This window comes from Sebastes umbrosus, chromosome 12 (assembly GCF_015220745.1).
Source record: "Sebastes umbrosus isolate fSebUmb1 chromosome 12, fSebUmb1.pri, whole genome shotgun sequence".
NCBI classification, from domain to species: Eukaryota; Metazoa; Chordata; class Actinopteri; order Perciformes; family Sebastidae; genus Sebastes; species Sebastes umbrosus.
Window position 1 is genome coordinate 9,268,884 of NC_051280.1, and position 125,760 is coordinate 9,394,643.

The 125,760-nt window shown below is 39.8% G+C and overlaps 4 protein-coding genes and 2 long non-coding RNA genes across 13 annotated transcripts; 3 read left to right on the plus strand and 3 right to left on the minus strand.

Annotated features, from left to right (window-relative positions):
- The first annotated feature begins 918 nt into the window (after positions 1-918).
- On the plus strand, positions 919-11,773 carry rab31 (RAB31, member RAS oncogene family). Its single transcript, XM_037788702.1, has 7 exons — positions 919-1,122; positions 2,704-2,783; positions 4,063-4,144; positions 5,967-6,038; positions 6,449-6,555; positions 8,197-8,306; positions 9,757-11,773. The coding sequence occupies exons 1-7, from the start codon at positions 1,087-1,089 to the stop codon at positions 9,852-9,854; spliced, it is 585 nt and encodes a 194-aa protein (XP_037644630.1). The 5' UTR covers positions 919-1,086; the 3' UTR covers positions 9,855-11,773.
- On the minus strand, positions 11,424-17,628 carry LOC119499401. Its single transcript, XR_005209392.1, has 2 exons — positions 17,400-17,628; positions 11,424-12,032 (listed from the first exon to the last, which is right to left on the minus strand). It is a non-coding gene; the product is annotated as an uncharacterized LOC119499401 (long non-coding RNA).
- Positions 17,158-33,751, plus strand: vapal (VAMP (vesicle-associated membrane protein)-associated protein A, like). The gene is made up of 6 exons (XM_037788701.1): positions 17,158-17,344; positions 25,424-25,576; positions 27,623-27,726; positions 29,511-29,591; positions 32,172-32,351; positions 32,807-33,751. The coding sequence occupies exons 1-6, from the start codon at positions 17,287-17,289 to the stop codon at positions 32,966-32,968; spliced, it is 738 nt and encodes a 245-aa protein (XP_037644629.1). The 5' UTR covers positions 17,158-17,286; the 3' UTR covers positions 32,969-33,751.
- A 1,595-nt stretch (positions 33,752-35,346) lies between these two features.
- On the plus strand, positions 35,347-40,457 carry LOC119499399. Of its 6 annotated transcripts, XR_005209387.1 has the most exons (5): positions 35,353-35,644; positions 38,230-38,405; positions 38,489-38,534; positions 40,256-40,257; positions 40,322-40,457. It is a non-coding gene; the product is annotated as an uncharacterized LOC119499399 (long non-coding RNA). The 6 variants fall into 6 exon arrangements; XR_005209390.1 differs by having other exon boundaries at positions 35,351-35,644; positions 39,710-40,328; XR_005209391.1 differs by having other exon boundaries at positions 35,351-35,644; positions 39,724-40,328.
- On the minus strand, positions 39,646-108,005 carry LOC119499396 (protein APCDD1-like). Of its 3 annotated transcripts, XM_037788698.1 has the most exons (7): positions 107,769-107,917; positions 99,318-99,461; positions 66,499-66,985; positions 57,012-57,198; positions 54,210-54,735; positions 42,005-42,326; positions 39,646-40,796 (listed from the first exon to the last, which is right to left on the minus strand). In XM_037788698.1, exons 3-7 carry the CDS (start codon positions 66,536-66,538, stop codon positions 40,339-40,341), a joined length of 1,533 nt encoding a protein of 510 aa, XP_037644626.1. In that variant the 5' UTR covers positions 66,539-66,985; positions 99,318-99,461; positions 107,769-107,917; the 3' UTR covers positions 39,646-40,338. The 3 variants fall into 3 exon arrangements, with proteins under 3 accessions (XP_037644626.1, XP_037644628.1, XP_037644625.1); XM_037788700.1 differs by lacking the exon at positions 66,499-66,985; XM_037788697.1 differs by lacking the exons at positions 66,499-66,985; positions 99,318-99,461 and having other exon boundaries at positions 107,769-108,005.
- Positions 108,006-117,601: 9,596 nt separating this feature from the next.
- Positions 117,602-120,441, minus strand: LOC119498939 (zinc finger and BTB domain-containing protein 14-like). The gene is made up of 2 exons (XM_037788056.1): positions 120,245-120,441; positions 117,602-119,612 (listed from the first exon to the last, which is right to left on the minus strand). Exon 2 carries the CDS (start codon positions 119,589-119,591, stop codon positions 118,419-118,421), a length of 1,173 nt encoding a protein of 390 aa, XP_037643984.1. The 5' UTR covers positions 119,592-119,612; positions 120,245-120,441; the 3' UTR covers positions 117,602-118,418.
- Between the last annotated feature and the right edge of the window lie 5,319 nt (positions 120,442-125,760).

A 125,760-nucleotide genomic window follows, 5' to 3' on the forward strand; every position in this document is an offset into this window, starting at 1 on the left:
TGCTGAAGGGAGAAATTGTGTGATGTTAAAACTTGAAGCCCCCAGTGCACATAGACTAAGGATGGACTTGCTGCTAATCGTTAAAATTTTGAAATAAAAAAGTTTGGTCATAGATTGGTGATCTTTTTCTCCAATGAGGAAGAAAGATTAGATGTAATCTAAATATATTTTTAGATAGATAGATAGATGTATTTTATTGATCCCAAATTGGGAAATTCTTGTCTTACAGCAACAGGTTAACCAGGCAATGTACAGGAACAGTAAATACACAGTAAATATACTGTACATATCAACATTAGAAATAATATCTATAGTATACACAATATAAAGAATATATTAGAATACACTATAAATTAACCAGACTACTTGAACTAGCTTAGAAAATATAAAACATGAACATAGAATAAAATAAGATAAGTTATTCCTTTATTAGTCCCGCAGTGGGGAAATTTGCAGTGTACAGCAGCAAAGGGGATAGTGCAGAAAAAACAAGATGCATCCGCTAACACAGTAAAAAAGAACTAAACAAAGTGTAACAAAATATGAACCATTTAAATAGAAGGAAGTATAAAAATAGGAGCAGTATATACAGTATTGACAATAAACAGACTATTAACAAAATTGCACAGGTGGAAAATCATATTGCACAGTGAGAATGAAATGAAATTCCACCTGAAAATATCAGGTTATTGTCAGTTTTTACACTAACATACTATATACATTAGCAAAGTATGCAAGTTTTTTTAAATTTTTGTTTTAAAATAAACAAGGTATTTCAATTTGTTTGTGGAAAAGCCATATTACACACAATATGATTTTAGATGTCTTCATGTCTGGAGGAAAACCACAATATCGAGTATATCAAGCTATAAGGCTCTTATTTTGAAAGTCTACGCCGGAAGTTCTATTTGTAGTTTATAAAGCTTGACATCCTTTCAGTGGATGGTCAGTGAGTGTCTGTCTCAGGGGCTGGGTTTCTCCTTTACCCAAGAAGAGGGGAAAAAAAGCATAGTTTCAAGTATGACGAGACAAAGACACTGAGTGGACACTGACAATATAATGATTTAAAAACTTCCACAACTCACCATGGCCATAAGGGAGCTCAAAGTTTGCCTTTTAGGGGTAAGTGACGGATGTTTTTGTTGATCCACTTTGGGGGAAAATTCCTCGTCTGCAGTGAGTGTAACGTAACTAACCGTCAACTAACCGACAACATGTTGACGGTTAACAGCCGTTAGCTACTCCAACTGACACTCCGTAACGGTCGTTTATTTTTTAAACTTTCTTGACTTTAACGGGTTGTTCTTAGTCAGAAAACTTCTAAATGTTGATATCTTGTTGACTGAAAACCAACAGCTAGTCCGGCCGGTGGGCGCAGCAGTCATTTTACATCGCTTTCTCGTCGTGTTTTTATTTTTTTAACTCGATTAACTGTATTTTTTCTGCTTGTTTTTTTGTCTTTATTTTTAACGGCTCTGACAGTTTATCACCCATTACGTCATCGTCATACCAACCGCTACAAGCAAGCCGTTAGTTAGATTTCCTGCTGCGTCAGCAAAACACAGCAGTCCCTGTTTATAGACGGTGACGGGGACGTTCAGAGACGGTTGGACTGCTAAGTGGGAGTTTATTAATGAAGTAAAGGGGAACTGGGAACTTATAAGAGCTGCATAAACGTTTAACAGGCCTGTGCAGGAACTGACATGCATTTTAATAGCCAACCTAAGTTGACCACTCTTCCCTTCCCAATCTTTTGTTACCCCTCTGCTTTTATATAGTTAATTGTATTCATACTCTAGCTATTGTAAAGCATGGAGGATAATGACATGCAGCCAAAAAAGACCCTTAAAGTCTTGAGCATTTATGTTTACACTACTGCTGGCCCAGCCAACATGGTTATGTGGCCCCACATGGGTTATGCTGGGGGTACCTGGATACCAAGTGGGTATGGGCCCGAAGTAGGCATTTTATCTGGGGCTCACTTAGGTCAACTAATGTGGGTTCTAGGTGGGTCACTAATGGGAAATTAGTGTATGGGCTTAGAATGGGCAACACCAATGTGACCCAGTTGAGTCAACTAAATAGGTCCCACATGGGCTCCCACAAGTGGGCTACCCATGTGGGTCCTAGGTGGGTCACTAATGGGAAATTAGAGATGGGTTTTGGTTTATGTTGCCCAGATTGGGCCCATATTACACCCAGTGTACTCCTGCATGAAACCCACAAGGGTAATTGGCATGGGGCCAACATGGAAACTGTGGACAAAACCACTTAAAACCCATATTTCAGCCCATGTAGTCCCCATGTAGTACCCACATAGAACCTAAAGCTGGGACTAAGATGGGTATTGGGTATGTTGCCCAGTTGGGGCCCACATAACACCCAATACTGCATGGAATCCATGTGGGCAATTGACATTGGGCCATTATGGAACCCACGGACAATCCCATGTTCAGCCCATTTACTACCCACATGGGCCCCACATACAGATGTTGGCTGGGGGGGGGTGATTGTTTTGCTCAAATAAGTATGATTGACTACGCAATCAGAGCTAGTTGTAGAATAATGTGCAGTAACAGGAAGCTCTCTGATGGGGTGGGCATATGACCAGACCAGTTGGCTAATCAATAAGGGTTCAATAGTGACTCTATGCAAAGTGTGTGTCAGGAGTGCTGTTACTGATGTGTGACCTTCTGTTTTCAGGACACTGGAGTTGGGAAATCCAGCATTGTTTGCCGATTTGTTCAGGATCATTTTGACCACAACATAAGTCCCACAATAGGGTAAGAGAGCGTTGCAGTACAAATCACAAAAAAACAGTGTAACAAATCAATCAAACAAGAGAGAGAGCCGTCTTTGCTAAACACTCGAAACTCCAAATGAAGTCAGGGGTTTGAAATCAAATCAATCTAGTTCAGTTTGACCACGTGAGGTGTCAAGTCAAGCCACATTGTCACAATAAATGGAAATATCAAGTCATATCTTCTATAATAATTTAGTCAGTTGACATATTGATACTAGCATAACTGATCATAGGAATCTGAAAAATATCTCAGTACCAAGAACCATTTTTAAGGTAAACGGTCTAATTTACAGAAGGGAAAAATAAAGAGTCCAATAAAAAGTCTGATATCAGACTTGCCTTAGTCCCTGAAAAACTTATTGTTTATGCATATTTTTTGAAAAGTGGAACAGGTCACTATTAGCAGACTTGTTACAAATTACAAATACAAATGACTATACAGTTCTCTAGACAACTGAATATTGGGTCAGATACAGACTCAAATAGCTGGATTGGATATCAGTGACAATGGGGCAGATAATTCTATGTTTATACATTATTTATAGGAATTTTTATTCCTGTTTAAGTTTTGACTAATTTGTTGCTGCATTAAAAAGGTATACACTTGAATTGTAATTACTGTCAATTTTTAAGATTTTTTTTACCAAGTTGCTGGTGTATGATTTATTATTCTAATAATAAAGGACAATTGAATATATTTATATCTATGTATTTATTGTTCACATTTTGTTTTACAAAGTTAGGAAAGCAACGTTTAAGTGAAACCTGATGTTGCCTTACACATAAAAGAATGATCCCAGTCATTTCCACACAGTGAGGCATACAGCTTATTAATTAAACACAGATCGGTACTCGGTATCGGCTGATACCCAAAGCCCAGGCATCACTATTGGGCTTGAAAAAGTTGGATCGGTGCATCCCTAGTTTATATAACGTGAGACTGGTGAGATCTGCAATCAGACCATGCAGAAGGCAACATTAGGCTGAGATGAATTTCTAAAAAGTTGTTGTTTTGACAAGATGACAAAAAATTAATCCATTTCTAATCAAATGTTTGAGCCTACTGTCATCACTGATTATTGTATTGTCTCTTTGTTGTTTGATGGTTGTTTTGTACGCCTCTCTGACCCAACTCTGCATTAGTGCTTTCAGGCAACATGGGTTCAGAGTCGGCCATCTTTACTCTCGTAATGACTGGTACTGATTTCCTTCCTGTGTCTCCTAAAGCATTGTTGTGAAATGCTCTTTATCTCCCACAGAGCATCGTTCCTAACCAAAACAGTGCCATCTGGAAATGAACTACACAAATTTCTGATCTGGGATACAGCCGGACAGGAAAGGGTGAGTGCGCCCACAACAGAAATTCCTCATTTACTTATTATTAGCTTTAAGTTTACACACATGACATGTCTTATAAAATGTCAATTTTCCGTTACGTTTTGCATCAGGAAGCTAGCAGTGACACAATCATTTCACTGTCAGTCGTCCTCATGACATCGAGTTATTATAAGGCGTGAAACAGGATGATTCACACAAGGTTCAAAGGTCACGAGACTGTGGTATCATCACGGTGATTCATTTTATAGGAGGGGGGATGGAGTGGGTAGTTAAAGCTTACCAGACATGCTTACAGCATGGAAAAACTAGTGCATTTCCTGCCTTTGTGTGAAAATGATATCTTGAAACCTCTGTTACCAGAGTTTAAAGTTCTCTTTATCTGTGGGACTAATATTAAACTCATCACACATGGCTATCTGTGTGATCTATTTGGTAAACAACAACACAACATACAGTTCAAATGAGCACTAACAAGAAAGTTTTGGGGAGGTTATTAGAGGAAATCGTGTCACTGCACTTGAATAACTACAATGTTGTTATTATGACCACTGGCTGCATGCAATATGAATACACTTTGTGGAGTTTTTGACCACTAGTGGTGCTTTAAAGCAATGTTTTTGATGAGTTAGCCCTTGTCACAAGCACAGGGGAGATGTGATAGCCATTTTTGCTGACTGCAGTCGGTGGTGATGTAGTTGGAGGTGGTGATGTGCTGTAAAGATAGCTAGTGAAAGAGAAGACTACGAGGCGATGTAAACATTACAATGCAGGTTTAGAAACACTGAAATAAAGATGTTGATGTCTCTTGTGGAAGAAATGCATTCAACATGTTTGTAAAGGCATTAAAGCTAAAGTTGGTAACTCAGAGCAAATATGATAAAAAAATAAGTTGTTTTTATAAAATGGTCACTATATCCTGACAGTAGTGCATGAGACAGGTAATCTGAAAAAAATCATGTGCCTCTGTGTCCTCCGGTGCTCCTGATGGCATCTGCAAGACTTCACAGACCGGAGGAAAACAACAACATAAAATGTTTTTAGAAACATCTTGTAGTGTACTGTTTAGCTATAAAATTAGAACGTTTGGGAACCAGCTGCCATGTTGTACCAAGCACCGCCCACCAGCAGGAGAAAACTTTCTCATTTTACAGCTAAACAGTACACTACAAGATGTTTCTGAGAACATTTGAGGCAAGAAATAGGCATTACAGTCACAGAATATTAATTCGTATTTGATCAGCGCTGCCTAGTTTGACAGTTTGATCCGAGTTCACCATCTGCCCAGAGACTGCTCGGCTCCAATTAGTTGCTTAGATTCGGTTGCGGTAGAAACTTGCAAACGCCACTACAAAAATACGTCATCCCTGCAGCACTCTATACTGTCAGGATATAGTGACCGTTTTATAAAACCCACTTCAGCTTTAAGGAGGATACACATATTGGATTTTGCTGTAATGTCAACAAAACTGTTTTTTTCCATTAAGGTACATTTAAATACAGTTTGTACGATTTATGTGGAGGCTGTAAACACTTCTCTATCAGAACATTCTTCTAAACACTGGAGCAACCTTCATAGTGAGTTAAGAGGAGTTGAAACTTGTAAGGAAGTAACATTTTCCATCAGCCATCATCACTTAAGAATGTATGGGCATAGTCTACTTAAGGAACAGTATACTATGTTACTTTTATGGGTTAACACAATATTTTTAATGTTATGGTCCAGATTTAAGATTGTGTTCAGTTTAAAAAGCACTTGTACAGATGACATTTCTGAATAACTATTGATTGATCATGCTAACTACTATAAATATGTTGTCTTTCTTAGTTTCACTCATTAGCTCCTATGTACTACCGAGGATCGGCCGCTGCTGTCATTGTCTATGACATTACTAAACTGGTAAGAATAACAGAAAACTTATAATCTTTTAATTGCTCTTGGGTTGAGTGGTGACATCCCAGACCAGTGGACAAAATCTCCGTAACAAAACTGGATAACTAACAATGTCTTTTTGCCTCACCTAACAACTGTTGAGGAGCTCAAGCAATGTCAATGCTGAAGTGTTCACTAACTCCCTGGTCTGGTGTAATGTGTGTAACAGAAGAAGCTGGTTTCACACTATGTGCCTAAAATTCACTTTTCCATCACTCTGGGATGCCTCGCTTCCTTGACCTACAAATGTCATTCTTTCCTGGTCTGTTCATGGAAACTTGTCTGAAAAATCTAATGCGAAGAATATGTGACACAAGTTGTATCAGACGTTGTGGGCACATTCTCATAAAGAACCGTGATCTGCTCTTGTTGTTCAGGACTCTTTCCAGACACTGAAGAAGTGGGTGAAGGAGCTGAAAGAACACGGTCCAGAGGACATTGTTGTAGCCATAGCAGGGAACAAGAATGACTTAGGAGACATCAGGTGAGCAAAGGGTTCTTTTCTTAGACTGTCATAGCTGAAGAAACGGATTCTCATGGATATTATGGTGATAATATTCAAGTTGAAGTGACACTATAGCAACTACTAGACACTAGAAGTCTGTTCTGCGTCAGCACAAACGCATCACTTTAATATAAAACATGAACTTCTTGCCTCTAGCCCCCACAGATTCACCGCAGTCTCAGTTAGGACTCTTGTTTTACTGCATTACCTCCTTTTAAGACTTTCTGCACAGCAAACTCTAATGATACGTGTCCACAGGATCTGTCATTTCCACGCTTCCCATTCATTGTCTATGGAAGCAGCCATGTAATGCATTCTGGCAGCGTTGCCTTTCGAGAGACAGACCATCATGTTGGCTGCTCCTCATTTGCATAAAGTTGAGGTTTAGACTACTTCATGCAAATCAGGGACGTCCAGTGCAGCTCGCTGCCTCTGGAAACTCCCCAAAAAATGTTTTAACTAACTGTCGGGGGCAACTGTGGCTCAGGACATAGAGCCGATTGTCCACTGATCAGAGTGATTGGTGGTTTGATCCCCGGCTTCTCCAGTCTTTCAGTGTCCTGAAAGTGCACAAATTACTCCCAAAGGCTGTGCCATCAGTGTTTGAATGTGTGTGTTAATGTTGACGTGAAGTGTAAAGCATTTTTAGTGGTCGGAAGACTAGACAGACGCTATATAAATGCAAAAAAAAGAAATGCAAGTCCATTTGTTGTCAATCTAAAATGAAGACAGATTCAACAACTGCTTGGCTTATTACTCGCCTCAAATGTTTTTATAAACATATTATTACTATTTTCCTAATATACAAGAATTTTCTTTTCCAAACGAGCTAACATGTTGGTCCGGTTTGAAATCCGGGAGCAGCAGCCCACGAGGGAAAGCGTTTGTCCAATCGGGTGCCTAGTGGCAGCTCATAAAGCGTCCAGTGCTGGGAAGCAGCGCGACCCCTTGCGTCCAAAAACACCCCTGTGGACACGTACCAGTCTTCTTGATATACCTGTAGTGCAGCTCATGTTAAGTCCACTGTGCTGAGAAAAATCATATCTCAATAATTTACATTGTAACCTTCAATCGTCTTGAGACTGTAAGAAGACTAACAGGGCTGCTTGTAGAAAGCAGCTGAGGCTTTAGCGGCAAAATCATTTAGTCACTCAACAGTCACCAGATACAATTTGTTCTGTTCCATTAATTAAAAAAGAATCATTAAACATTAATTCTTGTTTGTCTGACTATTGACAGCAGTTAAAGAAACATTGGTAAAGGTGGCCCAAGACACTTGCCAGTATTGTCTTTAAGTGTGTTGAATAAGTAGTGTTTTTTCTTGACCATATTTAAATATTGTCCCTCCTGGTCACCATCAAATCTCTGTCTTTGAGTTCAATAAGAAACACACAACAGTGACTTTGTACACAGTTAGGTTCCTGTTCCTGGACATATTTTTTGTTTCAAATCTGTCATAAAAACCTCAACTCCCTCTCCATGTGTCGTCCCCTCCAGCACTTTTCCAGATTAAACAAGTTAGAGATGGAATGGATGAAAGTCATTGATGAAAATTTAGATTTGCTATGGGACTAGTGTGAAACTATTCCACGCTTACTTTAGTGTCCTTCTCTTTTACAGGGAAGTTCCTATGAAGGAAGCTAAGGAGTTTGCTGAATCAATTGCAGCTATTTTCATCGAGACTAGTGCCCGGAACGCTGTCAATGTTGAGGAGCTCTTTCAGAAAATCAGTAGGTTTCATGTCTTTACTGTATGTTGTGTCTGTGTGTATACTGTATTATTTTGGAAGTCAGCAGTGAAGAAGAAGATATGTGCTGTTGACTCAAAGGCTGGAGATCATTATACAAAAATAACTGAGCTGTTTTAAAGTCATTTAAATGCATTCATTATAGTGTGTCTGAATGAACACAAATGCAATCATACAAATTTATGAAATTTAATATAACCTTCTTTCACGTGAAAAAGATTATTTTTTTGAAAAATAAGTGCTTCAAAACTCCTTTTCAGCTGCTATACAACTACCTACTCAATGAGAAGAATGTTTTAGTACCTGCATAGGAGAGGAAAACATGCACATTCTCAAAATTGTTTGTGGTGCTGGGAGTAGATCCCCACCAATATGTACTTTTTCAAAAATATTACTTGCTCCCGCACACACTTTTCTCTGCTTTAGTGTGAGATTAGTACCTACATAGCCCAACAAAAATATCCGTTCTGTGAAACATCAATTAAATGTAACTAGAAAATGCATTTCCTGCTGGAAATGCGTGTGAATGCTGACAGCAGAAATTAATTCCAAAGCATTGCTGAAAATGCAGAAATGTGAAATGACTTGCCTAGAAACTGCTGAACTGCATTACCGAAAGAAGCTGAGAGCTGAAATACATTGCTAGAAAAACTGGAAGCTAAACTGTAATACTGGTGGTCCCCCCAAGTCAAATCACACTTATGTCTAGGCAAATGCTGGTAAAATATGCAAAAGGCTGCTAGATTTGCTTCATTCACCAGCCAAAAAAAACAATGGTAATCTATAGAGTGGCTGCTAGATTTTGGAATCCACCAACAAGAGTAGCAGAAAAAGTTAATTTCCAACGCTGTTCAGAACAGGTGACAATAATAATCAAATCTCATACCAATACCTCATATGATAATGGTATCTGGTGGTCAGACTCTGCAGGGGTCTACAAGAACGTGCAAACAATGCAAAATCAATGTTGATTACAACAGCTGCCAAAGCTGCCCGGTAATGTTTGTATACCAGAAACCCGTCTATAAAGTTTGGAGCTGCGCCATAGACAATGAATGGGAGAGATGTTCTAGATGACACTGAGAGCACCCAGGAGAATGTTCTGAGTATATGGGAACATTTTCTGTTCCACAACTGAGAACACCACAATAGAATAAAGCTCAGTTGGGTATAACAAAGAAAACAAACATTCGGTGGGTCCACAAAATCAGTCTCCCATTCATTGTCTATGGAGCGGCTCCAGACTATTTACCCTACGCTACCCTCACAAGTTTGAGTTTTTGCACTCTAGTTTTTGGATTTTGAATGTTCTCCAATATTGTTTGGACTGTCTTAAACCACAGGAATAACATGTATGAATTCTGAAAATAGGTATACTTCTCCAACTAGTTAAATCTGCCATATAACTCTGTAAATGACCATGTGCCATTTAGGTAAACAGATCCCACCCCTGGAAAACCCTGAGGTGGATAGCAACGACTCCTTCAAACTCACCCGGCAGCCTGCTCCGTCCACCAGGAGATGCTGCTAGTACCAACGGTGGCTGATGAGATTACTTCCTGCAGCACCAGGGACCCCACTAGCACAGCACATAGTCCACAATGCACACTGAGTCTTACTCCTGGAAAAGACAAGACGGTGGACAGACAGAGGTCAGCTTGCATGTGTGGTCAACTGCAACATGAAACAACAGTATTATATGGGTCATTGCACATTTAATTCATTTAGTTGTAGCAGTCTGATGAGGTCTGGGAGCAGAATGCCTTCAGTTTGTCCCCCTCAGGTGGTGTTTTGCCTGAATTACATAAAGATGTCTGTCTGGGTGGTACAGTATAGTACACAGCTCATTACAAGGAGGCAGTTTTATCCCATTTTACATAGCAACTTTTAAAATTCAGCACACATTAATAAGAAGTCATCTAGCAGTTGTGCTTTTTAAAGCCGGGTTTTGGCTGTCGATGCATTTTCATTTCGAGAGTCAACTGCTCTGTAGATTTTCATGTCACTGTGGCTCTTAAATGGCACACATTTAATGAAGGTTTTTATATATTTTTTATCAAGGCTATACTTGTCTTCTCATGGAGCTTTTGTGTACATGTATGCATCACTAATTAGAATATTTTGAATAAGAGGTTGTGGAAATCAAACCTTAAGACAAACATTCAGTTCTGTAGCTCAATTGCAGCGGCTTTACATTCCACTTCGTCATCATGTGTTTTCACACACATTAACTGTATAAGGGTTTAACTGTAATGCTGCAGAATGAACAGCTTAGAGGCCTAATTACGGTATGACACCCCCTGTTGAAACACTGTGATCAATACTAGAATTGTTTACATGGCGATTTGTTAAAGATGTTTTCTACATGCTGAAATGTATTGTCTGAGATTTCACTACAGGGAATGAATGTACACGACATGTATTTTTACCTGAAAAAGGGGGTTACATTTATACTGTTAAGAAGAGAAAAGACCTGCATGTATTTTACTCAAACATGTCTAAAGCTGTTAAAAGTCTACTTACTAGCCAAACTCTAAAAGAACATGGGAATAAAGCCCTAAACCAATGTTAGCTTGCAAAGAAGTAGAAAAAGGGTAACAATGAAAATAGTCCTTAGCCCAGTTGTGAAAACTAAGATTATGTATATTGTTTGCTGCTGGTCCTTTTGCGGTAGTGCCCTTGTATTTGACCACTTGAGAAATTTATAACAGCACTTTTGCTTACATTTAACAGTATTAATTTGGAGTCACTTTTTGCTTAACAGTATTCTGGTTATACATTTCCAGTTGGTACAAATGAAAAACTCATTTAAAAATGCACCACTTTTTACCAACTTGTACTGTATGTTGGAATAATGGAGTTCAATTTGTAGTTTTTAATGCAATTATGGTATAATTTTGCTGATATGTACCGTTGTCTTTAATGGAAAGTCACACCAAACTCCTTTCAAAAATCTGCCAATTAATGTGGCCTTGCTTCCACTAAAATGTAACTCAGTGATTGGCTGAAATTGAGCCATAATTCAAACCAAATTAAGCTGATTGGTGGTCCAGATGTACAGTAGATTGATAAAAAAAAAAAAGAAGATTTTTCAATGCAGTTTGGCATGATATTACCTCCATACAAGAGACAATGACATATTGAGCAAATCAATTTTATTAGAGGTAACATGTTGACATTGTGATGAGATTTTCAAGTATTATATTTGTCGCCACACAAGTGCCTTTTTTATGTTTTTCTAAACAAAAGTATGACATGGCTTAAAAGTGCATACCGCTAGAATAATGCATGAATTAAATCAGTACAGACTAATTGCACACATAACAGCCACTTTTGAAATTACCAATTATCTGCAGCCATCCGTGTGCCTAAGTCATGCTTCCCTGTATCCTCTGTAGACCAGATTAACTTTTGTATATTAATCAGTGTAATAAAGTAGTGACAAATGTATTTTTTGTTTTTGTTCCTTTTACCCACTGTACGGATAAAATATGTTTTTCGAAATGTCCAAGACACCAGGAAGGTCTTAAAGAATTACAATATAGCCTCACCGATTTTATTATTTACAGTTTTGTTGATAGATACCAGAAAGATGAGCGAGAGAAGAAGGGACTCACTAGCAAAAGGTCGTGACTTGGATTAGCCTCCTGACGTCATGGGAACATGGTATGCATCATTCTGAACTAAGCCACCTTGACGCCTCAGAAACCTAAACTCCAAGTGAAAATGACACTATTTGGTTTCACAGTATAGATGAAGCTTTTACTCCAGACCGCATTATGTGAGAACAATGTACCTTATTTTATTGAAATTTAAGTGGACAGTAATAACTCTTATGTAAGAAACACATAAGAATTATTACTTTCCCACAACCTATTAGCTTTAACCCCAAAATAGAAAACACTCAACAAATAAGTCTTGTGTTATTTTTGCACATATATGTTTAACGTGACCTTCTGAAAAGCTGTAAACAGCATAAATTACATGCAGAGTGGAGCATTCCCACAGAGTCCTATTCAGTACACTGCAGTGGATTACACCTTCAGCAGCTTACAGAGGGGAGGTCTACACTTGTCACGGAGATGGATTTAACCGTAGTCACAGTTGTCAATGGTCTCTAAGAGAGTAAAGTGGGATATTAATAGTTCAAACGGAGCAAACCCACCATGTGAAACATCAGGATTCCCCTCCATAAACATCTTAAACCATTAATTTCTTTTCTTTTGAAAGGTGGGGACTCACATTATCAGCATCAGAAATTCTGGAGAAAAATGTATTTCGTGTTTGTTTTTGCCTGTTAGAGGAACTGTATATTGAGGTTTTTCTGCACAGGCTTTACTATTCAGACATGGTAGTCAGTAACAAGCCAACATATTTGATTGTTTATGACAGGAATCTAGAAAAATCTGAAGGTGATCCTTCAGTTTGACCTGTAGTTTGACTCTAAACACAGTGTGCATGTTTACAACTCAATTTTTTCCCTCAGTTTTGCCTCCTTCAAGCAGATTCAACAAACCTTACATTTTTATCTTCATGTTTTTTCTATGATTAGTCCCAAGTGTCAAAGCTGTGATGAAGCACATTGAGGAGTTCTGGTACTCAGTCAAATATTTATTGGAGAAAGGGCCATTTACAACATGTACCCGATAACTCTATATGGCAAAATAGTAACAGCCCCTGTAGTACTGTCCAATAAACATGAGACAGATGGACAGATAGACAGACAGATGTTTTATGCATTTTATTTGGAGGCTATTGGATGTTCTGTTAGTCTTAAATCAATACCAGTCTGTCGTCATCAGGTCAAACTATTTGGTCTGAAGCATTACGGCTGCTTTCAATGACATGATACTCTGAAGGCATTAGTGATATATACCATTTTTGTAGGGACATCCACTACTAGAAGTTTCTTTGATTGACAAAGAAGTGCCTATCTAAGCTAACGATACATTTTGTTCCTATGCGAAGGCCTCAAAATACGATTAAAGACAGTGCAGACGAGCTGCGAGCTCTTCTGAGCACGAACTAGCTGATCACAAGTAGCTGCTGGGCATTGCTACTTCTCATTCATACCAATACGTATTGTTCTCACACTCACAAACACAAACAGCGCAGCATTTTACAAAACAGATGGACAACAAAAAATATGTAACCAAAAGCAGTTCAGTCCCAGAAGTCACACAAATTAAAAAATATAGTTTAGTTTATACTTTCTTCTATCTGGCTCTAATGAATCCTACACCTACATTTGATTTTACTTAATAATGTTATATCTGTTAATGTGCTGTTTGAAATTGACAGCAGGTCTCTTGCTCTTATGGGAGAGTGAACTGAGTTAATAATAGTTAAGTGTGGGAGAGAGTGGGAAAAGAAAACCTACTCAACTAAACATAATAGCTTAATGACCGAGAAAGTGGATAAATTGCTATCTTTACGTAATTTATCCACTTTCTCTGTCATTAAGCGCACTAATGGCACTATCAGTCATTTTTGGTAAATAAAAATCCCATCTATATTTTATACCTTAAATATTGAATTAAAAAAAAAACGACTTACTAACGATAACTTGGCAGGCTGATATCACAGATATATTATCAGCATGCTGATATGTAACAAGAAATTGCTGTACAGAAATGTCAACAATATGTTTGACATCATTTAGAAACAGTGTATATAGTTTATCCACCAGAGAGAACTGACAAGATTATTTTTAACTGTAGCGTGTCCTGCTTGGTACATATCTTGTTCACAATTTTTTAATAATGAAATGCAAGGGACCTTTAAAAAATATATAATAATAATAGTAGGCCTAATAATGATAAGAAACTTTATTTATACAGTTCTTAAAAAAAAGTTACAAGACATTTCAGGACTTCAATGAGGCAAATAAAATCAGACTGATTTTATTGACTAATGTTATATTGATGTGTTTATATATATATATATATATATATATATATATACAGACGTAGGCAAAGTTGTTGGTAACGTTCCGTTAAAGAGAGAAAAACCCACAATGGTCACTGAAATAACTTGAAACTGACAAAAGTAATAATAAATAAAAATTCACTGAAAATTAACTAATGAAAATCAGATATTGTTTTTGAATTATGGTTCAGCAGAATCATTTAAAAAAACAAACTAATGAAACTGGCCTAGACAAAAATGATGGTAACATTAACTTAATATTTTGTTGCACAACCTTTTGAGGCAATCACTGCAATCAAGTGATTTCTGTAACTCTCAATGAGACTTCTGCACCTGTCGACAGGTATGTTGGCCCACTGCTCGTGAGCAAACTGCTCCAGCTGTCTCAGGTTTGAAGGGTGCCTTCTCCAGACTGCATGTTTCAGCTCCTTCCACAGATGTTCAATAGGATTTAGATCAGGGCTCATAGAAGGCCACTTCAGAATAGTCCAATGTTTTGTTCTTAGCCATTCTTGGGTGTTTTTAGCTGTGTTTTGGGTCATTATCCTGTTTGAGGACCCATGACCTGCAACTGAGACCAAGCTTTCTGACACTGGGCAGCACATTTCGCTCCAGAATGCCTTGATAGTCTTGAGATTTCATTGCACCCTGCACAGATTCAAGACACCCTGTGCCAGATGCAACAAAGCAGCCCCATAACATAACCGAGCCTCCTCCATGTTTCACATTAGGTACAGTGTTCTTTTCTTTGGATGCTTCATTTTTGCGTCTGTGAACATAGAGCTGATGTGACTTGCCAAAAAGCTCCAGTTTTGTCTCATCTGTCCAAAGGACATTCTCCCAGAAGCTTTGTGGCTTGTCAATATGCATTTTGGAAAATTCCAGTCTCGCTTTTTTCTGATTTGGTGTCCTCCTGGGTCGTCTTCCATTAAGTCCACTTTGGCTCAAACAGTGACAGATGGTGCGATCTGACACTGATGTACCTTGACCTTGGAGTTCACCTCTAATCTCTTTGGAAGTTGTTCTGGGCTCTTTGGTTACCATTCGTATTATCCGTCTCTTCAATATGTCATCAATTTTCCTCTTGCGGCCACGTCCAGGGAGGTTGGCTACAGTCCCATGGACCTTAAACTTCTGAATAATATGTGCAGCTGTAGTCACAGGAACGTCAAGCTGCTTGGAGATGGTCTTATAGCCTTTACCTTTAACATGAAGGTCTATAATGTTCTTTCTGATCTCCTGAGACAACTCTCTCCTTAGCTTTCTGTGGTCCATGTTCAGTGTGGTACACACCATGATGCCAAACAGCACAGTGACTACTTTTCACCCTTTAAATAGGCAGACTGACTGATTACAAGTTTGAAGATACCTGTGATGCTAATTACAGGACACACCTTAGTTTAACATGTCCCTATGGTCACATTATTTTACATCTTTTCTAGGGGTACCATCATTTTTGTCCTGGCCAGTTTCATTAGTTTGTTTTTTAAAATGATTCTGTTGAACCACAATTCAAAAACAATATCTGATTTTCATTAGTTCATTTTCAGTAAATTTGTATTTATTATTACTTTTGTCAGTTTCAAGTTATTTCAGTGACCATTGTGGGTTTTTCTCTCTTTAACGGAACGTTACCAACAACTTTGCCTACGTCTGTATATATAGTCAGTATGTATAATTATCAAAATACTGGCTGGTATCAGTCAGGTTTTACTCTTTTTACACTGATGCAAGATAGGAAATAAGCAATAAGTCTACTATGATTATTGCTTGATTCTTGTTTTTTATTGTTTATTTTTTCCTCTATTTTATTTCTGTTTATCTTTCTTATCTTATGAAAATTCTGTGCCATATCACATGAGTGTATACGCTCTTAGTTTGTTAAGTTAGTCTTTGACAGTGAATTATGAATGAGTCTTCTTGATATTTGCATAACCAATAGGTATTTATGGGATGCATTGTTGTCAAGTGTTTTGCTAAACTATGTCTCTGTTTTTTTTACTGTCTTAAATGATTGATAGATACATACAAATAATGTATTTTACATTACTGTAATTATTTCATGTAATATGCTGCCAATTTTCAAGGCCCTTGAGGGTTTTGAGGATATTCTCCTTCACATCCCCTTGCAAGTTATATATGGTATCTTTTAAAAAAAAATTATATGTGTTAATAAACAAACAAACAAGAATTAATTAACTTTGAAAATTACATATTTGAGGTTTAATTTTGTTGTATGAATTATGAAAGTTTTACACAATGAATAGTTTTAAAGGAGGCCAGGCCCAATATAGTAAATGAAAGTGAAAGAAAACAAATAAGTCAGTGTACATTTTCTTGAGTAGAAAATACCTTCATGGTGTGTATTTAAACCACAAACTTACAACAAGTATCTTACATTTAATATGCCAAGGGTCAAAGTTAGTTTAGTCCTGTATCACAGCTGTTACCCTGCACTATATTCATTTTTAACAGTTTTCTTCATCTCCTTGTAATTTTATATCTGGTATATTTTTTTTTGTACTTTGTACTACTAACTTTTTTTTACTGCCTTTTTACTAACATGTTTTGCACTATGGAACTGTGATGCTGGAAACTTGAATTTCCCTCGGGATCAATAAAGTTACTATTTATCTATCTATCAATCAATCTATCTATCTATCTATCTATCTATCTGTCTATCTATATATCTATCTATCTATCTATCTATCTGTCTATCTATCTATCTAAGTATTCGTCTGGTTTTATTAAAGTATTTCTCTCCTAAGTGTTTCAGTGTATAGTATAGTATAGTTTCTATTATAACTAGATAAATGTACCATAATCACATCAGTTCAGTAGCTGAGCCACGAGGGCGCGCAACAGGGTTGTGCGCTAGCGCGTACTCAAGTATTTGTACCCACATGCTCGTCCGCAGAGCTCAGTCAGCAGTTGACTCAGTAGTGGCAGCAGCAGCAGCAGAGGAGGGGATCTAGGATTTCCACTTGTCAGTTCACTCACCGATACCGAAATCAAGTGCATCCCTTCAGCTAAACATGTCAAAGTTGGATCAGATCCTTGTCCTCGACCCTCCCGTCGACCTCAAATTCAAAGGTAGGTGAATCAACATGTGAAATGTCTTAGTGAGTGAGTGGTGGTGGAGAATTACCTGACTGAAACGATTTCACACTCCCTCAAGCGAATTGCGTTGCTAGCGAGCTAGCTAGCATTCACCGCCATTTTAAAGTTAGCCAGGCAACAAGACAGGCCGCTGCATCCCCGACCTGTAGTGACGTGGACAGCCGGCGTGGCGCGCCTCTTGACCGGCTGCTACCTGACAACACCTAGTGAAGAGGTGGAGGGATGTGGGGGAACTGCCAGTGGGTTTTATTATAATAAAGTGAGCACAGAACATGTTTGTCTTTTAGTAGCAACATGCGCTACTAACGTTATGCTGTTGCTAGGGTGTTAGCTGCTGTTGCTAGTTAGTGGTGTTAGCTGTAGTTGCTATTGGTGTTAGCTGCTGATGCTAGTTAGTGGTGTTAGCTGCTGATGCTAGTTAGTGGTGTTAGCTGGTGTTGCTAGTGGTGTTGCTAGTTAGTGGTGTTAGCTGTAGTTGCTAGTTGTGTTGCTAGTGATGTTAGCTGGTGTTGCTAGTTAGTGGTGTTAGCTGTAGTTGCTAGTTAGTGGTGTTAGCTGTAGTTGCTAGTTGTGTTGCTAGTGGTGTTAGCTGGTGTTGCTAGTGGTGTTAGCTGGTGTTGCTAGTGGTGTTGCTAGTGGTGTTAGCTGCTGATGCTAGTTAGTGGTGTTAGCTGCTGTTGCTAGTTGTGTTAGCTGGTGTTGCTAGTTGTGTTAGCTGGTGTTGCTAGTTGTGTTAGCTGGTGTTGCTAGTTAGTTGTGTTAGCTGGTGTTGCTAGTTAGTTGTGTTAGCTGGTGTTACTAGTGGTGTTAGCTGGTGTTGCTAGTTAGTGGTGTTAGCTGTAGTTGCTAGTTGTGTTGCTAGTGGTGTTAGCTGGTGTTGCTAGTTAGTGGTGTTAGCTGTAGTTGCTAGTTGTGTTGCTAGTGGTGTTAGCTGGTGTTGCTAGTTAGTGGTGTTAGCTGTAGTTGCTAGTTGTGTTGCTAGTGGTGTTAGCTGGTGTTGCTAGTTAGTGGTGTTAGCTGTAGTTGCTAGTTGTGTTGCTAGTGGTGTTAGCTGTAGTTGCTAGTTAGTGGTGTTAGCTGTAGTTGCTAGTTAGTGGTGTTAGCTGTAGTTGCTAGTTGTGTTGCTAGTGGTGTTAGCTGTAGTTGCTAGTTAGTGGTGTTAGCTGTAGTTGCTAGTTGTGTTGCTAGTGGTGTTAGCTGTAGTTGCTAGTTAGTGGTGTTAGCTGTAGTTGTTAGTTAGTGGTGTTAGCTGTAGTTGCTAGTTAGTGGTGTTAGCTGTAGTTGCTAGTTAGTGGTGTTAGCTGTAGTTGCTAGTTGTGTTGCTAGTGGTGTTAGCTGTAGTTGCTAGTTAGTGGTGTTAGCTGTAGTTGCTAGTTAGTGGTGTTAGCTGTAGTTGCTAGTTGTGTTGCTAGTGGTGTTAGCTGTAGTTGCTAGTTAGTGGTGTTAGCTGTAGTTGCTAGTTGTGTTGCTAGTGGTGTTAGCTGTAGTTGCTAGTTAGTGGTGTTAGCTGTAGTTGTTAGTTAGTGGTGTTAGCTGTAGTTGCTAGTTAGTGGTGTTAGCTGTAGTTGCTAGTTAGTGGTGTTAGCTGTAGTTGCTAGTTGTGTTGCTAGTGGTGTTAGCTGTAGTTGCTAGTTAGTGGTGTTAGCTGTAGTTGCTAGTTAGTGGTGTTAGCTGTAGTTGCTAGTTGTGTTGCTAGTGGTGTTAGCTGTAGTTGCTAGTTAGTGGTGTTAGCTGTAGTTGCTAGTTAGTGGTGTTAGCTGGTGTTGCTAGTGGTGTTAGCAACAGCAAACTGTTGTTTCCTTGGGGCTCAGCCTATTCCCTGAAACGCTTACACTCATAACCCGGACGTAATATGGAAATAAATTAACTTTGTTAAGCGACATATGCTAGTGTCCATTCTGACACACCTCTGGTAGACACGTTGTCACATTAAACTGTTTAAGAAACTGACAGTTTGAATGACAGACTTGGCTAACTAGCGTTAACAGCCGACAGTTTTCAGCAACATTAGCTAGTTCGTTTCTCTTATCTCCATTGGTTATATATGCTCAGTAAAATATGTGAACATTGTTATCACAGCTCATTCATGGGAAACCAAAGTAACACACACTGATTGCTTTGCGTGGCAGTGATAAGGTTCAGTGATGTGTCAGTTCACTGTTGGCTAGTGATAGCTAGGCTAGCTTGCTAATGCAAAAGTTGATGTCTAACGCTAGCTAGCTACATTCTTAGCTACTCTCCCAACAACAAAGTGTCTTGTTTGTGCATTTTGCAGACCTTCTCTCGTCGCTTCAGAAACTCCCAGGTGTAATTTATGTTCGTGACATTTTGTAATTCTCAAACTGTTGCTCTTGAGTGACCATTACAAGTGATAACAGCTAACTTGTGCTGATGTAAGTAACTACATGTTTCAGTGTTGCTGGTCTGCCAAGGCCATGGTGTTGTAAAACAAGCCTGGCACCATTTTCACCATTATTCATTTTGATCTTAGTCTCTGCATTTTCTTGTGCTGGTTTCAGTTACTGGTCTCTGTCTCTGTTACAGGCATGATTGTCAACGAGACACTGTTTTATTGTTGTTGAATGTACCACTGTTGTAGAACCAAGAATGTTTCAGCCCATTGTCTTGCTGATCCTAAGAGGCTGACTGAAAGGAGAAGGAAAGGGCTGTCTGACAGCAAGATAAAGCAGTGAAAATATTCTATATATACCGTACACTTAAACGGATATCAATATTTTTTTGGGGGAGCCTTTCTTTTAGGTGGCTAAAATATATGTATATGTTTTTCTGCCGTCCCCATCCACAGTATTGCTTTGCTCCGGTGTCGGCACTCCTGTCTGTACCTCATACACCCCACTTCAAAATACCTGAACTATCCCCTTTAAAATGTAACAGTAGTATTGACTTTAAACTTGAGCATCTGATCAAACTTGCATTAATTTTGTGCAACAGGTTAATGGTGCTTTTACGGACAGCTTCTCCAGTGAAGTAATTAAAAGGCTGAGAGTAGTTGTCTGGCTGCACTGGTCAGCTCAGTCCGTTTGTTTTGGATACACAAAGGTTTGAAAAAGCGGGGTCAAGAAGACTTCAAATCCAAATACATAAATGAGTGTTTGTTCTCAGCTGAACCTGAAATTGATGTTGCATTTTGTCTGATAGCAGAGAAATGGTTTGTCATAATCTGATCACAGAGTGGACCTCCTAATTTTATATAATTTAAAAAGTAGGCTTTGTTCCAATTAGACTTTTTCTGATTAGTCACACGGTTTACATTTCTGTTTTCGCGACAGGTTAAACTTTTACCCTCCGTATACTGGAATATATATATATATATATATATATATATATATATATATTGATTTCCGGTTAAAGAAGTAGATTTCTTTTTTTCCTGGGTTGATAAATTATGGTATGGGATCGGTGCATAGACTGGCGTACTCGCCGATACCCAATCCTGAATTTTGGGCAGTATCAGACACATTTTCGATACTGGTATCGGAACAACTCTAATAATCGTTCATTGATAATCATTTATCAACCACTTGTTCTATTCTGTTGCACTGAGAACAAAACTTGTGTAATAAGGCAAATCAAAATGCAAAACAGTTGCAAATATATTGGTATTTCTGCTTAGTAGGAGGATAACTATCGAGCTGACTTGAAGCTATACCAGTGCTGCATCTGCCCCAGTACAATTTGAATAGCCCTCTTAACCTCTTGTGTATGCAGGCTTGAGACTGAATACAATGTGTTATGCAAAGAGTTTTTGCGCCTTAGCACAGACTAATTGTTTACCCTTGGTATGAACCAAAATGAAATGTTGGATTGATCAAATCTAACCCAAACGCTACATTGAAAGAGAAAGGATCGCTCAGTTTTTAAGGTTTTTCTGGATTTTAGGAGGATTACAGAGAAATTAAATGGTTCCTACTCTGTCTTTGAGAAGCAATATGAGGAGAAGGAAGATGACCACTGCTCCTTTACTGTCACAGAGGCTGAGCTAAATTGGTCTGCGTGTATCTGAGAGCTGGTCTGTTTTAGAGCCTCTGCTGGGATTCCTCAAGCAAGCTAGAGGGGGCAGCCCTCCTTTCCTTGGCTGGTATTTTTAGAATAGGACTGGCCTGGGGGACCCTAACTCAGCATACATGCAACAAGATGAGAGAGATGGTGCTAACGCTGCTTGAGTAAAGGTGGCATCTTAGAGTTAGGCAATGTGGGTGTATATCTGATGTGCACAACTGCTTTCCAGGGTTTTATCTGTTTCAGTCCTGGTTTTAGTAATGCTCGCAGTATCACATAGTGTAGAAATTTATTTCAGTCAACCTTGAATTCATTCCGGCAGAATTGGATGTTTTAGGCCTGCAGGTTTTTACTGTGTCTGTGTGACAGAAAAGGGTTTGGTAAATAATCGATTGAGGGTTTTTACCTCCTTTAGTCTTTCTCATTTAAAGAGCAGGTGCTTTTCTTGTCCCAACAGCAGGTACAGGACATATGAAAGGCTTCAGGCATGTGCAAAGTCAGGAGGAATGGTTTACAAGCTGTAATTATCATGCCTGCCACGCACTTTTGATCTGCGTTAAGTCACATTTACTCACCTTGATTCCTCACTCATTCAAAACATCTGAAAGATCACTATTTCAACCTAACACACCCTGGGCTTGGGACTCGCATTACTGCTCTGAGTCAGTAAATAAGGGTGGGATGAGAATAGATAGAACGGTGCATCTTAACAATCACACTTCCACAACTGTATATTTGCAGCAGTAACCATCTTTGTTACAATAACCTGGTATGGCCACAGCAGGAAGCAACTCATATTTTCTGCAAAAAATTATATAAAGGAAAAACTAAGGTGTTGGAAGCAGGGATTGTGCACAGAAATATCAGATGTTGCAGACGAGGTTTTTCAGGTTTGTAGGAATGCCTTTGTGACGCACCTGTGTTGAAGACAACGCCCCAGTCATTACCATAACTCTACATGTTAGCTTTAGCTGGGTGGAGCCACTCCAATCTGGTCATGCATTGCTTCTTATCTCTCTGAACACTGGGTGTGAGGGAAGGCTGAATGTAGGCTTTGTGAACAAAGCTGTTAAAAAAAAAAAAAAGAAAGTATGGAGAGAGACTAGAAACAGTATTTGAATGCTTTTATTTCATGGACATTTTCTGTGTTTTTATGTATGTAAACAATGCAAAGGAGTCCAAACTCACCATCATATTGTGAATCAGTTGATCCTGAAGACAACTGTATGTATTCAGCTATATGTTAAGACTTTTTTTAATAACTAGTCCTGTAGGTCAGGGCACAAGAGACACCTGATAATGTATTGTAATGTTTGTTTTTTTACGATTTTGAAATCATTTTTTAATGCCAGGATCAATATAGTTGCTTCATTTGAGTATATGCGGAGGTGGAAGGAAGTTACGAGTTTTATTATTGTAGTCTGAGTAACGTGATGTCATATCTGTTCCGTATCTGTCAACCAAAACAAACTGCAGCCGGACGTAGCGAGCAGAAACAAGAAAGTAGAAAACGGCGGAGGGTCCTCGTGGATACGATCACACCCTCACATTTGAAATCCGGAGTGGTAAACACTACACATACAGTAAAGTACGGAAACACTTTGTGTTTCACACATTGCCAGGAAAAAGCAAAGCTAGACATCATGGCTAAAGCCGCATGCTAACTCTGTCATGGACAGGAAATCGTATCGCGTGTAACGTACGGTAAAGCCAGCCTTTCATCTCCGTGGTCAAATCGGCCGACGCTACAACTGTGGAGCACCCATATACTGACATTTATGTTAAATGCATTCAAATGGCCCCGATGGAGCTGATCATGGATGTATAAAGAGAACGGAGTTGACGGGAGAGCTAGCGACGTACTTGGCGCAGTTAGCGGAAGTATACATGTGTGACTACGTCGTTTTCAAAAAAAGGTGTTAACAAAAAGAACTGCATATACAAAATACTAATATGGAAATAAGATTGATTGGATTTTATTCACCAGAAGTACAAACCATTACCTGTCCCTTATAAATTAAAAAGAAAATACCAGTAATTTGTGAGGGAAATGTCTTTATTCTTTGATTTTTGAGTTGCTGGGGAAAAAAATCAAAAAAAAATCCTGACAATGACTGAAATACTGTATACTGATCAAACATTTTTGATGTATTAATTTAGATATTTTCCAAAGTAAACTCCCTAGAAGTGTAGGATTCAACTTTTTCCCATGGCTTAGTGTTAAAAAAGTGAACCAAAATCGCAATAGATTGTAATATTCAATCGCAATACATATCAAATCAGCACCTAAGTATTGTGATAGTATCGAATCGATAAAAAAAAAACACTTGATGGGTGAATGGCAAGATGGTGTAGCAGGTAAAATCAGTCTACCTGACCCATAGCACCCATGCTATGATGTCAGCTAATCATGCATCATGGGACATTATATCTCTCCAGACTCCCAGACTAATTGAGCTGATTGAGTTTTTTTTATTTTTTACTTGGCCTCCAGTTGTTTTTTTGGCATGATATGGCTTGTCAAAGCCTGATGGTGCTGACCATGGTTAAGGACCTAATTTGCAAGCTCTGTCACAAGACTGAGAGCTAACTATTGATCTTCCTGACGTACGACCTGAGTAGGGCAGGATCAAATAAAAAAATATGGAGCTCCTGATCTTCATGATTGTCTCATGCTAAGCTTTGCATTTGTAGGTAGTAATACCGCTCCATCAGAACTGTATAGTTGATTATTTTAAGATGCCGTTTTAATATTGCATCTCCTTAGACAAGCTGCTCTCAAATGTGTGGAAGTAGTTGAAAAGTCTTCAGTAATACTCAAACCAAGCAAATCACAGGCTTTAGTAGACTTTTTTACACTAAAAAAATATATTGCAAGTCATTGATGTACATAGAAGTAACACTGATAATCAGTTTAGTTCTGGCTAAAAGTTTTTCCTCCATCCAGTTTTTAGAATATTATAATATTATGATATTAAAAACTGGCATGGCCATTTTCAAAGGGGTCCCTTGACCTCTGACTTCAAGATATGTGAATAAAAATGGGTTCTATGGGTACCCATGAGTCTTCCCTTTACAGTCATGCCCACTTTATGCTACTCCCATGCAGTTTTTGGCAAAAACCATACCGTTTTTAGCATGCACTGAGTGTGTTATTTTTGCCTATTCTAAAAATGGTGTATTTCTGGTGTGTTCTTTATAGTTTTCCTGAAATTGGATTTAAAAATTGCAATATATCACTTTGCTTACAATATGTCACAATATATATATTGAATCGTTACCCCTGTATATGTATCACATCGCCAGATTCTTGCCAATACACAGCCTTAGTGTACTATCATATGGAAGTCCGATTGGTCTTTGGAAATATTATAACTAATTATTCACATAATTGAAATTACATTTTACTCCAAAAAACTGTTTTCAGGCTGTAGTTTTTCATTTTATTTATTATTTAATATTTATTTGTTTAGTTTTGTTTCTTTATTTATTATTGACTGACTTATTGAATTTATAGGACTGTGCATCACTTTTATTATGAAGACAGTTGTTGGTCGCTTTTATTTTGAAGCCAGTTCTTACACGCTCTTACTGTAATGCCTAGTATATACACGTACCGCAAAACAACGTGTGAACTACTCAACACGTATGAAGTGGCTTTGGCGCTTCACGTCTTTTGTCTCTCCAGGCTCTTTCTCTGTTTCCTGCTTCACTCCAGATACAAAAACACACGCTCCATATGCACATCCATGTTGATATGCCACACACACTCGTCAAGGACACAGTGTGTCTGCGAAAGGGAGAGAGCCGCGGGAAAAGCGAAACACCAAAGCAAGTTTCATGCCGGCGGCTTAAAAAAATGACGTGACAATTAATATTTGTACTTGATGTTCGCAATATACTGTGGTCATTTACTGCATCCCACGTAGAACAGGTCTCAATACATTGAGTATATTCGATATATCGCCCACCCCCAAACTCCAAAATACAGAAATAATAATGTACTTGTGTTTGTCATTCTTCGTCCATCAGGTCCTTTCACAGATGTAGTCACCACCAACCTCAAACTGAGGAACCCTTCTGACAAAAAAGTGTGTTTCAAAGTGAAGACAACTGCGCCTCGCAGATACTGTGTACGGCCAAACAGCGGTCTCATCGATCCTGGAGCAACTGTCATTATCTCTGGTAAGGTTTTCAGAGGTTTTGTTATCTGTTTTTTTCCCCTTTAGCCCTCAAAATGTTGTTAATTGAGAGAAATAGTGGTGAAACCTAAGCTAGATCAGGGAGATGTAGCACAATGTGGTCACAGGACAACAACATGCAAAGTTGAAACTGAGACGTTAAAGCCTCAAGCTGTCATTTGTGGAAGTTGATTTTACTCGATCAAGTCCACACAGTCCGCATTCCACTTGTGGCCCATGTGATGTAGTGTACATATTGGGTGCAGAGAGGATCTAACCTGTACCCCAGTTGTAGAGTATGGCTGTAACTACACTTCAATGGCCAAATCCAGTAACTTATAAACAACTTTCCTTTTCGCTTTTAAATTGCACAATATATTCACTTGGTTGGCTAAATACCGCAAGTGGGTACCGGCATCCAGTATTTTAGCATTAACAGGTATGTATTTATGTAACCCAAGGGTAAGGAAACATGCTGCATAATGCATCTTGCAAAGAGACGAGGCTCAATTCCAAAAAGGCAATACTGCAGAGGAAGGTATCTTCAAGTCTTTAAATAAGACATGACATGAAATTTCAGTAAATATCTTTCTGCTTAAATAAATCAATTGAGACATTTATGATTGGAGGGTCACTGGTTACCTTTTAAATGCACAGCAGTAATAATTCCATAATGCAATGAAGGCAGTTGGAGCCCAGGTGAACCCTGTTGTCTGTCTAGGTTATTGTGATTATAAACACCAGGACAGAAGTACTCACACCTTGTTCCACAGGAAGCCCATGGAATGCAATACCCTCCTCCACCATAGCAACCACCCAAACTACTTGAAACAAAACATACCTGAGGGACAGTTCTTACGACTAAGGAGAAATTGCTCACACCTGAATGAATTCAAATGCAAAGCAGACGAGATGAAATCAAGATTATATGAAAGAAATTACCATCCATCTATAATAGACTGCAAGCCCTAAAGCCATATCTGAAAAACTGAAAAGATACCTTCACAACTGAATTCAATCATTGTCACCAGAAACTCTGGGACATAATCAACAAACTCTGGCACATTTTAAGTGCAGAATCATCACTGTGTGAGATCACCAAAAGTCCCCCTCTTCTATCATTCTGACAAGCTCCAACAATCAGAGACGACTTTGTACATACTTCATCTCACCAAACCAAATCCCTCTTGGCTTCACTTAAAAGAAAACGTGATGCGGAAAATGCAGTCATTGCAATAATACCACTAATGTCAAGGTTTTCACCCATCCACACACTGGTAAGAGGTTTCCTATCAAACAATTTATGAATTGCAACATCAGTAATATATATGCTTACATGTCCTTGTGGACTGCTGGACAAACAAAGAGAGCACTCAAGCAATGCCTCTCAGAACATAAAACGGCCGTTGGCAAAGGGAACATGGAATATGCCATAGCCAAGCACTATCATGGAGCCAACCATGACTCTCCAGCCACTCTGCACTTTGTTGGACTTGAACATGTAACCCCTGCAGCCAGAGGGTGCAGTCTACCAAAGCTACCCTCTCAGAGAGATGTACTGGATTTCAACACTCAACACAATGACACCTGCTGGACTAAAGGATGATTTCAGTTTCAAATGCTTCCTCTGAATAAGTTTCAAAATATGTTAACATAGAATGTTTATCACAGAACACGTAACCTCATGGAAGATAAGGGGCTGCAGGGAAGATAAGTTGGGAACCACTGCTTTAAATCAGTCCTCTGCTAACTCCTGTATACAAATGACATAACTTCCATTTTCCTTCATGCTCTGATGAAGGTCACCAGGCCGAAACATTAGCCAGAAACATGGCCAGAGTAAATGGTGGAACTATGATTAGTCAACTGTGTCCTGAAGATCTGTGTGTGTGTGTTACCTTTTTACCTTTGGGTATTCAACGCTAGATTTTTAACATGGCAGTGTGTTGTCACTGAAAATAGGTTTCTGGAGTTATTATGCTGAATATGTATTTCTGTGCAGAGATGTCTTTGCTCAAATGTTTTAACTTTGTTCACCTTTCATTTACAGTCATGCTACAGCCCTTTGACTATGACCCCAATGAGAAAAGTAAACACAAATTCATGGTGCAGACGATTTTTGCCCCGTCAACTGTTTCTGACATGGATTCATTGGTGAGTGATTTTTTTTTTATTTACTTTTAAGACTTTTAATCAGAATCAGAAATATTTGTTCTTGTATAAACATAAAGGAATGCAAAAAATAGAAATAAACAAGTACATAATGCTACAAAATATGTACATAATACTATAATATAAACACAATATATGTAAAGAAATATCAGTACTAAAATTAAAAATAAGAATATGAGAAATATGTACAAATATTTGCATTAAAACGTGCAAAGATGCAGATTAAAATGTGTATAGCAAAACATCTAAGTTTAATTTCACTGCCATTTTAATGTTTGGAAATCCCCACACCTTCAGAAATAAGGATGCATTGAAGTTGGAGCTCGACACAAATGTTCGCTTCCATACCCGTGTTACTCTGTATAAAACAAACTCATACTCTTGTGTAAGAAAATAGTCTTGTATAAGAAATCAGTTTCCTTTGGATTATCTGTGTGCGTCCCCACAATACTTGCTGTATCACTCAGCCCGCCCCCACAAAAATAAACAACCAAAGCAGTTGCAATTTTAACGGTTGTCCAAACTAAAGGCTCATCAATTTTATTTTGAAGGATTTATATCAGATTATTTAAGAGTAGATATGTCAAATGATGTCCAGCTGGATTTTAAACTCCCCATGTATCCAAAAGATGTTTTGTGTCCTGCTGCAAGAAGTCACTGTTCACCACAGTTTACAGTAAACTAGGTCCTCTTGCAGCTAGGAAAGCTCAGAATATTCTTTGCATTACAGAAAGTGAACAGCATAATGGGGTAGAACACAAATAAGCTCTTGACTATATACAGGAGTCTCTCAAAATAATGATTAAAAAAAGACAAATGGTTAAACTACATTGTTTACACTGAAAATGCAATTTCTTTTAACCAAAATTTCAATAGGACTTAAGAAACAGATTACTGTGGGGTTTCTGTTGTTAATTAAAGAGCCCTATCACACATTAGAACACCTCAGAATCAAATGACCTCCACTCCTACACCTTTTAAATATTCATCATTAATTTCTATCAGTGGTTCAGCACCATTTATACTCACATTTCTATGTTTACATAAGGAAATATCCGAATTTGTTATTCACTTATGACAGGGTAATTGGCATTCTGCTGAGTTGGTTGCCATGCAAAGCTCTCTGCTCTTGGATAATGCAATTATGCAAAACATCAAACAAATAAAGATGCGTTCTCAGTTGTCCACCAGAGGACAGCAAAGGCTTAGTCAGTCAGTGAAACATTCACACACCCTGAAGTCATGGTCATGAACTGGCTTGTCTTGAATGAGAAGCAAAATCCAGGAAGTGTAGAGGAACAAAGGTCTGACTGGTCCTGATAAGTAAACTGGAGTAAGGTCTTATCAGAGAAATTAGAACTATGGCATTAAGCAACTGTGTTATACCTTTCACTTGTGACACAGGTTAATTTTTTTACTCAACCATAAAGCAATTCTGTGCTTTATGAGCACTTATTACATAACGTTTGCAAGTGAGTGTATCAAATCAAGAAAACTAATGTCACCGAGTTCAGGGGCTGACTTTATGGAAATGTGTCACTCTAAAAAATGTAGACCTATAGACGAAAATGAGGCGAGGTTATAACTGTTTTTTAAATGAAGTTGTGCATGTTTTATGTAACGTTCAAAGATTCAAGGCTACATTGCATGTGAATAGTATGAAGTAGGTTGACGTCTGCGTGCGTGTATGCATGTGTGTGTGGATAGAATCCAGCTGCTAGCAGTTTGAGTTGATGAATAACATGCCCATTTTTCATCTCCACCAGTGGAAAGATGCAAAACCCGATGATCTCATGGATTCCAAGCTGAGATGCGTCTTCGAGCTGCCTTCTGAAAACGATAAAGTGGTAAGAGGTGCTGCCGCACATTAAAAACAGCTTATTTCCACGTAATTTAAATCATAACCTGAAGTATGATTTTTGTCGCTGAAGGATTTCTGTCGAATGCTGAGAATTTCCAGAATACCATAGCTTTCCATAAAGGCAAAAACTTTGAAACAGCTACAATGTCAAATAAGTAGAGAATGCTGTTCTAATGGAAAACCCAGCCAGAGCACCCTGTGCAAGATGCAAAAATATATATAAAGAAGGAACAACCTTAGTTTCTGTTTTTCTTCTCCCCTCTTCTCGCCTCTAATGTGCATTTCTCTTTTTTACTCTTTACACTCAATAAATTATCACCTGTTTCTTTCCCTAAAATACTTAATTGCATCATGCTATGTCAAACGTCAGTTTTTCAAACAGAGAAAATTATATTTTGCCGGGCAAATCAGGAGGATTATCCTCGTGAAACACATTGCTGTTAGTTGAACGAATCATCTGGTATCTCCAGGTGTGTCAGAGGTGGCATATAGCAGTCTAGACACTTCTTGGGTCAATAAAGGGAGTTGGCAGCAACTGGAATTGTGGTACAGTTGGAAAATGCGTAAAAAATATCTTGATATTAAAAACTATGTGCACACACTGACTCGCTCCAACCTGGCGGACAAAAAAAAAACTAAAGTCGCAAAAGATAAAATAAAATAATAACATTGTACAGTAATGGGAAGAGAGCTCCTCAGAGATAGATAAACCAATAGTACCAAAAGTATAAATAGTTTTGAAATTTACAAGCAACAATGACATTCTTCAGCATAATCAAAATGCACACTGTATAGTATGTTAGTGTTCTGTTGTGGGATGCATGAATTCTTTGCATTCATGTAATTGTTGTGGTGGAGCACAAGAACCGCAGCCGGTCGGTGCCTTTTGCACTGCATTTTAGCGGCTAACGTTACCTATGCCGCTTACATCAAGCCCAAGTGCTCCGGTGTGAATACCAAGTTCAGCTGCTGTGAAACCATTTCAAGGTGAGAGAAGAACTTCAAAATGGTTTGAATTATGTGAGTGTTTAATTAGTTTTTTTTGCTCCAACCACTAGTTTACAATCAAGTAAGTAGTGTGTTAACATTAAAATAGCAAGTTTAGACTTGTATCTGAACATTTAAGAGTCAGGACCTCAACGTGGCTCTTAATATGACTCTAGTGGTGGTGTTGTATTGGACTGCATTACATTAAATGTGTTTCTAATGTTTTGTCAGTCCCTGTAGTCAGAAATGAGACACACCAAGCACACTAACTCTGCGTCAAAATTTGCTACAAAGTTGAATCAACACTTTTCTGAGAGGGTTGACATAAAACAGAACGTCATCATAAACTGGTGACTCTGGGAACACTGGGAGCCTGTACTAATGAGCTCTCAGTGTAATCAGGATTGAGATAAGCAGTGCTGCTGGACAGCTCAGCAGGTCCTCACGGTTCAGGTGAAAATGCTACCAGGGCCAACCAGATTTAGCTTACGTTAAGGAGCTCTACTGAGTGGATATGTGGACTGCTGACTGAGTCGACACGGCATCCGCTCTGCGCTTTTGCACGTGTAGCTTGTGTGTAATGTGCAACAGGTAAAGTGTGTGACTTTGATGAAGATGTAGTGTAATATTGTAATGTGGAAATTCATGTTTAGGAGCAATATTTTTGTAGTATGTAAGAAGGGGTGGCAATCAAACCCCCTATAAGGTTTTATTACCAACAAAATGTGTTTGTTGGACAGAGTAGCAAAAACTGTCAAGTACTGAAAGCTGGTTAACAATTACTACAAAGTTCTTGCACACCAGAAAGTCTTATAAACGGATGCATCGTGTCAAAAACTGACTTGTGGAAGAACCAAAAGAATCCCACACTCTGTCAACCATTTCTTTTACCTGATGAAGGTATGACAACCAAATTGGTGTAAATAAAGTGAGCATAAGTGATTGACAATGTGCAGGATGGTTTTTGGTGCTTTCAGAAGCACTGAAACGACGTTGGATTTGAAATCTTGTTTACTTAGTTTTTGATCATATACCTAAATGAACGAAACATCTATGAACAAATGTTCCAACTTGATAACCCCTGTCCCAGGCAGACACCCACTCTTCCGCAAGACAGAAAGGGGTCAGTGATTTATGTTGATTTCTGATGGGATATCCTGATGTTTGCTTTAGCACTTAGTATAATTTAGTCCAAAAATGACCTGGGCCTTGATGGACTTCTACATACAGTACATGCTTGCCTTGGATTGTGGTAAAGGGATAATAACATCATATCCTGTCTGTGTATTGATTGTCAACCCTCATCTACAATACAGTTGTTGTATTTCCATTACAAAGCCCTTCATTTCCTCATGCCGTCATGTTGTCTGTCCCACAAAACAAAGCCACATCAAACAGGACTTCTGGAGGGATGTATTTCCTCCCCGGTCTCTTTGATCTGGCACTGTGAGCTTCTGGGCCTCGGACAAGGCTGCCTTTCTTTGGCACAGGCTCCCGTCTAGAGGCTAACCTCCCTACTTAGCGCAAGGCATGCTGGATTTCACTTCAGTGGTTCTCTCTCCCTCTACTTGTTGGGCAGAATGACGTGGAGGCGACCAAAGCAGCCCCGGTGATGAACTCTGCGAAGGGCGACTCATCAGCAGCCACGGTGCCTGTCGCTGCCTCACTGGACGATACGGAGATGAAGAAAGTGCTGGAGAAGTGCAAGAGGCTGCAATCTGAGATGAACAAGCTGGTTGATGAGAACCGGCAATTAAAGGTCAGATGTGTGTTGATAAATGATATTCATAACATGATGAAACATTGTGGTTTCATTGGCCTTTCACACTGCAGATATTTTTGACTTGTCCCAGTAGGAAAAGCACAGGTGGTACTAATGACATTAACAATGGCTCAGTTCCATTTAAGTGTTCCAGTGAGAGTGACCGTGAGCCAGCATGCACTATATCAAGAACCTGAAATTAAATCAGCTAAATGGAATTCAAAGTAGGGGGTTGATCATATTGCAAGATTAGTCTCTAGTTTATAATTCATTTAGGCTACCAGGTAGAGCGCTCTCATTGAACTGTGGTCATTTTGGTTAATCTAGGCCCTACTTCCAAGATAAAAAAGTTTGAGAACCAGTGGCTGAATTAATGCTTGTAAACATGCCTTCTATTTTACAGATCTGTTGACTGTTTTCTGCTCTGCTCTGCTCCTCTTCCTCTGTTACAGGATGATGGCATTAGAATGAGAAAGGTACCCCGCTCCGACCACATGACATCAAACTCAACTAGCCTCCTCGGCCGAGAAGCCAGCACCGCCTCCCTGCCCTCCCTCCTCGTCGTCATAGCAGCCATCTTCATCGGATTCTTCCTAGGGAAGTTCATCTTGTAGACTGGGAGATGCATGCCAGCCGTATCCCCCCGCCCCGGCTCCGGAATAAAACAGGCCTGGAAAAACCGAGAAGTCTTTGTGTTGACTTTGCCATATCATTGGTAGTGTGGCCTACAGTGAACACATCTGTACAGCATCATTCGAAGGCGTCGCCTTTTTACAATCTCACACGGTTAGTACACACAGAGAGTTGAGAAAAGAAAGGCGACAAAAAAAGTGATTGCTCCTTTTTTTGTTTTCTGTTTTTTGATGGCTGGATTATACAGGTAATGTGGTGGGACAATGAGAGTTGTATACTATCAGTCAACATGGAAGATGCACCTAGAGTGAACCATGGGCAAGAGGCAGTCAAAAGATTAGTTTTTTTCTCTCTCTGTTGTTTTTAATAGGAATTGAATGGAATGTTAGGTGTCTTGTAAATGTTGTTTTAAATCCTTTTAAACAAAAAAGGAACGAACTTCCATCAAAAAGACCTTGCTACCTGTTGCTGGATTGCCTCTGAAGTAAATTTATTCAGTTTGTAATTTCTACTTCTTGTCTTGGAATGTTCAGGTCCAGCTGGGGATAATATAGGTGCCTCCTTCTTGTACATTTCTGTCCTTTCTTTTTCCTCACAACACCAATGCAGACTTTATATTATTATTATTATTATTAATATTATTATTATACAAATCATATATTCCTTCTGAGGCAAATATTGACTGAAATAAGGTCTCCATTCTTAAAATCCTGTCCCATGGTATTAAGCATTGAAGAAATAAAAATGAAAAAATGTGGTTTCGATAGCCGTCTTTTCCTGTGTCTCCCCCTTCAATGATACACCCTCCAATATTCATTATTTGATGCCATAAAAAGAGCGTACTGCATTTGTGTGCCAGGTTTTCCCTCAGTATTACTGCCAACATTTTGTATTGGACACTTTTTTTTTCCTAGTACAAGGACAAAGTACAATATGTGAGCTAACCATGTCTTTTAATTACACTTGACATTCCAGCTAATGTTATTAGTTGCCAAGAGTCACAGAGCTAGAAAATGCTTCTCAACCTCAGACATCTGCTTTGTTCTGAGCTTGACAAAAACTCTTAAGTGTACAGTTATGCTTTGTTTACTGACTGGGTTAGCCAAGGTGGAAGTTTGGATTTCTTTTGGATTATACTACTATTACATTTATTTAGGAAGGGAGGAAATTCTTAAACATTTCAGTGGTTTCATCTTGCACAAAATAGGGGCTGTTTCTCAGTATTTTTGAGGTTGTTCTGCCAAGGTAATTTGGTACATTTTGGGTACATTATAGCATTTTGGATGGCAAAATCTGCAGTGGTCATTTGGCCCCAAACTTAACTCATTTCAGCATGATGGCTAAAATACAGAACCTTCTTTACAAGATGCTTATTTTCCCCAAAAGTGAAACCTGCAATCATTTTATTAAAGCGTAAAGTAGTATGATTCACACTGACTCCTGGAGGACAGCGTAGCGTGGGAAAAAAACACTGGATGTATTTTTTTCTTGGCAGTAGTGAGAGGGAAAATAACATGTTACATGTTTAACTGTGACTGTATGGCGACAGTGAGCGACATGCTTAACGTTACATGGTTCTGAATAATATGAGGCGACAGAGAAGCTGTGATTAGATGACCAGCTCTTGCATCTGAAATAAAAGATTGGTTGAACTGTTGGCTTATCACAGATAAATCAGAATTTGCACATAAAAGTCTTCAATGGCATTTGCTGAGGTATTACATTTTGTAGCTTGTTTTCAATATGTATATTTGTCTAAAGAGGTCGTATGCTGAAGTTAAAGGTGTGACTTTGCTGCTCTGTGTTGGAGTGTAGTCTCGATGGGTTCAAAGCTTCTATAGGACGCAGACAGCAGAGGCCAGCTGCAGAGAACTGTAGTTTCTGTGTAGATTCACAATGTACGTACGGCTGGTTCTGTTTTACATATCTCAATCATTGTGGAGCTGAGCGCACATGCATGAGCCTCATTTCCACATCCTCCGGTGTAGAAACGCTACTATATGACTGAGATGATTTTTTGATAGCATTCTATATACTATGACTTTTTTTAATGTCATAATTTACAACGTACAATAGTATGACTTTTTTTTACATTTTTTATGACATGCAATACTACGACTTTTTTTTAAGACATACTATATTTGTGGCGCACTATACTGTGACATTTTTCGACATTTTATTGCAAACAATAGTATGACTTTTTTTAAGGCATACTATACTATGTCATTTTAATGGCATACTATTCTGACATTTTTATGATATACTATACTATGACTTTTTATTACATATTTTACAACATACAATACTATTACTTGGTGTACTGTGTCCCTCTCTCCCCTGCTTTAACGTGTCTCCTCCCACAGCTCATCACTGGTCAGGTGTTGGTTTCCTCACAGGTGTAGGGGGCGTGGCCCGGGAACAAAGGGAAGGAGAATTGTTTGTGGAGGGAATTTTGGTTTTCTTTGTGAAGACAGATGGAGGACTAAAAGTTTGAAGCCTTTCTGGGGATATCAACCACATTTAGCTCAGTTTTATTTATGGAGATTCCTCGACCGACTGAAGACAGCAGGGAAACCATCGTGTACTGAACGAGGACCAGAAAGATTGAGCAGCAAACCAAACCACGGCCCAATTATTTCTTCCCAACCTGACATCCGGTGAGTTTGATAAATACGATATACAGAGCATTAATATAGCTGCAAACAACTACTTGCTGTCTAAAGATATAGAGGAGTAATATCTACCTGAGCAGAGAATGAAGTCACTCTCCCTGTGTGTGTGTGTTGTATTCATAGAGCTTCTCTGTGCTTTTTGACATAGCCGGGTAAAGGCTAAGTAAGTCAAAAAGAAGTCATAGTATAGTATGTCGAAAAAATCACAGCATAGTATGTCGAAAAATTAATAAAAGTCATAGTATAGCATGTGGAAATATAAAAAAGTCAAAGTATAGTATGTCAACTTTTTTTTTTAAAGTCACTGTATAGTATGTCGAAAAAATAAAAAAGTCATGGCATAATAAGTTGAAAAAAAGTCATAGTATAGTGAGTTGAAAAAGTCATTGTATTTTATGTCGAAAAATAAAAAAAATCATATAGTATGTTGAAAAATTAAAAAAGTCAGCATAGTATTCAATTTTTTTTTTTAAATAGTCATAGTATGGTATGACGTAAGAAAGTCATAGTATAGCAAGTCGAAAAAATACAAAAAAACAGCATAGTATGTCTAAAAATTAAAAAAGTCGTATAATATATCGAAAAAAATAAAAAGTCAGTATAGTATGACGAAAAAAAGTCATAGAATATAGTATGTCGAAAAAATAAAGAAAGGCATAGTATAGTAAGTCAAAAAAATAAAAAAGTCATAGTATAGTATGTCGAAAAAAATAGTCATAGTATAGTAAGTCGAAAAAAGTCATAGTATTTTATGTCGAAAAAATAAAAAAATCACATAGTATGTTGAAAAATTAAAAAAGTCATAGCATAGTATTACAATTTTTTTTAAATAGTCATAGTATAGTATATCAAAGGATAGTAAGTCAAAAAAATACAAAAAATCACAGCATAGTATGTCTAAAAATTAAAAAAGGTATAGTATGTCAATGTTTTTTAAAAGTCAGTCTAGTATGTCGAAATTTATTTTAAAAGGTCATAGTATAGTATGTCAAATTTTTTTTTTTAAATAGTCATAGTATAGTATGACGAAAAAATAAGTCACAGTATAGTATGGCGAAAAAATAAAAAGTCATTATAGTATGTTGAAGAAAATAAAAAAAATCACATCATAGTTTGTCCAAAAATAGTATGTCGAAAAAGATTTTAAAAAGTAATATTATAGAATGAAGATAAAGTCATAGTATAGTATGACCAAACAAAGTCATAATATAGTATGTCAAAAAATAAAAAAGGCCATAGTACAGTATGCTAAAAAAAATAAAAAGTCAAAGTATAGTATGACGAAAAAATGTCATAGTATAGTATGTCGAAAAAATTAAGTCATAGGATAGCATGTCGACAAAATAAAGAAAGTCATAGTATAGTATGTCCAAAAAATAAAAAAAGTCTTAGTACAGTATGCTAAAAATGTTTTAAAAGTCATAGAATAGTATGTCAAAAACAATAAAAAAAATAGTCATAGTATAGTATGACGAAAAAGTCATAGAATATAGTATGACGTAAAAATAAAGAAAGTCATAGTGTAGTAAGTAAAAAAAAATTGTCATAGTATAGTAAGTCGAAAAAAGTCATAGTATACTATGTCGAAAAAAAAAATTAAAAATCACAGCATAGTATGTTGAAAAATTAAAAAGGTCATAGCATAATATTACTATTTTTTTTTAAATAGTCATAGTATAGTAAGTCAAAAAAATACAAAAAAAAACACTTTGGTGTGTCTAAAAATTAAAAAAGTCATATAGTACCTCGAAAAAAATTAAAAAGTCATAGCATAGTAAGTCGAAAAAAATAAAAAAGATCACAGCAAAGTCTGTCGAAAATTAAAAAAGTCATAGTATAGTATGTCGAAAAAAATAAAAAAAGTCAGTATAGTAAGTTGGTAAAATAAAGAAAGTCATAGTATAGTAAGTCGAAAAAATTAAAAAGTCATACTAGTATGTCGAAAAAAAATAGTCTTGGTATAGTAAGTCGAAAAGAAGTCATAATATAGTATGTCGAAAAAAAATTAAAAAAGTCATAGTGTATGACGGAAAAATAAAAAAGTCATCTGTAAATAAAAAAAAAAATCATAGTATAGTATGTTGAAAAAATAAAGAAAGTCATGGTATAGTAAGTCAAACAAAAGTCATAGTATAGTATCTCGACATTTTAAAAAAAAAGTTATAGTATAGTATGCTGAAAAAATACAAAAAATCACAGCATAGTATGTCTAAAAATTAAAAAAAAGTCATAGTAAGAATTTTTTCGACTATGACTTTTTTTTTTAGGACTTTTTACCTCTTGACATAACTGATATTTTTTATGGCATACCATACCATGACTTTTTGCATGAAATTTGGTAAGTATACAAAACAATCAAACTTTAGAAATATACACAATAGATCAGCATTGAAGAGTATCAAACCTTTAATCTTATACATGTATCCAGTTACAAAAAGACATTTCTTGGAGTCCAATACAGGTTCTGCAGTCTGAACAAGACTGCACCATCAATGATGATAACCTGGATGTACGAAAGTTTTTCCATCGCAGAAATAGTATGCTGTGTGTTCTTTCTCTGTTGAACACAGTCTGGAAGTTTTGGTATCGTAGAAGCATGCTGGTAAGCTCCCAAAGAGGTACTGGTCCAACATCCAGAGGGTGACAACATTGCAGTGACCTTCATTAAGATTGTAATGGAGATGCCACTGGAGAACTGGAGGGTGCTTATACTGTGCCCCACCTCATGACCTTAATCCCACAGAAGGTATTTTGAATTTATTCCACTCTAATTTAGGAACGACCTTGAGAAGCAAGGAGAACTCATCTATTTTTCCTGTCATTTCACAGATTCCCCACTGGAAGACTTTTTCAAGGAACTGCACAATCTGGACAGGTGAGACGTGGCCTACTATACAGTGCTTTGTGACTAGAATCTATTCTTTGTTACACCACAGTTTTAAAAAACAGGGAATATTTACCCCAAAAGAACTTAAATTCCTGATTAAATCCCTCTATAGTCTTCTATATTTGTTGTAACAACAAACTTTACCTTAAAGGGATAGTTTGGGTGTTTGGAAGTGGGGTTGTATGAGGTACTTATCCATAGTCAGTGTATTACCCACAGTAGATGACGGTCGGCATGCCCCCCAGCAAAAACGGACAGGAGCACCGGAGCAAATAAATACAGTGCTGTGGACAGGGACGGCAGGAAAATGTTTTTTAGCCACTTAAAAGAAAGGCTCGCCTAAAAACGTGGACATCCGTTTAAGGGTACGCTGTATTCAGAACATTTTCTGACGGCAAACTGAACTGAAAGTGAAACGTATCCATACCGTTTTTGTCCGAGCCCGCTGGCTTTGGAGAGAGCATAGATAAGTTTCACTTTCAGTTCAGTTCCCCCATAAGAAGGGAGAAGGAAAGGGCTGTCTGACGGCAAGATAAAGCGGTGACAATATTCTGAATATAGCGTACACTTAAACAGATAATGATGTTTGTTAGGTGGCTAAAATACATTTTTCTGCCGTCCCCGTCCACAGCACTGTATTGCTTTGCTGTGGTGTCGGTACTCCTGCCTGTTTCTTCTGCTGGGGACGTGCCGACCGTCACCTACTGTAATACACTTACTATGTATAAGTACCTCATACAACCCCATTTCAAAATAGCTGAACTATCCCTTTAAAGCATGATCTTGTATAGTAGAGAGTTATTTTATGTATAGTGTTGACAGCCAAGACCAACATATAACAAAAAACAAGGGCCTATTTATGTCCTTTTCCATCTATTCCATTAACCGATTTAAAACTGGACAACAATTCAATATTCTCCTTCTATAGTTATGTATTGGAATCATGTTACGATGATTTCAAGCAAATTGTAATTACAGATTAACACATGAAGTATTTTGTGCATGTAAAGCACAACAGTGGAACACAATTCAATGCATTAATTTAATTTTGGGATTTTATCAAAAAATATTCTCAATTATAATATTGAATTTAGTCATATTGCTCAGTCCTGATGCAGTGTATTTGAAGTCTTATTGCTGAGACAATGCTCTTTACATGCCAGTTTTCTGGGTGCAGTTTCCCAATCTGAGAATGACATAATTTCAAAATAGCCCCAATGGAAACAAGGTCAAGTGTTGGCCAGTACGTGGAAGGTAATTGCTTTTGTTGTATCCAAAATAACAGCATGATTTTAACGTGGAATAGATGACCGATAACTGAGTTCACCATACTGTAAGCCAATATTTAAAGAACTGCTGTAATAGGAGTAGTGTAGTTCCCTTTTACTGTAAACGGTGACTATCCACAAGCACATCTCCCATTGTCAAGAGTTTGTTGTAGAAAATGCTTCCACACATCAAATCGTGTCTTTTTGCAGTACCAAGAAATGACTTGATAGTTGTAGGTAAATACACTGTATAAAACTTCCTCTCAGGTCTGTGTGGATATATAAACATCTTTGTATATTTGTGGAAACACAGACAGGTTGGTCTTTGGTTCCACTCTAAAGTGCTAAAGTTTCTGTGGTGCAGCTGTGTCGAGTCTTTGGTAGCTGGGAAGGAGTTCAGAGGATCAGTGGCACCAGTTTTCATCCTCTTTCACATCAGAGAAGTAAAATGTTTACAGTTTCTGTCTGCTCTTGTAATCCACACTCTTGTCTTGTGTCTTTACGTAGAAAAAAAAAGCTGCTCTCTAGCTTTGCCAGCTGAGAAGCAGAGACGTGACGAATGCGACAAGAGCCACCGTGACGTGTTGCTGGCTGCCTCTGTGCCATCCTGGGCAGTCATTGTGGTGCAGCAGAGACCGGTCATCCACTCTGCTGTACTCGGACGGCTGGCTGCTTGCCGAGCACTGCATCAGGGGCATCTGGTAGGAGGTGGCACGCTTCTCCGTCCGGTCTGGGCTGGAGCCGTCGCTGGGACGCTGGCCGTTGTAGAGCAGGTAGCGGCCGTGGGCGTCCTGCTCCATGCGGAAAAGCTCATACTCTGTGTGGGGGAGGCGGATGCCCAGTGCTACGCAGCCGTTGGTTAAGGTAACGTCCTGCTCCACCCCGACCAGCCAGGACCCCTGCACTCCACACTCGTTACCATTGAAGACGTTGAGGAGGGAGGTGGTGGCAAAGTCCATGGGAGTTACTCTCATGTGGTTCACTAAGGGAGGAGAGACATGAGAAGACATGTTAGCTTCTTCTTTGTAAAGAGTTACACAGGGTGCTTTTCATTATGCAAACGTGTCTCCTCGCTTCTTATGATTGTCCCAGCGAGGATGTGAGAGAGCGATGCGAGGACAGAGGAAGGTACACCTGTTTCCTTGCTCTAAGCCAACCAGAAGCCTCCTTGTCTCCTTGAGGTGCATTTAAGAGATTGGAAGATCCTCCATGATGGCGGAGGGGAAACGAATTCCGGGTCGCGCGAGGAAGCATAAGTTGGCGTAATGAAAAGCACCCTAAGAGTAACACCACCAATCCCGAACATCCTGTTTTTGATGACCCCCCCCAGAGTAGTGATATAGGTCACAGGTGCAACAGACTGAGATGAGTCATTGAAACAATGTTTTTCTGCATGTTGTTACAACTTGGGTCTTATATATATACACACATATGCATATATATACTGTATATACATACACATACACACATATATACACACTATATAACAAATATAGTATAACATTTAACAAAACATATAAATCAGTCCAACATACCATCATATGGATTGACACGTCAAGGTATATATTACATTTCACCATATACTACATTTTATATCCTATGCTATATTGAACTATACTGTATTACCGGTATGTTCATATGTATTACATTGGATACTATATCAATACGGACAAACACTAAGTATCATTCCTTAACCATATCATATATTAGTCTATTGTACGTTGTTAACATACACCACTATTAATCACATCACACCACTGTCACTTTACCTTGTAATTTTGTCTTGAATTGCTCTTGTATAGTTTCTGTTTTTTACTTCTATTCCTTTTTTAGTTTCATACCTCTTAGTATTTATTTTTTACTTTCTCTATTTCTGTCCTTGTGCTGCTGCAACAACTGAATTTCCCCTCTGGGGATCAATAAAGGCTTATCTTCTCTTATAATATAATCCTATGGTTGCTCTATTTTGTGTTAGAAAACTGACTGTTCTTAGTGTGGTTCTGTTACTTCTGCAAATCAAACTCTGATGAAATGCATCAAAGGTATTTTTAAACAATAGAAGGTACAAGAATTTGTATCGACTCATTGAAGGTAGAGACAGAAAAATGAGCCCAAAGGTTTGGTTTTCCTAGTCTAATTGTTGGTATTTAACGTTTTAAGAAAACCGTTCACAAGATATCAACCACTTACCTTTGAAGACGAATTCTGTCCCGCCCCTGACGCGGGTGGAGTGAAGCCCTCTGCTGTAGCGTCCGCGGGCGTAGATGGTGAAGGTGGGGTGTTTACAGACGGGGTCAGAGTAGTGGTAGTAGTGGCCCTCCCAGGTGTGGTTGTTGTCGTGGAAGATGAAGTGACGGGTGAGGAAGAGGACCTCTGGGCGAACTTCACAGCGCTGGCTCACCCATTGACCGTACAGCCCGACAGTCAGGTCGGCCCGCGGCGCCAGGATGGGAGGGTGGAGCTCATCTGAGCGGTGGATGATGCGACAGGCGATGCAGCCGTGGTCATGGTTCTGAAAAAAAAGGAGGAGAACAGTGAGCCTTGTATATAAACGCAAAAATATATACAAATACAACAATAATATAAAGGAAAAACTAGGAGAATAAAAAAAACACTGCCATTAGTATGAAAAACTAAATAAAACACAAACAGGAGTTTAAGTTACAGCTGAAATAAAGACCCTTAAAGAAGGAAACCAATTACTTCTTCAGCAAATGTATTCCTACGTTAGAAATATTACATTAACCAGGTTTTATTACACACAAAACGAAAAAAAACCCAGTAAAATGTCACTACAAAGTTACAGCAAATAGGAGATTAAAGCTACGTTTGTTAAGATTTGAAATTTTTAAACCTTGGCACCTCCCAGTGGTAAAATCAAAGACGCTTTCATCACAAACATTTACACATTATGGTTTTAAAGGGATAGTTTGGGTGTTTTGTATGAGGTACTTGTCCATAGTCAGTGTATTACCTACAGTAGATGACAGTCGGCACGCCCCAGTTTGGAGAAATAGACAGGAGTACCAGCACTGGAGCTAAGTGATGTACTGCTGTTGACGGGGGCAGCAGCAAAATGAATTTTAGCCGCCAAAAAAAATCACTATCAGTTTAAGTGTACGCTATATTTAGAGTATTTTCACCACTTTACCTTGCCGTCAGTCAGCCCTTTCCGACGGGTAACTGAAGCCGCCATCTATGGTCTTGCCAAAACCACCAGACTCCATTGAAAAAACCTGGAATTTTACCTTGCCGAACACGGGGGTTTGCTGGTCTACAGCTGCCTCGACCAGTTAGTTTGTTTCTGCTACTGCGTGAATTTGGTGAATCCGAACTAACCAAAGTCACACAATAACACACACAATCTAACCAATCGAGGCCGCGGTAGACCAACAAGTCCCGTGTTCTGCAAGGTAATATTACTGTGTTTGTCAATGGAGTCTGGTTGTTTTGGTAAGAGCATAGATAACGGCTTCAGTTCCCCTTCGGAAACATAGACTGTATAGCTGTCTCACAGCAAGGTAAACTGCCGAAAATATTCTAAATACGGCGTACACTTAAACTGATATTGATTTTTTTGCTTTTGTTCCGTTCGGTAACTCTTGTCTGCTTCTCCAAACTGGGGGCATGCCGACTGTCATCTACTGTAGGTAATACACTGACTAAGGATAAGTACCTCATACAACCCTACTTCAAAACACCCGAACTATCCCTTTAAGGTAATGACTGAATCTTGTTGAAATTATCAGCAGATTTTTAAAAGCACATTTACCATTTGGTGGGTGAGTTTTCTGTATGCAAACCACAGAGCCAAACTGATACTGGATTTTTGAGGCAGATACCAACATTAGATTTTTTAAAATCTCAAATCTCAATCTACGTAATTTTTTTTCCACACTAATATGAATCATACAAAAACCATTACATTTGCACCAAATAAACAAGAAGGGACATTTTACAGTTAAAAAAAAACTTGTCAGTGCTCTCTGGTGGACAAACTATGTTATGGTGACATGGAATTATCTTTTTTTTTAAAAATGAGGGCGGTCAATGTTTCGCGCGATAACGTGTTAATATTGACGCCACTAATTTCTTGCGAGTTTTAGGTTTTAGCGGGCTCAGTTTTAAAGCTAAAGTGAAGATACTAGAAACTATAAAACCTAAGGAATACCTGACACACTGACTGTCTGTTGGGCTTGAGTTTGCCATGTTATGATTTTAGCATATTTTTTATGCTAAATGCAGTACCTGTGAGGGTTTCTGGACAATATTTGTCATTGTTTTGTGTTTTTAATTGATTTACAATAAATACATATATTTGCATAAAGCAGCATATTTGCCCACTCCCATGTTGATAAGAGTATTAAATACTTGACAAATCTCCCTTTAAGGTACATTTTGAACAGATAAATAAATGAGTGATTAACTTTGGATTAATAGCGATTAAACTATAGACAATCATGTGATTCAATATTTTAATCGTTTGATAGTCCTAACAATTTTTTTGCCATTTCTATACTGCAATTTTCTTAGTACATCGGCCAAAAATACACATTGATATATCTACAATGAGCTAATATCAGCTAATAATATTGGTTGGGTTCTCATAGAGACAGTAGTGTAAAAGTAAATCTTTACAGGTGAGGTAACAAAAAATGACAAAGATTTAGCGATGAAGCAGAATAAATCAGCTGCTGAGTCTGTAAAGTGTTTGCAAACTCTGAGCTGAAGTTCCCACTGAAGATCACTGTATGAACATTCAGTCATATGAAATCCGTCAGCGTTCAAAGCTTTTTTAATCCATCATCAGAATATCGTATCATGAAATCCACATGAAACAACCTCTGGCGTCTGTTCAGAGGTAAAGGAGGAAAAACTATTTCCTTCAGTCTGAATCTCTGAGTGTTGGAAGCCAGACAAGGTTCCAGCATTTTCTCAGGGTGATCACATCATTTTACTGTAAAAGACAGATGTCTGGTCAAACTACAGCCATGACAACAGGAAGTCACACAGTGAACAGGGAGCTGAACCTTCACGCTACTTATAAACAACAGCGGGATGTCCTTTCCTCACTCTCATATTGACATAAAAAGTCTATAAATGACCGTTAATCATGTTAAATTCATATCATATGTGGTTTAGTGGATCCCCGGAGCAGCATGTGATCATAGTATCCACAGACAGGACAGCTGTGAGTCCCTGGCTGCAGAAAAGACTTGAGGGCCTGACGGATTCGGAGCTGGAAGCCTTCATCATACCGTATTCCGCAAAATCTCTTCCAAAGACTAAACTCCAGGGAGGCGGTGGAGTTTTTGTTATTTGAGGGTGGTCAAAATTTAAGACCTAACCTCCCCAACCCAATCACTCTTTTCCCAGACAACATTATGTCTGCATGAGATTTATGGAAAGTGAAAAAAGAAATGAAGAATGCTGAAAGAAGGAGGAAAAAGTCACCACGTCCTACAGATGAGATAATCCAAGCGCAGCTCCATAACTGCCTCAGAGTGAGAGGTTAATGGGACGACTGAAGGGGAGGCCTCCTCGGAATCCAGCCTCGAGTGTATTTTTACTGCACTTTTGCATCTGTGTTTGTGCATACGAGTAAGAAATATATACTGTATCTATGTAGTGTGGGGGAAAATAAATAAATACAGTGTGCAGAGAGAAAAATATGTACCTATATTTAAACATACATACAAGAAAAAGAGCAGAAGGTGGGAGGGTTTCTGTTGCAGGTGTGGAAAACATGTTCCAGATCTGCAGGAACTTTGAGCCCATAAAACACAGACTGTCTAACTGAGCTGAAAAAAAAAAATGGCTCGACTACGAACATCTCTTGGGGGGGGGGTCAATGAAGGCCGTCACTCTGATGAACACTTACATCAGTTATACACTGTCACTGCTGTTATAGATTATAATTCTTACAGCCTTTAATGCACAATTATTGTCATGTGTACATATCATCTGTCACTGTAAAAAATGTAAATGAGGCATTATCTAATGCTGACTTTTGATGAATTTAGGAGAAATCTACAGACACAAATAGACAAAGTGTAATGAATTAAACACCTAAATGTGTGTTTTGTATGTTTTCTATCCAATAATCTGAAAGAGAAAATAGCCCAAAATCTCAAAAACATAGATTAAATAATTTATAATCTGGAAAACAACATTGGCAGCAGCTTTTTTTCCGCCCTGTGTAGTGTCTGCAACATGCTCCAGCAATAAAGTATTGTGTAGCCTGAGAGGCAAAAAAAGGTCTGTAAAGTGCTCACTGTTGCTTGTTAAGCTAAGGTAACAACTGAAGGAGACTCAGATGAACAGGTCAACATTTTTTTCAACTCTCTCATGAGGCTCACTTTGGAGGCTGGACACTAAGAGAACAATGTTCAGAGAGATTTTAGTGAGAAAATCAACCTGATATAATAGAATCCCCAAAAGTCCCCAGTGGAAATTACACCCTTGTGCAGCATATAAAAAGGTTAATATGTTAGCTGTGGTGATTGCTCCTTGATTATAAACTGAGTGTTGAAGCCAGTTCAGAGGTGCCTTAGGCGAGCTTTACACAACCCAGGACTCGTACAATTAGTTGCAGGTTGCAAATAAAAGTTTTACTGTTGTTGTTGTGACACCATACTTCTACATCTCAGACATTCAAAATAATGATTCAAACCCAATTTATGTTTTTTACTAGATGGTTCTTCAACTGAGAACCAGAGTCAAACCCTGTAAAATAAAACTAAGACTAAATGGAAAAACTACAGACTTCACTTAAGAAATATAAATTTACCAAAGTTTCTCTACAGTGTTTTTAGTCCAAACTAGGGCTGTCAATCGATTCATATATTTAATCGTGATTAATCGCAAATTAATCACACCTTTTTATCTGTTCACAATGCACCTTAAAGAGAGATTTGTCAAGTATTTAATACTCTTAACATGGGAGTGGGCAAATATGCTTGCTTCATGCAAATGTATGTATATATTTATTATTGGACATCAATGAACATCACAAACAATGACAAATATTGTGATTGTGATTATCATAAAGTGTGCATGTCTGTAAAGGGGAGACTCGTGGGTACCCATAGAACCCATTTTCATTCACATATCTTGAGGTCAGAAGTTAAGGGACCTCTTTGAAAATGGCCATGACAGTTTTTTTCTCGCCAAAATTAAGTGCAAGTTTGAAGCGTTTTCTAGCTCCCTTCTCCCGTTGGTTACAATAGATTCCTTAGGTTTTCTAGTTTTATATGATACTCTAGCTTTAAAATGGAGCCCGCTATAGCCAAAAAAGTCACAAGTTGTGTTAATGCGTTAAAGAAATTAGTGGCGTTAAAACTAATTTGTGTTAATATCGCGTTCATTTTGACAGCCCTAGTCTAAACATCATGTATATATTTAAAGGGACTGTTTGTAACTTCTTACACGTATAAATCAATCCGGGTCGGATAAGCCACCTGCTAAACGTCATGCAGAGTTATGTAAAGAAGAGGTTTCACAATGTTGCCCAGAATATGTAAGCAAGCAGGAACGCAGCAGAAATACACTAACCACTGTCTCCGCAGCACCACGACTCAGAAACTATCTGATCTGTCTTGACACGAGACAGATTATGGCCGTAAATGGATTGGCAACCGAAACGGAGAAAAGTGGAGCAACATCCTCGCCACGCCAAGCAACACACCTCCACCTAACCAAAAGGCAAGCCTAGTACAAGCAGTTATCAGAGTCATTCTACTGACGCTGGACAGTTTTGCATACAAATAATGTAAATAAAGAGACAAATAATGAAATCAATATAACGCTAGCCCCTGTTGTCCACGTGTACATTCCATAGCAACCACCGTTCCGTAGCGACCGCCTCAGTTTGTGCAGGCTGAAGGGCCTATTTTATTGTGAACATTATTATTTATTTATTAATAAAAAAATATTTAAATTGGATTGTGTCTATAACTTTCATATTGCCATACTTGATGACGATTTTATAAAAGCAATAGCTCACTTCAAACCGTGATATGTTGTGATTAAATCACAGCCTGAACTATTGCTTGATTAATAAATATCACGTTATATCTACTTTTTTTAATCTGTACAAAAATGGAAGTGTAAAATGACAATTCGTTACCAGAAATTGAGAAGCAGAAGAATGTTTTCGGCATTTTTGCTTGAAAAATGATTTAAAAGATATTCAAAATATTTTTTGGGTCGATCAGCTAATCAGCTCTAGAAGAGATCAAATGAAGCGGAAGCTGAACAGCCCTCACATCCAATAAAACAAAGTGATGCTATAACAACCTATTCTCAATCTGAGTGGGTGAAACATGGACAAGCTGCTCTCAGTAAACTTTAGTAACTTAACATTTAAACAGCAAGATCCATTTGTAGGTGTTGTAGCACACAATGTCCAACCTGTTCAAGCTCGAGTTTCAATAAACTGTTGGCTCTTTGTGCTGGAAGCAACGATTTTATGCCCTTACTGGAACTGAAGGAAAATGAGGAAATGAAGAAGGATATTACTGCTCTTACTTCATATAAATTACATTTATTCTTTTTTTTTACTGCCACATTTGGCAGCCACTTTTGTCCGTACTGACGTACACATGAAGTACAATCCAAGCCACAGAAGATCAAGGAGAATTAGAACTGAATTTCACTTTGTTTGGCAGCCATCTTTCATTTGGGCATTTTGGGGATTACCGCCATAGTTCAGGGGAAGATGATGTCCAGAAGCAAACATTTTACAAGGAACAGAAACCATGTCAGGCTTGAAAACACTTCTTGGTTGTATCACAGAAACTATAGTTGGTGACTACACCCATGTTTTTCTATGTTGTGTCCTCAGAGCTACTGTAGACCAGCATCTCTCCTGTAGGATAACTTCCCAGGAATTCATAATAAGGGTCTTATCTGGCTTCATGGCTCAAGTTTTAAATATATTTCAAAGGCTTACTAGCTCAGGAAGAAGTAGCAAAAGACAACAAAACATAAACCAAACTCAGGAGGGCATAACAAATGACTCTGTATGAGGGATACGTGTGAAGAGACGATAACCACCGAAACACTTTTTCACCACCAACAACATAAAAACACAGATCGCTTCCTAACAACAAGCATCATTATCAAGTCATTGTTACTCTGCTCAGTGACGCAGCGGTGAACCAGGCAACAGAAAATGGAGAAAACAGATTAGAAAACAAATTTAAAGTCTGCTGCCGCCTTGCCCTTACATCACTACTGAGATCCACCCCATAACCACGAATGAACATGCTGGCACCAGCAAATGTTCTGGACTGGGACCAGTTCTGGGTACACCGCTTAAGATTAATGGATTGGATAGTCACCATGGCGATAAAAAACCCTGAGAAGAAACCATTACAGCCTCAAGAGATGGTCGGATTTAGTGCTTTTTTGTGTAGGAAGGAGTGAGGTACTTTCTACCACTGTTTCACCAAAAGAGTGTAGAATTTAAAACCTAATTTACTTTATGTGTATAGTTGGTGACCAATGGGGCTTAAAGTTGACCAAAGCTATAAAATGAGATGATGTTCAAAAATGTTTATAATCCAGGATTGTATTGGAAGCATACTAGCAAACTTAAAAAGCCAGTTTACCCAAATTACAAAATAAAATATGTCCTCACTTATCTCTACAGGGATCTACTGTAGCCAAACAGATAGATTTGGGTCTATGTGCTGAATTTATGATAAAACTGCTTATAACATTTCTGCTTCCACCCATATTAGGGGTGTCTCGATATACCGGTACTGACCATAACCGTAATATTTGAATAGGAAATAATGATGATGATATGTTAATAATACACATATGATAATATCATGTAAACAATCCAGTGCCTCTTAAATCAGTTTATATATACAGTTATGGTTATAGACCCTCTCTCCACCTTCCTACACTCGTATTTTGATTGTAATTTATTCGCTAAAAAATAGAGAAAACCTTAAAAAAAGTTAAAGATGAATTTGACTGACTTTTATTTCAAATAGGGCTGTCAATCGATTAAAATATTTAATTGCGATTAATCGAATGATTGTCCATACTTAATCGCAAATTAATCACACATTTTCTATCCGTTCAAAATGTACCTTATAGGGAGATTTATCAAGTATTTAATACTCTTATCAGCATGGGAGTGGGCAAATATGCTTGCGTTATGCAAATGTATGTATTTATTACTGGAAATCAATTAACACAAAACATGGCAAACTGCAGCCCAACAGGCAACAACAGCTGTCAGTGTGTCAGTGTGCTGACTTGACTATGACTTGCCCCAAACTGCATGTGATTATCATAAAGTGGGCATGTCTGTAAAGGGGAGACTCGTAGAACCCATTTTCATTCACATATCTTGAGGTCAGAGGTCAAGGGACCCCTTTGAAAATAATTATCTTGACATGAGTGATCCCTTGGGAAGTGCAACAAGCTGTGAACACAACAATGCCATATAAACACCTTAAAGTTGATAATACGCTCATGTTAGCAAACAGTTGCCTAATTATACATTCAGCAGTCTTGTTTTTAACCACTTGATGAATTTAAAGTCTGTTTACAGGTCTTTGGAATACTACTACTACATATGTGAACAATATTATATAAAAACCTTTCACCAATATTCACTCTCCTTGTAACAAACAGACACAGAACAGTAGCCTAAATTAAAACCATAACAATGAGCTGTAAATACAATAACAAGGCTCAGTAGAGCCGCGGGAGACTGCAGAGATCAGCAATAATTCTGTGGGTTTGTCACTATGAGAACATTTCTCACATTAAACATAGTTAATTGACCACGAAAGTATTGCTTAGTGCTAACTTTCAACAACATGTTGTCTTTTGAAACAATGTCCCAGTGAGTCCAACAAACACACTGAACTGTTTATATTGGAACGACTTTCTGCAGAAAAAAAATGTGCCTATGAAATCTTAACAGTGTGTTTTTGTGAATCATCCACAGTAACCGGGGACACTGTCTCTGGAAAGAGATGCTGTTGCTGTTGAATTATGGAAATGTAATGTTTCAGTGCTGTAAAACCACCATCAGAACTTCATTCACCTCCATTATATTTGGGAGGCAGCAGAAAAACTGATTTTCACACAACCTTGACAAGTCAAAATGAAATTACCTGCATGGGTAGATACTGATTGAGGATATGCTTATTTGTCAATTTGGTGAACTGACCCTTGAAAGGGATAGTTTGGGTGTTTTGAAGTGGGGCTGTGTGAGGTACTTATCCATAGTCAGTGTACTACCCAGTTTGGAGAAACAGACACGAGTAACTGCTCGGAAGCAAAGCATTGTACTGCTGTGGACAGGGGCAGAACCCCAAAATTGATTTAAGCCGCCTAAAAAAAAAAATCAATGTCAGTTTAAGAGTACTCTATATTTAGAATATTTTCACCGCTTTATCTTGCCATCAGACAGCCCTTTCAAACGGGGAACTGAAGCACTAATGCTCTCTTAAAAGCCACCAGACTACACTGAAAAAAAACAGTAATCTTACCTCGCAGAACAGTTGCTGGTCTACCGCTGCCTCGATTGGTTAGTTTGCGATATTGTGTTTGGTGAATCTGAACTCACCCTTTAAAACACCAAAGTCACACAATAGCACAAACAAAACTAACCGATCGAGGCAGCGGTAGACCAGCTACTCCCGTGTTCTGCGAGGTGAAATTACCATTGTTGTCAAAGGAGTCTGGTGGCTTTGAAGACAGGGTAGATAACGGCATCAGTTCCCCGTCGGAAAAGGCTGTCTGATATAGCGTACACTTAAACGGATATAGATTTTTTTTTAGGAGGGCCGTTATTCTAGGCGGCTAAAATATGTTTTGCTGCCAGCCCCGTCCACAGCAGTACATTGCTTTGCTTCTGTGCCGGTACGCCTGTCTATTTCTCCAAACTGGGGGCATGCCAACTGTCTACTACTGTAGGATAAGTATCTCATACAGCCCCACTTCAAAAAACCCACTTTATCCCTTTAAGGCAATGCTGTAATTATGTTTGACTCTAACTGCAACAAGTGAATCACACCTCGCCTCTCTTCTTATTCAGGAAAGATCGAGGAGAAATAGAGCACATGCAACACTTTGATTTGAGCCTCAGGCATGCATGAAATCAGACCTGGTATGCGCTCGCTGGAATAATTCATATGGCCGCATGATTCCAAATTCTAGGAATACCACATGTCGATCGCTCCCAGAGATAGGCCGGGTTTCACATTGCTCCTCTGCGGGCCAGAGGGGCTTAAAGAGAGCAGCTCTGGTCATTATAACACCACAGGGGAGCTTGTCTGATCACAGATCCTCACTCCACACTGTTTACATTCTGATCAGCAACACCAAGCCCCATCATCCCTGTACAAATGGATGTTTATTTAGACAGCGGACCCGAACAGGATTTCATTGTAATCTCTGTAGAGGGTGACAGTGAAAACATCACTCTAGGGTTTCACCCAGCGGGGAAATTGCTGTTCCGCAGTGTAAATAGAGAAATTACATCCCGTAAGCACAGCGGAGGAAAGAAAGGGTTCTTTCTTGATGCTAGATTGGGGGGATGAAGTCAGTATGTACATAGTTTCTAGTTTCTACAAGTGCAAATGTTTAGCGTAGAAGGGCAAGATTGTTGACATATACACTGATCCTAAATCAGATTTGGATTATAAAGTATTTGACTAAGTCTTAGAGGGTGGTTTGTTGCCGCAGACAGATGAAGTTTACAGCCGCAGAGCAATTCAGATTTTATCATAAGTTGTTAATCACAGAAAATTACAATAACATGACTTCAGGCTTCTACACTTCAGCATTCATTGTTTTTTTCTGATGAGTCCACCGCTTTGATACCTCATGAACAAAATGCAAAGACTTAGCTTCAAATACTATTTTAACCAAGTGTCCTCACAGTATTGCGTAGGCTACGCTTAAGATACGCTCTCATAAAAGAACACTGTTCTTAAGGTCAGTTCATGCTCTCTCTGGTGTGTGTGGTCTTTGCGGCGTGGAGGGTCGACACAGTGGGAGTTGAGTTCAGCGGAGGCTCTCCACCGAGCAGAGTGCTCAGGACAGAAAACAAAACTCTGGTCGTGAATTCCAACAAATACAAAAACACAGTGGATGGGAAGAGTTTTCATCCTGGTTGCTGCACTAGTGGCTACTACTGGTAAGACTGTGTGCACCACTCCACAGGTTAACAGAGAGAGCTACAGAGTACAGGGACATGTACTTTTAATATTGGAAAACTAGAAAACAAACTCTTCTAAGGTCTCTACAGATATTATCATTTTGAGAGCCACACTGTAGGCGTGGCTAAAAAAGTAAAAAGCAAAAAAAAACAGAATTCTGTATTTTCTTGTTTCCTACTCTAGTTATCACCTCACAAATCACATCCAGACAGCAACCTCCGGGTCTGAATCGTGAAGCCAATGCAGAAGTGCCTTAAACCTGCATTTTTTCTAATAGCCAGCAGGGGGCGACTCCTCTGGTTACAAAAAGAAGTCTGATTGTATGGAAGTCTATGAGAAAATGAGCCTACTTCTCACTTGATTTATTACCTCAGTAAACATTGTAAACATGAATTTATGGTCTCAATAGCTAGTTTCAAGTCTTCTTCAATACAGCATGATGTTCATTTAGTAAATTATGGTCCCGTCGTCAAATAGACCATAAAGCAGGGTATGCTTTAGGCTTCCTTGTGATTGACAGGTCGCTACCACGGCATTAATCGGTTTGGGAGTTGATTCTTTAACCCTTTCACAGTGTGTTTTCAGTTCATGAAAGTAATTTGTAACATTTTGGTCACCTAAAAATGTCTTATTTAGGGCTGTCAATCGATTAGAATATTTAATCGTGATTAATCGTATGATTGTCCATAGTTAAGCGCAATAATCGCAAATTATTTGCACATTTACTAGCTGTTCAAAATGAACCTTAAAAAGGAGATTTGTCAAGTATTAAATAAAAAAATTTAATATGCTTGCTTTATGCAAATGTATGTATATATTTATTACTGGAAATCAATTAACAACACAAAACAATGACTAATATTGTCCAGAAACCCTCACAAGTACTACATTTAGCATAAAGAATATTCTCAAATCACAACATGGCAAACCCAAACCCAACAGGCAACAACAGCTGTCAGTGTGCTGACTTGACTATGACTTGAACCCATTTTCATTCACATATCTTGAGGTCAGAGGTCAAGGGACCCCTTTGAAAATAGATATCTTGATATGAGTGATCCCTTGGGAGGAGAACTAATAATGTACAGAATTATAGTAATTCTAAATGAACCAATATTTTTGCTCTACAAAGACTCCACAGGCAGATTTCCCCGTCATCCCTCTAAACTCTAACTGAGAGACAATCATTTGGGACTCACCTTGGCATTTTGCAGGGCGGTCTGGTAGCTGGACGGCTTGTAGTACAGCCTCTGGGACGGCTCGGTGTGGATGTCTCCCAGAAACAGCTCCTCCACCAGGTGATCCAGGTTGTGATGCAGGTACTGCTTCTCCACCCTCAGCAGCTGCAGCTCATGCATGGCAAAGTTGAGCTCCCTGGAGCAGTCGTAGCCGCCCTCCTCGCTCCAAAGCTCGTAGGGCACGCTGGGCTCCCAGGGGCCTTTCACGGCCCCTTTGCAGCTGTGGTTGAGCCTCTGGCTGAGCTCTTTGGCCACGGTGGCTGTGTGACAAACCATCTGGACGCGGTGGAGGTGGTACTCCGCCTCCGTGCCGCCGCGGATGATCCAGGAGGCCTGTCGTAGGCGCAGACGACCCCGGATCACCAGAGTGTAGGTGGGTTTGGTGCAGTGGTTGTCCTCGTAGTAGAACTGGTGAGCCTGGAAGGTGTTGTTGGAGTAGAAACTGTAGAAGCGCGTCAGGAACTCCGGGCCTGGTCTCACCTCACAGCTGCAACAGAAAACAGAGGTTTCACATAAACACCATGCAAGCAAATGTTATAATAACAAGAAGCTGTAAGTTGGTCTGGAGCGGAGTGTTTTGCTGTGCAGCAAGCAATTTCTTTATTTTGATTCTTCAGCATTGCCTGTGTTTGCACAATAGAGTTCAGTCATGCAGCTTTTTAAAAGGGCCTTCTGACTTCATCACAAGTGCATGTTCTTCCTCAACATTTATGTGTAATACTATCTTGTGTAAGATACTGTTTGAACTGAAAATAAGACCTAGACATTTCATTTGGCATGAACGTATGAATGGAACTATGGCGCAGAGAACATCTACTCTTAAAGGGGACTTTAGATAGACCAAAAGTATACTGCTATCTTTTTTACCATGATTTTGTTTCTACCTTCTAAGCAGCGATTGGTTCCTTCCAGTATAGTAGCTAAATCAACTTGCAGAGACTTAAAAAACCTGAGATCAATGTAACCCATTTCAGTAAACTTTCAAACCAAAGATACATAATGTTTGTGTGGCTGTGTTGTGTTGGCATAATGAGCACATGCATGCCAACCTGCGAGCATAAGTCATTTCTGGTCGTCTCAGTTGCATTATAGTCATCATTCACATTGTTAATGAAATAACCACTCAATTAATTTATTAATACATTCCATTAAAATTAATTTATTGGTTTTATGTAACTTCAATTGACAAAATGTTTGTTGCATGAGGTCACATCCATATTACCTGCTGCTCATTGGTACAAACTGCCAAACAGATTAGTGAGAGCGTCCAATGGGCTTTATAGAAGAGGCGACTCGGACTGTACCACGTTGAGTTGACGCAAAGGGGGTTTTCATTGTTCCAGGGAATAATGATTTTGATGTACCCTAAACAATCTATATTATTAATATTTCTGTGTTAGGACAATTAGAATAATGATTTAGAAATGTTTTTGTTGTTTTTACATAGAAATGTTAATTTATTGTCTTAATTGATTATGGACTAACTTTAACTGTAGGAGGAACTTCCTGTTTAAAAAAACAAGAGGTAGAAGCTCCTCAAGGAGGGTTCATTGTTGGTTCAGTTCAGATGCAAAAAAATATTTTATTGACTTGTGGATCTCCTTATGTGCTTTGGAAACGTTTTTATACGTTTATGTGTGCTTTTTTTATTTTTGTATATAGTTTTGTTTTCACAACCTCACCAAAACCAGCCTGAACTGCTTGTTTCTGTTAACTTCAAATAAAATCTACACGGGGTGAAGGTTCTCCTTTCACCACTCGGCCAATCCTTACACTCAAATAGGGCTGCACGATATTAGGAAAATAAGGGTGTTGAATATTGTGATAACGCTATTAATTGAGATAAATAAACTATTTTAAAAATGTATATGTGATTTCTGCCTTTCTGCTGCTTTCAGTATACTGCTAAAATGCAACAAATTGCTTGTTGAACATTGAACTGAACAAAAAAGGCGCCAATAAAAAAAGAATGAAGAATGAAGAAAGTGCAGTTTTCTACTGATACTCTCAAAAAAGCCCGGAGTGCAATATTGCAGATTGCAAAGTGTTTATTGTGTAAGTTGACAGTGCGATGACGATTAAAAAACGATTTTATTGTGCAGCCCTACACTCAAATTCAAGATTTATGATTTGGCGGATGAAAGGCATTTCTTTTACTAGCAATGGATTTTGAATAAAATGGAAGACAAAAAGCTAACATGAACGTTGTGAGAAGAATAATGTGAATTTAGTCATAACAAAAGAGTTCATGTGTTCAGCAGATGACCATGAAACACCACAAATGCACCAACAAAGGATTTCAAAGTGCTTTCAAAACAGTTCCTGCTCACAATTATAATATCAAACCATTGATAAACAATAAAACAGACCAACTGGACAGAAAGCTCAGCAAGTTTATTTTTTCTTACTGTGCAGACAGGAAGTGACAATAATCACTACTTGAAAAAGAAGAAATCACCCTATAAACAAACTATAGTATGTTTTAAGAAATGTCAGCAGTGTTGTTACATATAGTACAGTATGTGCAGCCTGTAGCTGATGGGCTAAAACAAACAAAAACACCAGTATGGTATTCAAACATCTAGGAAGTGCCCCAATAACATATCATCTACCACCTTAACTATTTTAGGCTACATGTCATGTTTTAATGCCCTTGTTCAATCATATAGGGGATAGTTGCATTGGATTTTGTATGTCAAAACTTCCTGCGTTCCAATAAAAAAAGATGCACAGAAAACATACAGTCAGTCCCTAGTTGTTTACCTGGTGGACACCCAGTGACCCTCGACGTTGGGAGGCATCTGCACAGCGATTCGGGCTCCATTGTGAAGGTGCTTCAACATGTGTTGGCACTGGGAGTCTTTGAGCGCCCGACCGAAGGTTTTCTCCAGAGGCAGACGGCTGGACCGACCGTCTGAGTACTGAAGAGAGGAGCCACCTTCAGCCCAGCCTGTGGGAGCAATAAGGACACCAAAAGGTTTAGGTCGGGTGAGATTTCACCTTCATTTCATCTTTTAGGCATGACTGTTTAGGAATAAATTAAATATAAAACCCCCCCCCCAAAAAAGGGTTTCATCCATGAGATTTTTGTGTTACATGGGAACATTTCAGGATTCAAAGTGAAGATACTGGCATAATATGAAACTAGAAAACCTAAGGAATTCATTGGTACCAATCATGTTATACAGCCATTTTCAAAAGGGGTACCTTGACCTCTGACCTCAAGATATGTGAATGTAAATGGGTTCTATGGGTACCCACGAGTCTCCCCTTTGCAGACATGCCCACTTTATCATAATCGCATGCAGTTTGGGGCAAGTCGTAGTCAAGTCAGCACACTGACACACTGACAGCTGTTGTTGCCTGTTGGGCTGCAGTTTGCCATGTTATGATTTGAGCATATTTTTATGCTAAATGCAGTCACTGTGAGGGTTTCTGGACAATATTTGTCATTGTTTTGTGTTGTTAACTGATTTCCAATAATAAATATATACATACATTTGCATAAAGCAAGCATATTTGCCCACTCCGATGTTGATAAGAGTATTAAATACAATTCTGCCTTTAAGGTACATTTTGAACAGATACAAAATAATTGCAATTAACTATGGAAAATCTTGCGATTAATCGCAATATAATATTTTAATCGATTGACAGTCCTAATTTAAATACAAAAAAAGTGCCATTCAGCATTATTTGAACCTCAGACATTTGCCTCATTGAGGTTGAAATGTTGAATAAACCACTAAGGAATGAGTTTAGTTTGGCAGATCTATTTTTCTATTAGATGTTTCCATCCTAATAAATGAAGCACAACTGCTTTTAAACTAATAATACACTTAATTATACTTAGATCAAATAGAGAAATAAGTCATCTTGTTAGTTTGAAGTATGGCTCTCATGTTTTCACTCTGCTTATGCAGTCAGTCAGACTTCTTTGAAGTGTTTAGAGGGTTTCATGTAGTCATTTTAACTCATGTCATCACCCGGGGATTACAGGGCTTTATCAGTGACCTGCAACACCTGGTATGAGTGGAGTCTTTAGGGTTAATATTAGCTGACATTGTGATGAAAAGGCAAAGCTTATACAGTATGTCCAAGTTGAAGATGCGTGGCTTAAAGCTACCATGGCAGATTTGAACTAATTCTGAAATCAAGATACAAACAAAAGGACAAGAGCAGTATTGCAGTTTGAAACCTCAGAGTTCCCACCGTGTCCGTGTACCCTCGATGCACCACATGAAATAACAATACTTTAAACAAAGGGCTGAGTTTAAGGGGATACAATATCGGAAATGAAAGCATTTTCAAACCCTGTAGCCAAAGAAAAGCCTTGAAGCTCACATTCCAGTGAGGATTTATTATTATTATTTATACACCAAAAATCTACCTTGAAATATGAAGACTTCGTCTTAAATTCTTTCTATTTGGACCCGACTTGCCAGGCAATATCATTTAACGCCTTGGAATGCTGCTGCGTTCGCCTCTGTGCTTTTAATTTGAGACTATAACACCGAGGGAGGAATAAAAAACACCTGATTAAAAGAAGCCAGAAGCTCCATGAAGAACAAAGATCCATCCAGTTGTTTTACAGCAGCGAGGCAGCTCCTCTACTGTATGTGTGTAAATCACCACATCACAGCGCTGCTCAGTGGAAACACTAGTGGACAGCGGAGAGACTTGATCCCCCGACTCAGCTGGTGGCATTAGTAACGCTGCCGGCTGGAGCCGTGTTAAAATCAAAGAAAAGGCTTCACAGTTTGCTGTGTGTGTGTTTATGTGTGAAAGAGGCTTTTTTTTGCACCTGCAGTCGGATCTGTACCAGAGGAAAGACGGCTGCCAACAGTTTTTACAATGAGGAGAGCAGAAACCAGACCAGTATGTGTGTTTGAATTTAAAAGGAAACCTGGTGAGATGTTTAACGCAAACACACTTTTAACCTCACTGAGGTTTCCACGCTTTGGATTTAATAGCAGGTGAATTTCAGGGTAAGACACACACACAAATGTGCCATCAAAACACAAATATGCCCTGTATGCATGCAATAGAATAAATAAACTCAACCAGGGCTGGACAATGAACAATATTAATTGAATTATCAATATTATCAATCTTACAACAACATTAATTTGTTCATATAGTTGTTTTCTAGCCCTGAAATGATGAGTCGGTTAAGGAACTAGTACATAAAGAGGAAATTAGGTAAAAATAGCAGCTCACTCAATACTCAGCTCAGCCCTGTCGCACTAAATGGCGTATGAAAGATGCAGTAATCCGAAGTAATTTCGAGTGCAATAGGAACGCCTTTCTTGCTTTCGCCGTGTCATTTGTACGCCGTGTAATCTATATTGACTGCAATGTACGCTCAAAGCTAATGGTGTGGAGTAAAAAGGGAGAAAGATTGCTTATGGTGGACGGAGGGGAGGTGGATGGGTCCAACACACACAGGACTTTCAACCAGGAGACCAGTGTTCGTGTCCCAAAGCGTAATTTTGAAATTCCGTTAGTGATGTAGTGTTTTCCATACTTCTGTTACTTTGTTTTCGTATGTATATTACGTTGTTTCCATACTAATTTTAAGCCCAAACATAATGGTTTCCCTAAACCTAACTAAGTGGTTTTGTTGTCTAAACCTAACTGTGAACATAGTTTTGTTGCGTGGCATAAAATGACAGCCATAAAGGCTGAAATGCGTCGTCATGACACGCAGAATGTCGTGTTATTTATACGCCTTCCCATGAGATCGGGTTCCTCAGCTTCTCAAATGTGGATATTTTGTCTCCTATAACAGTAAATGGAATACATTTAGCTTCCTTTGGACTCTTCTTGCGCCCTCAATCACTAAATTTTCCTACTATTTTCTGACATTTTGTAGCTTATATAACAAGTACTCGATTAATCAAGAAAATTATTGGGACTTGATTTATGATGGAAAATAGTTGTTATTTACAGCCCTACAATTTTCAATAAACATCTATAGACTTATAATACCTACAACAACCAATGACATCTAAGAAGAAGTTCAACCAACCAATCAGCTAACAGTCCAGTGTCTTTAAGCGGTCATATTGTAATTAAGATGAAACATATCAAGAGTGAGCCAACATGAGAAAAAAAAAGTTAACTCAAGGTCCACTTACCAGCTTTTTCTGTAGCTTTCAAATACATTCTCCCTCAGCTGCTCAGTTGTTATGTAGATAGCTAATTTGTCTAACAGTTGGTTGTTTCTAACACATAATTAATCTGTTCAAAGATGAGCTGTGGTTGGAAACGCCGGGAAAAGCTAGTAAGTGGACGTTGGTATTGTGAGTGTATGTGTGTCATCATGGTAAAATGTGGTCCTGGAGACCAGCGGAGCGGGAACTACCACAGAGATGGTTTTGAGTACTTTACCAGGTGTTTATATGTCTGTGGACAGATTTTGTGACTGTGATAGCGTGGCAGTCGTGCAAGATGTTAGTTGGTGGTTCAGATAAAAATGAAGGTTGAGTTCAAAGATGCAAGGGGTGCAAAGGGGCAATTGCCCCTCCCTACTTTATGCCCCCACTTTACGGCCCTGGCCCCGATTTGGCATCACAAAACTTTACAGGTGTGTGGTTGAGATCAAAATGAAGAAAGAGTTCGAAGATGGGTGTATTCTGAGCAAGGGCGCGAGAAGTAAGGGGGTAGGAAGTGGGGAAGGGCTGGTGTGATCCCATCACAAGATGGTCTCTATAGTTGTTGAGGTAAATTCGATATACAGTAGACCTTTTCAAACTTGACAACATAAACATTTTAAATGGGCCCCTTTGTATTTCCTGTTGCAATGATTGTTAATGCAGTAGCTGACAGGAAGTAAACCTGGACCAAAGCTGTTGCCCTAGCAACCGAATGGCAATGAAAAAGTCTATATAGCAACACCAAAAATTGAATCAAGTCAATAAAAAAAGTGAAAATCTGATTATTTAAAATGATGTTAGTGATGATTTTTGATAGGAATATGTTGTGGTGTGGCTTTACACTACAATGGGAAGATGAGCGGAGCTGAAAAGAAGGTCAATTTGAAGTGGGACAGATAACACAACGCTACGGCGGAAATCATGAAGAGCTCCCAAGAATCAGCCATGTTGGATTAAAATACCACTTAAAATCAGCTTTGCAACAGATATTATGGAAAAGACACGGGAAGACGCTGATGATGAGATGATGAATTATCTCCTGACATTCGGCTGCAGCTTTCCAGGGATTGTGGGTAATGTATGCCCTCGTCAACAGAGATACTGGAAAAAGATATTCATTCAGTATTTTTAATATCTATTTAGTTTCCTTCCTAGCTTCCAAACAAATCGTGGACTTCCCCTTTCTCCTCACTTAAAAAAAGTGTAATATTCAAAAGGAAAGCTCATTTATACTCTAATCCGAGAACATCTTGAATACATTTTTAAAAACATATAGCATGCATCTTATTTTGCTGTTTTTGGTAACAGTTGTGATGTTAAACTGTATAGTGAAACTCTTTATTTAGAGTAATTTTAAACACTGTTACAAATCTTTTTATGAAGAGTTTTATTACATCACAGCCAAACGACAACTCCAAATGGAAAACAGGCTAACGGGGTAATAAATGAGGATATTATTAAAAAGAGGTTATGTGTAGTCTTTTGTCTTCTCTACACATTTAATGAGTGTTGAATGTGTGAGTTTCTTCCAATAGCTTTCTTTAAAGAGAAAAAAGCTCCCCACATTAAGGCAATAATCAGGCTTGACTCGAACCCTCTCCGCTCCCTCGTTGCTGCTGCTGCTTTCCCAAACTGCTGCTCTCTATCTAAATCAAAGCACCCACAAAACTCCCAGAGCCCCAAACCACAGAGAACATTTCCAGTTGGCCTGATCCCACCAGTGAGGTAACAGCACTGGGACCCCTGACAAGCAGAGAGACTCCACATCGTTTATGGGAAGAGAAAAACTCAGAAGTGCCAGAGCAGAGACCAGACAAAGGACTGTTCTTTGTGTTATCTTAGCATTTGGCAGTGACCATGCAGGACTTGAAGGGGGTGGAGAAAACAACATTACAGACTTTTAAGGACTGCACCAAGTACAGTGGTAACATTTTAAAGAAGGTATTGGCTTCAGTATTTTTTATTTTGGAGGTCTTTTCTACATTTACTTCACTGGATTTCAGAGGGAAATATTGTACTTGTAATGTGATATACATTTATCTGACAGATGTAGGTATGAGTTAGTTTTTGCAGATAGAATTTTATTTTCAGCTTGAAGTAAAGTCATAAAATGTTTTTGTTAGTAACGAGTGTCTACAGCCATGCTATAGCGGCTCAGTGAGACTGTATAGGCACAGTGGAGCTTTGAGCTAAATGCTGACACCAGCATGCTAACATGCAACAGATAATCAAAGACAATTGCAGAGATGAGCCTGGGAGGATGATAAGGAGGATGAGGAGAAAACTCCACCAAAACAACAACAAAACTTTTAGAAAGGAATAAGTTTAAAGGGATAGTTCGGGTGTTTTGAAGTGGGGTTGTATGAGGTACTTATCCATAGTAGGTGTATTACCTACAGCAGATGGCGGTCGGCATGACCCCAGCTTCGAGAAACAGACAGGAGCACCGGCGCAAAGCAATACAGTGCTCTGGACGCCGAACAGAGATGACAGAAAAACTTGTTTTATCCACCTAAAAGAAAGGCTCACCCAAAAAATGTATATCTGTTTATGTCTACGCTGTATTTACAATATTTTCTGACGGCGAACTGAACTGAAAGTGAAATGTATCATATCAGTTTCACTTTCAGTTCCCAGTCAGAAAGGAGAAGGAAAGGGCTGTCTGACGGCAAGATAAAGCGGTGAAAATATTCTAAATATAGCGTACACTTAGATGGATATAGAATTTTTTTAGGTGAGCCTTTCTTTTAGGTGGCTATAATAAGTTTTTCTGCCGTCCCCGTCCACAGCACTGTATTGCTTTGCTCCGGTGCTCCTGTCTGTTTCTCGATGCTGGGGGCACGCCGACCGTCATCTACTGTAAGTAATACACCTACTTTGGATAAGAACCTTATACAACCCCACTTCAAAACACCCAAACTATCCATTTAAGAGTCTACAGCCATGCTAGAAGTTCTGTGGGGCAGTAGCATATGTAGCGTTCTGATGCTAACATGATCATAGTGATAATGCAACATGTGGATGTTTAGAAGGTAGGCCCTATAACGTTCACCCTGTACATCATCAGGGTACAGCTGAGGCTGATGGTAATGTCATTCGTTTTGAAGATATTTGGTCATAAACCAAAGTATTGAACATATTAAAATTTTAATCTGAGAATGCCACCACATGTAAAGTTAAGAGATCACCAAAGTTATTACAATTCATCCTGTGGAGGACATGAATGTCTAAGAAATTTCATGACGATCCATTCAACTGTTGTCAGACATTTCACCAAAAGTACAAAATGTCAACCTCATGGTGGCGCTGGAGGAAATGTCCTTGGGACATATCATCTGGGAACCATGAATGGCTCTACAAAATGTTGTGTCAATCCATCCAGTAGATGTTGAGACATTTTACTGGATGAATGACATGTTTGACCTGCTGGTGGTGCTAGAGTAAAAATCAGGGGATCACCAAAGTCTTTTTTAATCCTCTGAGCACCAAATTTCACCAGAAGCATTAGGATTCATCTTCTGGGAACCATGACTGTCTGTACAAAATGTAATGGCAATCCATTAAATGAGATTAATAATTGATATATTTCAGTCTGGAGTCTTGACCACAGTCCGTCCAAAACTGCCATTCGTACAGTCACACCACTATAACGTCTAACATGTTAACTAATGCTAGTTATTTTCAGACATGATCTAAGAGCATTGTGCACAGCAACATGTACCAAGCATTAATGGAACAATGATTTCACACTGAAAGGGTCTATTCAGTCTCATCTCAAAGTCCATTTAGTACCTCACTTTTCTGGAACTACAAAGCTTCTTCTTTTTCCAAACTCAAGAGTGAAATTTGAAACACACACAAAAAAAACAAAGTCCTTTGAGTGGTCAGAAAATCTACAATTCCATGACAAAATCCATCTATTGATGAAAATCATGAGATATAATTGAAAGTACGAGTCATTTTATCCAGGGTCCACTCTTCACTATCATCGTTTTTCCTGCAAGAATAAAGAATATTCTCCAGTTGTTGTGTTGCCATTTTCAAAAAAAAATTGGACTTCTTCCTCCAGAATGAATCACCGCTGTTAAAGAAGTGGGACGTGCTGGGCTGCATGACAATTAGCATCATTTGTCTCCCCTCCATCTGTCTTTCCCTGTTGGTTTATTTGAACTTGTGACCACCTTTTCTTTATGTTTGCTGCAGTTTGTCAAACTTATGCTGACATGATTTCTAAGAATGTTTCCCTTCATACAAAATTATTATTTTGCTTATTTTCTGACTGATGCCTCTGTAATTACAGCACTTACCACTTGGACTTCTGTTAGTTGTCTCATGTTGCTTTGAAAACTTGTTGGACAACTGAATCATGGTGGCAAATGGCATTCAGCCAGACAAGACCCACAACTGTAGCAGTGTTTGTTACAGAGTCCGACTGATATATTAGCAGACTGATATCATCGGCCGATATCGTCTTTAGATATCAACTACCTGTCCCAAAATGTTGCACTTTGTTTATATTATAAACCAATTTGTTTGTTTTGTTTTTTTTAATCGCACTAGCACAATTCTTTTTAAAAGACCATCAATGTATTATATTTTGTTAGCTGTATGTATGCAACAGTATAGTATGCAAATAAATAAACTATGACTAGTATATCTTTGTTTTATGGGGTAATTTTGATGTAGTTTTGACACGTTTCACTGAATCCAAATTAATTTTACTTTTATTTATAATGATTTATTTGTAATGATTAATTAGTTCAGTTTCCAGTGAAGTTTACTTTTCAAAATTTACCATGATTTTATATTAATCGTCACAGTTGATAAACATACAGTTAAATGATATAACTCTCAAATATCACATAACGCTCTGTCAAATTACGAATTTGTGTGCATTGCTTAAAAAAAAAGTTTGTTGTGTTTGAGTAAAAAAAAGCTGATTTATAATTTTCAGACTTTTCTTTTTTTTGTATCTCTTACAGTAAATATCAATATTGATTTCAGCCTTGTGAAATATCGGTCGAGTTCTAGTACTAAAAATGATATCTAAAATTGCTAAATGGCTTTGTTTTGTTTCCATTATTGTTGTTACAGACTCACACATATCTTCACTTCTTCTCAATCCAACATCAAGATGAACATAAAAAGTTGTAGGATAAGTGATTACTTGAGCAAACAGTTAAATTGTTCTTTTGCATTTTGAAAACACTGCTGAATATATACAGGTGTAATAAATCTTAAAGACCCTATTGAGGCCCAGCAGAAGACTCATTAGATTGATATCAGTAGAAAGGTGAAGTGCATGCAGCTGCTGCTTTATGTTTCTTTCTGAGAGTCTTTTTTAAACTTTAACTCTCCATACATCTCGCTGAGGTTTTTTATCCCCCATGGTAAATTTACAGCACACACTAATCTAGGCTGACAGTGCATTTTCATTGCCACTACGAAAGGCTGCAATAACACACCACCTAATTGAACGTTAGATTCACTCAAACACACTTAAGGATAAGTGGGACTCCAAAATATCGTTTTATCTCAACCCAGTCATTTGAAGTTGCAGCCAAATGTTGCCTTCCACTGTCACTGCCAGCAGATGGATTGGGTCAACTGCAGTCCCATAATCCTCTGCTGCTCAGACAGGGTTTTCATCAGGAATGGATGTTTTAAGTGGCTCTTAACTCTCTGAGTGCTTTCATCTGCCCAGCAGCCCCAGGGAAGCTTTTTATTGCCTTTTAGCCCTCAAACATGTTCATCACTGTGGCATAAGGGATAACTTATCCAGATCATATTATTACTGTTAGTCCTGTTTGGACACAAACACACACAGCCATGATGGTAAGCAGGTGTGCTGAGGTGAAGAGGGGCATGTCAGGTTCCTATCTGACAGATAACATTTTAAAAATCCACTTGCATTTCTAAAAAGTGCATAAATAATTTGGATGATCTCATCTTCTTTATATTTGGCACAACAGCTTGTTTTTACGCATGTGGTTTTCCATGCACACGTGGAGTCAAAACATGTTTTCCACTCAAACATTCATATTTGCTGCACTTCCATGGATCAAAGTCAATTCATGTAAAAAGTTTCTTACCCAAAAAAGCAACGAGGAGCAGTGTAGATGACGGCCCCATTCCGCACTTTGGAGGGTTTGAAACGAGCTTGGTGACACTGGGGACTTTGGGTTTTCCTTTTACGCAGCGTCCTTAATTATTCCTGCACAAATCCTCACATTGTGTATCCAAAGCGTGGAGCAAACACTCCTGAGATATCCGAGCATCATAAAGCAACACTGGTTCGCCACAGAGAATAAAACCCTCCGCTGTAAATCTGAGGTTCAAAACAAACAAAACGCTACAAGAAAACGAAGTAAAAGTCCAAACTTCACTACGGGACACTGTGGAGTTCAACGCTGTCGTTCACGGCTGAAATGAAGCAGCTCGGTTGCTTTTACGCGCGTCCTCCTGTGCGTCCTGGAGGAGTGTTTGTACTTGTGTGTTCACAGACTGGACTCTTCCTCCGCCTCTGTGGAGACTTTAGGGGCGTGGAGTGGGTTCAAGTTTTCTCCCCTTAGATGCATACTGCAACAAAATTAATGTACAAGATGTGTTGGTCAACTGTTGAATCTGGAGATGTTTTGAGTCTTAAAATATCTTCAAATCAGTTTAAAAATAATTTCATTATTACTTAATCCAAACTTCCAAAGCAGCATCAACATCATACCATCATAACATGATGGTGCCATATATATATATATATATATAAAAAACAATTGTTCAATAACTTCCTTTAAAATGACATTTACTTTTTCACTTTATTCTACTCTTTCTTTTTGTCATTATTATTATTGTTATTTATTTTCTTGGTTTTGAATGTTGAGGTTGTTTTCTCTAAGTGTACTTGATGGGTTTGTCTGCAAGCTCATCTACTTAAAAGTTGGTTTATAGACTGTTGTAATTACAAACAGTGGATTGCATATATGAAAACAGCCTTGAAAAAAAGGAAAAAATAAAATATTAAAAATAAAAATAAATAAATAAATAAAATGACACTTTACAAGCAAAATCTTCAAATTCAAAACTGAATTAAAAATAAATTCTGCCACTCCATGCATATTTTTTTCCACCAGGTTTGAAAAAAAACAGATTTTTAACTCCATGTGAGACAATTTTTGCAGTGAAGATGTTTTATCTATTCATACCTTTCATACGGAGGGCAACTCTGGGTGTCTGAAAAGTGAAGCCAATGCAGAAGTGCCTTAAACTTGCATTCTTTCTAACAGCCAGCAGGAGGCGACTCCTCTGGTTGCAAAAAGAAGTCTGATTGTATAGAAGTTTATGAGAAAATGACGCTACTTCTCACTTGATTTATTACCTCAGTAAACATTGTAAACATGAGTTTATGGTCTCAATTGCTAGTTTCAAATCTTCTTCAATACAGCATTAGAGTCTCCAGCTCCTCTTCATTCATCCAGTCAGCCACACTGACACTGAGCCAACTGTGACTTAAACACTGACTGCATCTGCACTAAAGCACCCAACCTATTTATTTTCTTTTACTATGTTTTCTGTCAATTTAAATTTACAATCAGTGATTATAAGCAGCATTTTTTTTTACAATTAGTCCATCTGACATTATGTACAGTACATGGGCTCAAACATGGTCAAATGTAAAGGTTTTTGTACTTGCTCTTGTTGCAAAACAAGCATCTGTTGTCGCAGTGATATTGGGCTGTTAAAATGGTTTACACAGATAGAATAGTGAAGGGGTAATCAAACTGGATTTGTGTTATTTGGGATTAATTAGTGATAAAGTTGTCCTGGGACCACACTGAGCCTCTACTGTTGAGTTTTCATTCTTTTCGTTTGTGTCCAACATCCTGCTTGTTATCAGTCATGATGAATGCCGCACATTTTTTTCGACCTGGCCCTCAAATTATAGACCTTCTCATCATTAGCCTGCCTAGAGGGAGCGAGGGAGGAACAACAAAGCTTCACAGAGCCTTTTCCTCCCCGGCCACCTGTGTGTGTGTGTGTGTGTGTGTGTGTGTGTGTGTGTGTGTGCGTGTGTGTGTGTGTGTGTGTGTGTGTGTGTGTGTGTGTGTGTGTGTGTGTGTGTGCGTGTGTGTGTGTGTGTGTGCGTGTGCGTGTGAGAGAGAGAGACCTTGGCCTTGAGTTTCCAACTATCTGTCTCTTTTCAACTTGTGTCTCTCTGCTGTTGTGTCTCTGATCTTTTGACCCCGGAGGCGAGCGTCTCCAGCTCCTCTTCATTCATCCAGTCAGCCACTCTGACACTGAGCCAACTGTGTTATATCTGCCTTTGAACACTGACTGTATCTGCACTAAAGGACCAAACCTATTTTTTTCTCTTTTACTATATTTTCTGTCAATTTAAATTTACAATCACTGATTATCAGCAGAAATATATTATGCTTCTTGTTTTGATGAATTTAGAGAATAGAGAATGAGCTCCTGTTAAAGCTCCACCAAACATGATTTGCTGATGTACGTTTTACTACAGTAGAACAATTATAAGTACTCACATTATAACATTATACATTTAACATTGTCAGACTCACAATGGACAGTTTAAAGAAAATGATCGAAATCGATGCAGCAGAACCAGAGATATTGGTTTTTTTTAATTTCACGCGGTCTTCTTCCTTGTGAAAACTTGGCAACTACATTACCCATAATGCTACTTGACCGCCAACAGTTTAATCAGAGATTTAAAACTTTAAAAAACGTAACTTAAACTTAATTACAATGACCTCTGCATTTAACCCATCCTAAGCATTTAGGAGCAGTGAGCTGCTGTAAAGCACCCGGGGAGTAACTTGGGGTTCAGTGTTTCACTCAAGGACACTGCGACATGCAGACAGTAGGAGCCGGGGATCAAAACGTCAACCTTGTGGTTAAAGAACGACCCGCTCTACCCACTGAGCTACAGCCGCCCCAAGATTTGGGTTTTTGTTTGACAGTAATCGGTAATATGGCCTCGAGCTGCTAGCCACAATCAGAGATGAGGAGCTACAGAGGTCTGGTCAACTCACTTCTTTCTAACACAACCGACGCTGACTCAAGTGACATCACTTGAGGTCATTTATCTGACTTCACACAGCTCCCTCTGGAGCCACAAACTGCTTTATACAACTTTTTTGCACATATACAGTAGTACTCCCAAAGACCTGTAAACAGACTCTGATGTGTAAAATCAGTGGAGTTCCCCTTTAAAACTCACTGACAAGCCCGGTAGGTCAGTTAGCACAAACTCTCTTTATTTTAAATTATAGCACAGAACCCAATGTATCCAATGATACCAAATATTTCAGACTGAGTTTTGGGGAAATGCGCACAAAATGATGTACAAGGCCTCTAAAATATTTCAATGACTGAGTATTTCACTCAGTGTACTTTAATGAAGAACAAGCTGATACAGAATTAAGACTGCAACTAATGAATACTTTCATTATTGATTAATCTGTCCATCAGATTTATAAAAAAAAATTGTTAATCTTTTGTCTATAAAATGTCAGAAAATAGTGATAAATTAGTCTTAAAGGGACTGTTTGTAACTTTTTAAGCTTATAAATGTAGCGGGGCGCCACACATGCGCGTTCGCATATGCGCGCTCGCGTGTGGCCGTAGCCTCGTCTCCGCTGCCTGCTTACCTTCACTCAGACAGAGCGCGCGTTCTCGCGTACTTGCTCCACCTCTACTAGACGTGAATGCGCGCTCACTCCACACTGCAGAAGAGTTAGTTTAGCTCTGAGAATATCTAGTGAATGTACAGGGGACGTTTGTGCAGAAATAAATGCTGCAGCTCTCAGTCTTGTGAAGTGATGGGGCTCCTCCACATGTTACGTTGTCGTCTCGTTACCGACTGGGTGCCGGTGTCTCCCTGCGGCTGCCGGCTGCGGTTGGGAGGCGATAACGTAACTCGTTGAGTAGCCCCGCTGCCTGAGCCTGCGCTGAGGCAGGAAAAGCCAACATTAGGATCAGCATTGATTCATGGAGAGACCTTTGTCTGGTCAGCTAACATTACTGCCAAGCAGCTGAAATATAGAGTGATATTGTGGTTTTAGCTGACGTGTGTCACCTCACTGTTTTGAGCGATGCTCATTCATGTCTATTTAGAGCGAGCAAGTGCGAGCTCGACGCTGACTTTCGTTGATTTCACGGCCACAGGTGTCGCTGTTAACAAGCATTTCTGAAAGTTACAAATAGTCCCTTTATGTGAGAAAAATTTATGTTTTTTTTGCAATTCACAGTTATACGTATAAAACAGAGAAAGGCATCAAATCTTCACATTTGAGAAGCTTGAACTGATCAATATTCTGAGTTTTTGCTTGATAATTAAGTCAATTAATACAAAAGAACCTGTCAGACAGCGTGGAAGAAGATCATTTTTACCTTAAACGCACTTAAGGGGAAACTAAAGAGCACATTTTTTATTTTTAGGGTTTAAAGGGTTGATAAACTTTTACTTATGTATTGCTTTCTATTTCAGTCAACTTAAAAAATGTTATGGCCAAACTATTTTTTGCAGTGTAAAGTTTACATCCATGCTTTCACATGTAGAGAGATGATAGTGAAGGAGGCCCCGTCGTACACAGAAACAGTATTTCACGTGCTTATCCAATAATCCTCCAATCCTTAATCAGTAGAGCAATGCTCCACTGAGGGAGTTCTAATTAATTTCTATTGTTTGGCGTCTTAACCCTCACGGCTGCCTCCCTCTATACGCTCCATGGTATTTGCTCTTTTTCCTCTAATCCTGGATTCACGCTCTGGGAGAGTGAGTCCAGCCCTCCTCTCTCTCTCTCTCTCTCTCCCTCAATTCCTTCTTTTCTCAAGATCCGGAAAAGCCGCCGAGCGAGATCCGGACAAACAGACTGATGGGATTTGCAAGAAGCCCGGAAGGGGTATTAATAAGAAGAGCTGTATAGAAGGAGAGGCTGGAAGCAGGGAGGTGAAACTGGGAGGCTTGTTCTGGTGTGTTGACCCCTGCGTTGTCCTGCGTGGCTAATCAAAGCATCACTGCACTCTCTTTGTGTCGCGGCAGGAATGTGATCTATGAGAGGTGGAAATAAGACTGCTTTGACTGTCAAAAGGCTCAATGGGACAGTAAAACCAGTGGAAACCTTGTACCCTCACATTTCCTATAGGGTTTGTTAATATTATGATTTTGCCTGTAAACTTGTTATTCCCTCTTTAAAGGGATCTTTCTAACATGTTTTTTGCATTAAGCCTTTATCATTAGTGTCCCTAAACATGTCAGAGCAGATGAATGTGAGCGGGGACATTTCAAAGTTGCTGTCTCTCTCTGTTTCAGATTAAAGCTGTGTTCTGAAGAACTGGATGACTGCGCTGTTTTCTGTTTGCCTCTTTCTTCATGTCTCCCCGTAGACGTTTGTGTCATTTTCTGGAGGGCGCTGTAAAAGGCGTAGCGAGAAGGGCGAGGCGCGCAGTGATCATAAAACTGAGTTATGGGATGTTAATTGTTTAACTGTTGATTGTTTGTTACTGTAGATCAGGCCAGCGGAGTTACTGACAGCAGTAGTAATGTGTTTTCAGGAACATGTTAGCAATCATCTCAAGTTTAACCTCTTCAACTGACTTACTGGTGGGTCAGACAAACTCATGTTGTGCAGCCAAACGTTGCTCAAACTCACAAGATCTTAATGCTAGAAGAGACCCCAAAGGTTTTAAATAATGTATATAAAGGGAAATGTATATAAAATGATGCACAGGTACATTTAGTGGAGCAGGCAGTGTGCAGATGATTTTAAAGCTACTTAAATGTGCATTAACCATAGACTGCATATAAGAAATGGACGTAGTCTCCGTGACGTCACCCATTGCGGACTGCCCTTTTGAAGACTTGAGCATTTAGGCATTTAGGCCTTCGCCATCTTGTGTTTTTTGCAACCATAAGTGACACGAGAGTACAGCTGTACGCTGAATAAGTCATTTTAGTTGACCAAAACATTACAATTAATTTATAATTAACCCTAAATTTATATTAACACCTAGACTGGACAACGCAGTGCTAGCGACCTGTCAATCACAAGGTGCACGCCCTAAAGCATCCCCTGCTTTATGGTCTATTTGACTCTAACTGGGACCATAATTTACTAAATGAACATCATGCTGTATTAAAAAAAACTTGAAACTAGCAATTGAGACCATAAACTCATGTTTACAATGTTTACTGAGGTAATAAATCAAGTGAGAAGTAGGGTCATTTTCTCATAGACTTCTATACAATCAGACTTCTTTTTGCAACCAGAGGAGTCGCCTCCTGCTGGCTATTAGAAAGAATGCAAGTTTAAGGCACTTCAGCACTTGCTTCCCTTCTCAAACCCGGAGGTTCCCCACTGGCATTAACACATCATTTGGGTACTTGGCAGCAGAAAAAAAGTTGAAAACAAAACACTGACAACTTATAAGTTGAGATGCCAAACTTGTTAGCAAACAGTTGCTTATTTACTCATTCAGCAAATACGCAGAAACATGGCATTCATTTGGAGTTGTGTACTCTGTTGTATATTCAGCTCTGTTATAAGTCTCCACTAACTCCTAATAGATATATCTGGCTCTTTAGCGGCTAAATATACCTAGGTGTTAACTTTGTCAGTCAGTTTTTTTAGAGCCTGCTGTGGCCAGAAACGATGCTGATGAGAGCGGTGAGAGTGAGCACAGTAAAGTTGTGAGCCACAAAATCAAAACAATGAGCTGAAAGATGCTAAAACGCTTCGTACAGCGGAGGGGAACGGCAGTTATGTGATAATTCCCTAGGAGTTAAATCCAATCAAAATGAGCAAGTTTCAAGTCACTTTCTTTATACTGAATATTAGTCATGGCTATACTGTTCATATATTCCCCTTTGGGTATAAGAGAGATTCAACCTGCAAGAAAAACTCAAGTACCGTGAGATTTGTCATCTTTCAAATAGAGAGTATACTTTTACTTGATTTTCTGGCCCTCTCAGCGTCTTTCTCGGAACAGCTGCCATCGATCATGCTGTTAAAGGAGCACTCCAGTGATTTAGTACTTCAATTCCATAAAAGTTGTGGGGAAATGAGAGACAGATTAAACGAGGAATGGTCAAAATCTGTGCAGCAGAAGCCAAGATATCCTAACGTCGAGCTTGAAAAACACTGGATCCTACAATTCCCATAATGCAACTCAATAGCCTGTTTCAGTGGAGCCTCCGAGTCTGATTCTCAAACTCAACATTTGAAAACCCCAGTTTGTAATGCAATGCTTAGACGAAAAAAAGTCTTCAAGTCCTCACTGAGATAACCTCGATTACATCACAAGGAGTTATTTTCTCCTCCAGAGTCACAGACGACATTATACAACTGAGTAATTTTCATGAATAAACTGAGACAACACTTGTGAAATATATCTGCGTTTGCTCCAACTGCAGAAGGACAACTGTGACACTCGGCAGTCAAACAATGAGTCAAACTATCGAGGCGACCCTGAGCTCAGTCGAGAAGGCCTGGCTCCAAGTTCTGTTTCAATATGGCCGACATCTGCTGCTGCAAAGACAATTGAAACAGTACAGTTAAATCAATCCAGACTGGGAGCGGGAAACAGGGAGACAGAGAGAGAGGTGGAGGAGGGGAGAGAGGTCTTTTCATCTGTGTTGCGTTGATAAATACTCCCATGTGCAATGAGAGATTCCATTGTGTAGAACTGCAGGGTCAAGGAGAAATTGTCCCTGAAAAAATAATAATAAAAAAAATCACAGAAACAAGGGAGACAATAACATGCAGAGGCTGAAACACAATTCCTGCTGTCTGCATCTTGTTTTCTTTTCCCTCAATCATTTAACATTTTTTTAAATGTCATTTATAAAACCAGATTTTCATGACCAACTTATAGTAGCTTGAAAAAAACACCCCCACGGGAACCCCCACAAACGTTTGTAAGGCAACAAGCTTTTGAGCGATTACTTCCTCCTGGAGAGCTCCAGGTCTTCATGCGGGTGTGAGGTGATTGACAGTAAGCAGAGCGTAACGTAATGCAGCGCTGATATGAAAACACTCAGCCTGGGCTCAGAGCAATAATGATAAAATTGAAACATTGACAGATCCCATAGGCTGTCATGTTTTCTGTGAAGGATTGTTTACCTAAGGCGATTTTCAGGGCGGCCGAGGTTGTTTTTCATAGTGAACAAGAATGAGCTGCAGCACATGGCTCCTTCTGACGGAAGAAAAAACAACAAAATGATAAAAGTGGAAAGGAGGGGGAGAAGCTTAATTGCTGGCACAAGCCGAAAAAAGATAAAATACTTGAAATTCGCAGAAATCTATGATGCAGCACGACCCTTTCTCCCTCTAAACCAACCTAAAAGAGGCCTAAGCTGCTCTGCCAGTCAGGATTCTTGTGGTTTTTGTGGCCTCTGGCCCATCCAGCGGCCTCTGGCCTTCTCTGACAGGCCCCTGTTTGTCCTCCGTGGTGCCAGCTGCTCGGTGAACACACAGGCTGACTCGACATCATCCTGCTCTGCATTAAGAAGAGGAAGCAGAGGCCTTCAGCCGAACTGAAGCAGCAGTGATTTATGCTAAAAGCACAACCATAACCATAAATATACACGATGGATTCTTCTAGTGACCAGAAAACCAGCTCTGTAGGTACTAAGTATTTGAAAAGAGGGGATAAAAGGAAAAAGAAAAACAAGAAGAACTAAAGCTGCCAGTGTGCTTCTTCAGAACTGCTGGAGAGCTCAAAGCTCATGCGTTAATAGCCCAAAACTCAAATTGTGTGACTTTTGAGGACTGAGGACAAAATTATATCGGAACCTTTGTACCAACTTTGTCCGTAGCATTTATAGTTTTAAACATTTTGGACTAAAAAAAGGTCCAGGCGTCGACACTCGATCTCACAGGAAGGTGCATAAATAGCTCGACATTCAACACGTTCTCATCTCGACTTGGCATACTGCCGCGTCATGCCCCTTGGTGTCACTAAAAGTTTAGGCAACAAAAAACACTTAGTTAGGTTTAGGAAAAAACTACAGTTGGACTTAAAACTACTACATCTGTAAAGTGAAAATGACACTGAACGTTGTGAACACGGGACACGAATGAACAGCTGATTGTGACGTGAAAGCGAAACATAACGCACGGACGACGAACAGCGGTCTCCTGGACGAAAGCCCTGTGTGTGTTGGACCCATCCACCTCCCCTCCCGCCCGCCCTGGTTGTGGCTTTTCACTCTTCAAACTACGTCACCACACTCCCGGCGCACTTCCTCTGGGTGTTTACTGTTGCCGCGAATGGGTTTACATTGCAGTCAATGGAAAACCTGGTGCATCTCAGCTCTGAGCGTAGCATATTTACACGATGGATTTACATTGCAGTCAGACTACATGGTGTACAAATGGCACGCCAAAGCAAGAACAGCGTTCTTATTGCACACTAAATGCCTTGGGATAAATTTCGTGACTATTTCACAGACTGCTGTGCGATGTGTGTGCAGAATGTCTGTCGGATTACTACTAAAAGTCGTAGCACGTTGATCCCAATGGGGGCCACGGATTTAATACAAGTTTTTGATTTGGATTTAATGGACATCAAATTCTCACTGTTTAAACAGTTTTGAAACCATCTGTCCAACAAGTCCTGATTAAAAAGATAGAGACAGCAGATGTTGTCCCACGTGTTAACAGCATTTTGTTCAACATAATAATGTTTGCGGGGCAGCATCTCGCCACAAAACATGAAAAAGGAATCAACAACAAATGACAGTTCTGTTGAAGGGTTGCCACGAAGTCAGATCTAGAGATTTCATTTAATTTTTGTCCAAGTGGTTTTCCCCTGGGTGTGACAGGCAGCTGCATGCTTCAAAGGCTCTGGCATGAGTCTGGGGAGGAGGAACAGAAAGCCGCGAAACGCTTTCTGACCGTCCAGAACGTTCTGCTCACAGGTGGCAGGAAGATGAGCGGAGAGCGGCCACACAAATCAGACGTCACACTGTGGATTCTGATGATGCCGGGAGATGAAGTACGCCGCCAGTGACCCCAAAATGCATCCATCACCGCCTTTTAAAGCCACGCCATCACTTTTAAATTAGAAGAACTTTTTTTAGACCTTGTTTTCACCCAGACATGTTGATGACATTCTTATTTATGGGAGGGATTTAGGAAGATGGGAGTTTAGAGTCATAAAAAGAACTTTTCATATTAATAAATGCCAGCTAGTGCCAGTTAATAACGGTTTTATGTTTGCATGCTGTAAACATCTATGAGATGGAACATCTTGCGCTGCACATAAAATGATGCATTTTATGTTTATGGAAGTTGTTTGTAATACGTAGATACAAGAGACCACAGCACACATTGTGTCATTAAAGCAAAAAATGTCAAAGCAATACATCACCGAAGTTTAGAAGCTGCTCCGGAGCTTTTGATGGTATCAAATTAACTTGGTCTGGTTGTCATTGAACTGTCGATGTTTATACACTTCAAGGACTTCTTGTCCACGTTGGCATAAAAGCTGAGATTTAACAAAGTCTTTTTTAAAACTAAAGTCAAAAGTTGTTGCTGAATTGAAGACAAACATGAATCTTGCCAATTATTATTTGAAATTCAGGGAGGCTAAACACACAAACCTTTAAAAAATGGTTAACGTATTACAGTTAAAGCGTGATTAAAATAAGGATCTGTACGTTGAAGGGAATAAATAGGTCATCAGTTATTAGTGCTTTGCTGAAAATACAAATTTGATTGTTGGTAATCACATTTCCAACTCGTCGCATATGGACTCTTAGTCAGGAATGTAAATAAATCAACGTTGACTTTTGGTTTCACACGAACAACGGTTTCCTGGTTTAAAGTCCTGTGTTTGTTTGACCCATCCATCCACCCCGTCCCCCTCCCTATGCAGACATTGTGGCTTTTTAAACTATGTCTCCTGACTTCGGGAGCACTTGCTCTGAGCGTCTAATATTGCCGTGGACAGGTTTACAATGGATTATTTGAAAGCCCAATGCGTCTCATACAGATGCTAAAGGGTGCCTTGTGCGTCAGTATCAGAAACATGTTCTCACCCCAACTTGTCACATATACCAGTGCTTTGTCACGCCCCTCGGCTTTGCATTATTTTCAGCAACAAAACCACTGTAATTACCCTTGGCGTCACTTTAGGTTTAGGCAACAAAAACACTATAGTTAGGTTTAGGAAAGAACTACATGGTTGGGCTTAAAACTACTACATTTGTACACTGAAAATGACACTGAACGTTGTGAACAAGGGACACGATGTAACGTCACACACGGAACACATCCCCCTCTCGTCCCGCCCGCCCTGTGTGTCTCTTTCGCTCTTTAAACTACGTCACCAAAGCACTTTCTTTGAGCATTTACTGTTGCCGCGGATGGGTTTACATTGTAGTTAATGGAAAGCCTGGTGTATTTCATACCGGCACTAAAGGGTGCTTTGTGTGGCAGTACCGAACGCCGACGGCCGTGACAATGCTTTGATTTTTAACGCCCTAGGAATGAGAACGGGCTGGTATCAGACCCGAAGGGCCCTGAAAAAATGTCAGTATTTGATGACTCGGGAATGAGACCGGGCTTGGTGATCAGGTGACTGGAGATTAAAGTCAACCACAGCCATGTTGTACTGTATGTTATCCTAGGCCACCTAAAACGTAGCTGTCACACAATTGTAAAGTGGGTCTCATTTACTTTATTTGCCTGTTTACCCAGCCAAAATGTGTCTAATTATTATGCAGAATGTAACTTTTTATTAATCTAAATTTAAGCAATTGCCTTGCCATTATTGATACAAATGGTTTCAGGCATCCACATTTATGCGAAACATGTATAACAACCAACCCACAGCTGTTTCTACATTATAGTTTCTATGAGAATGTGAGCTCTTTTGGTATTTATGAGTTTTTTTCTATGTTGGCGTTTAGACAAATTCCTGTCAGCCTCAGCCCCCTCTGTGGACTGACAGGTGGATTCGACCTCTGCACTCAAAGTTTCTCTCGCTAGCCCGGAGCAGAACACATTTTGACCCTTCATTGGATTTTCAGAGTGATGAGGTCAACAGTGTTTGGCTCTGTAATGATGTTGTGTGGCCGGCATATTTATTTCTCACCACAGCGCTGCAGCTGCAGGACAGGCTTTACTTTTAGCATGTTGTGTTACTACGTTATTGGTCTTTAAACTTAGAACCACAATTTATTTTATTGTTTTTAATTTAGCCTTATTAACAAAAACAATGTGGATACAAGTTTCATTTCAGGTCACTTCTCTGGAGGTTATCAAAGGGCATTCTGGGAGGAAATCACTAAATAATGTAAAAGACCAGGCAAGTTAAACTACAACACGTCATCACAACACAACAACTGGAAAGCACTTAATATAACAGTTTTATGATATAAAACTGTAATTGGGATATTTGTATGGACAATGTTACTGTCATCTTGCATTATTTTTCTTGTAAGCACAAGATCGAAAGTATGAAGTTATACTGCTATTTATTTGAAAATTTTAATAAATTGACTGTAATTGATAATTATTCACATTATTCTGAGATTCCAAATCTGGACAAACTGCACATTGTTTGAAAGCACAAAGCCTCACAATATCAAAAACCAACATCACTGTGACTACAGTTTCTTAAAGGTCCAGTAGGTAACATTTAGGGGGCTCTATTGGCAGAGATGGAATATATTATAAGTATGTTTTCTTTAGTGTATAATCACCTGAAAATAAGAATCACTGTGTTTTCGTTACCTTAGAATGAGCTGTTTATATCTACATAGGGAGCGGGTCCTCTCCACAGAGTCCGCCAAGTTGCTCTGTCATGTTTCAACATTAGCCCAGAGCGGACAAACACAAACACTGTTAAATTTCCTGGTTGGGCCGGAGTCGATAACGTTACTCTCTCCCTTCCCAGCGCAGCACCGCCAGCAGCTCTTTTCCCCCAGGAAATTAGATTTGGTGTAGCTGTATTGTCATCCGGGAGGAAACAGTAGGGCTTATAGCTTTTACATGCTGTATAATGCCAAAAACAGGTTGAGATAATGAAAAGGAGAAAAAAAGGTGTGAAAATGTGTCATAAGCTGGGACAAATGCAACAGTATTATGGCAACAGTATTGCCCTCTTCCATGAACTGGAAGAGGGCAATGAAAAATGTGAGTCTCCTGGGAAAATCGGGAAGGTTGGCAAGTATGCGTTACTCCCTTAGACACAATAACATGGGAAAATATGGTCCAGGTTGAAAAGTTACTCTTAAGGGGTTTAAATGCCCATCTATGTCGGTAAATGTTAAACGTAGTGTTCTTGCGTTGTAGTTCCACAGCACTAGTGGGTTTGAACCGATAACCTTTCCACCACCACCAACGCTCCACCCTCCTTGGCTTACAGTACTTTCATATGTTACTAATTTAGATGCTTTAGGGCACAGACAAAATGTAATTTAACGGCAATTAATTATCGTTCACATCGATTGTCACAAACGTGTCTGTGCAGAGCAAATTTGCTCTGTGAGTTTTTCAGCTGTTGAACACAAAGAGCAGCAGGAAGCTGCAGGTACACTCATGTTTGTGCTTTGGTGCTTTTGATTGACGGGTAAATTGCTAGAGGGTCACATTTCAAAACGTACCATCACACCCCCTAACATTTGATCTTTCTGTGTGTGTGTGTGTGTGTGTGTGTGTGCGTGCGTGCGTGCGTGCGTGCGTGCGTGCGTGCGTGCGTACGTGTGTACGTGTACGTGTCTAGGCCTGAAGACAGGAAAGGCATTAAGAGGATTTTTTGATCACCGCTGATCTTTTTAACAGTGTGGATTTGTTTGTTCAAGGACTTCCAAGCACACACATAAGACCGAGGTTGAGGTTAAGTTTCATTGACATAATTGTATAAAAATGATGTAACACTAATACAATAGAAACTGACAACAAACTAAAGAGCTTAAAAGCGTCTTGCCAAAGCCTGTAAAGCAGTAAAAAAGATGAGCGTGGGAGCCAAAGTCAGACTATCTGTGCGAGTGAAGTGGTCAGAGCGCGGAGATTGATGGATTCTCAACGCAACACCGCTGATGTGCGCTGCAAGTTTTTTCCATGAGCAAAGACAGATTTGCGGTGTGTGTGTGTGAAACAGAATGTGTCCCAGATTTTCTCTCTTCTTCTTCCTCCCTCTTCGCTCTCCTCTCTTCTCTGCGGGCTGGATGGAGGGAGCTTTGATGTGGCACTCTGTCAGTGTTGTGACCGCAGGCCCAAGAGGAACCAGATGCTCTTTGGACTGGCTTGTGGTGGAGAGGCATATGTATAAATAAAAAAAGAGGAGAGAAGATGGGTGTAGGGGGGAGGTGGGGGAGAAGTTTACTGTAGAGGTTTCCTGCACCAAAGCAGACAAAGCAGGATGTCTTGGTCGCGTAACAGTCTACAGAAAACAGCAGAGATGGACATAAATGTTCTCTCACTTACGGCACGGCAACTATCGTTTAAGGGTTTTATAGCCGGAAAACATCAAGTTCTCAGCATACACGGATGTTGTATTTGGGTTAAAGCCCCCAAAAACAAGCACCAGGCTGAGAGCATCGTGGCCACAGTCGTAATTGCATGTCACATGATGAACTTGGGCCCAGAAACACTTCTTCCCATACTGAGCCATCACAACACATCTTTAAAAAACAGCTCAATATCCACCTGTTTAGACTTGCCTTTATATTTTTCTTATTTCAATTTCTATTTTATGATGTTTTAATCTTAAGTCTGTTAGTTTTTTCATGTTGGTTACCTTATTTCTTTTGTGAAGCACTTTGTGATGTTCTGCTCTTGAAAGATGCTCAATACACAAATCCGGTGAAGTACTGGAAGTGAACAAGTCGTTATTACTGCGGTGGTGTCTTCCTACTGTACGTCCATGTTTGAATGTAAGTTATCCTAAGAAGTGTTTTCTACTTTTACCTTTACTTTCTATGTAACGTTAATTTTGACAACGATGTCTAAGAGTTCGGGAAGAAACTGTGCGGTCCTCAGCTGCCCAACGTTAGCCTTACATGGTCAAACATCAGCTGCCCAACGTTAGCCTAGCATGGTCAAACAAGTAACGTCATCCGAACGTCATCCGAACGTCATCTGTTTAACTAGCGTAGCTAACAACGTTAATGGGCTGAGACACTGTCTAGGGGCTGCAGGGGTACCACAGTATAAAATAACTCAATCACAAATCTGTGGCATTATTGTGAAATATAACGTTAGTCACTCTGAATAGGGCAACCTAATGACCACAAAGTAAACTTCAATTGGTCGGCATCACAAACAGAACATGCACAAAGTGTCTGCTAACTGTGTTAACTGGTGACTCTCTGCGTGGTGGGTGCTCGTAGTCACGGCAGCTGTGTCCTCGTAAAAGCTTTCAACTTCACTCTAATCAATTTTAAATACGTACTTATCTGTATTTATTACCATTTACGTAGGCTAAGTTAGTACAAGTAACCACGAACGTGGCAGCAGCACTACTTACTTACACACTTACTAACTTATTTACAAAGGAAAAGTATCATCAAAACTCATGCCTCATGTTCTTCTACTTCAGTTTGCAGTTTCCTACATTTCCCAGAATGACTTGTGGCTACACCCAAAGAACATGCCTGAACTTGCTCCTTTAAGCTGTGGGTTTTCTGTGTAGGTGGAGGGAATGATGGTGGCAGTAAGAGCAAGACAGCAAGGGTTATTCTGGTCCCAAAAAGGGAAAAAGAAAAGTGTTGTGTCTGTTAAAGGTTCTCTATACAATAGCCAGAGCATTAATATAGCAGCAAACAACTATTTGCTATGTAAAGAGTAATGTCTACCTGAGCAGAGAATGAAGTCACTCTCCCTCTGTGTGTGTTGTAATCAGAGCTTCTCTGTGCTTTGTTGATGTAGCTGGGTCGGCCGCGCATGCTTTTAGTGCATGTGAGCGTGCCCACTGGCTAGCTCATGGCCGCTGCTGTACACTGTGCTCATACGGGTCCCGACCAATTGTGTCATCGCAGAAGCGTAGCGCCCACCCTCCAGTTCGCTCTTAACACTGTTAGCTCCGTCAGCACCGTTAGTTGCGAGCCGATGGCTCAGCAGTCACCATGTTAAGAGCCACATGGAGCCAATAGATATGCTCTGAATTTTTGAATTTAGCACCTTTAAACAAAATGCAGCATGTTTTGCTGTTTGTTGGGAGTGCAGTACATTGAGACTACAGTCTGTGGGAGAACTAGTCTTTCTGCATCTTATGCAATCCATTTCTAGAAAGGAGATGAACCCTGAAGTTTATATGTTTGCAATTAAGATCATGCCAGAATAAGAAAAACACCTTACAAAACAAATAGACCCTCGAAAATCGACTGTATCTCTGACAGTTGATAAAAAAATTAAGAAATTCGGGTTGACTTTTCCTCTGAGGACACTTCAGCAGGCTGGATATTTGCTGACACAGCACGTTTTTGTACCCCGGTCCTGTGTTTGAAGGACAGTCTGTCTGACCACCAGGCCACCAACAACCACACCAGCATCAGCAGCATGACAGAACACAAGCTGAATCAAATCCCGTCTCCTCCACGACTCTCCATAACCGCTCGTACTGTAGCATTACACAAACCTCATAATAGTTTTGATTTATGGCCCTCATGTGACACTGTAGAGTTTGGCAGGAAACCTACGCAGCTCCGTGTTTGGCTTCGGCCACAAAAAAAACATAAAGGCGTACATTAAGAATTTCCCTGGGGTCGCCACTCACCGGGGACGTTAATGCAGCTGAGAAGACATGAAAAGCAACGAAAGCTACAGACGGAGAGATCGATCTGACCTCTTCATAATGATGCTTTCCCATCTCTGTCTGCTTAGAGAGGAAGGAAGGATTATGGCAGGAAGAACGTCAGTATTTCCACCATTTGCTTCCTCTCTCTGTTTCTTTCTTTCCCTCTCTCTGTGAGGCAGACGTGACATGAAGTGTTTATCTCGCATGTCAAATAACTGTTTATGCAGTAAACCGAAGCAGGGCAACACAATGGCAGGGTAATGGATGCTAGATGCTAAGTACAATGGAGCAATCCAACTGTTTTGATTGGAGGGCAATCGAAACCCGACAGAGAATAAACAGGAACAACTAAGAGCTGATTTTGTTTATTAAAGACAAATACAGAGAGCTGTTTTGTGAGCGATAGTGTTTGAGCCGGGCTGCCGGGAAATGTCAAGAGGTTTTAAATGAGCTGCAGGATCAGCATCAATTTAGTGATAGTATAATTATGCATAGAGTTTGCCCTGTTGACATTGATGCAGAGGCGTATTGACAAATTTACAATACAACCTGACTTACTGGTACCAAAGACCACATAACATCACATGAAGTCCAACGAGAGAGTGAAAGACATACTATGAGACTATATAAAGTTTTTTGCAGCATTTCAGGCCTCATTGACAGCAGATAGTAGCGACAGATAGGAAACATGAGAGTGACGGGAATGATATATAACAAATATCCCTTGCTAGAACCAACTGCAGATGTTGTGATTATATTTGATTTAATCACGAAGCCAACAGGACAGGATGCCCCGAGAACCACCTTTTTTTTAGATACAACAATTATAAAGTTCTAATTTCATTCAAATTAAAATGATTCACAAGTTTTAAGAGATTTGAAATTGAAACTGAAATGTGGGCCATACAAAATGTGATTCATTGCATGTCAACTACACTTGTGCCAATAAATTCAACAGGAAATAAGCAGATTATATGATTAATAAAACTTTGATCCACGTGTACCATGTTGTGTTTTATCAGCAGTAGAGATAGGGAATGACATATACAAGGCGCCGTGGTCTGGACTTGAACCCGGGATGTTATGTAAGGGATAATGTGCAGAGAGCCGGTCATTGTTGTGAAAAATGTATTTCACAATGACCCACTAGTTGTACATTATCCTGCATATTACATGGCTACTTACTTAAGAAATCAATAATTTTACACAAAAACGGTCCGCCAGAGTCCGACATCAGAGCTGCGCCCATAGCAGACCATAGAACGCCGCGATTGACCAATCAGAATTGAGTACTTAACAAAGCCATGTAAGAGCGACACTCTTTTTATTGTTTATTTTGGGGCTTTCTGGTGGAATGTAGGCAGTTTATGGTGAGTAGCATTATGACATGACTGCTTTGTCCACAGTACAAAAACAGATAAATCTTTTGCTTTCTAAATTTGTGTTTTGCAATCTTTTCCATTTGAGCAATTTTTTTTGCTTTATTTCCATTTTTTCAAGTTTCTTGCATTTTCCCAAATGATTTAATGTGCAAATTAAAAACGAGCCCAAAAAACTGGTGGATGGAATAGTTAGACTGTATATAAGAAGTGGATAGATACCGTGACGTCACCCATTGGTTTCCATCCTCGAGTTTGGCATTTTTGCCGTCGCCATCTTGTTTTTTTGCAACCAGAAGTGACACGAGAGGGTGGAGCTACGTACAACCAAACGCTGAATAAGACATTTTTTAGGTGGCCAAAATATTACAATTAACTTTCATGAACTGAAAACACACTGTGAAAGGGTTAAAGGACGGACAACACCCAGACTGGACAACGCTGTGGTAGCGACCTGTCAATCACAAGGTAGCCACGCCCTAAAGCATACCCTGTTTATGGTCTATTTGACTCTAAATGGGACCATAATTTACTAAATGAACATCATACATTTGACCATGTTTGAGCCCATGTACTATACATAGTGTCAGATGGACTAATTGTGGAAAAAAATATGCTGCTGATAATTAGTGATTGTTAATTTAAATTGACAGAAAATATAATAAAAGAAAATAAATAGGTTTGGTGCTTTAGTGCAGATGCAGTCAGTGTTTAAGTCACAGTTGGCTCAGTGTCAGTGTGGCTGACTGGATGAATGAAGAGGAGCTGGAGACTCTCATGCTGTATTGAAGAAGACTTGAAACTAGCGATTGAGACCATAAACTCATGTTTACAATGTTTACTGAGGTAATAAATCAAGTGAGAAGTAGGCTCATTTTCTCATAGACTTCTATACAATCAGATGTCTTTTTGCAACCAGAGGAGTCGCCCCCTGCTGGATATTTGAAAGAATGTAAGTTTAAGGCACTTCAGCATTGGCTTCACTTTTCAGAACCGGAGGTTGCCGCCTGGGATGGAATCAACCCTATGTGTCTCTAATCCTAGTGTTCGACTATGATAAGACTACTTTTAAATAATGTAGAGAATATAAAAAGTATAGCCTAAAGACGGCTGGAATTATGCATCTATGAAGACACATCATGTAAATGTCTCTGTGGACTTATGCAAAGAAGGGTGTTTTGGGTAACAGTAGGTCACAGCTGTGTGCCTTAGTAAGTTAGCCTAGCTGACCTTTCAGGTTCTTCTCAGATTTGCTGCTTAACTTGCTAAAATGTATAACCACGAATGCCATGATCATGAGTGAATGAAACATAAATTCATGCCTCAGACAAATTGTCGTGTTACCAAAAAGATGCTGGTTTAAGAGATTTAAAATGAAGACTTTTCCAGTCAGCTTCGAGTTAGACGAAAGTCCTTAAAACTATGCCAGTGGTTTGTTTTATGTGGAAGAGTGGTGCCCATTTAAGGATCCTCTTTGGTTTCCCTCTTAAAGATCAAAGGGTCTGAGCTAATCTATTTGACTGAGCCCTGCTGTCTCCACGACAACAAGATCACAGACAGGAAGCCTGTCCTTCCTTCACGGGACCTTGTCATCAACAATGCAACCACTCAGCAGTGTCTGACTCTCCCATAAGTCACTGTGTGTGTGTGTGCATGCATGGCTGTTTGCACTTTTGGGTGCATGTGTTTGTAATCCAACTCCACAAAGCACAAGAAACTTTCTTGTTTTTTCCTTCAGTGTGTGCATGAGGGCATGTTTGAAGAAATCTTTTAGTTTTGGAGCGATACACAATCTTTGCTACCCGTCTTTTTATCTGCAGGTGTGTGTGAGTTGTGTGTGTGTGTGATGTAAGTGAGAGAGTGTTGAGTTCTGCTTCAGCGACCCAGAAAACATCTTTAAAGGCTGCGTTCTTAGGTCACTATGGAGCCCCCTGTGTTTGTCCAACACATGATTAGAAACTAAGACGATAAGCTTTTGGTCTTTCACTCAGAGAAGGAACAAAGCATTACCACATTAGAGTCTTTCTTTTGGACGGAAAGTTATTTCTATGATGGGATTCTTGCATGACACTTTCTAACACAATTTTTTTATACACATGCATTCTCTGTGTGTGTGTTTACGGCTTTTTAATTATGAAAACAAAAACCGCACCAATCTAAAGAGTTCAGTGCTTCAAACAAACTTATTTGTGCAAAGTGTGATCCAATCACATTTAAAGGTAAAAGCATTTATACCTGTTCTGAATTGTAACGCTTGAGGGCAGGGCAAAAAGCTTACTGTCATAGGGAGCCAAACTTCCGGGTTAAAGGAACAGTGTGTATTTAGGGGGATCTATTGGCATAAATGGAAAATGTTAATAAGTATGTTTTCTTTAGTGTATAATAACCTGAAAATAACAATCATTGTGTTTTTGTTACCTTAGAATGAGCCATTTATATCTACAGCGGGTCCTCTCCACAGAGCCGGCCGCCATGTTTCTATAGTAGCCCAGAATGGACAAACCAAACACTGACTTTAGACAGGGCCATAAGCGTTTTTACATTCTCACGTCGACCACCGTAGTTCTCCTACGCGTTTGGCACACAGGAGAAGTTTCAGTTGGTTCCAATCTGCAACCTCACTGCTAGATGTCGCCAAATCCTACACACTGCACCTTTAAAAATGTAAAGTTAAACAGTGATTACTTTGCAGCATCTCGACAGCAACTTGGTTTCGTCCCTATCCATAAAGCCCAAGTCATTTTTCTTTTGTTTATTGCCTATTTTATTGTTTATGTTGTATTCCAATTTAAATATTTTGAATCTGTGTATACATTTTCTGTGTGTGGAGGGGCCTACAACAACGCTTCATTGTGCAATCCTGTATTGTATAATGACAAAAATATGCACTTGAATCCTTGAGTCGAGGGGCCGTGGTAAGCTCAGACATGTAATAGTAATGTAAGACATTGTAATAGTTTTAGATAGCAATAGATTGTGTTGGTGAGATTTATGGATATGGACAAAGCCAAGCTGCTCTCAAGATGCTGCATAGTAATCATTATTTAACTTAAAATCACAATGGTTTATATTTTTCTAGCAACTGCTGTAGTGGATGTGACTTAGGATATGGATGGTTAACCGCAGGAACATGTTTCTTTTTTTTTTTTTAAGAAAGACTGATGAAAGAAATGTTCAATGAGAGATTGCTCTGAGGTACAGAAGCTCGTGGAACAGAGGCCGGGATGTGACATCAGGACTTCAGCTCTGTACAGTGAAGAATTGTAAAAAGGTGGATAACGGCACACACTTTTGGACAGTTTCTCCTGGAAGACATTCATAGTGTTGCACTAAGTTTGTTGTACACACAAAAAGTGATGGAAGTAGTTGTGTAAAGAATGACAAAATAGAAAACTAAGTTTAGACCCTGCCTCTCTCACATACTGTCAAAAACCTGGCAAACTGCTGCGTAAAGTACCAGTGAATTGTAGGTTTCTAAAAGTTGAGAAAACTGTCTGAGCAGATCGTTCAATTCCAATCTCTGAAAGGTGTGGGAGGAGGAGGTTATAGAACGATTCCACAAGCAGTTTGTTTGAAGCATACGGACACCTTAATGGATAGTTCAGACTTTTTCCAAGTCTACCTTGATACAATATGCCGCACGGTGAGAGAGTAATTAGTCACTGTAATCATTCATCTTCTCTGTTATGATCATGAAGAGATGCCCTTGTGCTGCGACTACACTGTAAGAAATGGGGGACAAAATCAACAGTTCTTGTTTGCACAAAAAGGCAGTCTTAAATTTAGCCAGCGCTATATGATTCTTCAGCAGGCTGAGTTAGTATAATTTCTATAAACAGATTCTGCATTCACATGTAGAATCTGTAGGCAATGGGACAAGGTTATGGCATCGGAAGCGTTCTGGTTTCTGTTTGTCGTCTGAGTAATATTGACCAATCACATTCGAGCAAGCTTCGGTTGAATGCAGGTAAACAGTCCATGTGGAGAGCAAAAGAGGAAGAACGCATTGGCTGAAATGCAATCTGGGAACCCAACGGCTATCGTCTGATGATGATTTACCTTTTTATTGGTTTAAAATCAGCTTGTAAACTGGCTACTTATGAAACAATGTGGTCGTACACAACGTCTCTCAACACCAACATTCATTCAGTCTCACATCTCAAATTGTTGATTGGACTGTAAGCAATGAGCAACGCATGGAAAAGGAAGTCTCAGCCCAGATATCTGCTGCAGATATCTACAGCGGAACCACAGAAATATATCTTGTTGCCCCCAGAGGCTTATCCGTCGTCAGACCGATAGCTGATGGGTTCAGAGATTGGACTTGATACTTCGTCGCAGGTCAGTGAGGAAACACTGGGGAAACACAAATAGAGAATTTCGTACTAAAAGGCCCTAACTTTGGAAGATACCTGATCAATTTGGTTAACAGAAACCCCTTTCACACATGCACGGCAACCCTGAACTTATCTAGACTTTACCCGGAGGAGCAGGAAGATTAAACAGTCTTTACCCTGCCATCTCCCTAGTACAAAGTCTGTGTAATGTCTAATTGAGCCCACGTGTGATTAGAGCCGTTCATTGTCTGGAGAATTCACAGTGAATGAATGGGAATGTTGATGACGTTGATATCATGCGGTTAGCACAAAACTAGAAGAAAACACCGAAGGGTGAAGAAGAAAGGTCATTTACATGAAGACGCTGACGAAAATGTCTAACTGGAGAGACAATGAGATTCAGGAACTTCTGTCAGTAAGGGTCGACACTGAAATCAGACAACGGCAAGAGACTCGGTTGTTTATGACCAAATGACGAACTGGCTACATGATCGTGGTGTAATCTGCGTCATGTCCTGCCTTCCGCACACTCTACCCAGGCACCACCCCTTGCCTAAACCAAACGAGTATTTGCAGTAAGAGTACAAGTCTGACAAAGACAATCTCCTATTGTGTGCTACATGTTTGAAAGGGAAACTCCGGACAATGTCCCAACCTGATTCTCTGGACATTGTCCAAAGTTCTTATGAGAAAACGGCCACAGACAATCAATATTTCTGGAACTTTGATTTGGCTGGCAAACCAATGGAAAGCTTTAGTAGTTATCTACCCAAAAAGTTTCCAAAGATCTAATCTTATTTTTTCATCCAACTAGAGATCAAAACTAATTTCCTTCCCTAGCTTGTTTGTGCTCCTTAAGGTTTTCACTTACCAGTGAGAGCTGTGAGCACAATGTGCAGATCATCACCTCACTCTCCTCGCAGCCATTGCCTGATGAGAACAGTGTGTGTGTGTGTGTGTCACAGACTTTTTATCATCTTCAGACTGTTTCAAGCTGAATGTGAACAATATGATTTGGATGCCTGTAGGCCTTTACAGACTGGGGGAATGTGGGGTCTGTGTCCCATTAAGAATCTGTTATAATCTTATGATTGAAAGATGGAATGAGGCTGTGGAAGCTGGGGGGATCAGCTGCAGCACATTAGGACTTAAAGCCTGACAGATCTCGCTCTTCTGGGTTCAAGAAATAGATTCCATGCTGTCCAACTAACCGGATTTTTCCCTCTCCACTCCATCTTGTTTGCATAACACCAAGGGCTGGGCAAATTGAAAAGATAATCCCTATTCTTTTATGCATTACTGCGGGGTATGTGAGGCTTTGGGCATTGAACATTGAATGTGAAGCAGAGGCTGTGGGTGTGTGCTGAAGACATTAAATGTGAGCCCCATTTGTGAGCTGGATCAAACTGCATTCACAAATACTTTTTATGGCTTTTTTTAAGTACAGGGTGGTTTTGATTTACTCGTAAGTACATAAACAAAGTCATACTTTATAAAAGGTTTGAAAATTGGTGGTAATGGCTTTAAAAATTGTTAATTATGCTTTACAGATCACCAAAAGCCATTAATAAAAACAACATTTTGGCTGCCAAGTTGTAATAAAATCCCTTTGGCTGATATATATCCCCCTTTTAGCCTAATAAGCGCTATATTTTAGCTAGCACTTTAATTCATCTTGATAGTATATCTCTCTGTCTACATCCGTTTGTTAATAACTTAAATTAACTGAAACCCACTGAGCTCAGTGCACTGTTTGTTGACACGAGAACAGGACGTGAGCAGACGGGCCTAACCACGCTGTCGAGTGGGCGACACTGCTGGGAACGTATGGCCTGTTAGTACAGCCTGAAGGCTTGTCGTAAATTAAATCCAAGTCAAAGGTACAGTGTGTAGGATTTGGCGGCATTTAGTGGTGTGGTTGCAGATTGCAACCAACTGAGTACCCCTCTGCTCACTCCTCCCATTTCAAGACTGCAGTAACGTGAGCCGCGGGGTGCAAAACCGTGGTCGTTCGCCTCGTTCAGAGGCCATCCTCACCATAATAACACTACTTAAGGAACAACGGAAGTCAGGCGGCGCTGGCGGTAACTCGGTTTTGCAATCTGCGGCTCACGTTACCGCAGTTTCACAAGCGTGTCGAAGAATTACGGTGGCCTTCAGGTAACGTAAAAACATGAAACTCTCGCTAGAGCCAGTGTTTGGTTTGTCCGTTCTGTGCTACATGGTGGAGCAACATGGCGGACTCCGTAAAGAGGACCCGCTCCATATGTAGATATGAAGGGCTCATTCTAAGAAACAAAAACACAACAAAGAATGCAGACTTATAACTTCTGGTAAACAGTACCATTTGCTTTCTTTGGAAATGATTTGGAAATGATTTCATTTCTGCAGCAAAACATCTTGGGGTTTTACTTCAGCAACCTAACACAGTCCGCTCATCGGAGAGTCCAGATGTGATTCCCTCTCCGTCACCATCTAAAGTAAAATAGTGAGTAAAGTCTGAATGTCACTTTAGAAGACACTGATTAAGCAAAGTGTCTCAGAGCCTCGGCCTTGAGTTTATTAATGATCGAGCCAAAGTGTTGTATGACTCTTTCAGCCATTAGAAACCTGCAGCGGATTTGTCACAGAGCCTTAAGCCGTCTCATTCCTCCCCTTCCTCCCCTCCAACACCGCACTGTTTCAAACACTTCATTACTGATGAGTTGTGAGGCAATGGATTTTCAAACATTTCACTGACTCCATCTCTTGGCAGGGCCTTTTTGTCTGGTCCCTCCAGCAGGTTGGAAACAGATGGGAGGAGTGACCGAGGAAAATGTCGGGACAATATCTAAACTATCTCGAACACTTGCCTCATAATCTGTCAGAGTGCCTGGAACCAACAGTGCAGCTGCAGATTATAGTAAACAGTTATACTTCAAAATACTTCTGTTATGTAGGTCTTAAAAATTATCATTTTTTCTTCTTAAATACTTTGTGCTGTTATGGCTCTCTGTTGTGATGATTAAATGATGAAACCCTTTTTTTTGGAGGAAAACTGTGTGTATTCCAGCTCTGTTAATTAATACTATAAAGCAATAATAATAGATTTTTATTAGGGCTTTCAAAGTTAAAGCAATAATATCACGTTAACGCAAATTAGTTTAAACGCATTTGCGCAACTTGCGATTTTTAGGTTGTAGTGGGCTCAGTTTTAAAGCTAGAGTGAAGATACTGGCATCATATGAAACTAGAAAAAAAGTTATCCATTGGTACCAACCATGTCATACTAACTTGTCGCTAAGGAGGTTAAATAACGCTCCAAATCTATGCTACATTTTGGCGAGGAAACACTGGCATGGCCATTTTCAAAGGGGTCCCTTGACCTCTGACCTCCAGATATCTGAATGTAAATGGGTTCTATGGGTACCCACGAGTCTCCCCTTTACAGACATGCCCACAATGATAATCACATGCAGTTTGGGGCAAGTCATAGTCAAGTCAGCACACTGACACACTGACAGCTGTTGTTGCCTGTTGGGCTGCAGTTTGCCATGTTATGATTCAAGCATATTTTTTATGCTGAATGCAGTACCTGTGAGGGTTTATGGACAATATTTGTCATTGTTTTGTGTTGTTAATTGATTTCCAATAATAAATATATATATACATTTGCATAAAGCAGCATATTTGTCCACTCCCATGTTGATAAGTGTATTAAATACTTGACAAATCTACCTTTAAGGTACAATTGAACAGATAAAAAATGTGCGATTAATTTGCAATGAATAACGATTAACTATAGACAATCATGCGATTAATCGCGATTAAATATTTTAATCGATTGACAGCCCTAATTTTTATATTTACCACAATTAATAGAGAGCTCCTAAAAAGTGGTGGAAAAGTTGTAGAAAGTTAATTTCGCTGCTTCAGATGGATGCAGTCTTGTTTTCATCATGTTTTATGGAGAACTGTTATTATTTTCATTATCTCTCTCTTTTTACCCTTTAATTAATGAGGTTTATCCAGTACCATGCATTTAAAGATACAACTGCTTTGTGTTTTTTTTTCTTTTTTATATTGCTGTTGCGTGCAGTTTGCTACAGGTTTCCAGAGATGGAACATATTTATCCATTTCTGTTTCACATATGCTAGAAGGTGGGTTGAGCCAAGTAATTCATCATTTTTAAACATTTGGTTTCCATTATATAAATGCAAATCAGATTTATGTTAAGGACAAATGAGTCCCCAACATTTGTGAACAGTGACTGTTTCTCCGAGCTAAGCTCCTTCTTTTGCACGCATGCTTTGTGTATTAAGAACACAATGCAACATCTGCTCCAAACAGTGTTACTGAGTCTGTGTATCACACATTTGCCTTCATATTTATTTGCACAGCTGAATTCCTGCAACTGTGTTCATTAGACCGTCCAGTGGTGGAAAGTAACTAAGTACATTTACTCAAGTACAATTTTGATGTACTTGTACTTTACTTAAGTTTATCCAACGCTACTTCTACTTCTACTCATCTACTCATCTGATAACTTCAATTACTTTTCAGATTCAGATTATTAATGCAAAATATTAATCAGCTAATAAATGATGTATGATGTATAAATGTATTGTCATAGATTAAACTCAGCTGTATACTGTATAATGTAATTAAAATCAGCTCCACCTTTACGAGCTGTAACATTAAACATTAAACATTAAAACACATTAATTAATCAATTATTATAATTTAATGCAATATTATTCTGAAATGGACCGCATAATGCATACTTTTTTTACTTAATTAAAAGATCTGAGTACTTCTTCCACCACTGATACTGTCCTACACTCACATCAATCACTATAGACATGAATAACATCAGTAAAATTCATGCAGAGTACCTCACTCAGTATTTCTTTAAATATTTTTCTTCAAAATTTCACGAGTTGATTACAAACTCTGAAAGACAGCTTATATGTACAGCACACCAACTTGTGGGTGTGAATTAAGTGAAAATGATGCCCTTCCACCACAACATGGCTGTGGCTCAGAGGGTAGAGCAGGTCGTCCAAAATATTCTGTATTCTTTCCTGAGAATTAAAAGTAAAATTTGTATTTCAGATTTAAAATGCTGTTACAGTGTACTTATTATTTTGCTATTTTCATCCTTTAAAAATCACCAGAATGCAGGAAAGAAAGTCCCTGAAAGTCAAATTTTTCTGGGGGAAGACTTCCAGACCCCCACTTTGGTAATGAAGGCCTCCATATTTTTAAGGTCTCAAGGTTGGCAAGTATGACCAGAAGTGACGAGAAAGTGGAGCTAGGTACAACGGAACGCTTAATAAGACATTTCCAGACGACCAAAAGGTTAGAATTAACTTTCATGAACTGAAAACACACTGTGAAAGGGTTAAAGTTGTAAGACGAAAACACGGAAAACTCCCAGACTGGACAACGCCGTGGTAGTGACCTGTCAATCACAAGGTAGCAACGCTCTAAAGCATCCCCTGCTTTATGGTCTATCTGACTCTAAATGGGACCATAATTTACTAAATGAACATCATGCTGTATTGAAGAAGACTTGAAACTAGCAATTGAGACCATAAACTCATGTTTACAATGTTTACTGAGGTAATAAATCAAGTGAGAAGTAGGCTCATTTTCTCATAGACTTCTATACAATCAGACTTCTTCTAGCAACCAGAGAAGTCCGCCCCTGCTGGCTGTTAGAAAGAATGCAAGTTTAAGGCACTTCAGCATTGGCCCCACTTTTCAGACAGCCCACTGAATCTGAACCTGGTTATCAGAGTTAAATGTCCATGCAGGATATACACTAATCCTCTAACGACTGCCTGTTTCTACTCAATGTGTCACTGAGCAAGGCACCTGAACCACCTACTCTGGTGGTCTCTCACTATCTGTGTAGATATGGGTTAAAATAAAAACATTTTTTGTGGCTAATTAAGGAGGCACTGGAAAGAGGTGATGACATGTAGAATGTTTTATGTCTTGAGGGTGTATATCTTGAGATTTATGGAAATGATAAAGATTATGAATGTCCCGAGGTTCTTAATGCTTTTGGTAAACTCCTTCAATTTTTCTAAACACGATTTCACAGTATTAGAAATGAATGGATCTCAAAAACTGGACTGACATTAAGGTAGTCTCCGTTCTTTTTCATTAAAAAGATATCAGAGATCAGAGAGAGGTATATTTAGAAGTCTGATAAGAATGTCATCACATCAGCCTCCCCTCAGCTAAACTGGATTTTATCCAAGAAATATTATGCAGAGTACCTCCTTGAACATTAACAATGCTGTAGACAAAATCACTGTGCTTTATATAGTCTAAAAGCCTCTCTGTCTTGCACAGCCTGCAGCCAACACACCCCGACTGCTGCAGGACCAGCATTCAAGCTGTCATCACGCTGTATTTCAGGGGTGTTTGACGTCAACATATGTTGCGTTCTTTCAGAAAAGAAGAGGCAAGTTAAACAATTAATCTGCGGCAAAAGACATGTAAAGGTCCGGGTCCACCAAGGCCAAAGTGCACCTGAAAGGTTTATATTTAAAATGCATGATAAAACCGATTTCCATCTGTAATTCCCACATCAGTATTTCCAAAATAAAACTTATTCTCTTTACAATAGCGTTGGTATTATGTCAGCAAACGTACATACAGTAGGTAGAGGTGATAACTGCACAACTCAAAGTAAAAGACGTTAATTTAATCTGCTGTTGTAACGTCTTCGCACTGATAATTCAGTTACGGCCTCGTTTTTATGAATTTACGGTTGCAAATAATATTTTTCTTTGACAGGAAACCGATTTTTCAAAACCTGATGATCATAAAAGAACTTTGCTTTTGTGACTCATCCATCACATTTAGCTTTTAAAAAGCTAATTAAATCTTTTATAAGTAAAAAAAGTGCTTTAAACTATTTTAAAAAGTTCTTTTCCCTATATCTGTCCAGAATCTTCCCTTTGATCCCCTTTTTGCAAAAAGAACACTGAAATATTTAGAGGATTATAAAGTAAGGACAAGCTCTGACATCTATGCTCGATATTAAATCATGTATTGACTGGTCAATATACAGATGCATTTTAGTGCAGCTTGAAGGCCCAACAGGCATATTTGGAGGTGGTGGGTTGGGTTTTGACGGCCAAATCTGATACTGAGTGACAGAGCAATCTGTAGGAGCTCAAAGGCAAACTTTCAGCATTCCTCATTCTGGGGAGGACCACCCAAAAAGACCCCAACGCCTCCCCCCTTTCCCCTCACTCCCAGCTCACCCAACCCTCCCCTCTGTCTCGGGTTACAAGGCATCGCTGGTCTCCAAAAGAAAATGTCACAAAAAAGGAACTTGAACTTCAAAAGGCGACTAATCTGAAGTAGCCTGAGTTAATCGTGTGCATCTGTTCCACAACTCCGAGGCTTCTAACCCGCCGGAGTCTCGCTCTGCCGGTTGCTTCACCATGCAGTAAGCAGCACCGAAACAGTGACCCAAACACTATTAAAATGATCACCACTCAGAACCGCTCTGGTAAATGTTGTTGACAAAGCCACATGGAGAGAGAGACTGTCATTTTGAGGTTGGGGAGGCTGATGTTCCTTCCAACAAGTCTGATTTAATGAGTCTATTATCAAGTTAATGTCATGACCTCAGTAGAGAGTTTCATTTTAACACAGATGCATTTTCCAAATAATAAAGTCAGTCGTCAAGGAGGAAAATTAAACGTCAAGTTAGGTAACGTCGTTGAAATATGCCATCAATCATTTACTTATTTTTGTGTGCATTTTTCAAAGCTTTATGTGTTTCAAACTATAGCTCTCTCTGTTGAACCAAAATTAGAGACCATGTTGTGATGGGATTACACCAGCTGTGATGCCAGATCAGGCCAGGGGTGTAAAATGCGGGGGCAATGATCCCTTCCCCACTTCCGACCCCCCTACTTCCAGATCCCTTGCTCGGACCACACCCATCTTTGAACTCTGCCTTCAAGTTTCGGGACTAGGGACTGTTGCAGTAACCGCAATATTGCAATACCGCGTTATTGACAAGCCAACCGCAGGGAATGGCAAGCAACCGCCACAACCGCTATGTGAGTTTGCAATGAGAGTGTTGCATATTTATGCTACAAATCTCAGCAGCGTGACGAGGTGCTGAGCGTCTATTCTGCACTGAGCGCTGTACGTTTGGTGTTTTTTTCTGGTCGCTCGAGGTTGAAAAATGTTCAACTTTGGGTAACTTTTTACCCAGCCGTCCAATCACAATGGACGAGGGGCGGGATAAATACCACAAAGACCAACTGTCACATCCTACATGTACAAATGCTGAACAACAACAACAAGGAGGAGAAATTAATACACATCCTCTCCCCCTATACGTGCTTTAGCCTTCCCTTCATCCGGAGCAAGTACTCCACATTGTGCTGACATTTTTTTTTTTGCTTCTGCGGATATTCCGTATCATAGCAACCATAGCGTCTCAGCGGGAAAAAAATGCTGTGCCTCATTGCCCTTCGGTGTTCTGCATTTATGACAATAATACTGCATATCGCACTGTTGAGCCAATCTTTGCAGGGTAAATTCCTTCCCTATTCGGGACTGCATATTGCACAGCTGGGATGTTATCGTGGTAACAAAACCTGTCCACAGAAAGACAGAAATATAAACACCTGGTAAAGTACTCATAACCACTTCTGCGGTAGTTCCCGCTACAGTAGGTGTCTCCAGGTCCATATTTTGTCATGATGACTCACACAGACTCGCAAGTTGAAAACAATACCAGCGTCGCTGTCGCAGCTGGTAATTATTTTCTAGTTCCAACTTAAAGCTACACTAGTTAATATTTTCAATAAATCAAATCAAATTGAATGATAATGTGAAAGGTATCACTCGTACTAAACCCACAGAGAATCATGCAGTTCCCCTCAGCTCTATAGAACATGTTAGTGTCTTTCAGCTCATTCTTTTGGTTTTACTGGTCGATACTTTACTGTTTTGGTTCACACGGTTCACATGAGCGTCATTTCAAGATGCAGCAGGCAGTTGTTTTCATCAAAAAAGCTCTACTGTACTTTACCTGACCTTCATCAAACGGCAGACAGACAAATTTAGAGACTAGCTGGTAAACCTAGTGGAGCATTTAGCAGCTAAAGAGACATATTTCCCTCTGGAGTTAGTGGACACAGTAAATATTGGACTCTAGGTGGCCCAAAAAGTTCAATTAATACTCCTTTAAGTTCATAAGACAATGTCAAAATTGCAGGTGATAAGTTCAATGCATTTGTACACTACAACCACAACCGCACACACAGACTTAAAAAAAACAAGTTCAGGCCTGAAATGCTTTTCTAATTCCTAATACCTTAATCTTGGTAAACAAAGCAGAGACACAGCCAAAGGTTTGCATGAAGCCAGGCCGCAGCAGATAATCCTTTCAGCTGCCAAATATTTCAGATCTGAGTTAATGTCTAGCAGTGATGAGATCTGTCCTGATGCCGATTCCTCCTCAGGCAGATGGTAAACAAGCGAGCCCAGATGTTTCTTTGGGCAGGTAGACAGGTAGAGGTTTACAATAAGCAGATATGGCGAAAGACTCAAAGAACTAAGTAGCAGAAAAAAATAAAAGATGACAATGTCTGATTTCTTTCAGTTTTTTTAAAGCCAATACATAGAAGAAGTTGTAAAAGTGCTATGTTACTGAACTTGCATTTCAACACATCAACATCTCCATGACACTGAACAAACTTCATCTGCAGATCAAGACCATGTGACAGAGTTGAGAGCTACAGCAAAGGCTAGTGAGTGGTTCTTGAGTTGGGATTGTTTTGTCGAAACACAAGCAATGTAAAACATGTTTTAAAAAAGTAAAACTATAGAAAAAAAAACATTAATAGACTTCAAAATGCAAAAAAAATGAGTTTCAAAGTTGATTCTTTAACATGATAACAGCAGTGGACAAAAACCGTCTCACATAAAGGTCCATTTAGTAGCTTTTCTCGAGCTTTCAATGTCACATATTGTGTGATATGATCAGAAAAAATGGAAATTTGAAGATCTACATTTCCATATCAATGAAGTAAACTCCACCTAATGTTGAAAATGATGTATTATGATTGAAAGCTCCAGAGCAGCTTCTAAATGGATCTTGAAGTGAGACTGTTTTGTCAACCAGTGTTAGACACTACTGCTGATGCATCATTCCTGTCTCTGTTTTTTGTTCTGTGATGCTTTTATCTTAAATTTATGCAAAACAGACAAATGTAGACAGTGTGAAAATATTATCTTTGCACCTACAATTAGCACAAAGTGTTTAATCTTTCTGAGGGCAGATTTTTGTATCAGTCCCTCAGAATCAAACACAGAGTGCATTTTTAATCACTCAACATTTTGTGATGAACATTCAGCAGCTGTAAAGGCAGTAATTGAATGTAGAAGACAGAATTTACCGTAATATGATGCAGCCACAAGACATGTTGTGTGTTGAGTTCCTCCAGCATGACTTGATTGGAAAGCCTCTCAAAACACCTGTAGCCCACAGCTGCATGGAGGGAATTTGGACGACATGCATTCTGGGAAATGTAGGATATTCCCTAAGTCAAATAGACGGAAACACAGCAGGATTGGAGAAAGTGTGGCCAACAGAGAGTTGAAGAGCTCATCAGAGAATGACTTCTACAGGCCTAATGTAGTTAACATTACAGTAACAAAATATTGATTCATATTGATCAGCGCTCCCTAGTTTGATTGTTTGATCGGAATTTGCGAGTGATTGACAGCTGCCTCCTTTGAATGAGCCGCCAATAGGAATGCTCTCTCTCTCTGAAATGACCTGTGATTGGTCAAGTCTCCCTTAACGGGCTAGATTTTTTTAAAGCCTGTAAGCAGAGCCATGAGGAGGTGCAGAAGTCTAGTTTTCTCTCAGAACACTTGAATTACAATATGCTCAAAGGTTTTTATGGAATTTTTGCCCAATGATGCCAAAAACATTCTGCCTAATGCCACTTTCAGTTGACCTATGTATTTTGTATTAATCAGGGAACATTTTAAGAACATAGATTTTGTTTAAATCAGTTAGACTCTTTGAGCTTTCATTTTTATTTTTATTTCATTGCTACAAACTCATGCTTTGTGGCCTATCATTGTTCAAACCCCTAGATATTTATATTCTAGAGGAGATCTCAAAGTTTCCAAAGTCACCAAATATGTCAGACTAAATTACAGGATATGTGCATAAAATGATGCACAAGACATCTGGCGGAGCCGTAAAAAAACACTTTGATTAAGTGCTGGAACAAGTAGACATTACAGTATGGATTTTTTACTTTAAACTACTTGAGGGAACATTTAAGGGAGGAAACTAGGGATCAAGAGATTAAATACCATAAAACATGATTCCTATTATTATTATTACATGAATCCTATATATTTGGACTACTGGATCCTTTGCCTTGTATGTTATTAAAATATGGAAACATGCTTCCAGGACAAATTCTTTCACATTTATTTTACCTGTCAATCTTATTCTGACTCTGGTTGCCTTTTGAAGTTTAAAGGCTAGGAAAAGGTGTGTATTAATGTCACCAGATGTTCTCCAGCTCTGCACTGGATAGACCCAACTGTGATCATTCGATATGACACACAGGAGCCAGACGTCACTGACATCAGTAATTTGATTTTTCTCTATTTGGGAGTAATGACAGACCCCCAACCAAACTGTCTGCATTCCTCTCTGTGGGACAGAGGCAGAAAAAAACATCGCCTATCACATTTCATCCTCTGCACCACCTTTGCCAAGTAGATAGCAACTCCAGCAACATGTGGCCTGCCCTTGAAGACTACCCGAAACCACATGTGTGAATCCCCCATCCCCTCTCACACACACACACACACACACACACACACACATAGGCAGCCTGGTGTCGTTGGAGTGGGGTGATTAGGGGGAAGCCAAAATCAAAGGTACAAATGTTGAAAATTAAAGGACTTGCAGACCGGCCATCTTTTCCTCTCTCACGCAGGAATGCTTCTCATTAGACGGCTGCCTCGATGTGAACCAGCAACCCGCAGATGCAGATTGGAGTGGGCGTTCGCTTTTCAGAGTCTCTTCAGAAAAAATCCCTTAATGTTTTCAGTGTGTCTACATGGGTTTGGATCTGAATGTAACAGGATGTGTTACAGGATTTAAATCAAATTGATCATTGTTTGCACAGTGAGGTGCAGATAAATGAAATCAATCAAGTTATTTCACCTAAATCACTAAAAAAAACATATTCTCACTTAACACTAGTGGTTTCAAGTCATACATAGTTTTTATTAGTGCTATTTTTGAATAATAAAAAAGGTGTCAAGGCCAAAGCTGCTTTTTCTACCTTTTCAAAGTGTGCCGCAGACGGATGACATGACTCGATCACATGTCTCTGCTCGCCTTTTTTTTTGTAGCTCACAATTCACCAGACATTCATCACACAATCTGACATACCTCCAAATTGATCTCATACAGGCTGACACAGATCGTGAACAAAGATTTTATTAGACCCATCTTGCATCATGTGACATCCAAAGAACTTGCAAAATTACTGTTGCAGTTTTCATAGAGACTATTTCTTTGGTAGAAAGTAGCTTCTTCCCACATAAAAAACAAGATGGATATCTCAAAACCTCAGGAGATAAAAGCAAAAGCATCTGCATGGCTAAGTGTTAAAATGTGACTTTAACTGATCCTTTAAAACAGTGATTCTCAGAGTAGGCTACATGGATCCCCAGGGGATTTTCCATTTATGCAAGCAGTGGAAAAGCAAAATGGATTACTGCATTTCAGGGCTGTCCATCGCTTGAATGTTTTAATCGTGATTAATAGCATGATTGTCCATAGTTAATCGCAATTAATTGCAAATTAATCACACATTTTTTATCTGTTCAAAATGTACCTTAAAGGGAGATTTGTCAAGTATTTAATGCTCTTATCAACATGGGAGTGAGCAAATATGCTGGCTGCTTTATGCAAATGTTTGTATATATTTATTATTGGAAATCAATTAACAACACAAAACAATGACAAATATTGTCCAGAAACCCTCACAGGTACTGCATTTAACATAAAAAATATGCTCAAATCATAACATGGCAAACTGAAGCCCAACAGGAAACAACAGCTGTCAGTGTGTCAGTGAGCTGACTTGACTATGACTTGCCCCAAACTGCATGTGATTATCATAAGTTTCTTTGTTCCCATAGAACCCATTTTCATTCACATATCTGGAGGTCAGAGGTCAAGGGACCCCTTTGAAAATGGTCAAGCCAGTGTTTCCTCACCAAAATTGAACCTAAGTTTGGAGCGTTATTTAACCTCCTTCGCAACAAGTTAGTATCATCACTCTAGTGATAAAACTGAGTCTGCTACAAACTCCGTAAGACAGCAGCATGTCAGATTTTTAAAGAGGTTAATTAAAAATCGCAAGTTGCATTAATGCGTAAAAGAAATTAGTGGCATCAAAACAAATTTGCGCTGTGTTATCATTGTGTTAACTTTGACAGCCCTGCTGCATTTTCATTATAATTGTACTCAAATCACACATAGGCTACATACTGTATGTGGACAATTATGATATAATGCTGTTGTGGAATTACATCGTCAAGTTTACATTATCATTTTAATAAACTCCCTTATGGGCTTCCATACAAAGCGGAGTATAAAGTTGCATAAAATGGAAATACTCAAGTAAAGTACAAGTAGCTCAAATTTGTACTTGAGTACAGTACTTGAGTAAAAGTACTTAGTTACTTTAACTTGGTTAAACTGTGATGGAACTTTGCCAGCAGCGGTTGCCACTAGCAACAGAATGTTCAAACCAAGTGCTGGTGACAGAACACAGCTAACGGACAGTGATGGATGAGAGGAGGTTAATAAAAGAGCTAATAAATAATAATTAATGACATAATCAATCATTAACTAGTTCACTCTAGTTTTAATGACCAGCCTCTCCTTGTGACAGGAACTAATTTGTCAGTGTCAAAGTCACAAAGATAACGCTCATTCATCTCTGCAGTGGCGTTTTCCTTTACCTTCCCTTGAGGTAAAAAACAATCTGAAATCTGAACAAGTGACGTTGTGGAGAGTTATAAAAGGGTTGTCAATAAATCACAAACTTTCCCCTCCTGTCCTCCTCATCCCTCCATGACATGATGGATAGGAAACACTTGAGATCACGTGTTTATGCTTAAAGTGCTTCAGATATTAGCTCCATTGCCCAACACCTATGCACATGTTTAACTTATGTGAGTGTGTGGAAGGTGGCGGTGATGGGTGAGCAGGAAGTCCACATACATGTACAAAGCACATCCACTTTCTGTCTCCGCTCGCCTCGCGTTTTGTGCCCTTGACTCGCATCAACTTTATCGAGCTGGTGAATTATTCACCGCGTGAGCCATTTAATCATCTGAGTTTATTTAACCTTTCACAGAGCCCAGCCAACAGCCAACAGGGCCGTGTCATAGGTGTGTGTACACTACAGGGAAAGGCATGCGCTAAGTGAGTGTGTGTATAGAATTAGAGACCGCGGCGTATCCTGTTTACATTCACACGCTCCACTCCCATATAGTCAGGTATAAGTCAAGCTAATAATGTCCCCTTATTTCGTTGCTTTTAAGCAGAATTATCTTTAAAGGAACAGTGTGTAGGATCTGGCGGTATCTAGCGGTGAGGTTGCAGATTACAACTTCTCCCGTGTGCCAAGCGTGTAGGATTGCTATGGTGGCCGACGTGAAAATGAGAATGGTCCTCTCTAGAGCCAGTTGTTGTAGAGTAGAGTGCTTCCTCCAAATTCACACCAGAGTAGCGCCGAAGTGCGGCTTGCGCCGAGCTGCCATGCAATGTCAATGACAAGCTGCTGCGGCCACTCCCACACTCGGCGAGCTGCAGCCGTTTGGTTCTGCGGCGAAGCGCGGCCAACCAAAAGTTGGGAAAAATTTAACTTTTAGCGGCGAAGTGCGGCCCGTGACTCCTGTGACATGTTGACCTATGTTACAAAGAATTTCTTGCCGCCTGAAACACACGTCTACTGGCTGCAGAAAAATTTAATTATTGCGGCGAGCCGCACTTCGCCACTGCCTGGTGTGAATTCAGCGTTAGAGAGTGTGTGTACGTGGGAAGTGAGTGGTGAAGGATGAGACAGAGAGCAGCGGCGTTTGGTTTGTCCGTTCTGGGCTACTGTAGAAACATGCTGGAGCAACATGGCAGACTCTGTGGACCTGCTCCCTGTGTAGATACGGTGCCTTCAAATGGGGTCGTGATTACCGTGTCCACTAGAATATGAACGCCCCCCTCTTGTGATATTCACAACCTTGTAAGTGGAAAGTTTCTCAAAGCTCAGAGTTCACAAGTTGTGACGTGTTTGCTGATGTTGTCAGAAATGGCGGAGGCATAGAAGTAGATTTTTCGGTGCATAATAAGTTAATATATTGTAATTTTAGTCGTACATTGTTTTTCCTCGTAATTTTATAATATGTCTGAGGAAAATGTTGATATTCCCAACGGCCTCATCTTTTTCCTCTGTCATTATGCCTTTGCATTTCCTGCATTATGTTACCCACTTGCTAGCTTGCTAAATTGTTAGCCTCTGTAGTTTCTAGACGCCGACAGTAACGTTAATATTACCGTTGCTTAGCAGCGGTGTTCTCAAGACTTGACCACTTGAACGCCAAGCATACGCTATTGTGCTCACGAGTTTCATTTGAAGGCACCAATATAAACGGTTCATTCTGAGCTAACGAAAACACGCCTCTTATTTTCAGGTGATTAAACACTAATGAAAACATGAATATAATAATATTCCATTTCTGCTAATAGATCCTCCTTTAGCTTGAAAGGTCTCACAGATGTGTAGAGAAATAGGTCACCAGTCTTGAGCACATGCCACCCCATGTTAGCCTATCGTCATCATCACTCCACCTGTTCCCCGCATAGCACGTCCATTTTGCGCCGAAACAGCAACTGTTGGGCTTTGAGGGGGGGGGGTGTTGAAATCCCTCTGAAAGCGGCCCGCTGACCTTCTCCCTACGAGGTGTTTATGGCAGCAGGTTGGATTTTAGGCACTTGAGCTATGTGACCCCTCCTGATCCCACACTCGTATGTAAAAGCAGTCCCTTCATTCCTCCGGCCAGACCCCTTACCATCGCTAAGCCACGGATTGAAATCTTAGATTGTGGGAAAAACGGCCACCTTTCATCCTCGTTTGAGTCTTTAAGTGTAAAGAACTCAACGGCACTTCTGGTCTGATGGTGATAAATGTGGCTTCAGATGATTTCCCAGGAACTATGTGCGCGTAACAACTGCTCATATCTTTCCACTGCTCTCTTTGTTCTATTTAAAGTCATTCAGCTGGCTGGCAGGTGCTACCTGGAAAATTAGGAGATTTCCTTTGAAAATGTCAACCACAACAACCAGTCTGACTGAATAACCGCGTCTACTGAACCACCACATTACATGATGTCGGCGGTTGTTGCCAGATAGCGAGTTCAAAAGCTTTGGCGGCGGTGCTGTTGACCACTTGTGATGGTTTTGAGACAAGGCCTCCACTGTTCCTGGAGCAGACTGAGGAGGCTACAGCTGCTGATAACGCCGCCTCTGGACTGATTAGAGTCATGTGTTACAGGATGAAAGCAGAAGCACTGAGGGTGACGTTTAAAGTAGTAATCTCCGGATTCGTGTTGCTTCGATTTTGGTGACATCTGTGACGCTAAGCGGTCATTGCTGTGGTGTTTTTTTTCACCACATTTCCCAGCAATGATTTGTCAAACAAAGGCTTTATTTCCTGTTTATATTAAATGTTTTTGATGTTGACAGGAAATGCATGGCAATGTTTTATAAGCTCTAATGTTCTGTAATCTGTTGGTTCGTAAGTACAGAACATGTTCACCGTAACAACTTTATAAGATGCTGACAGGTCAGCTGCTGTGGCCCTAAATGGACAAAAAGATATCCATTTAAGCTTCAAGTGCAAGTTTGAGTCAGTTGTTACCTTTCAGATTTGCTGCTAAGTTGCCTAAAATAAAAAGCATCAGATACAAAAAGTCTTTTGTGTCTCACGCTGTTTTGTTTTTACAATTGAATTTGAATTAGAGTTATTGAATTGTCTCTTGCCTCTAGAGATTTTGTTGGTTTGTTTGTTTGAGGGTCATGCCGATTTTTTGGTCATTTTCTTATTTATATGGACTTTTTGTCTTCTGTTGTATTTTTTGAACACATTAAAACCAGGCCTGCTTTGACTTCTTCCTTTGATTTATTATTGAGTTTCTTTGTTTGTTCACCCTAACTACTCATCTTTTTTTCAGTTTCATGTCAAATCAAATTCCCTATTGTTTTATGCTAATCCGAATCAGAATGGAAATGTATTCAAATGAAATCAACATGGAGTTTTCTTTTTACTTCTTGACTTTCATGCTTTAGCCAGATGAACCAGCAAATTGCACAATGAGGTCCACAGACTCTCTCTGAGCTGCAGGGGTGAAAATGAAAAAGGGCCACATCTACTTTGAGCACGGTAGAAAAGTTTACATTCCCCAAAATGGAGCGTGGAGGTGTCGCTTTATAACAAGATTATGTGACATCTTAAAGGGACTATTTGTAACTTTCAGAAATGCTTCTTAACAGCGACACCTGTGGCCGTGAAATCAACGAAAGTCAGCGTCGGGCTCGCGCTTGCTCGCTCTAAATATACCTGAACGAGCATCGCTCAAAACAGTGAGGCGACACACGTCAGCTAAAAGCACAATATCACTCTATATTTCAGCTGCTTGGTGGTAATGTTAGCTGACCAGACGAAGGTCTCTCCATGAACATGATTTAGATCTGATCCTAGTGTTGGCTTTTCCTGCCTAAGTGCAGGCTGAGGCAGCGGGGCTCTGCAGCATGTCTCCTCTGCTCTCTCCGCCCGCAGCCGGAGAGAGCAGAGGAGACACCGGCACCCGGTCGGTAACGAGAGGGTAACGTAACTCTCTGAAGAGCTCCGTCACTTCACAAGACACGGGAAACCTCTGTTGGTCCGGAGGAACTGCAGTATTTATTTCTGCACAAACGTCTCCTGTGCATTCACTAGATATTCTCAGAGCTAAACTAACTCTTCTGCAGTGTGTAGTGAGCGCGCGTTCACGTCTAGAGGTGGAGCGAGACAGCGAGGACGCGCGCGCATTCTGAGTGAAGGAGAGCAGGCAGCGGAGACGAGGCTCCAGCCACACGCGAGCGCGCATATGCGAACGCGCATGTGTGACGACCCGCTACATTTATACGCTTAAAAAGTTACAAATAGTCCCTTTAAAGGAGAAATAACACATTCTTCCTCTTGAACATACAATTTGAATTCATATTAGTATTAATATTTATTTATTTGTTTTCATTCATAGATTTAAAAAAAGAATTTATTATATATATATATATATATATATATAATTTTTATTTTTATTATTATTATTACATTTCTTTCTCTCCTTTGTTTTCTGTTATATGTACATATTATTTTATTTGTTACGGTTTAAGTTGTTATAGTCTTTTTTCCTAAGGAAACAATAAAAAGCATGATTAAAAAAAAAGTTGAATTCATAAACAATAGAATACACCCTTGCACATTTAATTACACTTAGTCTGGTGTGACCAGTATCTTACGGTGGCTATTGTTAGCTAATGCTAGCAACCTTTAGACAGATATTGGAGTGTAACTGACATTAAGTAAGTTCACATCTCTTTTTATGACTCTTTCCCACTTGTGCTACTGATAGACCAGGTTTAAGCATTTGCTGTTGTCTGCGCTTTCCTCTAATTGCTTTCTAAAGCCACTTTAGACACCCTGTAGATACAGACATTTCCAACGTGTTATCTTTAAAATTAGTGGGCTTGCTTTACTCACGGTTGTGGTGACTTGCTTGGCTTGTCAGGCTGGCTTGATGTTGAATGCTCGTGCAGTTAATAATAATCTTAATCAAGGTTGTTCCAAAACACATTCAACAAAGACAATAGTCCTTTACAACAATCAAAACCAAAAGAGGCAAAACTCATAAAATGACATGCAAACTTAACTTGAGGTTTAAGTTAAACAGTAAACGTTAAACGGTTGAGAACTCAAATTATCCACACCTGACTCTACTAATTGGCTGGAGGGCTGTGGGAATTGTAGTCCTATAATTTTCTAAGGCCTTCACAGGTCACCACTAGGTGGCAATATTGTTTTGACTATTTACTAGGGTTGTCAAAGTTAAAGCGATAATTACACTGCAAATTAGTTTTAACGCCACTTATTTCTCTAATGCAATCAAGCAGTTTTAAACTGGAACTAGAAAAACCTAAAGAATCCATTGGTACCAACCATGTCATACTATCTTGTCGAGAAGGAGGCTAAATAACGCTCCAAACTTCCGCTCAATTTTGGCAAGGAAAAACTGTCATGGCCATTTTCAAAAGGATCCTTTGACCTCTGACCTCAAGATATGTGAATGAAAATGGGTTCTCTGGGTACCAACGAGTCTCCCCTTTACAGACATGTAAACTTATGATAATCACATGCAGTTTGGGGCAAGTCATAGTCAAGTCAGCACACTGACACACTGACAGTTGTTGTTGCCTGTTGGGCTGCAGTTTGCCATGTTATGATTGAAGCATATTTTTTTATGCTAAATGTTTGTGAGTATTAAATATTTGACAAAACTCCCTTTAAGATACATTTTGAACTGATAAAAAAATTGCGATTAGTTTGCAATTAATCACGATTAACTATGGACGATCATGCGATTAATTGCAATTAAATATTTGAATCTATTGACAGCCCCTATTATTTACACAAAACAAAAAAACAAAACTTGCTCAAACATCTATTATCCTATAATTGTCACATATGGTCACAAAGTCACACAGGCTCCCTTTAAGACAAAAAATAATAATAATTACAAAAGCGCGCACATCCAGATGATAAATACTAGGTGCTGGACAAAAGAACATGCAAAAGACGGGAAAAAATAGAGTTCGCACATTAAATAATGCTCCCCTTTAAAGGGAACATATCACTCCCTTCTTCACTTTATCAGGAGAGGGACTTAAAGAGACAGGCGCAAAAACGGAGCGTTTCAGACGAAGGGTGAATACAGGTATATTCAGACAGACAGTATGAGGAAAATAATATTTTTTGAACATTAAAGCATATAAAAATGTTCTAGTAGAAACCCAAAATACAAGTATGAACCTGACAATGAGCATGCTATGTCTTCCCTTTTCAGACACACACATATCTTGGTTGAAAAAAGGTTGAATAGGTCAGAGTCCGCTGTTCACAGAAAATGAACTAGAAGTGCACTCGGAGAGCGCAGACCTCCGCCAAGGCAGGTTTCATGTACGTACGCCTTCGGCCTTGGCGGAGGTAATAAAACTGCAGATAAAGAAGTTATGTTGTTGTAACACTGTGTTTTCATATCAGAATCAAACGTACCTCGAGTGATAGATAAATATTTTCAGGGACTCCCTCTAACCTTGTGTGTTGCCCAGTGAGGGTCCTGCGGTCTGGCAGACGAAAACAGAGGCCTCGGTCATGAACACCGGACCCCAACATGGCTGGCTGACATCAAAGTTCCCCTCCACGCTCAGACACAGACAAGACACAGAGACAGGCCAAGCGGACAGAAATCGAAGCGATACATGTATTTTCCCTCAGCGGGGACGTCCTCAGATTAAACACCAGAATAAAAAAGCACTCCTGGAGAGACACAGACTGAAGAAACAACCACTGATAATTGATATTTGAACACCTGCTGAGGAAAAAAGACAGTGATTCTCTGGACTTGAGGCCAACTCACATACAGCAAAGTTTCAACACAGCTATTGTTCAACCGTTCCTCAACCACAGATTCACTTTTCGGATGAATGAGATGTTTGCTTCACCTCCATCGCTGCTTTGACAGATATTTATGATAATATTGTCAAGGTTGTGCTGGTTGACGGACTCTGCCAAAACAGCGAGACACACATCTGAATCACAAGGAGGAGACAACGGCCCTCTTCTTCCCCTCAGGGAGAAACCACAGAGTAACTTGTGATGCTGTGGAGTCATGATCTGGGAGGTGGGAGAAGACAAGAACGTGGGCTGTCTTTACTCCGTCTGGAGACGATTACATTTGGAAATGTATCTGACTCTTCCAAGAAGCTTTTCAGTGAGATGCAATTTGTATCATTTCTTATGGCATGCAAGTAAATCAAGGCTGTCTACACGAAGCACAAGACTCTTTCACAACTGACTACAGTGTGAGGTCGAAGGGGCAATCCCTCAATTCCTATCACTGGTTAAACTCCCTGTGTTTATGAACCGGGTTAAATGCCTCACTGGGGATTCATCATTGATTCTTTCTAAGTTTCAGTTGAAATACTTTTGACAGCTTTAGCTAAAAAAAGTTTTATTTTTAAAATGTGTGCCACCTGCTCTAAGAGGTCTATTCAAACATGGAAAAAGGAAATATGGATATCAAATTGTGAGGTCGAACAGGATCTGGATCAGATTCATTTTGATTTAAATTCAAATCCAAAGTCTGAAAACTGTATTCCTAATAGAATCAATTTAAATATCCATTTTATTTGCAAATCAAATTCTTGTTTGAACTGAATTGAATGCGAGCTGACCCTAATCTTGATATAATATCATGGTTACAACACTATTTTAAGACAGGAATCTACAGAGTCTGACAAGACAATCCAATTACATCAGTCAAAATCTGCTGTATCCATGTGTAAAAGTGTAGTTGGGAAATATCAGCCAGGTCACACTAAATGGCGTATGAATGACATGGTAATTCGCAAGTCATTTTGCATACAATAAGTACGTCATTCTTGCTTTTGGTGTGTCATTTGTACGCCATGTAGTCTGTACTGACTGCAATTTAAACGCTTCTGCGTAAATATGCTACGCTTAGAGCTAGTGACGTAGAATAAAAAGTGAGAAAGACGGGTTGGATGGGTTCAACAAACACAGGATGACTTTTGACCAGGAGACCTGTGTTTTTGTCCCGTAGTGTTGTTGAGTTATTTTGAAGTTACATTAGTGACATTTATGACGTGTTTTCCGTACTTGTTACATTGTTTCCGTACTTATTTTACTTAGTTTACGCAGCTATTTTAAGCCCAACCATGTTTTTCCTTAACCTAACTAAGTAGTTTTGTTGCCTAAACCTAAATGCGGCCATTACGGTAGTTTTGTTTGCGCGGCGTACAAATGACGAAACGAAAAGGCTAAAATCCTCATGACACGCGGAATGTCCTTATAATGTCGTGCTATTTATACGTATATACGTATTTGTACTTTAACCAGCTGATTGCTAAAACTCAATTGCCTTCCACAGGATTTATCATTCAAGTGTCTACAAGGTCTTTTTATATCATAATCTGCTAAATGTGTTTGTCTGAGTAACAGATTCCAGGTTGGGGCAGATAAGAGATAACATATTTTATAATCAGATTACAGCTGCTATTCCTTTTCATGCCTTCAGCTACTCCCCAGATGTGGTCTCCAAACAAACGCTGCCTTTAGATCCGTCAGTGTGATCACTGAGGGAATTTCATTAGAGCGAGACCTCCACGACTGAGACTGATAACAGCCGAGGACGAGGAGGAGGAGGAGGAAGAAGGGGAAGGAGGAGAACAGCATGGACTGTGTTTTACCAAAGACAGCTCTTAGTTATCTGTCCTGGGTGGTGAGGAGGAGAGAGGAGAGGAGGGGAGGAGATAAAAGGAAAGATGAGGGGAGAGGAGGAGAGATGGAGGGGGGCTGGGGAGGAGAGGGGAAAAGAGAAAAAGGAAGGAGTGGGGAGACGAGGAGAAGGGAGGGGAGAGCAAAAGATAAGAGAGGGATGGTCGGGGAGGAGGAGATAAAGGAGAGGAAGGGAAAGGAGAGGAGGTCAGAGAGAGGAATGGAGGGGAGGAGAAAACAGGAGAGGAGAGATAAGAAATAAAGAAAAGACAGGGGCAAAAGAGGAGCGGAAAGGAAAGGGAGAAAGAGAGAGTAGAGGGAAGGTAGGTGGGGGGAGGAAACGATAAGGGAGAATAGTAGGGGAGGGTGATAAAGGAGAGGAAAGGAACCAAAAGAAGAGAGGAGGAGGAAAAGAAGAGGAGAGGAGAGTGGGGAGTAGATGGAGGGGAATATGAGGAAATAGGTAGGAGAGGAGAATAACGGAAAAGAAAGGAAAGTGGAGGTGAGGAGAGGCGAGGCGAAGAAGTGAATAAAAGGCGAGGCGGGGAGAGGAGAGGAGAGGAGAGGAGAGGAGAGGAGTGGACAAAAAGAAGGAAAGAAGAGGGGAGGGGGAAGAGAGGAAAGAGGAAAGGAGAGAGTAGAGGAGAACGGGGAGGATGGGTAGAGGAAAATATAGGAGCGGGGGAGATAAAGGAGAGGAGAGAACGAAGAGGAAGGAGGGAAATGAGGAAAGAGGAAAGAAATGAATAGGGGAAGGAGGAAGAGTAAAGGACGAGGGAGAAGGATGAAGACGAGGAGAGAGCTGAGGAACAAAGGACAAGGGGACGGGAGGAGAAAACAGGAGAGAGGAGAAGGAAGGAAAGGATGTAGAGGAAACAGGGCAGGTGGGAAAACTAAGGAGATAAGAGGAGTGGAGATAAAAGAGGAGAGTTGTGACGTAGGAGAGGGTGAGGAGGCCTGGACTCCCCACCGAGGAGTGATGCGATGCTAATCTCTCAGCTGGAACATCTGGTCCGGCCCTGAACAATGACTCCTGCAGGCAGATCGCAGCGATCCGGCCGGCCTCTCTCGGTCCCGCCGAGATGGCCCGATAACCTCCACCGGTCTGCAGGTCAACGCCACGCCGATCAACAAAGACGCACCTTGTCTGCGGACGCACCGGGTCACAGTTAATAAACCTGCTTCTATGTGGTCAGAGAGGAGCTCCTGTGTTTCAAGGTGATGAGTGAAACCCCCCGGAGGAAACATTCCTCAAGGATCCTCCGCACATTAATGTGACATTCTCTCTGAAGATGAGCCGTTAATCGAGTGTTATTTTACAGTTGTGTCATCCTCTAAGTGCTGCCCTATAAATCACTTTAATAGCCCGACTGTGTGTTTGTACAGTAAGTTGATTAATGCTTTTCTTTTCTTTTTTAGGTTTAAGATGCCTCGGAGACCAGATCAAGGATATAAAATGTCCCATGAAAAAGACTCTGGAGGACAGAAAGACACCGTGATCATGGAGTCCTTAAAAAGTGAAGAAATTCCAGATGGCGTTCAAGTGGAGGACGACATCACAGGAGACCGTACGGCTCATGAATGTCAGCAACTCTGATTAAAAGCCATTCCACTCGGAGGGGGAGAAAAAACTGCTGGCTTTGCCTTTCATGCCCATTTATCACATGGAATTGTTTGTATACAGTTGTTTTATTCTCCCCCAGTGTGTGTGTGTGTGTGTGTGTGTGTGTGTGAGAGATGAGATGAATGTAATTAAAGTTTTTTAATTAGACGCTGTTCTTTTCTGGGAAGCCTGTGGCAGCGCTGGGTGGAGCCAGAGTGGAGACAGGAGGTTTGTGGTCTGGCGGAGGGAACCACGCCGGCCGGGGTAATGGAAACCGGGTGTTCACTGTACACATATATACACATATATGCAAACGCACACTCGCGCACACACACGCACTCGCATGCGCCCACACACACACATAAACCGAAGCCGAAGAGAGAATAAAACACACACAGAAAGCCACATAAAGTTATGCAGACATGAATCTGAATGCAGTGCCCCCACAATACTAATGTATACCACACACACACACACACATTTCTATCTTTGTGAGGACACTCGTTGACATAATGTACTCCCTAGCCCCTAACACTAACCTTAACCATCACAACCAAATGCCTGACCCCAACCCTAACCCTAACCTAAACCCAATTCTAACCTGAACCTTAAAACCAAGTCTGAAAACCTCAAACAGGCCTTTGAACGTCTGTCCAAAGGTGAGGATCGGCCAAAATGTCCTCACTTTCCAAAAGTGTCCTCACTCTGAAGGTCCGAAACTCAAATCGGTCCCCAAAAAGATAGCTGTACAAGAACACACACACACACACACACACAAACAGAAATGCATTCATGTGACTACCTGCATTATAGAATTCAGCCTGCTGACACGCAAATTCCCTAAATAGTGGTGATATGTGCATTTGCATGCACAAACACGCATGCAAGCTCATGCATACATAAAAACAAATACACACATACACAACCTCCTCCATACTGATGCACAATCCTCACGCACAGGCACGGATGAGCAGCACGCAGAGAGGCACATGCATGAATGCACTCTCTGCCCGTCGCTCACTCACGGATGTGCGTGCGCACACACAGACCTCATTATAGATGCATATAGTGCACACAAACACATAAACACTCTCCGATTGCCACGCACACACACATGCATGAATGCACACTCACATCCCCCCACCTCCACCCAAAGTCATTACACATGCATACACACGCGCACATGCGTGCACACACATATAAATGCGCTTATAGGCACATGCTTCATACAAACACAATAAGCCTTTATCACTGAAATCCCTTAGCACACACACACACACACAGAAATATAATGCATGCACACATTACATGTCAGACCTCTCTACACACACACACAGACACACACCAATATAATACATGCACACATTACATGTCAAACCTCTCTACACATACACATGCAGTCACGACACAAATGCACACACACCCAGCCCCAATCAATCCAACAATGAGATATAAACCCATATCCTGCATCAGTCACTGGCTTTAATGGACTCACACACACACACACACACACACACACACACACAGCCGGGCCAGGAAATGCAGAAAACAGATCTCGGCCATCTACTGACATCAGTGAGGCAAGGCCCGCCTTTTCCATTAGACACTGACGTCAGTTTTCCACAAAACTGTTTCACCCCAAATTACAGGCGATCAAACCCTTCCTCCGTTGACAGTCGAGAATAGATCAATCTGAAGATACATGCTGCAAACAGGGCCACTTGAGCGGACGCTCTCCCTCCAGACCGTGCGGTCGGACCGTCATAAATAGGCATCTACGTCTGACTGTCAATGCAAACAGAGCACAGACTGTGAAAACCCTGATGCTGCACTGGCCCCACTCCCACCACACTGGAGTCAGATGTATGTAAATATATGGAAAACACTGAGGTGTGCGAGCGCATACATTTTCACAAAGCCGCCATAGTGCCTTTCAGCGAGGTCCAGCTTCCTTTTAATAAACCCCCGGTAACTTTTATTCTGCTGTGCGTATGTCGGTATGTTCTTTTAGTCCTGGTCGGTCAACATGAGCAGGTCACACTGGGCAGCAACAGGTCAATCACTATGAACAGGGCACCATCTAGTGTTGCATGCAGAGTATGGGAGAGAAGGTTTTCTTGAAGGGAGAACACAGCTATGTTGGGTGACTTTTATGTCGTGTGCAAAGTGGTTTTAGCCTCATGAAACAGTCGGGTCACACAGAGGTTAGTTTCACGTCGGAGACAAACGTAAAGAGCTCAAACAGAGACATGAACAAACCCAAAAGGTTCAGCGGACTTCCGGGTTTGGTGGTGGTGGGGGTGGCTGGGCAGCAGATGTGACTGTTTGCACAGGCCAGGCTGATAAACAAACCAAAGCCGGAGGCACTGCTACATCTCTGGATGGAAGGAAGTTTCAACTACAACTAAAGATTCATTTTTCTAAGCAGAGCTGCAGCTACCGTTTTCATTATCAACTAATCTGCCGATTGCTTCCTCGATTAATCATTTGACCCTGATTCAATGTAGAAAAATGCTGAAAAAATCACAGTCAAAATTCTCTGATTGCAGCTTCTTAAATGTGAATATTTTCTGGTTTCTTTACTCCTCTATGACAGTAAACTGAATATCTTTGAGTTGTGGACAAAATAAGACATTTGAGGACGTCATCTTGGGCTTTAGGAAACACTGATCGACATTTTTCACAATTTTCTTATTTTATAGACCAATCAACTAATCAAGAAAATAATGAACAGAGACAGAGGAAAGCAATAAATCATAACAACAAGGAAGCTGGAACATGATATATTTGGCATTTCTGCTTTTTTAATCAGTTATCAATTTAGTTTCATATTACTTTTCGGTCAATCGACTTATTATTTCAGCTTTAATTCTAAGGATCCCTGTTATAATTAGAACCGCGACAGTTAGTCAAACAGAAAATTAATCTGCAGCTAGTTTGATAATTGTAGAAGTAATTTTTACAAGCAAAAAGTATCAGTTTCTCAAATATGAGGAAAATCGCTTTTCTGTGTTTTATATCACTGTAAACTGATGATCTTTTTGGCATTTTGGTTGGACAAAACAAAACATTTGCAGAGGTCACGTTGGGGTCTGGGAAACTGAGATGGACATTTTATGGACCAAACAATAAATCGAGAAAGTAATCGGTACTTATGAAAATCCTCGTTAGCCGCAGCCCTGGTTATTATATTGTTGTCCCAGGTGCATCTTTGTTATGTCATTATGTGGACAAAACTTAAATATGGCAGCTTTGCAAACAACATGTCTCTGAAATAGGGCTGTCAATCGATTAAAATATTCAATCACAATAAATCGCATGATTGTCCATAGTTAACCGTGATGAATCGCAAATTAATCGCACATTTTCTATCTGTTCAAAATGTACCTTAAAGGAAGATTTGTCAAGTATTTAATACTCTTATCAACATGGGAGTGGGCAAATATGCTGCTTCATGCAAATTTTTGAATATATTTATTATTGAAAATCAATTAACAACACAAAACAATGACAAATATTGTCCAGAAACCCTCACAGGTACTGCATTTAGCAAAAAGAAATATGCTCAAATCATAACATGTCAAACTCAAGACCAACAGGCAACAACAGCTGTCAGTATGTCAGTGTGCTGACTTGACTATGACTTGCCCCAAACTGCATGTGATTATCATAAAGTGGGCATATCTGTAAAGAGGAGACTCGTGGGTACCCATAGAACCCATTTTCATTCATATATCTTGAGGTCAGAGGTCATGGGAACCATTTGAAAATGGCCATGACAGTTTTTCTTCGCCAAACTTTAGCATACGTTTGGAGCGTTACAACCTCCGAAAGATCGATTGTGTTAATGCGTTAATGAAATTAGTGGCGTTAAAACGAATTTGCGTTAACTTTGACAGCCCTACTTTAAAACCGTCACAATTTTACTTTTCAAACACTCTCACATTATGAGTGAAATAATCTGTTGCTGCACACACCTGTAGCCCGCTGTGGTCTAGTTTTTTGACTGTTAACAGATCATTATGGGCCTTTAATTATTAAATTGATTTGAAATACAGGAAGTTTTGCATTGACAGTATAGTTATGGTATTACCCAGCTGAACGCATGCCACAGGTAGTTCATTTTGTGCTTAAAGGTGGGAAACAAAAGGTCCACAAACCTTTTCAGTACAACCAAAACAAACCAAATACTTCCAACATGTGACCCATTTAACTTTTGAGATCTTTCAACACCTGTAATCTCCCCGATTGTGGACCTCGTATCGTTCCACATTTTCAACATAATAGAGTTATGTTTCAAGTCTTCAGGTTGTTTGGGTGTGGCGCAGATACCTCCACTGATAAAAAAGTGAGTCTGCAGGATATAAATCCTGCTCGCTGAACTCTCGTCAACAAAAACCAAACTTTGCAAAAACAATAAAACACAGCAAATGGTGTTTATTGTCAAAGTGTAGGAGTAGGACAATGTTATATGTGCATATTTCATTATTGTGTACTCTAATTGTGCAACAACCTAAGCTACAGTATATACAGACACCTATCATTAACTGTTGATAGCTGGATGACAGTTATACTGTATAACAGTAAATCTAGTTGGCCGGTTGCTTGGGCAGGACAGCCTTTAAAGGCAATCCGCCAGACGCCCAAGACTTTGGTATCATCTGCATCGGATGCAAAATGGTGACTCTTACTCTTACAGTGTAATATCAATCAATACAACTAAACACATCCATTAAAAACATCCACATGAATATACTCAATGCAACAAATGTTATGCAGAAAAATCTTTTTCCCCCTCCCCTTCTCTCACTCGGTTTCTCTCTCTTTTATCTCCATAAAATCCAGTCAAGGTTAAACAAACATTTAAATGTTACATATCCCATAAAAGTAAAAGAGAATAATGTTATGAGAACCCCCAGTCTAGATAGCAACGATGCTTTGTGAAAAATATATGTATAGTAGAGTGAACTAAACATTTACATGTACAGGTGGAAAGAAAACATCGTTTTGACATAACTCTTTTTGAATAATAATAATAATAATACAGCCCCCACAGTCTTATGAACATGCTATGATCTCTTGTTACTCACTCCGATCATTGTCCATGTGACGTCAGGCCGTCGGCCTGTCACAGGGTTGTGGTTGTGTCAGTGTGTTTACATGTTTTTTAAGTGACTGTCGTGGAAGTGTGTGTGCGTCTGCTTGTCAGTGTGTGTTTTGGTGTGTTTGCAGGTTCAACAGTCTCCCGAGTTGTGCGAATGTGGCCCGGTCTCCAGTTTCCAGTCTCTCTGGTCGGTGGCCTCTGCCGGGCCGTGCTGGGAGGCGGCGGGAGACAGGGACATCTGTCTGCGGGGGTTGCCGCTGTGCATGGTGTTCCAGTGGCGCTTCAAATCCGACGCTTTGATGAAGGCCTTTTCGCAGGAGCCGCAGTTGAACGGCCGCTCGCCCCGGTGCTGCCGTTCGTGGTCTTTCAGGTGGGACTTGTGCTTGAAGGCCTTTTCGCACAGTTGGCACGCGAAGGGCCTCTCGTTGCTGTGGACCCTCTCGTGCCTCTTCAGGTCGGGGCCCCTGATGAAGGCCTTGCCGCACACCACGCAGCGGTGAGGCTTGAAGCCGGAGTGGATCTTCAGGTGCTCCTTGAGGTGGGCGGCGGTGGTGAAGGCTTTGGGGCAGTGCTCGCAGGCGTAGGGCCGGTTGGCGGTGAGCAGCCGCTCTTTTTTGGCGTTGTGGTCCAAGGGCTTGGCGCCCGTGCTCTGGCAGGTGCCGTGGTCTCGGTGGCCGTACAGCAGGTACTCCAGCTTCATGTCGCTGGAGGAAGAGGAGCCCCAGCCGTGGCTGTGCGGATCTTTGCTCATGTTGGTGTTGTAGTTGTGCGGCTGAGACACGTGGGAGCCCCCGGCGCCCATCCCCTCCATCCCCTGGTCGTAGAAGCTGTTCTTCCTCACTTCCTCCATGGCCAGCTCCTTCAGGATGGCGTCCTGGGCTCGCATCCCGTGGTCGCCGGGCGCCTGGTTCTCCCGGGTCTTCATGTTGGTCAGCTCGCGTTTCTGGGTGCACAGGTTGTCCAGGAAGTTGATCCCCAGGATCTGGCCAGACGACATCATCATATTGATGTCCTTCTTCCTCACGGCGAGCCGGGCCGTGTACATGTAGTTGAGCACCTCTTCGAAGATGTCTGAGCGGATGAAGTCCAGCTCCACGATGGAGTTGTCCTCGTCGCTCTGCTTCTTGAAGAGCTTCTTGAAGTAGTTGCTGCATGCCGCCAAGACACAGCGGTGAGCCCTGAACTCGATGTTTTCCACCACCACCACCACATCACAGTGCTCGCCCTCCATCCTCTGCTGGTTGAGCATCTTCAGGAAGGTGGCTTTGTGGTCATAGTCGATGTATCTCAGTAAATCTGACATGTTGCAGGTGAAACTGGAGCACTGTGGAGAGAAAGAAAAACAGGGAACAAGTCAAATATTTGTGCAATAAATTGGGAGCATGCATATGAGCTGCACAGCTGAGGGGTGGAGCTCCACTTGCACGCTTTCTCATGATAATACATACAGGTTGCAAATATTACAATTACAGGAGCAACTTGCAAACTATATTTATTTACAGATTATTGTTAAAACTGCAGAGTAAACAAAAGTAGGTAAAATCAATCATGCATAAATTCTTTAGAGAGGAAAAAACACGACAGGCCCGCCAGCAGTAAAAGCCGCAGTAACGCTTTTAAAGCTACACAAACGACAACAGAAACTAACAACAAACACTTTTCTTAACTTGAGCAACGCGTTTTAACCGCGCAGTTCGCCTGACACGTCGCGTCGCCTCGCGTGCAGCACTGATAACCTTAGCAACAGTATTTCACATCTCACTGCGCCCAGCCATTTTGCTCAGCGAGCCTCCATTGGCATGTTTCTGGTGTCTTTTTAAAGCAGTTCACAAACAAGCTGGAGAAACGCGGCGGCGGCGGAGCAGAGGAACAACACGGCGGAGAAACACAACCGGTTGTTGTGTTCTCCTGCTTCGGTTAGAAGCGACAAAAAGACAGAAATAAGGAAATGTGAATACCCTGAAGCCCTGAACAGCGATTCCCTGTGTTGTCACGCAAGGCAGTCGACGACGATCCAGAGCGAGCTGTCGTTTTTTCCTCTTCCTCCTCTTGTTGTGACTGTGGTGCTGCACAGGAAGCGACGCGTCCTTCTGCCGCCACCTACAGCCCCGGAGCGGGTACTGCACCCGAGATCGTCTAGGACCCCGAGAGGAGGACTCACTCAGAATCAGAATCAGAATCAGAATCAGAAAGGTGTTTATTGCCAGGTGTAAGGGGTATGCACGAGGAATTTTCTTTGGCTTTGTTGGTGCGAGACAAATAGTATAATAACAAGAATTAAATAAAACGGTAGAATAAAATAAGAATAAAAATGTACAATTTACAAATAAGCTATAAAAACAAACATGATATAAACAGATAGTGCAAATATTGCCGGCGTGCAAACAAAACAATCAGGTATCAGAGGGAGAGAGAGGGAGAGAGAGGGATACTGTAGGGGGTGGTATTGAGAGTGTATGAGAGAGGGGGAGAGTCAGTGTCAGGGTAGGGGGTGGGGGGGGGGCAGTAGTGTGTGTGTGTGAGGGGGAGACAGTCACAGGGGGGCGGATGGGCTGTTGGAGAGCCCCACTGCCATGGGGAAAAAACTGTTTTTGTGGCGTGAGGTTTTGGTCCTGATGGACCTTAACCTCCTGCCAGATGGTAAAGTCTGAAATAGATGGTGTCCAGGATGGGAGGGGTCGGCCACAATCTCCCCTGCCCTCCTTAAGGTCCTGGAGGTGTACAGCTCCTGGAGGGAGGGAAGGTTGCAGCCGATCGCCCTCTCTGCAGCACGGATGACCCGCTGCAGCCTGGCCTTGTCCTTGGCGGTGGCTGCGGCGAACCAGACGGTGATGGAGGAGGTGAGGATGGACTCGATGATGGCCGACCGCTACTGCCTGCTAGCTATTTCATTAAATGGGTTCCTCTATGTCAGGGGTTCTCTACCTTCTGTATCCTGAGGCCAACTTCTGATTGTTAAAAACATTTCCGAGGACCACCTTCCCAAATAAATTACAAACTGGGCTCCAACAACATTTTTTCGTTTAAAAAATCACTCAACATGTGTGTCACTGCATCCAAGACATACACTCACCGGCCACTTTATTAGGCACACCTGTTCAATTGCTTGTTAACACAAATAGCTAATCAGCCAATCACATAGCAGCAACTCAATGCATTTAGGCATCTAGAGGTGGTGAAGACAACTTGCTGAAGTTCAAACCGAGCACCAGAATGGGGAAGAAAGGGGATTTAAGTGACTTTGAAGGTGGCATGGTTGTTGGTGCCAGACGGGCTGGTCTGAGTATTTCAAAAACTGCTGATCTACTGGGATTTTCACGCACAACCATCTCTGGGGTTTACAGAGAATGGTCCGAAAAAGAGAAAATATCCAGTGAGCGGCAGTTGTGTGGACGAAAATGCCTTGTTGATGTCAGAGGTCAGAGGAGAATGGGCAGAGTGATTCGAGATGATAGAAAGGCAACAGTAACTCAAACAACCACTGGTTACAACCAAAGTATGCAGACTACCATCTCTGAACGCACAACACGTCGAACCTTGAAGCAGATGGGCTACAGCAGCAGAAGACCACCCGGTATTAGCACCGACACCTTGTCCCTAATAAAGTGGCCGGTGAGTGTATATTTCAAGATTTCAAGAGTTTTGTTTGCCATTTGCACCTAAGTACATTGCTATTCTGAGCAGTTTACACCGAGTCAGCTTTAAGAAAAGAAAAAAGGTAGGAAAGGCACAAGGTAATTACAGTACAAAATAAGTAGCACATTCAACTCAAAACAATAAATAAATAAATTATTAAAATATGTAATAAATATATATATATAAAACGCCCTCAGTGTAGTCAATAAATAAACTAAACTACCCTCTGCATAGGAATGATACCCCCAGAATACAAATATACAGTATATATGCTATATATGTCTGTAAAGGGGAGACTTGTGGGTACCCATTGAACCCATTTTCATTCACATATCTTGAGGTCAGAAGTCAAGAGACCCATCTGAAAATGGCCATGCCAGTTTTTCCTCACCAAAATTCTGTGTATATTTGGAGCGTTATTTAGCCTCCTTCCCGACAAGATGGCAAGACACAGTTGGGATCAATGGATTCTTTAGCTTTTTTATATTCCTATGATCCAGTAGCTCTAAAACTGAGCCCGCTACAACCTCTGAAAGACAGAATAGCGGCCATCGTATTTTGAAGAGGTTAATCTAACCATTTGACAGCTCCTCCACGGCCCACTAGGTGGTCCTCTGAGGCCCACATTCCCACAGATATATTGTAGGTTACATACTTTTTATGATATTTCTTCATATTTGCATTGCCATTTTTTATTATTTGATGTTTCTTGACTATTTTATCTTTTATTTTCTCTTACTATATGTATTGTTATATACCACAACACCAAGGCAAAGTCATCCCTGTATGAAAACCTACTTGGCAATAAATCTGCTTCAGACTAATGTAGGTGAGGTTTAATCAGCAACATTAGCACAGGTTTCAGTTATTGTCAGAAGTACAGTATGTACATCACCTGTTACACACACTTAAAACCAGCAAGATCAGCACAGACAAAAGCAGCACACACACGAATCCCTCTGTTGAAATGACCAAAAACTGTACAAACTTTGGCAGAACATGCAACATGGGACATTTGCATTCACGTAGTCACCTGTTAAAGAAGACCTGTCTGCTAAATGTCTTAGCATTTAGAGACTTCAAGAGAAAATAAATAGCCTGAAGAGACCATGATCACCATGTACAAAATAAAACAAGACAGTTATTGCACAATAAATAAAATAAGCTATAGCCTTTGATCAATATTTTAATTCAATTATTTATTTAGGCTACAGTGTAGAGACATGTTGGTTATCTACAGCCTTCAGAAATTACACATAGCCTACTCATTTATGTTACCATTATTAAGACAGCTCATGTTGACAGCTCGAACTGAGAAATATTCCAGTTATTCCTTTTATTGCACTCTCTGCAGGCCAAAGGTATAGGCCGACATGTTATCTCCTTTATTCTTTGGACCTATTGGAGTACAATTTCTACCCTAAAAAATATTAAATAAATCAGCACATAGGGTCTTCATTCTTTGTAAGTTAAAAATATAGTTTGTCATTTGTGAAATAAGGATTTTGCATATCTAAAAAGATCAACTGGTCCTCCTTTTATACTTCTAACTCTTTTACTAACTTTACTAACTTCACTATCTCCCCACATGCATGTGGTTTTTGTACTTATCCTTTCATTTTGGACTTTTTACATATCCCCTGTTTGCACATTCCTGCACAAAACTGTACTGCACTACTCTGCCACCTAAAAAATATATATATGTTTTCTCATTTCTTATATTTTTTTAGATTTTCTTATGTAATTTTTTTTTCTGTTTTGTATAATGTCTCTTTATTTTATTTTTATTTTTTTGCACAATTTAAGACTATACAACATAACAAAAACAAATAAATGAATAATATACAGTGCAGGAAGAGGTAAAAAAACCCCACTGGGCTTATCTGAAGCCTCCACCTAGAGACACGATCAATATAAAGAAATAATATGACTACATAATGATGATAACAAACAATTAGGACAATATATATATAATAACAACAATAACAATACAGTATATATATAAAAAAAGACATTTTTGAACTGTGTTCATTGGTATGCACCAAATCACCAAGACAAATGACTTGTATTTGCAAACCTACTTGGCAATAAAACAGTTTGACTCTGATTTATCGCACCCAGCAACAGGAACAGAGTGAGAGCTCTTACCTTTAGCTTCTCTCTGCCACACACGCACGTACGCAGAGTGGGCGGGGCCTCAGCAGCCTGCGTGCGGGTTCACCATAATTACCTCGAGCTGCAGAAATCCTCTCTTAATTACCCCGAGGACGCCTCTTTATACACAACTATTAAGTGTTTGGAGCATTTGGTTTCATGAATAATAGATGGACTACAATTTACAAATCAAATCCCCTCCCATCAATATAATTATTTATTTAATGATTAAGCTGACATATTAATAATCACATGTTGTCCATCGGGTTATTTTAGTACCTGAGGATATGAAATCTCTGTTTTGGCTCTTACAGCTCAGGTTGATGCTTGAGCCAAAATATTTTAGTGAATTATTATTATTTTTTTAATTAAGATTGGACAAATGAATAAATAAAAAAATAAAATCCAAATTTATGAAAAAAAAGACATGGTAACCTCACAATTTATAAATTAGCCTATAGGCTATTTTAAAATTATAATTCAATCTATTAAAGGGCTCAGTGTCACATACCATAGCTGGAGAACAGTGGATCTGTTTATATCATGCTTATAGCTTATATTGTATATTGGTAGAATTTAAATTTTTTTTATTCTTATTTTATTCTAACGTTTTTATCTATTCTTTTGTTATTATACTGCTTATTTTCACCAACAAAACCAAAGCAAATTCTTAGTGTATACCTCTTACACCTGGCAATAAACACGATTCTGATTCTGATTCTGGATAAATCATAATCTGTAGGTTATTATATGAACACATGGGATAACTAGTGTCTTATCTATGGGTCTCAGTTCCTATCTGAATGATCACTCAGAGAAATTTGTTGACAAAATGTTTTCAACAATTGGCTTGATATGAAGTACACAGATCATTTACTTCAGTAAAAGTACTAGTACCGCAGTGTAGAAATACTCTGTTACAACTAAAGTCTTTACTTAAGTAAAAGTTTTAAAAGTCTCAGCATCAAAATATAAATAAAGTACTAAAAGTAATGCATTAATGTGTTCATCACTTTAATGTTGATGCTGGTAAAGGTGGAGCTCATTTTAATGACTTTCTATACTGCTGGGTAGTTTAATCTATACTAGGGCGGTCAATCAATTAAAATAGTTAATCGAAAATTAATCACACATTCTTTATCTGTTCAAAATGCACCTTATAGCGAGATTTGACAAGTATTTAATACTCTTATCAACATGGGAGTAGGCAAATATGCTGCTTTATACAAATGTATGTATATATTTATTATTGGAAATCAATTAACAACACAAAACAATGACAAATATTGTCCAGAAACCCTCACAGATACTGCATTTAGCATAAAAAAAATGCTTGACTATGACTTGCCCCAAACTGCATGTGATTATCATAAAGTGGGCATGTCTGTAAACGGGAGACTCGTGGGCTGAATCTGTGAAGTAACTAAAGTTATTAAATCAATGTAGTGGAGTAAAAGTATATTTCCCTCTGAGATATAGTAGAGTAGAGGTATAAAGTAGTATAATAAAATGGAAATACTCAAGTGAAATACAAGTACCTCAAAATTGTACTTAAAGCAGCAGTAGGTAGTATCGGAGCAAATATGATTTAAAAAAGTGATCTTTATAAAACGGTCACTATATCCTGACAGTAATGCATGAGACAGGTAATCTGAAAAAAAAAATCATGTGCCTCTGTGTCC

Bases quoted from the DNA above. Each gene is read 5' to 3' on its own strand.
- rab31 (XM_037788702.1), top strand. From the start codon at position 1,087: ATGGCCATAAGGGAGCTCAAAGTTTGCCTTTTAGGG. The intron at 6,039-6,448 runs GTAAGAATAACA...CTTGTTGTTCAG, and splicing joins TCTATGACATTACTAAACTG to GACTCTTTCCAGACACTGAA. The intron at 6,556-8,196 runs GTGAGCAAAGGG...TCTCTTTTACAG, and splicing joins AATGACTTAGGAGACATCAG to GGAAGTTCCTATGAAGGAAG.
- vapal (XM_037788701.1), top strand. From the start codon at position 17,287: ATGTCAAAGTTGGATCAGATCCTTGTCCTCGACCCTCCCGTCGACCTC. The intron at 27,727-29,510 runs GTGAGTGATTTT...CATCTCCACCAG, and splicing joins TTTCTGACATGGATTCATTG to TGGAAAGATGCAAAACCCGA. The intron at 29,592-32,171 runs GTAAGAGGTGCT...CTTGTTGGGCAG, and splicing joins CTTCTGAAAACGATAAAGTG to AATGACGTGGAGGCGACCAA.
- LOC119499396 (XM_037788697.1), bottom strand. From the start codon at position 107,862: ATGTGTTTTGGAACAACCTTGATTAAGATTATTATTAACTGCACGAGC. The intron at 54,736-57,011 runs GTAAACAACTAG...TTTCTGTTGCAG, and splicing joins GGTCACTGGGTGTCCACCAG to CTGTGAGGTGAGACCAGGCC. The intron at 42,327-54,209 runs GTGAGTCCCAAA...CTTTTTTTTCAG, and splicing joins CCGCCCTGCAAAATGCCAAG to AACCATGACCACGGCTGCAT.
- LOC119498939 (XM_037788056.1), bottom strand. From the start codon at position 119,591: ATGTCAGATTTACTGAGATACATCGACTATGACCACAAAGCCACCTTC.